This window comes from Ascaphus truei, unplaced genomic scaffold, assembly GCF_040206685.1.
Source record: "Ascaphus truei isolate aAscTru1 unplaced genomic scaffold, aAscTru1.hap1 HAP1_SCAFFOLD_330, whole genome shotgun sequence".
Classification (NCBI taxonomy): domain Eukaryota; kingdom Metazoa; phylum Chordata; class Amphibia; order Anura; family Ascaphidae; genus Ascaphus; species Ascaphus truei.
In genome coordinates, this window is record NW_027456290.1 from 28,816 (window position 1) to 170,000 (window position 141,185).

The following is a 141,185-nucleotide window of genomic DNA, read 5'->3' on the forward strand; positions in this document are numbered from 1 at the left end:
ACACCGCGCATTGCAGGCCTGTCCTACCTCTCCTTACACAGAACATTGCAGGCCTATCCTACCTCTCCTAACACAGCACATTGCAGGCCTATCCTACCTCTCCTAACACAGCATATTGCAGGCCTGTCCTACCTCTCCTAACACAGCACATTGCAGGCCTGTCCTACCTCTCCTAACACAGCACATTGCAGGCCTGTCCTACCTCGCCTAACACAGCACATTGCAGGCCTATCCTACCTCTCCTAACACAGCACATTGCAGGCCTGTCCTACCTCTCCTAACACAGCACATTGCAGGCCTGTCCTACCTCTTCTAACACAGCACATTGCAGGCCTATCCTACCTCTCCTAACACAGCACATTGCAGGCCTGTCCTACCTCTCCTAACCCAGCATATTGCAGGCCTATCCTACCTCTCCTAACACAGCACATTGCAGGACTGTCCTACCTCTCCTAACGCAGCACATTGCAGGCCTATCCTACCTCTCCTAACATATCACATTGCAGCATATCCTACCTCTCCTAACACAGCACATTTCAAGCCTGTCCTACCTCTCCTAACACAGCACATTGCAGCCTATCCTACCTCTCCTAACACAGCACATTGCAGACCTATCCTACCTCTCCTAACACAGCATATTGCAGGCCTGTCCTACCTCTCCTAACACAGCATATTGCAGGCCTATCCTACCTCTCCTAACACAGCACATTGCAAGCCTATCCTACCTCTCCTAACCCAGCACATTGCAGGCCTATCCTACCTCTCCTAATACAGCACATTGCAGCCTGTCCTACCTCTCCTAACCCTGCACATTGCAGCCTATCCTACCTCTCCTAACACAGCATATTGCAGGCCTGTCCTACCTCTCCTAACACAGCACATTGCAGGCCTGTCCTACCTCTCCTAACCCAGCACATTGCAGGCCTATCCTACCTCTCCTAACCCAGCAAATTGCAGGCCTATCCTACCTCTCCTAACACAGCACATTGCAGGCTTATCCTACCTCTCCTAACACAACACATTGCAGGCCTATCCTACCTCTCCTAACACAGCACATTGCATGCCTATCCTACCTCTCCTAACCCAGCACATTGCAGGCCTATCCTACCTCTCCTAACACAGCACATTGCAGGCCTATCCTACCTCTCCTAACCCAGCACATTGCAGGCCTATCCTACCTCTCCTAACACAGCACATTGCAGGCCTATCCTACCTCCCCTAACCCAGCACATTGCAGGCCTATCCTACCTCACCTAACACAGCACATTGCAGGCCTATCCTACCTCTCCTAACACAGCACATTGCAGGCCTGTCCTACCTCTCCGAACACCGCGCATTGCAGGCCTATCCTACCTCTCCTAACCCAGCACATTGCAGGCCTATCCTACCTCTCCTAACCCAGCAAATTGCAGGCCTATCCTACCTCTCCTAACACAGCACAATTGCAGGCTTATCCTACCTCTCCTAACACAACACATTGCAGGCCTATCCTACCTCTCCTAACACAGCACATTGCATGCCTATCCTACCTCTCCTAACCCAGCACATTGCAGGCCTATCCTATCTCTCCTAACACAGCACATTGCAGGCCTATCCTACCTCTCCTAACCCAGCACATTGCAGGCCTATCCTACCTCTCCTAACACAGCACATTGCAGGACTATCCTACCTCCCCTAACCCAGCACATTGCAGGCCTATCCTACCTCACCTAACACAGCACATTGCAGGCCTATCCTACCTCTCCTAACACAGCACATTGCAGGCCTGTCCTACCTCTCCTAACACCGCGCATTGCAGGCCTGTCCTACCTCTCCTTACACAGAACATTGCAGGCCTATCCTACCTCTCCTAACACAGCACATTGCAGGCCTATCCTACCTCTCCTAACACAGCATATTGCAGGCCTGTCCTACCTCTCCTAACACAGCACATTGCAGGCCTGTCCTACCTCTCCTAACACTGCACATTGCAGGCCTATCCTACCTCACCTAACACAGCACATTGTAGGCCTATCCTACCTCTCCTAACACAGCGCATTGCAGCCTATCCTACCTCTCCTAACACAGCACATTGCAGGCCTACCCTACCTCTCCTAACACAGCACATTGCAGCCTATCCTACCTCTCCTAACACAGCACATTGCAGGCCTATCCTACCTCCTAACACAACACATTGCAGACCTATCCTACCTCTCCTAACACAGCACATTGCAGGCCTATCCTATCTCTCCTAACACAGCACATTGCAGCCTGTCCTACCTCTCCTAACCCAGCACATTGCTTGGCTGTCCTACCTCTCCTAACACAGCACATTGCAGGCCTATCCTAACTCTCCTAACACATTGCAGGCCTATCCTACCTCTCCTAACACATCACATTGCAGCCTATCCTACCTCTCATAACACAGCACATTGCAGGCCTATCCTACGTCTCCTAACCCAGCACATTGCAGGCCTATCCTACCTCTCCTAACGCAGCACATTGCAGGCCTATCCTACTTCTCCTAACACAGCACATTGCAGGCCTGTCCTACCTCTCCTAACACAGCACATTGCAGGCCTGTCCTACCTCTCCTAACACAGCACATTGCAGGCCTATCCTACCTCTCCTAACACAGCACATTGCAGGCCTGTCCTATCTTTCCTAACACAGCACATTGCAAGCCTATCCTACCTCTCCTAACCCAGCACATTGCAGGCCTATCCTACCTCTCCTAACACAGCACATTGCAGGCCTATCCTACCTCACCTAACACAGCACATTGCAGGCCTATCCTACCTCACCTAACAAAGCACATTGCAGGCCTATCCTACCTCTCCTAACACATGCAGTCTATCCTACCTCTCCTAACACAGCACATTGCAGGCCTATCCTACCTCTCCTAACACAGCATATTGCAGGCCTGTCCTACCTCTACTAACACAGCATATTGCAGGCCTGTCCTACCTCTACTAACCCAGCACATTGCAGGCCTATCCTACTTCTCCTAACACAGCACATTGCAGGCCTGTCCTACCTCTCCTAACACAGCACATTGCAGGCCTGTCCTACCTCTTCTAACACAGCACATTGCAGGCCTATCCTACCTCTCCTAACACAGCACATTGCAGGCCTGTCCTACCTCTCCTAACCCAGCATATTGCAGGCCTATCCTACCTCTCCTAACACAGCACATTGCAGGACTGTCCTACCTCTCCTAACGCAGCACATTGCAGGCCTATCCTACCTCTCCAAACATATCACATTGCAGCATATCCTACCTCTCCTAACACAGCACATTGCAAGCCTGTCCTACCTCTCCTAACACAGCACATTGCAGCCTATCCTACCTCTCCTAACACAGCACATTGCAGACCTATCCTACCTCTCCTAACACAGCATATTGCAGGCCTGTCCTACCTCTCCTAACACAGCATATTGCAGGCCTATCCTACCTCTCCTAACACAGCACATTGCAAGCCTATCCTACCTCTCCTAACCCAGCACATTGCAGGCCTATCCTACCTCTCCTAATACAGCACATTGCAGCCTGTCCTACCTCTCCTAACCCTGCACATTGCAGCCTATCCTACCTCTCCTAACACAGCATATTGCAGGCCTGTCCTACCTCTCCTAACACAGCACATTGCAGGCCTGTCCTACCTCTCCTAACCCAGCACATTGCAGGCCTATCCTACCTCTCCTAAACCAGCACATTGCAGGCCTATCCTACCTCTCCTAACACAGCACATTGCAGGCCTATCCTACCTCTCCTAACCCAGCACATTGCAGGCCTATCCTACCTCTCCTAACACAGCACATTGCAGGCCTATCCTACCTCCCCTAACCCAGCACATTGCAGGCCTATCCTACCTCACCTAACACAGCACATTGCAGGCCTATCCAACCTCTCCTAACACAGCACATTGCAGGCCTGTCCTACCTCTCCTAACACCGCGCATTGCAGGCCTGTCCTACCTCTCCTTACACAGAACATTGCAGGCCTATCCTACCTCTCCTAACACAGCACATTGCAGGCCTATCCTACCTCTCCTAACACAGCATATTGCAGGCCTGTCCTACCTCTCCTAACACAGCACATTGCAGGCCTGTCCTACCTCGCCTAACACAGCACATTGCAGGCCTATCCTACCTCTCCTAAGACAGCACATTGCAGGCCTGTCCTACCTCTCCTAACACAGCACATTGCAGGCCTGTCCTACCTCTTCTAACACAGCACATTGCAGGCCTATCCTACCTCTCCTAACACAGCACATTGCAGGCCTGTCCTACCTCTCCTAACCCAGCATATTGCAGGCCTATCCTACCTCTCCTAACACAGCACATTGCAGGACTGTCCTACCTCTCCTAACGCAGCACATTGCAGGCCTATCCTACCTCTCCTAACATATCACATTGCAGCATATCCTACCTCTCCTAACACAGCACATTGCAAGCCTGTCCTACCTCTCCTAACACAGCACATTGCAGCCTATCCTACCTCTCCTTACACAGCACATTGCAGACCTATCCTACCTCTCCTAACACAGCATATTGCAGGCCTGTCCTACCTCTCCTAACACAGCATATTGCAGGCCTATCCTACCTCTCCTAACACAGCACATTGCAAGCCTATCCTACCTCTCCTAACCCAGCACATTGCAGGCCTATCCTACCTCTCCTAATACAGCACATTGCAGCCTGTCCTACCTCTCCTAACCCTGCACATTGCAGCCTATCCTACCTCTCCTAACACAGCATATTGCAGGCCTGTCCTACCTCTCCTAACACAGCACATTGCAGGCCTGTCCTACCTCTCCTAACACAGCACATTGCATGCCTATCCTACCTCTCCTAACCCAGCACATTGCAGGCCTATCCTACCTCTCCTAACACAGCACATTGCAGGCCTATCCTACCTCTCCTAACCCAGCACATTGCAGGCCTATCCTACCTCTCCTAACACAGCACATTGCAGGCCTATCCTACCTCCCCTAACCCAGCACATTGCAGGCCTATCCTACCTCACCTAACACAGCACATTGCAGGCCTATCCTACCTCTCCTAACACAGCACATTGCAGGCCTGTCCTACCTCTCCGAACACCGCGCATTGCAGGCCTATCCTACCTCTCCTAACCCAGCACATTGCAGGCCTATCCTACCTCTCCTAACCCAGCAAATTGCAGGCCTATCCTACCTCTCCTAACACAGCACAATTGCAGGCTTATCCTACCTCTCCTAACACAACACATTGCAGGCCTATCCTACCTCTCCTAACACAGCACATTGCATGCCTATCCTACCTCTCCTAACCCAGCACATTGCAGGCCTATCCTATCTCTCCTAACACAGCACATTGCAGGCCTATCCTACCTCTCCTAACCCAGCACATTGCAGGCCTATCCTACCTCTCCTAACACAGCACATTGCAGGACTATCCTACCTCCCCTAACCCAGCACATTGCAGGCCTATCCTACCTCACCTAACACTGCACATTGCAGGCCTATCCTACCTCTCCTAACACAGCACATTGCAGGCCTGTCCTACCTCTCCTAACACCGCGCATTGCAGGCCTGTCCTACCTCTCCTTACACAGAACATTGCAGGCCTATCCTACCTCTCCTAACACAGCACATTGCAGGCCTATCCTACCTCTCCTAACACAGCATATTGCAGGCCTGTCCTACCTCTCCTAACACAGCACATTGCAGGCCTGTCCTACCTCTCCTAACACTGCACATTGCAGGCCTATCCTACCTCACCTAACACAGCACATTGTAGGCCTATCCTACCTCTCCTAACACAGCGCATTGCAGCCTATCCTACCTCTCCTAACACAGCACATTGCAGGCCTACCCTACCTCTCCTAACACAGCACATTGCAGCCTATCCTACCTCTCCTAACACAGCACATTGCAGGCCTATCCTACCTCCTAACACAACACATTGCAGACCTATCCTACCTCTCCTAACACAGCACATTGCAGGCCTATCCTATCTCTCCTAACACAGCACATTGCAGCCTGTCCTACCTCTCCTAACCCAGCACATTGCTTGGCTGTCCTACCTCTCCTAACACAGCACATTGCAGGCCTATCCTAACTCTCCTAACACATTGCAGGCCTATCCTACCTCTCCTAACACATCACATTGCAGCCTATCCTACCTCTCATAACACAGCACATTGCAGGCCTATCCTACGTCTCCTAACCCAGCACATTGCAGGCCTATCCTACCTCTCCTAACGCAGCACATTGCAGGCCTATCCTACTTCTCCTAACACAGCACATTGCAGGCCTGTCCTACCTCTCCTAACACAGCACATTGCAGGCCTGTCCTACCTCTCCTAACACAGCACATTGCAGGCCTATCCTACCTCTCCTAACACAGCACATTGCAGGCCTGTCCTATCTTTCCTAACACAGCACATTGCAAGCCTATCCTACCTCTCCTAACCCAGCACATTGCAGGCCTATCCTACCTCTCCTAACACAGCACATTGCAGGCCTATCCTACCTCACCTAACACAGCACATTGCAGGCCTATCCTACCTCACCTAACAAAGCACATTGCAGGCCTATCCTACCTCTCCTAACACATGCAGTCTATCCTACCTCTCCTAACACAGCACATTGCAGGCCTATCCTACCTCTCCTAACACAGCATATTGCAGGCCTGTCCTACCTCTACTAACACAGCATATTGCAGGCCTGTCCTACCTCTACTAACCCAGCACATTGCAGGCCTATCCTACTTCTCCTAACACAGCACATTGCAGGCCTGTCCTACCTCTCCTAACACAGCACATTGCAGGCCTGTCCTACCTCTTCTAACACAGCACATTGCAGGCCTATCCTACCTCTCCTAACACAGCACATTGCAGGCCTGTCCTACCTCTCCTAACCCAGCATATTGCAGGCCTATCCTACCTCTCCTAACACAGCACATTGCAGGACTGTCCTACCTCTCCTAACGCAGCACATTGCAGGCCTATCCTACCTCTCCTAACATATCACATTGCAGCATATCCTACCTCTCCTAACACAGCACATTGCAAGCCTGTCCTACCTCTCCTAACACAGCACATTGCAGCCTATCCTACCTCTCCTAACACAGCACATTGCAGACCTATCCTACCTCTCCTAACACAGCATATTGCAGGCCTGTCCTACCTCTCCTAACACAGCATATTGCAGGCCTATCCTACCTCTCCTAACACAGCACATTGCAAGCCTATCCTACCTCTCCTAACCCAGCACATTGCAGGCCTATCCTACCTCTCCTAATACAGCACATTGCAGCCTGTCCTACCTCTCCTAACCCTGCACATTGCAGCCTATCCTACCTCTCCTAACACAGCATATTGCAGGCCTGTCCTACCTCTCCTAACACAGCACATTGCAGGCCTGTCCTACCTCTCCTAACCCAGCACATTGCAGGCCTATCCTACCTCTCCTAAACCAGCACATTGCAGGCCTATCCTACCTCTCCTAACACAGCACATTGCAGGCCTATCCTACCTCTCCTAACCCAGCACATTGCAGGCCTATCCTACCTCTCCTAACACAGCACATTGCAGGCCTATCCTACCTCCCCTAACCCAGCACATTGCAGGCCTATCCTACCTCACCTAACACAGCACATTGCAGGCCTATCCAACCTCTCCTAACACAGCACATTGCAGGCCTGTCCTACCTCTCCTAACACCGCGCATTGCAGGCCTGTCCTACCTCTCCTTACACAGAACATTGCAGGCCTATCCTACCTCTCCTAACACAGCACATTGCAGGCCTATCCTACCTCTCCTAACACAGCATATTGCAGGCCTGTCCTACCTCTCCTAACACAGCACATTGCAGGCCTGTCCTACCTCGCCTAACACAGCACATTGCAGGCCTATCCTACCTCTCCTAAGACAGCACATTGCAGGCCTGTCCTACCTCTCCTAACACAGCACATTGCAGGCCTGTCCTACCTCTTCTAACACAGCACATTGCAGGCCTATCCTACCTCTCCTAACACAGCACATTGCAGGCCTGTCCTACCTCTCCTAACCCAGCATATTGCAGGCCTATCCTACCTCTCCTAACACAGCACATTGCAGGACTGTCCTACCTCTCCTAACGCAGCACATTGCAGGCCTATCCTACCTCTCCTAACATATCACATTGCAGCATATCCTACCTCTCCTAACACAGCACATTGCAAGCCTGTCCTACCTCTCCTAACACAGCACATTGCAGCCTATCCTACCTCTCCTTACACAGCACATTGCAGACCTATCCTACCTCTCCTAACACAGCATATTGCAGGCCTGTCCTACCTCTCCTAACACAGCATATTGCAGGCCTATCCTACCTCTCCTAACACAGCACATTGCAAGCCTATCCTACCTCTCCTAACCCAGCACATTGCAGGCCTATCCTACCTCTCCTAATACAGCACATTGCAGCCTGTCCTACCTCTCCTAACCCTGCACATTGCAGCCTATCCTACCTCTCCTAACACAGCATATTGCAGGCCTGTCCTACCTCTCCTAACACAGCACATTGCAGGCCTGTCCTACCTCTCCTAACCCAGCACATTGCAGGCCTATCCTACCTCTCCTAAACCAGCACATTGCAGGCCTATCCTACCTCTCCTAACACAGCACATTGCAGGCCTATCCTACCTCTCCTAACCCAGCACATTGCAGGCCTATCCTACCTCTCCTAACACAGCACATTGCAGGCCTATCCTACCTCCCCTAACCCAGCACATTGCAGGCCTATCCTACCTCACCTAACACAGCACATTGCAGGCCTATCCAACCTCTCCTAACACAGCACATTGCAGGCCTGTCCTACCTCTCCTAACACCGCGCATTGCAGGCCTGTCCTACCTCTCCTTACACAGAACATTGCAGGCCTATCCTACCTCTCCTAACACAGCACATTGCAGGCCTATCCTACCTCTCCTAACACAGCATATTGCAGGCCTGTCCTACCTCTCCTAACACAGCACATTGCAGGCCTGTCCTACCTCGCCTAACACAGCACATTGCAGGCCTATCCTACCTCTCCTAAGACAGCACATTGCAGGCCTGTCCTACCTCTCCTAACACAGCACATTGCAGGCCTGTCCTACCTCTTCTAACACAGCACATTGCAGGCCTATCCTACCTCTCCTAACACAGCACATTGCAGGCCTGTCCTACCTCTCCTAACCCAGCATATTGCAGGCCTATCCTACCTCTCCTAACACAGCACATTGCAGGACTGTCCTACCTCTCCTAACGCAGCACATTGCAGGCCTATCCTACCTCTCCTAACATATCACATTGCAGCATATCCTACCTCTCCTAACACAGCACATTGCAAGCCTGTCCTACCTCTCCTAACACAGCACATTGCAGCCTATCCTACCTCTCCTAACACAGCACATTGCAGACCTATCCTACCTCTCCTAACACAGCATATTGCAGGCCTGTCCTACCTCTCCTAACACAGCATATTGCAGGCCTATCCTACCTCTCCTAACACAGCACATTGCAAGCCTATCCTACCTCTCCTAACCCAGCACATTGCAGGCCTATCCTACCTCTCCTAATACAGCACATTGCAGCCTGTCCTACCTCTCCTAACCCTGCACATTGCAGCCTATCCTACCTCTCCTAACACAGCATATTGCAGGCCTGTCCTACCTCTCCTAACACAGCACATTGCAGGCCTGTCCTACCTCTCCTAACCCAGCACATTGCAGGCCTATCCTACCTCTCCTAACCCAGCAAATTGCAGGCCTATCCTACCTCTCCTAACACAGCACATTGCAGGCTTATCCTACCTCTCCTAACACAACACATTGCAGGCCTATCCTACCTCTCCTAACACAGCACATTGCATGCCTATCCTACCTCTCCTAACCCAGCACATTGCAGGCCTATCCTACCTCTCCTAACACAGCACATTACAGGCCTATCCTACCTCTCCTAACCCAGCACATTGCAGGCCTATCCTACCTCTCCTAACACAGCACATTGCAGGCCTATCCTACCTCCCCTAACCCAGCACATTGCAGGCCTATCCTACCTCACCTAACACAGCACATTGCAGGCCTATCCTACCTCTCCTAACACAGCACATTGCAGGCCTGTCCTACCTCTCCGAACACCGCGCATTGCAGGCCTATCCTACCTCTCCTAACCCAGCACATTGCAGTCCTATCCTACCTCTCCTAACCCAGCAAATTGCAGGCCTATCCTACCTCTCCTAACACAGCACAATTGCAGGCTTATCCTACCTCTCCTAACACAACACATTGCAGGCCTATCCTACCTCTCCTAACACAGCACATTGCATGCCTATCCTACCTCTCCTAACCCAGCACATTGCAGGCCTATCCTATCTCTCCTAACACAGCACATTGCAGGCCTATCCTACCTCTCCTAACCCAGCACATTGCTGGCCTATCCTACCTCTCCTAACACAGCACATTGCAGGACTATCCTACCTCCCCTAACCCAGCACATTGCAGGCCTATCCTACCTCACCTAACACAGCACATTGCAGGCCTATCCTACCTCTCCTAACACAGCACATTGCAGGCCTGTCCTACCTCTCCTAACACCGCGCATTGCAGGCCTGTCCTACCTCTCCTTACACAGAACATTGCAGGCCTATCCTACCTCTCCTAACACAGCACATTTTAGGCCTATCCTACCTCTCCTAACACAGCATATTGCAGGCCTGTCCTACCTCTCCTAACACAGCACATTGCAGGCCTGTCCTACCTCTCCTAACACAGCACATTGCAGGCCTGTCCTACCTCTCCTAACACTGCACATTGCAGGCCTATCCTACCTCACCTAACACAGCACATTGTAGGCCTATCCTACCTCTCCTAACACAGCGCATTGCAGCCTATCCTACCTCTCCTAACACAGCACATTGCAGGCCTACCCTACCTCTCCTAACACAGCACATTGCAGCCTATCCTACCTCTCCTAACACAGCACATTGCAGGCCTATCCTACCTCCTAACACAACACATTGCAGACCTATCCTACCTCTCCTAACACAGCACATTGCAGGCCTATCCTATCTCTCCTAACACAGCACATTGCAGCCTGTCCTACCTCTCCTAACCCAGCACATTGCTTGGCTGTCCTACCTCTCCTAACACAGCACATTGCAGGCCTATCCTACCTCTCCTAACACATTGCAGGCCTATCCTACCTCTCCTAACACATCACATTGCAGCCTATCCTACCTCTCATAACACAGCACATTGCAGGCCTATCCTACGTCTCCTAACCCAGCACATTGCAGGCCTATCCTACCTCTCCTAATCCAGCACATTGCAGGCCTATCCTACTTCTCCTAACACAGCACATTGCAGGCCTGTCCTACCTCTCCTAACACAGCACATTGCAGGCCTGTCCTACCTCTCCTAACACAGCACATTGCAGGCCTATCCTACCTCTCCTAACACAGCACATTGCAGGCCTGTCCTATCTTTCCTAACACAGCACATTGCAAGCCTATCCTACCTCTCCTAACCCAGCACATTGCAGGCCTATCCTACCTCTCCTAACACAGCACATTGCAGGCCTATCCTACCTCACCTAACACAGCACATTGCAGGCCTATCCTACCTCACCTAACAAAGCACATTGCAGGCCTATCCTACCTCTCCTAACACATGCAGTCTATCCTACCTCTCCTAACACAGCACATTGCAGGCCTATCCTACCTCTCCTAACACAGCATATTGCAGGCCTGTCCTACCTCTACTAACACAGCATATTGCAGGCCTGTCCTACCTCTACTAACCCAGCACATTGCAGGCCTATCCTATCTCTCCTAACACAGCATATTGCAGGCCTATCCTATCTCTCCTAACACAGCATATTGCAGGCCTATCCTATCTCTCCTAACACAGCATATTGCAGGCCTATCCTACCTCTCCTAACCCAGCACATTGCAGGCTTATCCTATCTCTCCTAACACAGCATATTGCAGGCCTATCCTACCTCTCCTAACACAGCACATTGCAGGCCTATCCTACCTCTACTAACACAGCATATTGCAGGCCTGTCCTACCTCTACTAACACAGCATATTACAGGCCTGTCCTACCTCTACTAACCCAACACATTGCAGGCCTATCCTATCTCTCCTAACACAGCATATTGCAGGCCTATCCTACCTCTCCTAACACAGCACATTGCAGGCCTATCCTATCTCTCCTAACACAGCACATTGCAGCCTGTCCTACCTCTCCTAACCCTGCACATTGCAGCCTATCCTACCTCTCCTAACACAGCATATTGCAGGCCTGTCCTACCTCTCCTAACACAGCACATTGCAGGCCTATCCTACCTCTCCTAACCCAGCACATTGCAGGCCTATCCTACTTCTCCTAACCCAGCAAATTGCAGGCCTATCCTACCTCTCCTAACACAGCACATTGCAGGCTTATCCTACCTCTCCTAACACAGCACATTGCAGGCCTATCCTACCTCTCCTAACCCAGCACATTGCAGGCCTATCCTACCTCTCCTAACACAGCACATTGCAGGCCTATCCTACCTCCCCTAACCCAGCACATTGCAGGCCTATCCTACCTCACCTAACACAGCACATTGCAGGCCTATCCTACCTCTCCTAACACAGCACATTGCAGGCCTGTCCTACCTCTCCTAACACCGCGCATTGCAGGCCTGTCCTACCTCTCCTTACACAGAACATTGCAGGCCTATCCTACCTCTCCTAACACAGCACATTGCAGGCCTATCCTACCTCTCCTAACACAGCATATTGCAGGCCTGTCCTACCTCTCCTAACACAGCACATTGCAGGCCTGTCCTACCTCTCCTAACACAGCACATTGCAGGCCTATCCTACCTCTCCTAAGACAGCACATTGCAGGCCTGTCCTACCTCTCCTAACACAGCACATTGCAGGCCTGTCCTACCTCTTCTAACACAGCACATTGCAGGCCTATCCTACCTCTCCTAACACAGCACATTGCAGGCCTGTCCTACCTCTCCTAACCCAGCATATTGCAGGCCTATCCTACCTCTCCTAACACAGCACATTGCAGGACTGTCCTACCTCTCCTAACGCAGCACATTGCAGGCCTATCCTACCTCTCCTAACATATCACATTGCAGCATATCCTACCTCTCCTAACACAGCACATTGCAAGCCTGTCCTACCTCTCCTAACACAGCACATTGCAGCCTATCCTACCTCTCCTAACACAGCACATTGCAGACCTATCCTACCTCTCCTAACACAGCATATTGCAGGCCTGTCCTACCTCTCCTAACACAGCATATTGCAGGCCTATCCTACCTCTCCTAACACAGCACATTGCAAGCCTATCCTACCTCTCCTAACCCAGCACATTGCAGGCCTATCCTACCTCTCCTAATACAGCACATTGCAGCCTGTCCTACCTCTCCTAACCCTGCACATTGCAGCCTATCCTACCTCTCCTAACACAGCATATTGCAGGCCTGTCCTACCTCTCCTAACACAGCACATTGCAGGCCTATCCTACCTCTCCTAACCCAGCACATTGCAGGCCTATCCTACCTCTCCTAACCCAGCAAATTGCAGGCCTATCCTACCTCTCCTAACACAGCACATTGCAGGCTTATCCTACCTCTCCTAACACAACACATTGCAGGCCTATCCTACCTCTCCTAACACAGCACATTGCATGCCTATCCTACCTCTCCTAACCCAGCACATTGCAGGCCTATCCTACCTCTCCTAACACAGCACATTGCAGGCCTATCCTACCTCTCCTAACACAGCACATTGCAGGCCTATCCTACCTCTCCTAACACAGCACATTGCAGGCCTATCCTACCTCCCCTAACCCAGCACATTGCAGGCCTATCATATCTCACCTAACACAGCACATTGCAGGCCTATCCTACCTCTCCTAACACAGCACATTGCAGGCCTGTCCTACCTCTCCGAACACCGCGCATTGCAGGCCTATCCTACCTCTCCTAACCCAGCACATTGCAGGCCTATCCTACCTCTCCTAACCCAGCAAATTGCAGGCCTATCCTACCTCTCCTAACACAGCACATTGCAGGCTTATCCTACCTCTCCTAACACAACACATTGCAGGCCTATCCTACCTCTCCTAACACAGCACATTGCATGCCTATCCTACCTCTCCTAACCCAGCACATTGCAGGCCTATCCTACCTCTCCTAACACAGCACATTGCAGGCCTATCCTACCTCTCCTAACCCAGCACATTGCAGGCCTATCCTACCTCTCCTAACACAGCACATTGCAGGCCTATCCTACCTCCCCTAACCCAGCACATTGCAGGCCTATCCTACCTCACCTAACACAGCACATTGCAGGCCTATCCTACCTCTCCTAACACAGCACATTGCAGGCCTGTCCTACCTCTCCTAACACCGCGCATTGCAGGCCTGTCCTACCTCTCCTTACACAGAACATTGCAGGCCTATCCTACCTCTCCTAACACAGCACATTGCAGGCCTATCCTACCTCTCCTAACACAGCATATTGCAGGCCTGTCCTACCTCTCCTAACACAGCACATTGCAGGCCTGTCCTACCTCTCCTAACACAGCACATTGCAGGCCTGTCCTACCTCTCCTAACACTGCACATTGCAGGCCTATCCTACCTCACCTAACACAGCACATTGTAGGCCTATCCTACCTCTCCTAACACAGCGCATTGCAGCCTATCCTACCTCTCCTAACACAGCACATTGCAGGCCTACCCTACCTCTCCTAACACAGCACATTGCAGCCTATCCTACCTCTCCTAACACAGCACATTGCAGGCCTATCCTACCTCCTAACACAACACATTGCAGACCTATCCTACCTCTCCTAACACAGCACATTGCAGGCCTATCCTATCTCTCCTAACACAGCACATTGCAGCCTGTCCTACCTCTCCTAACCCAGCACATTGCTTGGCTGTCCTACCTCTCCTAACACAGCACATTGCAGGCCTATCCTACCTCTCCTAACACATCACATTGCAGCCTATCCTACCTCTCCTAACACATTGCAGGCCTATCCTACCTCTCCTAACACATCACATTGCAGCCTATCCTACCTCTCATAACACAGCACATTGCAGGCCTATCCTACGTCTCCTAACCCAGCACATTGCAGGCCTATCCTACCTCTCCTAACGCAGCACATTGCAGGCCTATCCTACATCTCCTAACACAGCACATTGCAGGCCTGTCCTACCTCTCCTAACACAGCACATTGCAGGCCTGTCCTACCTCTCCTAACACAGCACATTGCAGGCCTATCCTACCTCTCCTAACACAGCACATTGCAGGCCTGTCCTACCTTTCCTAACACAGCACATTGCAAGCCTATCCTACCTCTCCTAACCCAGCACATTGCAGGCCTATCCTACCTCTCCTAACACAGCACATTGCAGGCCTATCCTACCTCACCTAACACAGCACATTGCAGGCCTATCCTACCTCACCTAACAAAGCACATTGCAGGCCTATCCTACCTCTCCTAACACATGCAGTCTATCCTACCTCTCCTAACTCAGCACATTGCAGGCCTATCCTACCTCTCCTAACACAGCATATTGCAGGCCTGTCCTACCTCTACTAACACAGCATATTGCAGGCCTGTCCTACCTCTACTAACCCAGCACATTGCAGGCCTATCCTATCTCTCCTAACACAGCATATTGCAGCCTATCCTATCTCTCCTAACACAGCATATTGCAGGCCTATCCTATCTCTCCTAACACAGCATATTGCAGGCCTATCCTACCTCTCCTAACCCAGCACATTGCAGGCCTATCCTATCTCTCCTAACACAGCATATTGCAGGCCTATCCTACCTCTCCTAACACAGCACATTGCAGGCCTATCCTACCTCTACTAACACAGCATATTGCAGGCCTGTCCTACCTCTACTAATACAGCATATTGCAGGGCTGTCCTACCTCTACTAACCCAACACATTGCAGGCCTATCCTATCTCTCCTAACACAGCATATTGCAGGCCTATCCTACCTCTCCTAACACAGCACATTGCAGGCCTATCCTATCTCTCCTAACACAGCACATTGCAGGCCTGTCCTACCTCTCCTAACACAGCACATTGCAGGCCTATCCTACCTCTCCTAACATAGCATATTGCAGGCCTGTCCTACCTCTCCTAACACAGCACATTGCAGGCCTATCCTACCTCTCCTAACACAGCATATTGCAGGCCTGTCCTACCTTTCCTAACACAGCACATTGCAAGCCTATCCTACCTCTCCTAACCCAGCACATTGCAGGCCTATCCTACCTCTCCTAACACAGCACATTGCAGGCCTATCCTACCTCACCTAACACAGCACATTGCAGGCCTATCCTACCTCACCTAACAAAGCTCATTGCAGGCCTATCCTACCTCTCCTAACACATGCAGTCTATCCTACCTCTCCTAACACAGAACATTGCAGGCCTATCCTACCTCTACTAACACAGCATATTGCAGGCCTGTCCTACCTCTACTAACACAGCATATTGCAGGCCTGTCCTACCTCTACTAACCCAGCACATTGCAGGCCTATCCTATCTCTCCTAACACAGCATATTGCAGGCCTATCCTATCTCTCCTAACACAGCATATTGCAGGCCTATCCTACCTCTCCTAACACAGCACATTGCAGGCCTATCCTACCTCTCCTAACACAGCACATTGCAGGCCTATCCTACCTCCCCTAACCCAGCACATTGCAGGCCTATCATACCTCACCTAACACAGCACATTGCAGGCCTATCCTACCTCTCCTAACACAGCACATTGCAGGCCTGTCCTACCTCTCCGAACACCGCGCATTGCAGGCCTATCCTACCTCTCCTAACCCAGCACATTGCAGGCCTATCCTACCTCTCCTAACCCAGCAAATTGCAGGCCTATCCTACCTCTCCTAACACAGCACATTGCAGGCTTATCCTACCTCTCCTAACACAACACATTGCAGGCCTATCCTACCTCTCCTAACACAGCACATTGCATGCCTATCCTACCTCTCCTAACCCAGCACATTGCAGGCCTATCCTACCTCTCCTAACACAGCACATTGCAGGCCTATCCTACCTCTCCTAACCCAGCACATTGCAGGCCTATCCTACCTCTCCTAACACAGCACATTGCAGGCCTATCCTACCTCCCCTAACCCAGCACATTGCAGGCCTATCCTACCTCACCTAACACAGCACATTGCAGGCCTATCCTACCTCTCCTAACACAGCACATTGCAGGCCTGTCCTACCTCTCCTAACACCGCGCATTGCAGGCCTGTCCTACCTCTCCTTACACAGAACATTGCAGGCCTATCCTACCTCTCCTAACACAGCACATTGCAGGCCTATCCTACCTCTCCTAACACAGCATATTGCAGGCCTGTCCTACCTCTCCTAACACAGCACATTGCAGGCCTGTCCTACCTCTCCTAACACAGCACATTGCAGGCCTGTCCTACCTCTCCTAACACTGCACATTGCAGGCCTATCCTACCTCACCTAACACAGCACATTGTAGGCCTATCCTACCTCTCCTAACACAGCGCATTGCAGCCTATCCTACCTCTCCTAACACAGCACATTGCAGGCCTACCCTACCTCTCCTAACACAGCACATTGCAGCCTATCCTACCTCTCCTAACACAGCACATTGCAGGCCTATCCTACCTCCTAACACAACACATTGCAGACCTATCCTACCTCTCCTAACACAGCACATTGCAGGCCTATCCTATCTCTCCTAACACAGCACATTGCAGCCTGTCCTACCTCTCCTAACCCAGCACATTGCTTGGCTGTCCTACCTCTCCTAACACAGCACATTGCAGGCCTATCCTACCTCTCCTAACACATCACATTGCAGCCTATCCTACCTCTCCTAACACATTGCAGGCCTATCCTACCTCTCCTAACACATCACATTGCAGCCTATCCTACCTCTCATAACACAGCACATTGCAGGCCTATCCTACGTCTCCTAACCCAGCACATTGCAGGCCTATCCTACCTCTCCTAATGCAGCACATTGCAGGCCTATCCTACATCTCCTAACACAGCACATTGCAGGCCTGTCCTACCTCTCCTAACACAGCACATTGCAGGCCTGTCCTACCTCTCCTAACACAGCACATTGCAGGCCTATCCTACCTCTCCTAACACAGCACATTGCAGGCCTGTCCTACCTTTCCTAACACAGCACATTGCAAGCCTATCCTACCTCTCCTAACCCAGCACATTGCAGGCCTATCCTACCTCTCCTAACACAGCACATTGCAGGCCTATCCTACCTCACCTAACACAGCACATTGCAGGCCTATCCTACCTCACCTAACAAAGCACATTGCAGGCCTATCCTACCTCTCCTAACACATGCAGTCTATCCTACCTCTCCTAACTCAGCACATTGCAGGCCTATCCTACCTCTCCTAACACAGCATATTGCAGGCCTGTCCTACCTCTACTAACACAGCATATTGCAGGCCTGTCCTACCTCTACTAACCCAGCACATTGCAGGCCTATCCTATCTCTCCTAACACAGCATATTGCAGGCCTATCCTATCTCTCCTAACACAGCATATTGCAGGCCTATCCTATCTCTCCTAACACAGCATATTGCAGGCCTATCCTACCTCTCCTAACCCAGCACATTGCAGGCCTATCCTATCTCTCCTAACACAGCATATTGCAGGCCTATCCTACCTCTCCTAACACAGCACATTGCAGGCCTATCCTACCTCTACTAACACAGCATATTGCAGACCTGTCCTACCTCTACTAATACAGCATATTGCAGGCCTGTCCTACCTCTACTAACCCAACACATTGCAGGCCTATCCTATCTCTCCTAACACAGCATATTGCAGGCCTATCCTACCTCTCCTAACACAGCACATTGCAGGCCTATCCTATCTCTCCTAACACAGCACATTGCAGGCCTGTCCTACCTCTCCTAACACAGCACATTGCAGGCCTATCCTACCTCTCCTAACATAGCATATTGCAGGCCTGTCCTACCTCTCCTAACACAGCACATTGCAGGCCTATCCTACCTCTCCTAACACAGCATATTGCAGGCCTGTCCTACCTTTCCTAACACAGCACATTGCAAGCCTATCCTACCTCTCCTAACCCAGCACATTGCAGGCCTATCCTACCTCTCCTAACACAGCACATTGCAGGCCTATCCTACCTCACCTAACACAGCACATTGCAGGCCTATCCTACCTCACCTAACAAAGCTCATTGCAGGCCTATCCTACCTCTCCTAACACATGCAGTCTATCCTACCTCTCCTAACACAGCACATTGCAGGCCTATCCTACCTCTACTAACACAGCATATTGCAGGCCTGTCCTACCTCTACTAACACAGCATATTGCAGGCCTGTCCTACCTCTACTAACCCAGCACATTGCAGGCCTATCCTATCTCTCCTAACACAGCATATTGCAGGCCTATCCTATCTCTCCTAACACAGCATATTGCAGGCCTATCCTACCTCTCCTAACACAGCACATTGCAGGCCTATCCTACCTCCTAACACAACACATTGCAGACCTATCCTACCTCTCCTAACACAGCACATTGCAGGCCTATCCTATCTCTCCTAACACAGCACATTGCAGCCTGTCCTACCTCTCCTAACCCAGCACATTGCAGGGCTATCCTACCTCTCCTAACCCAGCACATTGCTTGGCTGTCCTACCTCTCCTAACACAGCACATTACAGGCCTATCCTACCTCTCCTAACACATCACATTGCAGCCTATCCTACCTCTCCTAACACATTGCAGGCCTATCCTACCTCTCCTAACACAGCACATTGCAGCCTATCCTACCTCTAATAACACAGCACATTGCAGGCCTATCCTACGTCTCCTAACCTAGCACATTGCAGGCCTATCCTACCTCTCCTAACGCAGCACATTGCAGGCCTATCCTACCTCTCCTAACACAGAACATTGCAGGCCTGTCCTACCTCTCCTAACACAGCACATTGCAGGCCTGTCCTACCTCTCCTAACACAGCACATTGCAGGCCTATCCTACCTCTCCTAACACAGCACATTGCAGGCCTGTCCTACCTTTCCTAACACAGCACATTGCAAGCCTATCCTACCTCTCCTAACCCAGCACATTGCAGGCCTATCCTACCTCTCCTAACACAGCACATTGCAGGCCTATCCTACCTCACCTAACACAGCACATTGCAGGCCTATCCTACCTCACCTAACAAAGCACATTGCAGGCCTATCCTACCTCTTCTAACACATGCAGTCTATCCTACCTCTCCTAACACAGCACATTGCAGGCCTATCCTACCTCTCCTAACACAGCATATTGCAGGCCTGTCCTACCTCTACTAACACAGCATATTGCAGGCCTGTCCTACCTCTACTAACCCAGCACATTGCAGGCCTATCCTATCTCTCCTAACAAAGCATATTGCAGGCCTATCCTATCTCTCCTAACACAGCATATTGCAGGCCTATCCTATCTCTCCTAACACAGCATATTGCAGGCCTATCCTACCTCTCCTAACACAGCACATTGCAGGCCTATCCTACCTCTACTAACACAGCATATTGCAGGCCTGTCCTACCTCTACTAACACAGCATATTGCAGGCCTGTCCTACCTCTACTAACCCAACACATTGCAGGCCTATCCTACCTCTCCTAACACAGCACATTGCAGGCCTATCCTACCTCTCCTAACACAGCACATTGCAGGCCTATCCTACCTCTCCTAACACAGCACATTGCAGGCCTGTCCTGCCTCTCCTAACACAGCACATTGCAGGCTTATCCTACCTCTCCTAACACAGCACATTGCAGCCTATCCTACCTCTCCTAACCCAGCACATTGCAGGCCTATCCTATCTCTCCTAACACAGCATATTGCAGGCCTATCCTACCTCTCCTAACACAGCATATTGCAGGCCTGTCCTACCTCTACTAACACAGCATATTGCAGGCCTGTCCTACCTCTACTAACCCAACACATTGCAGGCCTATCCTATCTCTCCTAACACAGCACATTGCAGGCCTATCCTACCTCTCCTAACACAGCACATTGCAGGCCTATCCTATCTCTCCTAACACAGCACATTGCAGGCCTGTCCTACCTCTCCTAACACAGCACATTGCAGGCCTATCCTATCTCTCCTAACACAGCACATTGCAGGCCTATACTACCTCTCCTAACACAGCACATTGCAGGCCTATCCTACCTCTCCTAACATAGCACATTGCAGGCCTATCCTACCTCTCCTAACACAGCACATTGCAGGCCTGTCCTACCCCTCCTAACACAGCACATTGCAGGCCTATCCTATCTCTCCTAACATAGCACATTGCAGGCCTATCCTATCTCTCCTAACACAGCATATTGCAGGCCTATCCTACCTCTCCTAACACAGCATATTGCAGGCCTATCCTACCTCTCCTAACCCAGCACATTGCAGGCCTATCCTATCTCTCCTAACACAGCATATTGCAGGCCTATCCTACCTCTCCTAACACAGCACATTGCAGGCCTATCCTACCTCTACTAACACAGCATATTGCAGGCCTGTCCTACCTCTACTAACACAGCATATTGCAGGTCTACTAACCCAACACATTGCAGGCCTATCCTATCTCTCCTAACACAGCACATTGCAGGCCTATCCTATCTCTCCTAACATAGCACATTGCAGGCCTATCCTATCTCTCCTAACACAGCATATTGCAGGCCTATCCTACCTCTCCTAACACAGCATATTGCAGGCCTATCCTACCTCTCCTAACCCAGCACATTGCAGGCCTATCCTATCTCTCCTAACACAGCACATTGCAGGCCTGTCCTACCTCTTCTAACACAGCACATTGCAGGCCTATCCTATCTCTCCTAACACAGCACATTGCAGGCCTGTCCTACCTCTCCCAACACAGCACATTGCTGGCCTATCCTACCTCTCCTAACATAGCATATTGCAGGCCTGTCCTACCTCTCCTAACACAGCACATTGCAGGCCTATCCTACCTCTCCTAACACAGCACATTGCAGGCCTGTCCTACCTCTCCTAACACAGCATATTGCAGGCCTGTCCTACCTCTCCTAACACAGCACATTGCAGGCCTGTCCTACCTCTCCTAACGCAGCACATTGCAGGCCTCTCCTACCTCTCCTAACACAGCACATTGCAGGCCTATCCTACCTCACCTAACACAGCACATTGCAGGCCTATCCTACCTCACCTAACAAAGCTCATTGCAGGCCTATCCTACCTCTCCTAACACATGCAGTCTATCCTACCTCTCCTAACACAGCACATCGCAGGCCTATCCTACCTCTACTAACACAGCATATTGCAGGCCTGTCCTACCTCTACTAACACAGCATATTGCAGGCCTGTCCTACCTCTACTAACCCAGCACATTGCAGGCCTATCCTATCTCTCCTAACACAGCATATTGCAGGCCTATCCTACCTCTCCTAACACAGCACATTGCAGGCCTGTCCTACCTCTCCTAATACAGCATATTGCAGGCCTGTCCTACCTCTCCTAACACAGCACATTGCAGGCCTGTCCTACCTCTCCTAACGCAGCACATTGCAGGCCTCTCCTACCTCTCCTAACACAGCACATTGCAGGCCTATCCTACCTCTCCTAACACAGCATATTGCAGGCCAGTCCTACCTCTCCTAACACAGCACATTGCAGGCCTGTCCTACCTCTCCTAACGCAGCACATTGCAGGCCTCTCCTACCTCTCCTAACACAGCACATTGCAGGCCTATCCTACCTCACCTAACACAGCACATTCCAGGCCTATCCTACCTCACCTAACAAAGCTCATTGCAGGCCTATCCTACCTCTCCTAACACATGCAGTCTATCCTACCTCTCCTAACACAGCACATTGCAGGCCTATCCTACCTCTACTAACACAGCATATTGCAGGCCTGTCCTACCTCTACTAACACAGCATATTGCAGGCCTGTCCTACCTCTACTAACCCAGCACATTGCAGGCCTATCCTATCTCTCCTAACGCAGCACATTGCAGGCCTCTCCTACCTCTCCTAACACAGCACATTGCAGGCCTGTCCTACCTCTCCTAACACAGCATATTGCAGGCCAGTCCTACCTCTCCTAACACAGCACATTGCAGGCCTGTCCTACCTCTCCTAACGCAGCACATTGCAGGCCTCTCCTACCTCTCCTAACACAGCACATTGCAGGCCTATCCTACCTCACCTAACACAGCACATTGCAGGCCTATCCTACCTCACCTAACAAAGCTCATTGCAGGCCTATCCTACCTCTCCTAACACATGCAGTCTATCCTACCTCTCCTAACACAGCACATTGCAGGCCTATCCTATCTCTCCTAACACAGCACATTGCAGGCCTATCCTACCTCTCCTAACACAGCACATTGCAGGCCTATCCTACCTCTCCTAACATAGCATATTGCAGGCCTGTCCTACCCCTCCTAACACAGCACATTGCAGGCCTATCCTATCTCTCCTAACACAGCACATTGCAGGCCTATCCTATCTCTCCTAACACAGCATATTGCAGGCCTATCCTATCTCTCCTAACACAGCACATTGCAGCCTGTCCTACCTCTCCTAACCCAGCACATTGCTTGGCTGTCCTACCTCTCCTAACACAGCACATTGCAGGCCTATCCTACCTCTCCTAACACATCACATTGCAGCCTATCCTACCTCTCCTAACACATTGCAGGCCTATCCTACCTCTCCTAACACATCACATTGCAGCCTATCCTACCTCTCATAACACAGCACATTGCAGGCCTATCCTACGTCTCCTAACCCAGCACATTGCAGGCCTATCCTACCTCTCCTAACGCAGCACATTGCAGGCCTATCCTACATCTCCTAACACAGCACATTGCAGGCCTGTCCTACCTCTCCTAACACAGCACATTGCAGGCCTGTCCTACCTCTCCTAACACAGCACATTGCAGGCCTATCCTACCTCTCCTAACACAGCACATTGCAGGCCTGTCCTACCTTTCCTAACACAGCACATTGCAAGCCTATCCTACCTCTCCTAACCCAGCACATTGCAGGCCTATCCTACCTCTCCTAACACAGCACATTGCAGGCCTATCCTACCTCACCTAACACAGCACATTGCAGGCCTATCCTACCTCACCTAACAAAGCACATTGCAGGCCTATCCTACCTCTCCTAACACATGCAGTCTATCCTACCTCTCCTAACTCAGCACATTGCAGGCCTATCCTACCTCTCCTAACACAGCATATTGCAGGCCTGTCCTACCTCTACTAACACAGCATATTGCAGGCCTGTCCTACCTCTACTAACCCAGCACATTGCAGGCCTATCCTATCTCTCCTAACACAGCATATTGCAGCCTATCCTATCTCTCCTAACACAGCATATTGCAGGCCTATCCTATCTCTCCTAACACAGCATATTGCAGGCCTATCCTACCTCTCCTAACCCAGCACATTGCAGGCCTATCCTATCTCTCCTAACACAGCATATTGCAGGCCTATCCTACCTCTCCTAACACAGCACATTGCAGGCCTATCCTACCTCTACTAACACAGCATATTGCAGGCCTGTCCTACCTCTACTAATACAGCATATTGCAGGGCTGTCCTACCTCTACTAACCCAACACATTGCAGGCCTATCCTATCTCTCCTAACACAGCATATTGCAGGCCTATCCTACCTCTCCTAACACAGCACATTGCAGGCCTATCCTATCTCTCCTAACACAGCACATTGCAGGCCTGTCCTACCTCTCCTAACACAGCACATTGCAGGCCTATCCTACCTCTCCTAACATAGCATATTGCAGGCCTGTCCTACCTCTCCTAACACAGCACATTGCAGGCCTATCCTACCTCTCCTAACACAGCATATTGCAGGCCTGTCCTACCTTTCCTAACACAGCACATTGCAAGCCTATCCTACCTCTCCTAACCCAGCACATTGCAGGCCTATCCTACCTCTCCTAACACAGCACATTGCAGGCCTATCCTACCTCACCTAACACAGCACATTGCAGGCCTATCCTACCTCACCTAACAAAGCTCATTGCAGGCCTATCCTACCTCTCCTAACACATGCAGTCTATCCTACCTCTCCTAACACAGAACATTGCAGGCCTATCCTACCTCTACTAACACAGCATATTGCAGGCCTGTCCTACCTCTACTAACACAGCATATTGCAGGCCTGTCCTACCTCTACTAACCCAGCACATTGCAGGCCTATCCTATCTCTCCTAACACAGCATATTGCAGGCCTATCCTATCTCTCCTAACACAGCATATTGCAGGCCTATCCTACCTCTCCTAACACAGCACATTGCAGGCCTATCCTACCTCTCCTAACACAGCACATTGCAGGCCTATCCTACCTCCCCTAACCCAGCACATTGCAGGCCTATCATACCTCACCTAACACAGCACATTGCAGGCCTATCCTACCTCTCCTAACACAGCACATTGCAGGCCTGTCCTACCTCTCCGAACACCGCGCATTGCAGGCCTATCCTACCTCTCCTAACCCAGCACATTGCAGGCCTATCCTACCTCTCCTAACCCAGCAAATTGCAGGCCTATCCTACCTCTCCTAACACAGCACATTGCAGGCTTATCCTACCTCTCCTAACACAACACATTGCAGGCCTATCCTACCTCTCCTAACACAGCACATTGCATGCCTATCCTACCTCTCCTAACCCAGCACATTGCAGGCCTATCCTACCTCTCCTAACACAGCACATTGCAGGCCTATCCTACCTCTCCTAACCCAGCACATTGCAGGCCTATCCTACCTCTCCTAACACAGCACATTGCAGGCCTATCCTACCTCCCCTAACCCAGCACATTGCAGGCCTATCCTACCTCACCTAACACAGCACATTGCAGGCCTATCCTACCTCTCCTAACACAGCACATTGCAGGCCTGTCCTACCTCTCCTAACACCGCGCATTGCAGGCCTGTCCTACCTCTCCTTACACAGAACATTGCAGGCCTATCCTACCTCTCCTAACACAGCACATTGCAGGCCTATCCTACCTCTCCTAACACAGCATATTGCAGGCCTGTCCTACCTCTCCTAACACAGCACATTGCAGGCCTGTCCTACCTCTCCTAACACAGCACATTGCAGGCCTGTCCTACCTCTCCTAACACTGCACATTGCAGGCCTATCCTACCTCACCTAACACAGCACATTGTAGGCCTATCCTACCTCTCCTAACACAGCGCATTGCAGCCTATCCTACCTCTCCTAACACAGCACATTGCAGGCCTACCCTACCTCTCCTAACACAGCACATTGCAGCCTATCCTACCTCTCCTAACACAGCACATTGCAGGCCTATCCTACCTCCTAACACAACACATTGCAGACCTATCCTACCTCTCCTAACACAGCACATTGCAGGCCTATCCTATCTCTCCTAACACAGCACATTGCAGCCTGTCCTACCTCTCCTAACCCAGCACATTGCTTGGCTGTCCTACCTCTCCTAACACAGCACATTGCAGGCCTATCCTACCTCTCCTAACACATCACATTGCAGCCTATCCTACCTCTCCTAACACATTGCAGGCCTATCCTACCTCTCCTAACACATCACATTGCAGCCTATCCTACCTCTCATAACACAGCACATTGCAGGCCTATCCTACGTCTCCTAACCCAGCACATTGCAGGCCTATCCTACCTCTCCTAATGCAGCACATTGCAGGCCTATCCTACATCTCCTAACACAGCACATTGCAGGCCTGTCCTACCTCTCCTAACACAGCACATTGCAGGCCTGTCCTACCTCTCCTAACACAGCACATTGCAGGCCTATCCTACCTCTCCTAACACAGCACATTGCAGGCCTGTCCTACCTTTCCTAACACAGCACATTGCAAGCCTATCCTACCTCTCCTAACCCAGCACATTGCAGGCCTATCCTACCTCTCCTAACACAGCACATTGCAGGCCTATCCTACCTCACCTAACACAGCACATTGCAGGCCTATCCTACCTCACCTAACAAAGCACATTGCAGGCCTATCCTACCTCTCCTAACACATGCAGTCTATCCTACCTCTCCTAACTCAGCACATTGCAGGCCTATCCTACCTCTCCTAACACAGCATATTGCAGGCCTGTCCTACCTCTACTAACACAGCATATTGCAGGCCTGTCCTACCTCTACTAACCCAGCACATTGCAGGCCTATCCTATCTCTCCTAACACAGCATATTGCAGGCCTATCCTATCTCTCCTAACACAGCATATTGCAGGCCTATCCTATCTCTCCTAACACAGCATATTGCAGGCCTATCCTACCTCTCCTAACCCAGCACATTGCAGGCCTATCCTATCTCTCCTAACACAGCATATTGCAGGCCTATCCTACCTCTCCTAACACAGCACATTGCAGGCCTATCCTACCTCTACTAACACAGCATATTGCAGACCTGTCCTACCTCTACTAATACAGCATATTGCAGGCCTGTCCTACCTCTACTAACCCAACACATTGCAGGCCTATCCTATCTCTCCTAACACAGCATATTGCAGGCCTATCCTACCTCTCCTAACACAGCACATTGCAGGCCTATCCTATCTCTCCTAACACAGCACATTGCAGGCCTGTCCTACCTCTCCTAACACAGCACATTGCAGGCCTATCCTACCTCTCCTAACATAGCATATTGCAGGCCTGTCCTACCTCTCCTAACACAGCACATTGCAGGCCTATCCTACCTCTCCTAACACAGCATATTGCAGGCCTGTCCTACCTTTCCTAACACAGCACATTGCAAGCCTATCCTACCTCTCCTAACCCAGCACATTGCAGGCCTATCCTACCTCTCCTAACACAGCACATTGCAGGCCTATCCTACCTCACCTAACACAGCACATTGCAGGCCTATCCTACCTCACCTAACAAAGCTCATTGCAGGCCTATCCTACCTCTCCTAACACATGCAGTCTATCCTACCTCTCCTAACACAGCACATTGCAGGCCTATCCTACCTCTACTAACACAGCATATTGCAGGCCTGTCCTACCTCTACTAACACAGCATATTGCAGGCCTGTCCTACCTCTACTAACCCAGCACATTGCAGGCCTATCCTATCTCTCCTAACACAGCATATTGCAGGCCTATCCTATCTCTCCTAACACAGCATATTGCAGGCCTATCCTACCTCTCCTAACACAGCACATTGCAGGCCTATCCTACCTCCTAACACAACACATTGCAGACCTATCCTACCTCTCCTAACACAGCACATTGCAGGCCTATCCTATCTCTCCTAACACAGCACATTGCAGCCTGTCCTACCTCTCCTAACCCAGCACATTGCAGGGCTATCCTACCTCTCCTAACCCAGCACATTGCTTGGCTGTCCTACCTCTCCTAACACAGCACATTACAGGCCTATCCTACCTCTCCTAACACATCACATTGCAGCCTATCCTACCTCTCCTAACACATTGCAGGCCTATCCTACCTCTCCTAACACAGCACATTGCAGCCTATCCTACCTCTAATAACACAGCACATTGCAGGCCTATCCTACGTCTCCTAACCTAGCACATTGCAGGCCTATCCTACCTCTCCTAACGCAGCACATTGCAGGCCTATCCTACCTCTCCTAACACAGAACATTGCAGGCCTGTCCTACCTCTCCTAACACAGCACATTGCAGGCCTGTCCTACCTCTCCTAACACAGCACATTGCAGGCCTATCCTACCTCTCCTAACACAGCACATTGCAGGCCTGTCCTACCTTTCCTAACACAGCACATTGCAAGCCTATCCTACCTCTCCTAACCCAGCACATTGCAGGCCTATCCTACCTCTCCTAACACAGCACATTGCAGGCCTATCCTACCTCACCTAACACAGCACATTGCAGGCCTATCCTACCTCACCTAACAAAGCACATTGCAGGCCTATCCTACCTCTTCTAACACATGCAGTCTATCCTACCTCTCCTAACACAGCACATTGCAGGCCTATCCTACCTCTCCTAACACAGCATATTGCAGGCCTGTCCTACCTCTACTAACACAGCATATTGCAGGCCTGTCCTACCTCTACTAACCCAGCACATTGCAGGCCTATCCTATCTCTCCTAACAAAGCATATTGCAGGCCTATCCTATCTCTCCTAACACAGCATATTGCAGGCCTATCCTATCTCTCCTAACACAGCATATTGCAGGCCTATCCTACCTCTCCTAACACAGCATATTGCAGGCCTATCCTACCTCTACTAACACAGCATATTGCAGGCCTGTCCTACCTCTACTAACACAGCATATTGCAGGCCTGTCCTACCTCTACTAACCCAACACATTGCAGGCCTATCCTACCTCTCCTAACACAGCACATTGCAGGCCTATCCTACCTCTCCTAACACAGCACATTGCAGGCCTATCCTACCTCTCCTAACACAGCACATTGCAGGCCTGTCCTGCCTCTCCTAACACAGCACATTGCAGGCTTATCCTACCTCTCCTAACACAGCACATTGCAGCCTATCCTACCTCTCCTAACCCAGCACATTGCAGGCCTATCCTATCTCTACTAACACAGCATATTGCAGGCCTGTCCTACCTCTACTAACACAGCATATTGCAGGCCTGTCCTACCTCTACTAACCCAACACATTGCAGGCCTATCCTACCTCTCCTAACACAGCACATTGCAGGCCTATCCTACCTCTCCTAACACAGCACATTGCAGGCCTATCCTACCTCTCCTAACACAGCACATTGCAGGCCTGTCCTGCCTCTCCTAACACAGCACATTGCAGGCTTATCCTACCTCTCCTAACACAGCACATTGCAGCCTATCCTACCTCTCCTAACCCAGCACATTGCAGGCCTATCCTATCTCTCCTAACACAGCATATTGCAGGCCTATCCTACCTCTCCTAACACAGCATATTGCAGGCCTGTCCTACCTCTACTAACACAGCATATTGCAGGCCTGTCCTACCTCTACTAACCCAACACATTGCAGGCCTATCCTATCTCTCCTAACACAGCACATTGCAGGCCTATCCTACCTCTCCTAACACAGCACATTGCAGGCCTATCCTATCTCTCCTAACACAGCACATTGCAGGCCTGTCCTACCTCTCCTAACACAGCACATTGCAGGCCTATCCTATCTCTCCTAACACAGCACATTGCAGGCCTATACTACCTCTCCTAACACAGCACATTGCAGGCCTATCCTACCTCTCCTAACATAGCACATTGCAGGCCTATCCTACCTCTCCTAACACAGCACATTGCAGGCCTGTCCTACCCCTCCTAACACAGCACATTGCAGGCCTATCCTATCTCTCCTAACATAGCACATTGCAGGCCTATCCTATCTCTCCTAACACAGCATATTGCAGGCCTATCCTACCTCTCCTAACACAGCATATTGCAGGCCTATCCTACCTCTCCTAACCCAGCACATTGCAGGCCTATCCTATCTCTCCTAACACAGCATATTGCAGGCCTATCCTACCTCTCCTAACACAGCACATTGCAGGCCTATCCTACCTCTACTAACACAGCATATTGCAGGCCTGTCCTACCTCTACTAACACAGCATATTGCAGGTCTACTAACCCAACACATTGCAGGCCTATCCTATCTCTCCTAACACAGCACATTGCAGGCCTATCCTATCTCTCCTAACATAGCACATTGCAGGCCTATCCTATCTCTCCTAACACAGCATATTGCAGGCCTATCCTACCTCTCCTAACACAGCATATTGCAGGCCTATCCTACCTCTCCTAACCCAGCACATTGCAGGCCTATCCTATCTCTCCTAACACAGCACATTGCAGGCCTGTCCTACCTCTTCTAACACAGCACATTGCAGGCCTATCCTATCTCTCCTAACACAGCACATTGCAGGCCTGTCCTACCTCTCCCAACACAGCACATTGCTGGCCTATCCTACCTCTCCTAACATAGCATATTGCAGGCCTGTCCTACCTCTCCTAACACAGCACATTGCAGGCCTATCCTACCTCTCCTAACACAGCACATTGCAGGCCTGTCCTACCTCTCCTAACACAGCATATTGCAGGCCTGTCCTACCTCTCCTAACACAGCACATTGCAGGCCTGTCCTACCTCTCCTAACGCAGCACATTGCAGGCCTCTCCTACCTCTCCTAACACAGCACATTGCAGGCCTATCCTACCTCACCTAACACAGCACATTGCAGGCCTATCCTACCTCACCTAACAAAGCTCATTGCAGGCCTATCCTACCTCTCCTAACACATGCAGTCTATCCTACCTCTCCTAACACAGCACATCGCAGGCCTATCCTACCTCTACTAACACAGCATATTGCAGGCCTGTCCTACCTCTACTAACACAGCATATTGCAGGCCTGTCCTACCTCTACTAACCCAGCACATTGCAGGCCTATCCTATCTCTCCTAACACAGCATATTGCAGGCCTATCCTACCTCTCCTAACACAGCACATTGCAGGCCTGTCCTACCTCTCCTAATACAGCATATTGCAGGCCTGTCCTACCTCTCCTAACACAGCACATTGCAGGCCTGTCCTACCTCTCCTAACGCAGCACATTGCAGGCCTCTCCTACCTCTCCTAACACAGCACATTGCAGGCCTATCCTACCTCTCCTAACACAGCATATTGCAGGCCAGTCCTACCTCTCCTAACACAGCACATTGCAGGCCTGTCCTACCTCTCCTAACGCAGCACATTGCAGGCCTCTCCTACCTCTCCTAACACAGCACATTGCAGGCCTATCCTACCTCACCTAACACAGCACATTCCAGGCCTATCCTACCTCACCTAACAAAGCTCATTGCAGGCCTATCCTACCTCTCCTAACACATGCAGTCTATCCTACCTCTCCTAACACAGCACATTGCAGGCCTATCCTACCTCTACTAACACAGCATATTGCAGGCCTGTCCTACCTCTACTAACACAGCATATTGCAGGCCTGTCCTACCTCTACTAACCCAGCACATTGCAGGCCTATCCTATCTCTCCTAACGCAGCACATTGCAGGCCTCTCCTACCTCTCCTAACACAGCACATTGCAGGCCTGTCCTACCTCTCCTAACACAGCATATTGCAGGCCAGTCCTACCTCTCCTAACACAGCACATTGCAGGCCTGTCCTACCTCTCCTAACGCAGCACATTGCAGGCCTCTCCTACCTCTCCTAACACAGCACATTGCAGGCCTATCCTACCTCACCTAACACAGCACATTGCAGGCCTATCCTACCTCACCTAACAAAGCTCATTGCAGGCCTATCCTACCTCTCCTAACACATGCAGTCTATCCTACCTCTCCTAACACAGCACATTGCAGGCCTATCCTATCTCTCCTAACACAGCACATTGCAGGCCTATCCTACCTCTCCTAACACAGCACATTGCAGGCCTATCCTACCTCTCCTAACATAGCATATTGCAGGCCTGTCCTACCCCTCCTAACACAGCACATTGCAGGCCTATCCTATCTCTCCTAACACAGCACATTGCAGGCCTATCCTATCTCTCCTAACACAGCATATTGCAGGCCTATCCTATCTCTCCTAACACAGCATATTGCAGGCCTATCCTACCTCTCCTAACCCAGCACATTGCAGGCCTATCCTATCTCTCCTAACACAGCATATTGCAGGCCTATCCTACCTCTCCTAACACAGCACATTGCAGGCCTATCCTATCTCTCCTAACACAGCACATTGCAGCCTGTCCTACCTCTCCTAACCCAGCACATTGCAGGGCTATCCTACCTCTCCTAACCCAGCACATTGCTTGGCTGTCCTACCTCTCCTAACACAGCACATTACAGGCCTATCCTACCTCTCCTAACACATCACATTGCAGCCTATCCTACCTCTCCTAACACATTGCAGGCCTATCCTACCTCTCCTAACACAGCACATTGCAGCCTATCCTACCTCTAATAACACAGCACATTGCAGGCCTATCCTACGTCTCCTAACCTAGCACATTGCAGGCCTATCCTACCTCTCCTAACGCAGCACATTGCAGGCCTATCCTACCTCTCCTAACACAGCACATTGCAGGCCTGTCCTACCTCTCCTAACACAGCACATTGCAGGCCTGTCCTACCTCTCCTAACACAGCACATTGCAGGCCTATCCTACCTCTCCTAACACAGCACATTGCAGGCCTGTCCTACCTTTCCTAACACAGCACATTGCAAGCCTATCCTACCTCTCCTAACCCAGCACATTGCAGGCCTATCCTACCTCTCCTAACACAGCACATTGCAGGCCTATCCTACCTCACCTAACACAGCACATTGCAGGCCTATCCTACCTCACCTAACAAAGCACATTGCAGGCCTATCCTACCTCTTCTAACACATGCAGTCTATCCTACCTCTCCTAACACAGCACATTGCAGGCCTATCCTACCTCTCCTAACACAGCATATTGCAGGCCTGTCCTACCTCTACTAACACAGCATATTGCAGGCCTGTCCTACCTCTACTAACCCAGCACATTGCAGGCCTATCCTATCTCTCCTAACACAGCATATTGCAGGCCTATCCTATCTCTCCTAACACAGCATATTGCAGGCCTATCCTATCTCTCCTAACACAGCATATTGCAGGCCTATCCTACCTCTCCTAACACAGCATATTGCAGGCCTGTCCTACCTCTACTAACACAGCATATTGCAGGCCTGTCCTACCTCTACTAACCCAGCACATTGCAGGCCTATCCTATCTCTCCTAACACAGCATATTGCAGGCCTATCCTATCTCTCCTAACACATCACATTGCAGCCTATCCTACCTCTCCTAACACATTGCAGGCCTATCCTACCTCTCCTAACACAGCACATTGCAGCCTATCCTACCTCTAATAACACAGCACATTGCAGGCCTATCCTACGTCTCCTAACCTAGCACATTGCAGGCCTATCCTACCTCTCCTAACGCAGCACATTGCAGGCCTATCCTACCTCTCCTAACACAGCACATTGCAGGCCTGTCCTACCTCTCCTAACACAGCACATTGCAGGCCTGTCCTACCTCTCCTAACACAGCACATTGCAGGCCTATCCTACCTCTCCTAACACAGCACATTGCAGGCCTGTCCTACCTTTCCTAACACAGCACATTGCAAGCCTATCCTACCTCTCCTAACCCAGCACATTGCAGGCCTATCCTACCTCTCCTAACACAGCACATTGCAGGCCTATCCTACCTCACCTAACACAGCACATTGCAGGCCTATCCTACCTCACCTAACAAAGCACATTGCAGGCCTATCCTACCTCTTCTAACACATGCAGTCTATCCTACCTCTCCTAACACAGCACATTGCAGGCCTATCCTACCTCTCCTAACACAGCATATTGCAGGCCTGTCCTACCTCTACTAACACAGCATATTGCAGGCCTGTCCTACCTCTACTAACCCAGCACATTGCAGGCCTATCCTATCTCTCCTAACAAAGCACATTGCAGGCCTATCCTACCTCTTCTAACACATGCAGTCTATCCTACCTCTCCTAACACAGCATATTGCAGGCCTATCCTATCTCTCCTAACACAGCATATTGCAGGCCTATCCTACCTCTCCTAACACAGCATATTGCAGGCCTGTCCTACCTCTACTAACACAGCATATTGCAGGCCTGTCCTACCTCTACTAACCCAGCACATTGCAGGCCTATCCTATCTCTCCTAACACAGCATATTGCAGGCCTATCCTATCTCTCCTAACACATCACATTGCAGCCTATCCTACCTCTCCTAACACATTGCAGGCCTATCCTACCTCTCCTAACACAGCACATTGCAGCCTATCCTACCTCTAATAACACAGCACATTGCAGGCCTATCCTACGTCTCCTAACCTAGCACATTGCAGGCCTATCCTACCTCTCCTAACGCAGCACATTGCAGGCCTATCCTACCTCTCCTAACACAGCACATTGCAGGCCTGTCCTACCTCTCCTAACACAGCACATTGCAGGCCTGTCCTACCTCTCCTAACACAGCACATTGCAGGCCTATCCTACCTCTCCTAACACAGCACATTGCAGGCCTGTCCTACCTTTCCTAACACAGCACATTGCAAGCCTATCCTACCTCTCCTAACCCAGCACATTGCAGGCCTATCCTACCTCTCCTAACACAGCACATTGCAGGCCTATCCTACCTCACCTAACACAGCACATTGCAGGCCTATCCTACCTCACCTAACAAAGCACATTGCAGGCCTATCCTACCTCTTCTAACACATGCAGTCTATCCTACCTCTCCTAACACAGCACATTGCAGGCCTATCCTATCTCTCCTAACACAGCATATTGCAGGCCTATCCTATCTCTCCTAACACATCACATTGCAGCCTATCCTACCTCTCCTAACACATTGCAGGCCTATCCTACCTCTCCTAACACAGCACATTGCAGCCTATCCTACCTCTAATAACACAGCACATTGCAGGCCTATCCTACGTCTCCTAACCTAGCACATTGCAGGCCTATCCTACCTCTCCTAACGCAGCACATTGCAGGCCTATCCTACCTCTCCTAACACAGCACATTGCAGGCCTGTCCTACCTCTCCTAACACAGCACATTGCAGGCCTGTCCTACCTCTCCTAACACAGCACATTGCAGGCCTATCCTACCTCTCCTAACACAGCACATTGCAGGCCTGTCCTACCTTTCCTAACACAGCACATTGCAAGCCTATCCTACCTCTCCTAACCCAGCACATTGCAGGCCTATCCTACCTCTCCTAACACAGCACATTGCAGGCCTATCCTACCTCACCTAACACAGCACATTGCAGGCCTATCCTACCTCACCTAACAAAGCACATTGCAGGCCTATCCTACCTCTTCTAACACATGCAGTCTATCCTACCTCTCCTAACACAGCACATTGCAGGCCTATCCTACCTCTCCTAACACAGCATATTGCAGGCCTGTCCTACCTCTACTAACACAGCATATTGCAGGCCTGTCCTACCTCTACTAACCCAGCACATTGCAGGCCTATCCTATCTCTCCTAACACAGCATATTGCAGGCCTATCCTATCTCTCCTAACACAGCATATTGCAGGCCTATCCTATCTCTCCTAACACAGCATATTGCAGGCCTATCCTACCTCTCCTAACACAGCACATTGCAGGCCTATCCTACCTCTACTAACACAGCATATTGCAGGCCTGTCCTACCTCTACTAACACAGCATATTGCAGGCCTGTCCTACCTCTACTAACCCAACACATTGCAGGCCTATCCTACCTCTCCTAACACAGCACATTGCAGGCCTATCCTACCTCTCCTAACACAGCACATTGCAGGCCTATCCTACCTCTCCTAACACAGCACATTGCAGGCCTGTCCTGCCTCTCCTAACACAGCACATTGCAGGCTTATCCTACCTCTCCTAACACAGCACATTGCAGCCTATCCTACCTCTCCTAACCCAGCACATTGCAGGCCTATCCTATCTCTCCTAACACAGCATATTGCAGGCCTATCCTACCTCTCCTAACACAGCATATTGCAGGCCTGTCCTACCTCTACTAACACAGCATATTGCAGGCCTGTCCTACCTCTACTAACCCAACACATTGCAGGCCTATCCTATCTCTCCTAACACAGCACATTGCAGGCCTATCCTACCTCTCCTAACACAGCACATTGCAGGCCTATCCTATCTCTCCTAACACAGCACATTGCAGGCCTGTCCTACCTCTCCTAACACAGCACATTGCAGGCCTATCCTATCTCTCCTAACACAGCACATTGCAGGCCTATACTACCTCTCCTAACACAGCACATTGCAGGCCTATCCTACCTCTCCTAACATAGCACATTGCAGGCCTATCCTACCTCTCCTAACACAGCACATTGCAGGCCTGTCCTACCCCTCCTAACACAGCACATTGCAGGCCTATCCTATCTCTCCTAACATAGCACATTGCAGGCCTATCCTATCTCTCCTAACACAGCATATTGCAGGCCTATCCTACCTCTCCTAACACAGCATATTGCAGGCCTATCCTACCTCTCCTAACCCAGCACATTGCAGGCCTATCCTATCTCTCCTAACACAGCATATTGCAGGCCTATCCTACCTCTCCTAACACAGCACATTGCAGGCCTATCCTACCTCTACTAACACAGCATATTGCAGGCCTGTCCTACCTCTACTAACACAGCATATTGCAGGTCTACTAACCCAACACATTGCAGGCCTATCCTATCTCTCCTAACACAGCACATTGCAGGCCTATCCTATCTCTCCTAACATAGCACATTGCAGGCCTATCCTATCTCTCCTAACACAGCATATTGCAGGCCTATCCTACCTCTCCTAACACAGCATATTGCAGGCCTATCCTACCTCTCCTAACCCAGCACATTGCAGGCCTATCCTATCTCTCCTAACACAGCACATTGCAGGCCTGTCCTACCTCTCCTAACACAGCACATTGCAGGCCTATCCTATCTCTCCTAACACAGCACATTGCAGGCCTGTCCTACCTCTCCCAACACAGCACATTGCTGGCCTATCCTACCTCTCCTAACATAGCATATTGCAGGCCTGTCCTACCTCTCCTAACACAGCACATTGCAGGCCTATCCTACCTCTCCTAACACAGCACATTGCAGGCCTGTCCTACCTCTCCTAACACAGCATATTGCAGGCCTGTCCTACCTCTCCTAACACAGCACATTGCAGGCCTGTCCTACCTCTCCTAACGCAGCACATTGCAGGCCTCTCCTACCTCTCCTAACACAGCACATTGCAGGCCTATCCTACCTCACCTAACACAGCACATTGCAGGCCTATCCTACCTCACCTAACAAAGCTCATTGCAGGCCTATCCTACCTCTCCTAACACATGCAGTCTATCCTACCTCTCCTAACACAGCACATCGCAGGCCTATCCTACCTCTACTAACACAGCATATTGCAGGCCTGTCCTACCTCTACTAACACAGCATATTGCAGGCCTGTCCTACCTCTACTAACCCAGCACATTGCAGGCCTATCCTATCTCTCCTAACACAGCATATTGCAGGCCTATCCTACCTCTCCTAACACAGCACATTGCAGGCCTGTCCTACCTCTCCTAATACAGCATATTGCAGGCCTGTCCTACCTCTCCTAACACAGCACATTGCAGGCCTGTCCTACCTCTCCTAACGCAGCACATTGCAGGCCTCTCCTACCTCTCCTAACACAGCACATTGCAGGCCTATCCTACCTCTCCTAACACAGCATATTGCAGGCCAGTCCTACCTCTCCTAACACAGCACATTGCAGGCCTGTCCTACCTCTCCTAACGCAGCACATTGCAGGCCTCTCCTACCTCTCCTAACACAGCACATTGCAGGCCTATCCTACCTCACCTAACACAGCACATTGCAGGCCTATCCTACCTCACCTAACAAAGCTCATTGCAGGCCTATCCTACCTCTCCTAACACATGCAGTCTATCCTACCTCTCCTAACACAGCACATTGCAGGCCTATCCTACCTCTACTAACACAGCATATTGCAGGCCTGTCCTACCTCTACTAACAAAGCATATTGCAGGCCTGTCCTACCTCTACTAACCCAGCACATTGCAGGCCTATCCTATCTCTCCTAACGCAGCACATTGCAGGCCTCTCCTACCTCTCCTAACACAGCACATTGCAGGCCTGTCCTACCTCTCCTAACACAGCATATTGCAGGCCAGTCCTACCTCTCCTAACACAGCACATTGCAGGCCTGTCCTACCTCTCCTAACGCAGCACATTGCAGGCCTCTCCTACCTCTCCTAACACAGCACATTGCAGGCCTATCCTACCTCACCTAACACAGCACATTGCAGGCCTATCCTACCTCACCTAACAAAGCTCATTGCAGGCCTATCCTACCTCTCCTAACACATGCAGTCTATCCTACCTCTCCTAACACAGCACATTGCAGGCCTATCCTATCTCTCCTAACACAGCACATTGCAGGCCTATCCTACCTCTCCTAACACAGCACATTGCAGGCCTATCCTACCTCTCCTAACATAGCATGTTGCAGGCCTGTCCTACCCCTCCTAACACAGCACATTGCAGGCCTATCCTATCTCTCCTAACACAGCACATTGCAGGCCTATCCTATCTCTCCTAACACAGCATATTGCAGGCCTATCCTATCTCTCCTAACACAGCATATTGCAGGCCTATCCTACCTCTCCCAACCCAGCACATTGCAGGCCTATCCTATCTCTCCTAACACAGCATATTGCAGGCCTATCCTACCTCTCCTAACACAGCACATTGCAGGCCTATCCTACCTCTACTAACACAGCATATTGCAGGCCTGTCCTACCTCTACTAACTCAGCATATTGCAGGCCTGTCCTACCTCTACTAACCCAACACATTGCAGGCCTATCCTATCTCTCCTAACACAGCACATTGCAGGTCTATCCTACCTCTCCTAACACAGCACATTGCAGGCCTATCCTATCTCTCCTAACACAGCACATTGCAGGCCTGTCCTACCTCTCCTAACACAGCACATTGCAGGCCTATCCTATCTCTCCTAACACAGCACATTGCAGGCCTGTCCTACCTCTTCTAACACAGCACATTGCAGGCCTGTCCTACCTCTCCTAACACAGCACATTGCAGGCCTATCCTATCTCTCCTAACACAGCACATTGCAGGCCTATCCTATCTCTCCTAACACAGCACATTGCAGACCTGTCCTATCTCTCCTAACACAGCACATTGCAGGCCTATCCTACCTCTCCTAACCCAGCACATTGCAGCCTGTCCTACCTCTCCTAACACAGCACATTGCAGGCCTATCCTATCTCTCCTAACATAGCATATTGCAGGCCTATCCTACCTCTCCTAACATAGCATATTGCAGGCCTGTCCTACCTCTACTAACCCAGCACATTGCAGGCCTATCCTATCTCTCCTAACACAGCACATTGCAGGCCTATCCTACCTCTCCTAACACAGCATATTGCAGGCCTGTCCTACCTCTACTAACACAGCATATTGCAGGCCTGTCCTACCTCTACTAACCCAACACATTGCAGGCCTATCCTATCTCTCCTAACACAGCACATTGCAGGCCTATCCTACCTCTCCTAACACAGCACATTGCAGGCCTATCCTATCTCTCCTAACACAGCACATTGCAGGCCTGTCCTACCTCTCCTAACACAGCACATTGCAGGCCTATCCTATCTCTCCTAACACAGCACATTGCAGGCCTATCCTACCTCTCCTAACACAGCACATTGCAGGCCTATCCTACCTCTCCTAACATAGCATATTGCAGGCCTGTCCTACCCCTCCTAACACAGCACATTGCAGGCCTATCCTATCTCTCCTAACACAGCACATTGCAGGCCTATCCTATCTCTCCTAACACAGCATATTGCAGGCCTATCCTATCTCTCCTAACACAGCATATTGCAGGCCTATCCTACCTCTCCTAACCCAGCACATTGCAGGCCTATCCTATCTCTCCTAACACAGCATATTGCAGGCCTATCCTACCTCTCCTAACACAGCACATTGCAGGCCTATCCTACCTCTACTAACACAGCATATTGCAGGCCTGTCCTACCTCTACTAACTCAGCATATTGCAGGCCTGTCCTACCTCTACTAACCCAACACATTGCAGGCCTATCCTATCTCTCCTAACACAGCACATTGCAGGTCTATCCTACCTCTCCTAACACAGCACATTGCAGGCCTATCCTATCTCTCCTAACACAGCACATTGCAGGCCTGTCCTACCTCTCCTAACACAGCACATTGCAGGCCTATCCTAACTCTCCTAACACAGCACATTGCAGGCCTGTCCTACCTCTTCTAACACAGCACATTGCAGGCCTGTCCTACCTCTCCTAACACAGCACATTGCAGGCCTATCCTATCTCTCCTAACACAGCACATTGCAGGCCTATCCTATCTCTCCTAACACAGCACATTGCAGACCTGTCCTATCTCTCCTAACACAGCACATTGCAGGCCTATCCTACCTCTCCTAACACATCACATTGCAGCCTATCCTACCTCTCCTAACACAGCACATTGCAGGCCTATCCTATCTCTCCTAACACAGCACATTGCAGCCTGTCCTACCTTTCCTAACCCAGCACATTGCAGCCTGTCCTACCTCTCCTAACACAGCACATTGCAGGCCTATCCTATCTCTCCTAACATAGCATATTGCAGGCCTATCCTACCTCTCCTAACATAGCATATTGCAGGCCTGTCCTACCTCTACTAACCCAGCACATTGCAGGCCTATCCTATCTCTCCTAACACAGCACATTGCAGGCCTATCCTACCTCTCCTAACACATCACATTGCAGCCTATTCTACCTCTCCTAAGACAGCACATTGCAGGCCTATCCTATCTCTCCTAACACAGCACATTGCAGGCCTATCCTACCTCTCCTAACACAGCACATTGCAGGCCTATCCTACCTCTCCTAAGACAGCACATTGCAGGCCTATCCTACCTCTCCTAACACAGCACATTGCAGGCCTGTCCTACCTCTCCTAACACAGCACATTGCAGGCCTATCCTACCTCTCCTAACACAGCACATTGCAGGCCTGTCCTACCTCTCCTAACACAGCACATTGCAGGCCTCTCCTACCTCTCCTAACACAGCACATTGCAGCCTATCCTACCTCTCCTAACACAGCACATTGCAGCCTATCCTACCTTTCCTAACCCAGCACATTGCAGCCTGTCCTACCTCTCCTAACACAGCACATTGCAGGCCTATCCTATCTCTCCTAACATAGCACATTGCAGGCCTATCCTACCTCTCCTAACATAGCATATTGCAGGCCTGTCCTACCTCTACTAACCCAGCACATTGCAGGCCTATCCTATCTCTCCTAACACAGCACATTGCAGGCCTATCCTACCTCTCCTAACACAGCATATTGCAGGCCTGTCCTACCTCTACTAACACAGCATATTGCAGGCCTGTCCTACCTCTACTAACCCAACACATTGCAGGCCTATCCTATCTCTCCTAACACAGCACATTGCAGGCCTATCCTACCTCTCCTAACACAGCACATTGCAGGCCTATCCTATCTCTCCTAACACAGCACATTGCAGGCCTGTCCTACCTCTCCTAACACAGCACATTGCAGGCCTATCCTATCTCTCCTAACACAGCACATTGCAGGCCTATCCTACCTCTCCTAACACAGCACATTGCAGGCCTATCCTATCTCTCCTAACACAGCATATTGCAGGCCTATCCTATCTCTCCTAACACAGCATATTGCAGGCCTATCCTACCTCTCCTAACCCAGCACATTGCAGGCCTATCCTATCTCTCCTAACACAGCATATTGCAGGCCTATCCTACCTCTCCTAACACAGCACATTGCAGGCCTATCCTACCTCTACTAACACAGCATATTGCAGGCCTGTCCTACCTCTACTAACTCAGCATATTGCAGGCCTGTCCTACCTCTACTAACCCAACACATTGCAGGCCTATCCTATCTCTCCTAACACAGCACAGTGCAGGTCTATCCTACCTCTCCTAACACAGCACATTGCAGGCCTATCCTATCTCTCCTAACACAGCACATTGCAGGCCTGTCCTACCTCTCCTAACACAGCACATTGCAGGCCTATCCTAACTCTCCTAACACAGCACATTGCAGGCCTGTCCTACCTCTTCTAACACAGCACATTGCAGGCCTGTCCTACCTCTCCTAACACAGCACATTGCAGGCCTATCCTATCTCTCCTAACACAGCACATTGCAGGCCTATCCTATCTCTCCTAACACAGCACATTGCAGACCTGTCCTATCTCTCCTAACACAGCACATTGCAGGCCTATCCTACCTCTCCTAACACATCACATTGCAGCCTATCCTACCTCTCCTAACACAGCACATTGCAGGCCTATCCTATCTCTCCTAACACAGCACATTGCAGCCTGTCCTACCTTTCCTAACCCAGCACATTGCAGCCTGTCCTACCTCTCCTAACACAGCACATTGCAGGCCTATCCTATCTCTCCTAACATAGCATATTGCAGGCCTATCCTACCTCTCCTAACATAGCATATTGCAGGCCTGTCCTACCTCTACTAACCCAGCACATTGCAGGCCTATCCTATCTCTCCTAACACAGCACATTGCAGGCCTATCCTACCTCTCCTAACACATCACATTGCAGCCTATTCTACCTCTCCTAAGACAGCACATTGCAGGCCTATCCTATCTCTCCTAACACAGCACATTGCAGGCCTATCCTACCTCTCCTAACACAGCACATTGCAGGCCTATCCTACCTCTCCTAAGACAGCACATTGCAGGCCTATCCTACCTCTCCTAACACAGCACATTGCAGGCCTGTCCTACCTCTCCTAACACAGCACATTGCAGGCCTATCCTACCTCTCCTAACACAGCACATTGCAGGCCTGTCCTACCTCTCCTAACACAGCACATTGCAGGCCTCTCCTACCTCTCCTAACACAGCACATTGCAGCCTATCCTACCTCTCCTAACACAGCACATTGCAGCCTATCCTACCTCTCCTAACACAGCACATTGCAGGCCTATCCTACCTCTCCTAACACAGCACATTGCAGGCCTATCCTACCTCTCCTAACACAGCACATTGCAGCCTATCCTACCTCTCCTAACACAGCACATTGCAGCCTATCCTACCTCTCCTAACACAGCACATTGCAGCCTATCCTACCTCTCCTAACACAGCACATTGCAGGCCTGTCCTACCTCTCCTAACGCAGCACATTGCAGGACTGTCCTACCTCTCCTAACACAGCACATTGCAGGCCTATCCTACCTCTCCTAACAAAGCACATTGCAGGCCTATCCTATCTCTCCTAACACAGCACATTGCAGGCCTATCCTATCTCTCCTAACACAGCACATTGCAGCCTATCCTACCTCTCCTAACACAGCACATTGCAGGCCTATCCTATCTCTCCTAACACAGCACATTGCAGGCCTGTCCTACCCCTCCTAACCCAGCACATTGCAGGCCTATCCTACCTCTCCTAACACAGCACATTGCAGGTCTATCCTACCTCTCCTAACACAGCACATTGCAGGCCTGTCCTACCTCTCCTAACGCAGCACATTGCAGGCCTGTCCTACCTCGCCTAACACAGCACATTGCAGGACTGTCCTACCTCTCCTAACACAGCACATTGCAGGCCTGTCCTACCTCTACTAGCACAGCACATTGCAGGCCTGTCCTACCTCTCCTAACACAGCACATTGCAGGCCTGTCCTACCTCCCCTAACGCAGCACATTGCAGGCCTATCCTATCTCTCCTAACACAGCACATTGCAGGCCTGTCCTACCCCTCCTAACCCAGCACATTGCAGGCCTATCCTACCTCTCCTAACACAGCACATTGCAGGCCTATCCTACCTCTACTAACACAGCACATTGCAGCCCTATCCTACCTCTACTAACACAGCATATTGCAGGCCTGTCCTACCTCTACTAACACAGCATATTGCAGGCCTGTCCTACCTCTACTAACCCAACACATTGCAGGCCTATCCTATCTCTCCTAACACAGCATATTGCAGGCCTATCCTACCTCTCCTAACACAGCACATTGCAGGCCTATCCTATCTCTCCTAACACAGCACATTGCAGGCCTGTCCTACCTCTCCTAACACAGCACATTGCTGGCCTATCCTACCTCTCCTAACATAGCATATTGCAGGCCTGTCCTACCTCTCCTAACACAGCACATTGCAGGCCTATCCTACCTCTCCTAACACAGCACATTGCAGGCCTGTCCTACCTCTCCTAACACAGCATTTTGCAGGCCTGTCCTACCTCTCCTAACACAGCACATTGCAGGCCTGTCCTACCTCTCCTAACGCAGCACATTGCAGGCCTCTCCTACCTCTCCTAACACAGCACATTGCAGGCCTGTCCTACCTCTCCTAACACAGCATATTGCAGGCCAGTCCTACCTCTCCTAACACAGCACATTGCAGGCCTGTCCTACCTCTCCTAACGCAGCACATTGCAGGCCTCTCCTACCTCTCCTAACACAGCACATTGCAGGCCTATCCTACCTCACCTAACACAGCACATTGCAGGCCTATCCTACCTCACCTAACAAAGCTCATTGCAGGCCTATCCTACCTCTCCTAACACATGCAGTCTATCCTACCTCTCCTAACACAGCATATTGCAGGCCTATCCTATCTCTCCTAACACAGCATATTGCAGGCCTATCCTACCTCTCCTAACACAGCACATTGCAGGCCTATCCTACCTCTCCTAACACAGCACATTGCAGGCCTGTCCTACCTCTCCTAACACAGCACAATGCAGGCTTATCCTACCTCTCCTAACACAGCACATTGCAGCCTATCCTACCTCTCCTAACCCAGCACATTGCAGGCCTATCCTATCTCTCCTAACACAGCATATTGCAGGCCTATCCTACCTCTCCTAACACAGCATATTGCAGGCCTGTTCTACCTCTACTAACACAGCATATTGCAGGCCTGTCCTACCTCTACTAACCCAGCACATTGCAGGCCTATCCTATCTCTCCTAACACAGCATATTGCAGGCCTATCCTATCTCTCCTAACACAGCATATTGCAGGCCTATCCTACCTCTCCTAACACAGCACATTGCAGGCCTATCCTACCTCTCCTAACACAGCACATTGCAGGCCTGTCCTACCTCTCCTAACACAGCACAATGCAGGCTTATCCTACCTCTCCTAACACAGCACATTGCAGCCTATCCTACCTCTCCTAACCCAGCACATTCAGGCCTATCCTATCTCTCCTAACACAGCATATTGCAGGCCTATCCTACCTCTCCTAACACAGCATATTGCAGGCCTGTCCTACCTCTACTAACACAGCATATTGCAGGCCTGTCCTACCTCTACTAACCCAACACATTGCAGGCCTATCCTATCTCTCCTAACACAGCACATTGCAGGCCTATCCTACCTCTCCTAACACAGCACATTGCAGGCCTATCCTATCTCTCCTAACACAGCACATTGCAGGCCTGTCCTACCTCTCCTAACACAGCACATTGCAGGCCTATCCTATCTCTCCTAACACAGCACATTGCAGGCCTATCCTACCTCTCCTAACACAGCACATTGCAGGCCTATCCTACCTCTCCTAACACAGCAAATTGCAGGCCTGTCCTACCTCTACTAGCACAGCACATTGCAGGCCTGTCCTACCTCTCCTAACACAGCACATTGCAGGCCTGTCCTACCTCCCCTAACGCAGTACATTGCAGGCCTATCCTATCTCTCCTAACACAGCACATTGCAGGCCTGTCCTACCCCTCCTAACCCAGCACATTGCAGGCCTATCCTACCTCTCCTAACACAGCACATTGCAGGCCTATCCTACCTCTACTAACACAGCACATTGCAGGCCTATCCTACCTCTACTAACACAGCATATTGCAGGCCTGTCCTACCTCTACTAACACAGCATATTGCAGGCCTGTCCTACCTCTACTAACCCAACACATTGCAGGCCTATCCTATCTCTCCTAACACAGCATATTGCAGGCCTATCCTACCTCTCCTAACACAGCACATTGCAGGCCTATCCTATCTCTCCTAACACAGCACATTGCAGGCCTGTCCTACCTCTCCTAACACAGCACATTGCTGGCCTATCCTACCTCTCCTAACATAGCATATTGCAGGCCTGTCCTACCTCTCCTAACACAGCACATTGCAGGCCTATCCTACCTCTCCTAACACAGCACATTGCAGGCCTGTCCTACCTCTCCTAACACAGCATTTTGCAGGCCTGTCCTACCTCTCCTAACACAGCACATTGCAGGCCTGTCCTACCTCTCCTAACGCAGCACATTGCAGGCCTCTCCTACCTCTCCTAACACAGCACATTGCAGGCCTGTCCTACCTCTCCTAACACAGCATATTGCAGGCCAGTCCTACCTCTCCTAACACAGCACATTGCAGGCCTGTCCTACCTCTCCTAACGCAGCACATTGCAGGCCTCTCCTACCTCTCCTAACACAGCACATTGCAGGCCTATCCTACCTCACCTAACACAGCACATTGCAGGCCTATCCTACCTCACCTAACAAAGCTCATTGCAGGCCTATCCTACCTCTCCTAACACATGCAGTCTATCCTACCTCTCCTAACACAGCACATTGCAGGCCTATCCTACCTCTACTAACACAGCATATTGCAGGCCTGTCCTACCTCTACTAACACAGCATATTGCAGGCCTGTCCTACCTCTACTAACCCAGCACATTGCAGGCCTATCCTATCTCTCCTAACACAGCATATTGCAGGCCTATCCTATCTCTCCTAACACAGCATATTGCAGGCCTATCCTACCTCTCCTAACACAGCACATTGCAGGCCTATCCTACCTCTCCTAACACAGCACATTGCAGGCCTGTCCTACCTCTCCTAACACAGCACAATGCAGGCTTATCCTACCTCTCCTAACACAGCACATTGCAGCCTATCCTACCTCTCCTAACCCAGCACATTGCAGGCCTATCCTATCTCTCCTAACACAGCATATTGCAGGCCTATCCTACCTCTCCTAACACAGCATATTGCAGGCCTGTCCTACCTCTACTAACACAGCATATTGCAGGCCTGTCCTACCTCTACTAACCCAACACATTGCAGGCCTATCCTATCTCTCCTAACACAGCACATTGCAGGCCTATCCTACCTCTCCTAACACAGCACATTGCAGGCCTATCCTATCTCTCCTAACACAGCACATTGCAGGCCTGTCCTACCTCTCCTAACACAGCACATTGCAGGCCTATCCTATCTCTCCTAACACAGCACATTGCAGGCCTATCCTACCTCTCCTAACACAGCACATTGCAGGCCTATCCTACCTCTCCTAACACAGCATATTGCAGGCCTGTCCTACCCCTCCTAACACAGCACATTGCAGGCCTATCCTATCTCTCCTAACACAGCACATTGCAGGCCTATCCTATCTCTCCTAACACAGCATATTGCAGGCCTATCCTATCTCTCCTAACACAGCATATTGCAGGCCTATCCTACCTCTCCTAACCCAGCACATTGCAGGCCTATCCTATCTCTCCTAACACAGCATATTGCAGGCCTATCCTACCTCTCCTAACACAGCACATTGCAGGCCTATCCTACCTCTACTAACACAGCATATTGCAGGCCTGTCCTACCTCTACTAACACAGCATATTGCAGGCCTGTCCTACCTCTACTAACCCAACACATTGCAGGCCTGTCCTATCTCTCCTAACACAGCACATTGCAGGTCTATCCTACCTCTCCTAACACAGCACATTGCAGGCCTATCCCATCTCTCCTAACACAGCACATTGCAGGCCTGTCCTACCTCTCCTAACACAGCACATTGCAGGCCTATCCTATCTCTCCTAACACAGCACATCGCAGGCCTGTCCTACCTCTTCTAACACAGCACATTGCAGGCCTGTCCTACCTCTCCTAACACAGCACATTGCAGGCCTATCCTATCTCTCCTAACACAGCACATTGCAGGCCTATCCTATCTCTCCTAACACAGCACATTGCAGACCTGTCCTATCTCTCCTAACACAGCACATTGCAGGCCTATCCTACCTCTCCTAACACATCACATTGCAGCCTATCCTACCTCTCCTAACACAGCACATTGCAGGCCTATCCTATCTCTCCTAACACAGCACATTGCAGCCTGTCCTACCTTTCCTAACCCAGCACATTGCAGCCTGTCCTACCTCTCCTAACACAGCACATTGCAGGCCTATCCTATCTCTCCTAACATAGCATATTGCAGGCCTATCCTACCTCTCCTAACATAGCATATTGCAGGCCTGTCCTACCTCTACTAACCCAGCACATTGCAGGCCTATCCTATCTCTCCTAACACAGCACATTGCAGGCCTATCCTACCTCTCCTAACACAGCACATTGCAGCCTATCCTACCTCTCCTAACCCAGCACATTGCAGGCCTATCCTATCTCTCCTAACACAGCATATTGCAGGCCTATCCTACCTCTCCTAGCACAGCATATTGCAGGCCTGTCCTACCTCTACTAACACAGCATATTGCAGGCCTGTCCTACCTCTACTAACCCAACACATTGCAGGCCTATCCTATCTCTCCTAACACAGCACATTGCAGGCCTATCCTACCTCTCCTAACACAGCACATTGCAGGCCTATCCTATCTCTCCTAACACAGCACATTGCAGGCCTGTCCTACCTCTCCTAACACAGCACATTGCAGGCCTATCCTATCTCTCCTAACACAGCACATTGCAGGCCTATCCTACCTCTCCTAACACAGCATATTGCAGGCCTGTCCTACCCCTCCTAACACAGCACATTGCAGGCCTATCCTATCTCTCCTAACACAGCACATTGCAGGCCTATCCTATCTCTCCTAACACAGCATATTGCAGGCCTATCCTATCTCTCCTAACACAGCATATTGCAGGCCTATCCTACCTCTCCTAACCCAGCACATTGCAGGCCTATCCTATCTCTCCTAACACAGCATATTGCAGGCCTATCCTACCTCTCCTAACACAGCACATTGCAGGCCTACCCTATCTCTCCTAACAGAGCACATTGCAGGCCTATCCTATCTCTCCTAACACAGCACATTGCAGACCTGTCCTATCTCTCCTAACACAGCACATTGCAGGCCTATCCTACCTCTCCTAACACATCACATTGCAGCCTATCCTACCTCTCCTAACACAGCACATTGCAGGCCTATCCTATCTCTCCTAACACAGCACATTGCAGCCTGTCCTACCTTTCCTAACCCAGCACATTGCAGCCTGTCCTACCTCTCCTAACACAGCACATTGCAGGCCTATCCTATCTCTCCTAACATAGCATATTGCAGGCCTATCCTACCTCTCCTAACATAGCATATTGCAGGCCTGTCCTACCTCTACTAACCCAGCACATTGCAGGCCTATCCTATCTCTCCTAACACAGCACATTGCAGGCCTATCCTACCTCTCCTAACACATCACATTGCAGCCTATTCTACCTCTCCTAAGACAGCACATTGCAGGCCTATCCTATCTCTCCTAACACAGCACATTGCAGGCCTATCCTACCTCTCCTAACACAGCACATTGCAGGCCTATCCTACCTCTCCTAAGACAGCACATTGCAGGCCTATCCTACCTCTCCTAACACAGCACATTGCAGGCCTGTCCTACCTCTCCTAACACAGCACATTGCAGGCCTATCCTACCTCTCCTAACACAGCACATTGCAGGCCTGTCCTACCTCTCCTAACACAGCACATTGCAGGCCTATCCTACCTCTCCTAACACAGCACATTGCAGCCTCTCCTACCTCTCCTAACACAGCACATTGCAGCCTATCCTACCTCTCCTAACACAGCACATTGCAGGCCTATCCTACCTCTCCTAACACAGCACATTGCAGGCCTATCCTACCTCTCCTAACACAGCACATTGCAGCCTATCCTACCTCTCCTAACACAGCACATTGCAGGCCTGTCCTACCCCTCCTAACCCAGCACATTGCAGGCCTATCCTACCTCTCCTAACACAGCACATTGAAGGTCTATCCTACCTCTCCTAACACAGCACATTGCAGGCCTGTCCTACCTCTCCTAACGCAGCACATTGCAGGCCTGTCCTACCTCGCCTAACACAGCACATTGCAGGACTGTCCTACCTCTCCTAACACAGCACATTGCAGGCCTGTCCTACCTCTACTAGCACAGCACATTGCAGGCCTGTCCTACCTCTCCTAACACAGCACATTGCAGGCCTGTCCTACCTCCCCTAACGCAGCACATTGCAGGCCTATCCTATCTCTCCTAACACAGCACATTTCAGGCCTGTCCTACCCCTCCTAACCCAGCACATTGCAGGCCTATCCTACCTCTCCTAACACAGCACATTGCAGGCCTGTCCTACCTCTCCTAACCCAGCACATTGCAGGCCTGCCCTACCTCTCCTAACACAGCACATTGCAGGCCTGCCCTACCTCTCCTAACACAGCACATTGCAGGCCTGTCCTACCTCTCCTAACACAGCACATTGCAGGCCTATCCTACCTCTCCTAACACAGCACATTGCAGGTCTATCTTTCCTCTCCTAACACAGCATATTGTAGGCCTGTCCTAACTCTCCTAACACAGCACATTGCAGGCCTATCCTACCTCTCCTAACACAGCACATTGCAGGCCTGCCCTACCTCTCCTAACACAGCACATTGCAGGCCTGTCCTACCTCTCCTAACACAGCACATTGCAGGCCTATCCTACCTCTACTAACACAGCATATTGCAGGCCTGTCCTACCTCTACTAACACAGCATATTGCAGGCCTGTCCTACCTCTACTAACCCAACACATTGCAGGCCTATCCTATCTCTCCTAACACAGTACATTGCAGGCCTATCCTATCTCTCCTAACACAGCACATTGCAGGCCTGTCCTACCTCTCCTAACACAGCACATTGCAGGCCTATCCTATCTCTCCTAACACAGCACATCGCAGGCCTGTCCTACCTCTTCTAACACAGCACATTGCAGGCCTGTCCTACCTCTCCTAACACAGCACATTGCAGGCCTATCCTATCTCTCCTAACACAGCACATTGCAGGCCTATCCTATCTCTCCTAACACAGCACATTGCAGACCTGTCCTATCTCTCCTAACACAGCACATTGCAGGCCTATCCTACCTCTCCTAACACATCACATTGCAGCCTATCCTACCTCTCCTAACACAGCACATTGCAGGCTTATCCTATCTCTCCTAACACAGCACATTGCAGCCTGTCCTACCTTTCCTAACCCAGCACATTGCAGCCTGTCCTATCTCTCCTAACACAGCACATTGCAGGCCTATCCTATCTCTCCTAACATAGCATATTGCAGGCCTATCCTACCTCTCCTAACATAGCATATTGCAGGCCTGTCCTACCTCTACTAACCCAGCACATTGCAGGCCTATCCTATCTCTCCTAACACAGCACATTGCAGGCCTATCCTATCTCTCCTAACACATCACATTGCAGCCTATTCTACCTCTCCTAAGACAGCACATTGCAGGCCTATCCTATCTCTCCTAACACAGCACATTGCAGGCCTATCCTACCTCTCCTAACACAGCACATTGCAGGCCTATCCTACCTCTCCTAAGACAGCACATTGCAGGCCTATCCTACCTCTCCTAACACAGCACATTGCAGGCCTGTCCTACCTCTCCTAACACAGCACATTGCAGGCCTATCCTACCTCTCCTAACACAGCACATTGCACGCCTGTCCTACCTCTCCTAACACAGCACATTGCAGGCCTATCCTACCTCTCCTAACACAGCACATTGCAGCCTATCCTACCTCTCCTAACACAGCACATTGCAGCCTATCCTACCTCTCCTAACACAGCACATTGCAGGCCTATCCTACCTCTCCTAACACAGCACATTGCAGGCCTATCCTACCTCTCCTAACACAGCACATTGCAGCCTATCCTACCTCTCCTAACACAGCACATTGCAGCCTATCCTATCTCTCCTAACACAGCACATTGCAGGCCTGTCCTACCTCTCCTAACGCAGCACATTGCAGGACTGTCCTACCTCTCCTAACACAGCACATTGCAGGCCTATCCTACCTCTCCTAACACAGCACATTGCAGGCCTATCCTATCTCTCCTAACACAGCACATTGCAGGCCTATCCTATCTCTCCTAACACAGCACATTGCAGCCTATCCTACCTCTCCTAACACAGCACATTGCAGGCCTATCCTATCTCTCCTAACACAGCACATTGCAGGCCTGTCCTACCCCTCCTAACCCAGCACATTGCAGGCCTATCCTACCTCTCCTAACACAGCACATTGCAGGTCTATCCTACCTCTCCTAACACAGCACATTGCAGGCCTGTCCTACCTCTCCTAACGCAGCACATTGCAGGCCTGTCCTACCTCGCCTAACACAGCACATTGCAGGACTGTCCTACCTCTCCTAACACAGCACATTGCAGGCCTGTCCTACCTCTACTAGCACAGCACATTGCAGGCCTGTCCTACCTCTCCTAACACAGCACATTGCAGGCCTGTCCTACCTCCCCTAACGCAGCACATTGCAGGCCTGTCCTACCTCTCCTAACCCAGCACATTGCAGGCCTGCCCTACCTCTCCTAACACAGCACATTGCAGGCCTGCCCTACCTCTCCTAACACAGCACATTGCAGGCCTGTCCTACCTCTCCTAACCCAGCACATTGCAGGCCTATCCTACCTCTCCTAACACAGCACATTGCAGGCCTATCCTACCTCTCCTAACACAGCACATTGCAGGCCTATCCTACCTCTCCTAACACAGCACATTGCAGGTCTATCTTACCTCTCCTAACACAGCATATTGTAGGCCTGTCCTAACTCTCCTAACATAGCACATTGCAGGCCTATCCTACCTCTCCTAACACAGCACATTGCAGGTCTATCTTACCTCTCCTAACACAGCATATTGTAGGCCTGTCCTAACTCTCCTAACACAGCACTTTGCAGGCCTGTCCTACCTCTCCTAACACAGCACATTGCAGGCCTATCCTACCTCTCCTAACACAGCACATTGCACGCCTGTCCTACCTCTCCTAACACAGCACATTGCAGGCCTATCCTACCTCTCCTAACCCAGCACATTGCAGGCCTGTCCTACCTCTCCTAACACAGCACATTGCAGGCCTGTCCTACCTCTCCTAACACAGCACATTGCAGGCTTATCCTACCTCTCCTAACGCAGCACATTGCAGGCCTGTCCTACCTCTCCTAACACAGCACATTGCAGGCCTATCCTATCTCTCCTAACACAGCACATTGCAGGCCTGCCCTACCTCTCCTAACACAGCACATTGCAGGCCTGTCCTACCTCTCCTAACCCAGCACATTGCAGGCCTATCCTACCTCTCCTAACACAGCACATTGCAGGCCTATCCTACCTCTCCTAACACAGCACATTGCAGGCCTATCCTACCTCTCCTAACACAGCACATTGCAGGTCTATCTTACCTCTCCTAACACAGCATATTGTAGGCCTGTCCTAACTCTCCTAACATAGCACATTGCAGGCCTATCCTACCTCTCCTAACACAGCACATTGCAGGTCTATCTTACCTCTCCTAACACAGCATATTGTAGGCCTGTCCTAACTCTCCTAACACAGCACTTTGCAGGCCTGTCCTACCTCTCCTAACACAGCACATTGCAGGCCTATCCTACCTCTCCTAACACAGCACATTGCACGCCTGTCCTACCTCTCCTAACACAGCACATTGCAGGCCTATCCTACCTCTCCTAACCCAGCACATTGCAGGCCTGTCCTACCTCTCCTAACACAGCACATTGCAGGCCTGTCCTACCTCTCCTAACCCAGCACATTGCAGGCCTGTCCTACCTCTTCTAACACAGCACATTGCAGGCCTGTCCTACCTCGCCTAACACAGCACATTGCAGGCCTGTCCTACCTCTCCTAACACAGCACATTGCAGGCTTATCCTACCTCTCCTAACGCAGCACATTGCAGGCCTGTCCTACCTCTCCTAACACAGCACATTGCAGGCCTGTCCTACCTCTTTGTATGCAAAAAATTCACTTACATTGTTCATCTGAAATCTCCTTGGACCTTACCTCTCTGTCCCGCCTCTCTCAGGTAGTCAGGCCGTGCAGCAGAAGGCTCCCCCGGTTCTGTCTCTATTGCTGGCTGGCCCGGCAGGGACCGGAAAGAAGATGTTGGTTCATGCTGTGTGTAACGAGACTGGAGCGAACCTCTTTAACCTGTCACCGGAGAACCTGCAGGGCAAATACACCGGCAAAGGGGGCAACCAGAGGCTGATACACATCGTAACCAAGGTAACAGAACAGAGACTGCTGCACATCGTAACCAAGGTAACAGGACAGAGACTGCTGCACATCGTAACCAAGGTAACAGGACAGAGACTGCTGCACATCGTAACCAAGGTAACAGGACAGAGACTGCTGCACATCGTAACCAAGGTAACAGGACAGAGACTGCTGCACATCGTAACCAAGGTAACAGGACAGAGACTGCTGCACATCGTAACCAAGGTAACAGGACAGAGACTGCTGCACATCGTAACCAAGGTAACAGGACAGAGACTGCTGCACATCGTAACCAAGGTAACAGGGTCAGAGACTGCTGCACATCGTAACCAAGGTAACAGGACAGAGACTGCTGCACATCGTAACCAAGGTAACAGGGTCAGAGACTGCTGCACATCGTAACCAAGGTAACAGAACCAGAGACTGCTGCACATCGTAACCAAGTTAACAGGACAGAGACAGCTGCACATCGTACCCAAGGTAACAGGACAGAGACTGCTGCACATCGTAACCAAGGTAACAGGACAGAGACTGCTGCACATCGTAACCAAGGTAACAGGACAGAGACTGCTGCACATCGTAACCAAGGTAACAGGACAGAGACTGCTGCACATCGTAACCAAGGTAACCGGACCAGAGACTGCTGCACATCGTACCCAAGGTAACAGGACAGAGACTGCTGCACATCGTAACCAAGGTAACAGGACAGAGACTGCTGCACATCGTAACCAAGGTAACAGGACAGAGACTGCTGCACATCGTAACCAAGGTAACAGGACAGAGACTGCTGCACATCGTAACCAAGGTAACAGGACAGAGACTGCTGCACATCGTAACCAAGGTAACTAGACCAGAGACTGCTGCACATCGTAACCAAGGTAACAGGGTCAGAGACTGCTGCACATCGTAACCAAGGTAACAGGACAGAGACTGCTGCACATCGTAACCAAGGTAACAGGACAGAGACTGCTGCACATCGTAACCAAGGTAACAGAACCAGAGACTGCTGCACATCGTAACCAAGGTAACAGGACAGAGACTGCTGCACATCGTAACCACGGTAACAGGACAGAGACTGCTGCACATCGTAACCAAGGTAACAGGACAGAGACTGCTGCACATCGTAACCAAGGTAACAGGACAGAGACTGCTGCACATCGTAACCAAGGTAACAGGACAGAGACTGCTGCACATCGTAACCAAGGTAACAGGACAGAGACTGCTGCACATCGTAACCAAGGTAACAGGGTCAGAGACTGCTGCACATCGTAACCAAGGTAACAGAACCAGAGACTGCTGCACATCGTAACCAAGGTAACAGGACAGAGACTGCTGCACATCGTAACCAAGTTAACAGGACAGAGACAGCTGCACATCGTAACCAAGGTAACCGGACCAGAGACTGCTGCACATCGTAACCAAGGTAACAGGACAGAGACTGCTGCACATCGTAACCAAGGTAACAGGACAGAGACTGCTGCACATCGTAACCAAGGTAACAGGACAGAGACTGCTGCACATCGTAACCAAGGTAACAGGACAGAGACTGCTGCACATCGTAACCAAGGTAACAGGACAGAGACTGCTGCACATCGTAACCAAGGTAACAGGACAGAGACTGCTGCACATCGTAACCAAGGTAACTAGACCAGAGACTGCTGCACATCGTAACCAAGGTAACAGGGTCAGAGACTGCTGCACATCGTAACCAAGGTAACAGGACAGAGACTGCTGCACATCGTAACCAAGGTAACAGGACAGAGACTGCTGCACATCGTAACCAAGGTAACAGGACAGAGACTGCTGCACATCGTAACCAAGGTAACAGGACAGAGACTGCTGCACATCGTAACCAAGGTAACAGGACAGAGACTGCTGCACATCGTAACCAAGGTAACAGGACAGAGACTGCTGCACATCGTAACCAAGGTAACAGGGACAGAGACTGCTGCACATCGTAACCAAGGTAACAGGGTCAGAGACTGCTGCACTTCGTAACCAAGGTAACAGGACAGAGACTGCTGCACATCGTAACCAAGGTAACAGGACAGAGACTGCTGCACATCGTAACCAAGGTAACAGGACAGAGACTGCTGCACATCGTAACCAAGGTAACAGGGTCAGAGACTGCTGCACATCGTAACCAAGGTAACAGAACCAGAGACTGCTGCACATCGTAACCAAGGTAACAGGACAGAGACTGCTGCACATCGTAACCAAGTTAACAGGACAGAGACAGCTGCACATCGTAACCAAGGTAACCGGACCAGAGACTGCTGCACATCGTAACCAAGGTAACAGGACAGAGACTGCTGCACATCGTAACCAAGGTAACAGGACAGAGACTGCTGCACATCGTAACCAAGGTAACAGGACAGAGACTGCTGCACATCGTAACCAAGGTAACTAGACCAGAGACTGCTGCACATCGTAACCAAGGTAACAGGGTCAGAGACTGCTGCACATCGTAACCAAGGTAACAGGACAGAGACTGCTGCACATCGTAACCAAGGTAACAGGACAGGAGACTGCTGCACATCGTAACCAAGGTAACAGGGTCAGAGACTGCTGCACATCGTAACCAAGGTAACAGGACAGAGACTGCTGCACATCATAACCAAGGTAACAGGACCAGAGACTGCTGCACATCGTAACCAAGGTAACAGGACAGAGACTGCTGCACATCGTAACCACGGTAACAGGACAGAGACTGCTGCACATCGTAACCAAGGTAACAGGACCAGTGACTGCTGCACATCGTAACCAAGGTAACAGGACAGAGACTGCTGCACATCGTAACCAAGGTAACAGAACCAGAGACTGCTGCACATCGTAACCAAGGTAACAGGACAGAGACTGCTGCACATCGTAACCACGGTAACAGGACAGAGACTGCTGCACATCGTAACCAAGGTAACAGGACCAGTGACTGCTGCACATCGTAACCAAGGTAACAGGACAGAGACTGCTGCACATCGTAACCAAGGTAACAGAACCAGAGACTGCTGCACATCGTAACCAAGGTAACAGGACCAGTGACTGCTGCACATCGTAACCAAGGTAACAGGACAGAGACTGCTGCACATCGTAACCACGGTAACAGGACAGACACTGCTGCACATCGTAACCAAGGTAACAGGACCAGTGACTGCTGCACATCGTAACCAAGGTAACAGAACCAGAGACTGCTGCACATCGTAACCAAGGTAACAGGGTCAGAGACTGCTGCACATCGTAACCAAGGTAACAGGACAGAGACTGCTGCACATCGTAACCAAGGTAACAGGGTCAGAGACTGCTGCACATCGTAACCAAGGTAACAGAACCAGAGACTGCTGCACATCGTAACCAAGTTAACAGGACAGAGACAGCTGCACATCGTACCCAAGGTAACAGGACAGAGACTGCTGCACATCGTAACCAAGGTAACAGGACAGAGACTGCTGCACATCGTAACCAAGGTAACAGGACAGAGACTGCTGCACATCGTAACCAAGGTAACAGGACAGAGACTGCTGCACATCGTAACCAAGGTAACCGGACCAGAGACTGCTGCACATCGTACCCAAGGTAACAGGACAGAGACTGCTGCACATCGTAACCAAGGTAACAGGACAGAGACTGCTGCACATCGTAACCAAGGTAACAGGACAGAGACTGCTGCACATCGTAACCAAGGTAACAGGACAGAGACTGCTGCACATCGTAACCAAGGTAACAGGGACAGAGACTGCTGCACATCGTAACCAAGGTAACAGGGTCAGAGACTGCTGCACATCGTAACCAAGGTAACAGGACAGAGACTGCTGCACATCGTAACCAAGGTAACAGGACAGAGACTGCTGCACATCGTAACCAAGGTAACAGGACAGAGACTGCTGCACATCGTAACCAAGGTAACAGGGTCAGAGACTGCTGCACATCGTAACCAAGGTAACAGAACCAGAGACTGCTGCACATCGTAACCAAGGTAACAGGACAGAGACTGCTGCACATCGTAACCAAGTTAACAGGACAGAGACAGCTGCACATCGTAACCAAGGTAACCGGACCAGAGACTGCTGCACATCGTAACCAAGGTAACAGGACAGAGACTGCTGCACATCGTAACCAAGGTAACAGGACAGAGACTGCTGCACATCGTAACCAAGGTAACAGGACAGAGACTGCTGCACATCGTAACCAAGGTAACTAGACCAGAGACTGCTGCACATCGTAACCAAGGTAACAGGGTCAGAGACTGCTGCACATCGTAACCAAGGTAACAGGACAGAGACTGCTGCACATCGTAACCAAGGTAACAGGACAGGAGACTGCTGCACATCGTAACCAAGGTAACAGGGTCAGAGACTGCTGCACATCGTAACCAAGGTAACAGGACAGAGACTGCTGCACATCATAACCAAGGTAACAGGACCAGAGACTGCTGCACATCGTAACCAAGGTAACAGGACAGAGACTGCTGCACATCGTAACCACGGTAACAGGACAGAGACTGCTGCACATCGTAACCAAGGTAACAGGACCAGTGACTGCTGCACATCGTAACCAAGGTAACAGGACAGAGACTGCTGCACATCGTAACCAAGGTAACAGAACCAGAGACTGCTGCACATCGTAACCAAGGTAACAGGACAGAGACTGCTGCACATCGTAACCACGGTAACAGGACAGAGACTGCTGCACATCGTAACCAAGGTAACAGGACCAGTGACTGCTGCACATCGTAACCAAGGTAACAGGACAGAGACTGCTGCACATCGTAACCAAGGTAACAGAACCAGAGACTGCTGCACATCGTAACCAAGGTAACAGGACCAGTGACTGCTGCACATCGTAACCAAGGTAACAGGACAGAGACTGCTGCACATCGTAACCACGGTAACAGGACAGACACTGCTGCACATCGTAACCAAGGTAACAGGACCAGTGACTGCTGCACATCGTAACCAAGGTAACAGAACCAGAGACTGCTGCACATCGTAACCAAGGTAACAGGTCAGAGACTGCTGCACATCGTAACCAAGGTAACAGGGTCAGAGACTGCTGCACATCGTAACCAAGGTAACAGGACCAGAGACTGCTGCACATCGTAACCAAGGTAACAGGACCAGAGACTGCTGCACATCGTAACCAAGGTAACAGGGTCAGAGACTGCTGCACATCGTAACCAAGGTAAAAGGACAGAGACTGCTACACATCGTAACCAAGGTAACAGGACAGAGACTGCTGCACATCGTAACCAAGGTAACAGGGTCAGATACTGCTGCACATCGTAACCAAGGTAACAGGACCAGAGACTGCTGCACATCGTAACCAAGGTAACAGGACAGAGACTGCGGCACATCGTAACCAAGGTAACGGGACAGAGACTGCGGCACATCGTAACCAAGGTAACAGGGTCAGAGACTGCTGCACATCGTAACCAAGGTAACAGGACAGAGACTGCTGCACATCGTAACCAAGGTAACAGGACAGAGACTGCTACACATCGTAACCAAGGTAACAGGGTCAGAGACTGCTGCACATCGTAACCAAGGTAACAGGACAGAGACTGCTGCACATCGTAACCACGGTAACAGGACAGAGACTGCTGCACATTGTAACCAAGGTAACAGGACAGAGACTGCTGCACATCGTAACCAAGGTAACAGGACAGAGACTGCTGCACATCGTAACCAAGGTAACAGGACAGAGACTGCTGCACATTGTAACCAAGGTAACAGGACAGAGACTGCTGCACATCGTAACCAAGGTAACAGGACAGAGACTGCTGCACATTGTAACCAAGGTAACAGGACAGAGACTGCTGCACATCGTAACCAAGGTAATAGGACAGAGACTGCTGCACATCGTAACCAAGGTAACAGGACCAGAGACTGCTGCACATCGTAACCAAGGTAACAGGACAGAGACTGCTGCACATCGTAACCAAGGTAACAGGACAGAGACTGCTGCACATCGTAACCAAGGTAACAGGACAGAGACTGCTGCACATCGTAACCAAGGTAACAGGACAGAGACTGCTACACATCGTAACCAAGGTAACAGGGTCAGAGACTGCTGCACATCGTAACCAAGGTAATAGGACAGAGACTGCTGCACATCGTAACCAAGGTAACAGGACAGAGACTGCTGCACATCGTAACCAAGGTAACAGGACAGAGACTGCTGCACATCGTAACCAAGGTAACAGGGTCAGAGACTGCTGCACATCGTTACCAAGGTAACAGGACAGAGACTGCTGCACATCGTAACCAAGGTAACAGGGCAGAGACTGCTGCACATCGTAACCAAGGTAACAGGACAGAGACTGCTGCACATCGTAACCAAGGTAACAGTACAGAGACTGCGGCACATCGTAACCAAGGTAACAGGGTCAGAGACTGCTGCACATCGTAACCAAGGTAACAGGACAGAGACTGCTGCACATCGTAACCAAGGTAACAGGACAGAGACTGCTGCACATCGTAACCAAGGTAATAGGACAGAGACAGCGGCACATCGTAACCAAGGTAACAGGACAGAGACTGCTACACATCGTAACCAAGGTAACAGGACAGAGACTGCTGCACATCGTAACCAAGGTAAAAGGACAGAGACTGCTACACATCGTAACCAAGGTAACAGGACAGAGACTGCTGCACATTGTAACCAAGGTAACAGGACAGAGACTGCTGCACATCGTAACCAAGGTAATAGGACAGAGACTGCTGCACATCGTAACCAAGGTAACAGGACCAGAGACTGCTGCACATCGTAACCAAGGTAACAGGACAGAGACTGCTGCACATCGTAACCAAGGTAACAGGACAGAGACTGCTGCACATCGTAACCAAGGTAACAGGACAGAGACTGCTGCACATCGTAACCAAGGTAACAGGACAGAGACTGCTGCACATCGTAACCAAGGTAACAGGGTCAGATACTGCTGCACATCGTAACCAAGGTAACAGGACCAGAGACTGCTGCACATCGTAACCAAGGTAACAGGACAGAGACTGCGGCACATCGTAACCAAGGTAACGGGACAGAGACTGCGGCACATCGTAACCAAGGTAACAGGGTCAGAGACTGCTGCACATCGTAACCAAGGTAACAGGACAGAGACTGCTGCACATCGTAACCAAGGTAACAGGACAGAGACTGCTACACATCGTAACCAAGGTAACAGGGTCAGAGACTGCTGCACATCGTAACCAAGGTAACAGGACAGAGACTGCTGCACATCGTAACCACGGTAACAGGACAGAGACTGCTGCACATTGTAACCAAGGTAACAGGACAGAGACTGCTGCACATCGTAACCAAGGTAACAGGACAGAGACTGCTGCACATCGTAACCAAGGTAACAGGACAGAGACTGCTGCACATTGTAACCAAGGTAACAGGACAGAGACTGCTGCACATCGTAACCAAGGTAACAGGACAGAGACTGCTGCACATTGTAACCAAGGTAACAGGACAGAGACTGCTGCACATCGTAACCAAGGTAATAGGACAGAGACTGCTGCACATCGTAACCAAGGTAACAGGACCAGAGACTGCTGCACATCGTAACCAAGGTAACAGGACAGAGACTGCTGCACATCGTAACCAAGGTAACAGGACAGAGACTGCTGCACATCGTAACCAAGGTAACAGGACAGAGACTGCTGCACATCGTAACCAAGGTAACAGGACAGAGACTGCTACACATCGTAACCAAGGTAACAGGGTCAGAGACTGCTGCACATCGTAACCAAGGTAACAGGACAGAGACTGCTGCACATCGTAACCAAGGTAATAGGACAGAGACTGCTGCACATCGTAACCAAGGTAACAGGACAGAGACTGCTGCACATCGTAACCAAGGTAACAGGACAGAGACTGCTGCACATCGTAACCAAGGTAACAGGGTCAGAGACTGCTGCACATCGTTACCAAGGTAACAGGACAGAGACTGCTGCACATCGTAACCAAGGTAACAGGGCAGAGACTGCTGCACATCGTAACCAAGGTAACAGGACAGAGACTGCTGCACATCGTAACCAAGGTAACAGGACAGAGACTGCTGCACAACGTAACCAAGGTAACAGGACCGGAGACTGCTGCACATCGTAACCAAGGTAACAGGACAGAGACTGCTGCACAACGTAACCAAGGTAACAGGACCGGAGACTGCTGCACATCGTAACCAAGGTAACAGGACAGAGACTGCTGCACATCGTAACCAAGGTAACAGGGTCAGAGACTGCTGCACATCGTAACCAAGATAACAGGGTCAGAGACTGCTGCACATCGTTACCAAGGTAACAGGACAGAGACTGCTGCACATCATAACCAAGGTAACAGGACAGAGACTGCGGCACATCGTAACCAAGGTAACAGGACCGGAGACTGCTGCACATCGTAACCAAGGTAACAGGACAGAGACTGCTGCACATCGTAACCAAGGTAACAGGGTCAGAGACTGTTGCACATCGTAACCAAGGTAACAGGACAGAGACTGCTGCACATCGTAACCAAGGTAACAGGACAGAGACTGCGGCACATCGTAACCAAGGTAACAGGACCGGAGACTGCTGCACATCGTAACCAAGGTAACAGGACAGAGACTGCTGCACATCGTAACCAAGGTAACAGGACAGAGACTGCTGCACATCGTAACCAAAGTAACAGGACAGAGACTGCTGCACATCGTAACCAAGGTAACAGGACAGAGACTGCTGCACATCGTAACCAAGGTTACAGGACAGGAGACTGCTGCACATCGTAACCAAGGTAACAGGACAGAGACTGCTGCACATCGTAACCAAGGTAACAGGACAGAGACTGTTGCACATCGTAACCAAGGTAACAGGACAGAGACTGCTGCACATCGTAACCAAGGTAACCGGACCAGAGACTGCTGCACATCGTAACCAAGGTAACAGGACAGAGACTGCTGCACATCGTAACCAAGGTAACAGGACAGAGACTGCTGCACATCGTAACCAAGGTAACAGGACAGAGACTGCTGCACATCGTAACCAAGGTAACAGGACAGAGACTGCTGCACATCGTACCCAAGGTAACAGGGTCAGAGACTGCTGCACATCGTAACCAAGGTAACAGGGTCAGAGACTGCTGCACATCGTAACCAAGGTAACAGGACAGAGACTGCTGCACATCGTAACCAAGGTAACAGGGTCAGAGACTGCTGCACATCGTAACCAAGGTAACAGGACAGAGACTGCTGCACATCGTAACCAAGGTAACAGGACAGAGACTGCTGCACATCGTAACCAAGGTAACAGGACAGAGACTGCTGCACATCGTAACCAAGGTAACAGGACAGAGACTGCTGCACATCGTAACCAAGGTAACAGGACAGAGACTGCTGCACATCGTAACCAAGGTAACCGGACCAGAGACTGCTGCACATCGTAACCAAGGTAACAGGGTCAGAGACTGCTGCACATCGTAACCAAGGTAACAGGACAGAGACGGCTGCACATCGTAACCAAGGTAACAGGACAGAGACTGCTGCACATCGTAACCAAGGTAACAGGATCAGAGACTGCTACACATCGTAACCAAGGTAACAGGACCAGAGACTGCGGCACATCGTAACCAAGGTAACAGGACAGAGACTGCTGCACATCGTAACCAAGGTAACAGGGTCAGAGACTGCTGCACATCGTAACCAAGGTAACAGGACAGAGACTGCTGCACATCGTAACCAAGGTAACAGGATCAGAGACTGCTACACATCGTAACCAAGGTAACAGGATCAGAGACTGCTACACATCGTAACCAAGGTAACAGGACAGAGACTGCTGTATATCGTAACCAAGGTAACAGGACAGAGACTGCTGCACATCGTAACCAAGGTAACAGGACATAGACTGCTGCACATTGTAACCAAGGTAACAGGGCCAGAGACTGCTGCACATCGTAACCAAGGTAACAGGGTCAGAGACTGCTGCACATCGTAACCAAGGTAACAGGACAGAGACTGCTGCACATCGTTACCAAGGTAACAGGACAGAGACTGCTGCACATCGTAACCACGGTAACAGGACAGAGACTGCTGCACATCGTAACCAAGGTAACAGGACAGAGGCTGCTGCACATCGTAACCAAGGTAACAGGACCAGATGCTGCTGCACATCGTAACCAAGGTAACAGGACCAGAGACTGCTGCACATCGTAACCAAGGTAACAGGGTCAGAGACTGCTGCACATCTTAACCAAGGTAACAGGATCAGAGACTGCTGCACATCGTAACCAAGGTAACAGGACCAGAGACTGCTACACATCGTAACCAAGGTTACAGGTCAGAGACTGCTGCACATCGTAACCAAGTTAACAGGACCAGAGACTGCTGCACATCGTAACCAAGGTAACAGGTCAGAGACTGCGGCACATCGTAACCAAGGTAACAGGACAGAGACTGCTGCACATCGTAACCAAGGTAACAGGGTCAGAGACTGCTGCACATCTTAACCAAGGTAACAGGATCAGAGACTGCTGCACATCGTAACCAAGGTAACAGGACAGAGACTGCTACACATCGTAACCAAGGTAACAGGTCAGAGACTGCTGCACATCGTAACCAAGGTAACAGGACAGAGACTGCTGCACATCGTAACCAAGGTAACAGGACAGAGACTGTTGCACATCGTAACCAAGGTAATAGGGTCAGAGACTGCTGCACATCGTAACCAAGGTAACAGGACAGAGACTGCTGCACATAGTAACCAAGGTAACAGGACCAGAGACTGCTGCACATCGTAACCAAGGTAACAGGACAGAGACTGCTGCACATCGTAACCAAGGTAACAGGGTCAGAGACTGCTGCACATCGTAACCAAGGTAACAGGACAGAGACTGCTGCACATCGTAACCAAGGTAACAGGACCAGAGACTGCTGCACATCGTAACCAAGGTAACAGGACAGAGACTGCTGCACATCGTAACCAAGGTAACAGGACAGAGACTGCTGCACATCGTAACCAAGGTAACAGGACAGAGACTGCTGCACATTGTAACCAAGGTAACAGGACAGAGACTGCTGCACATCGTAACCAAGGTAACAGGACAGAGACTGCTGCACATTGTAACCAAGGTAACAGGACAGAGACTGCTGCACATCGTAACCAAGGTAACAGGACAGAGACTGCTGCACATAGTAACCAAGGTAACAGGACCAGAGACTGCTGCACATCGTAACCAAGGTAACAGGACAGAGACTGCTGCACATCGTAACCAAGGTAACAGGACAGAGACTGCTGCACATAGTAACCAAGGTAACAGGACCAGAGACTGCTGCACATCGTAACCAAGGTAACAGGACAGAGACTGCTGCACATAGTAACCAAGGTAACAGGACAGAGACTGCTGCACATAGTAACCAAGGTAACAGGACAGAGACTGCTGCACATAGTAACCAAGGTAACAGGACCAGAGACTGCTGCACATCGTAACCAAGGTAACAGGACAGAGACTGCTGCACATCGTAACCAAGGTAACAGGGTCAGAGACTGCTGCACATCGTAACCAAGGTAACAGGACAGAGACTGCTGCACATAGTAACCAAGGTAACAGGACCAGAGACTGCTGCACATCGTAACCAAGGTAACAGGACAGAGACTGCTGCACATCGTAACCAAGGTAACAGGGTCAGAGACTGCTGCACATCGTAACCAAGGTAACAGGACAGAGACTGCTGCACATCGTAACCAAGGTAACAGGACCAGAGACTGCTGCACATCGTAACCAAGGTAACAGGACAGAGACTGCTGCACATCGTAACCAAGGTAACAGGACAGAGACTGCTGCACATCGTAACCAAGGTAACAGGACAGAGACTGCTGCACATTGTAACCAAGGTAACAGGACAGAGACTGCTGCACATCGTAACCAAGGTAACAGGACAGAGACTGCTGCACATTGTAACCAAGGTAACAGGACAGAGACTGCGGCACATCGTAACCAAGGTAACAGGGTCAGAGACTGCTGCACATCGTAACCAAGGTAACAGGACAGAGACTGCTGCACATCGTAACCAAGGTAACAGGACAGAGACTGCTGCACATCGTAACCAAGGTAATAGGACAGAGACAGCGGCACATCGTAACCAAGGTAACAGGACAGAGACTGCTGCACAACGTAACCAAGGTAACAGGACCGGAGACTGCTGCACATCGTAACCAAGGTAACAGGACAGAGACTGCTGCACATCGTAACCAAGGTAAAAGGGCCAGAGACTGCTGCACATCGTAACCAAGGTAACAGGGTCAGAGACTGCTGCACATCGTAACCAAGGTAACAGGGTCAGAGACTGCTGCACATCGTTACCAAGGTAACAGGACAGAGACTGCTGCACATCGTAACCAAGGTAACAGGACAGAGACTGCGGCACATCGTAACCAAGGTAACAGGACCGGAGACTGCTGCACATCGTAACCAAGGTAACAGGACAGAGACTGCTGCACATCGTAACCAAGGTAACAGGGTCAGAGACTGTTGCACATCGTAACCAAGGTAACAGGACAGAGACTGCTGCACATCGTAACCAAGGTAACAGGACAGAGACTGCGGCACATCGTAACCAAGGTAACAGGACCGGAGACTGCTGCACATCGTAACCAAGGTAACAGGGCAGAGACTGCTGCACATCGTAACCAAGGTAACAGGATCAGAGACTGCTACACATCGTAACCAAGGTAACAGGACAGAGACTGCTGCACATCGTAACCAAGGTAACAGGACAGAGACTGCTGCACATCGTAACCAAGGTAACAGGACAGAGACTGCTGCACATCGTAACCAAGGTAACAGGACAGAGACTGCTGCACATCGTAACCAAGGTAACAGGACAGAGACTGCTGCACATCGTAACCAAGGTAACAGGACAGAGACTGCTGCACATCGTACCCAAGGTAACAGGGTCAGAGACTGCTGCACATCGTAACCAAGGTAACAGGGTCAGAGACTGCTGCACAACGTAACCAAGGTAACAGGACCAGAGACTGCTGCACATCGTAACCAAGGTAACAGGACAGAGACTGCTGCACATCGTAACCAAGGTAACAGGGTCAGAGACTGCTGCACATCGTAACCAAGGTAACAGGACAGAGACTGCTGCACATCGTAACCAAGGTAACAGGACAGAGACTGCTGCACATCGTAACCAAGGTAACAGGACAGAGACTGCTGCACATCGTAACCAAGGTAACAGGACAGAGACTGCTGCACATCGTAACCAAGGTAACAGGACAGAGACTGCTGCACATCGTAACCAAGGTAACCGGACCAGAGACTGCTGCACATCGTAACCAAGGTAACAGGGTCAGAGACTGCTGCACATCGTAACCAAGGTAACAGGACAGAGACGGCTGCACATCGTAACCAAGGTAACAGGACAGAGACTGCTGCACATTGTAACCAAGGTAACAGGACCAGAGACTGCTGCACATCGTAACCAAGGTAACAGGATCAGAGACTGCTACACATCGTAACCAAGGTAACAGGACCAGAGACTGCTGCACATCGTAACCAAGGTAACAGGACAGAGACTGCTGCACATCGTAACCACGGTAACAGGACAGAGACTGCGGCACATCGTAACCAAGGTAACAGGACAGAGACTGCTGCACATCGTAACCAAGGTAACAGGGTCAGAGACTGCTGCACATCGTAACCAAGGTAACAGGACCAGAGACTGCTGCACATCGTAACCAAGGTAACAGGACCAGAGACTGCTGCACATCGTAACCAAGGTAACAGGACCAGAGACTGCTGCACATCGTAACCAAGGTAACAGGACAGAGACTGCTGCACATCGTAACCAAGGTAACAGGGTCAGAGACTGCTGCACATCGTAACCAAGGTAACAGGACAGAGACTGCTGCACATCGTAACCAAGGTAACAGGACCAGAGACTGCTGCACATCGTAACCAAGGTAACAGGACAGAGACTGCTGCACATCGTAACCAAGGTAACAGGACATAGACTGCTGCACATCGTTACCAAGGTAACAGGACAGAGACTGCTGCACATCGTAACCACGGTAACAGGACAGAGACTGCTGCACATCGTAACCAAGGTAACAGGACAGAGGCTGCTGCACATCGTAACCAAGGTAACAGGACCAGATGCTGCTGCACATCGTAACCAAGGTAACAGGACAGAGACTGCTGCACATCGTAACCAATGTAACAGGACAGAGGCTGCTGCACATCGTAACCAAGGTAACAGGACCAGAGACTGCTGCACATCGTAACCAAGGTAACAGGACCAGAGACTGCTGCACATCGTAACCAAGGTAACAGGGTCAGAGACTGCAGCACATCGTAACCAAGGTAACAGGACAGAGACTGCTGCACATCGTAACCAAGGTAACAGGATCAGAGACTGCTGCACATCGTAACCAAGGTAACAGGACCAGAGACTGCTACACATCGTAACCAAGGTAACAGGTCAGAGACTGCTGCACATCGTAACCAAGGTAACAGGGTCAGAGACTGCTGCACATCGTAACCAAGGTAACAGGGTCAGAGACTGCTGCACATCGTAACCAAGGTAACAGGACAGAGACTGCTGCACATCGTAACCAAGGTAACAGGACCAGAGACTGCTGCACATCGTAACCAAGTTAACAGGACCAGAGACTGCTGCACATCGTAACCAAGGTAACAGGGTCAGAGACTGCTGCACATCTTAACCAAGGTAACAGGATCAGAGACTGCTGCACATCGTAACCAAGGTAACAGGACAGAGACTGCTACACATCGTAACCAAGGTAACAGGTCAGAGACTGCTGCACATCGTAACCAAGGTAACAGGACAGAGACTGCTGCACATCGTAACCAAGGTAACAGGACAGAGACTGTTGCACATCGTAACCAAGGTAATAGGGTCAGAGACTGCTGCACATCGTAACCAAGGTAACAGGACAGAGACTGCTGCACATAGTAACCAAGGTAACAGGACCAGAGACTGCTGCACATCGTAACCAAGGTAACAGGACAGAGACTGCTGCACATCGTAACCAAGGTAACAGGGTCAGAGACTGCTGCACATCGTAACCAAGGTAACAGGACAGAGACTGCTGCACATCGTAACCAAGGTAACAGGACCAGAGACTGCTGCACATCGTAACCAAGGTAACAGGACAGAGACTGCTGCACATCGTAACCAAGGTTACAGGACAGGAGACTGCTGCACATCGTAACCAAGGTAACAGGGTCAGAGACTGCTGCACATCGTAACCAAGGTAACAGGACAGAGACTGCTGCACATCGTAACCAAGGTAACAGGACAGAGACTGCTGCACATCGTAACCAAGGTAACAGGACCAGAGACTGCTGCACATCGTAACCAAGTTAACAGGACCAGAGACTGCTGCACATCGTAACCAAGGTAACAGGGTCAGAGACTGCTGCACATCTTAACCAAGGTAACAGGATCAGAGACTGCTGCACATCGTAACCAAGGTAACAGGACAGAGACTGCTACACATCGTAACCAAGGTAACAGGTCAGAGACTGCTGCACATCGTAACCAAGGTAACAGGACAGAGACTGCTGCACATCGTAACCAAGGTAACAGGACAGAGACTGTTGCACATCGTAACCAAGGTAATAGGGTCAGAGACTGCTGCACATCGTAACCAAGGTAACAGGACAGAGACTGCTGCACATAGTAACCAAGGTAACAGGACCAGAGACTGCTGCACATCGTAACCAAGGTAACAGGACAGAGACTGCTGCACATCGTAACCAAGGTAACAGGGTCAGAGACTGCTGCACATCGTAACCAAGGTAACAGGACAGAGACTGCTGCACATCGTAACCAAGGTAACAGGACCAGAGACTGCTGCACATCGTAACCAAGGTAACAGGACAGAGACTGCTGCACATCGTAACCAAGGTTACAGGACAGGAGACTGCTGCACATCGTAACCAAGGTAACAGGGTCAGAGACTGCTGCACATCGTAACCAAGGTAACAGGACAGAGACTGCTGCACATCGTAACCAAGGTAACAGGACAGAGACTGCTGCACATCGTAACCAAGGTAACAGGACAGAGACTGCTACACATCGTAACCAAGGTAACAGGACAGAGACTGCTGCACATCGTAACCAAGGTAACAGGACAGAGACTGTTACACATCGTAACCAAGGTAACAGGACAGAGACTGCTGCACATCGTAACCAAGGTAACAGGACAGAGACTGCTACACATCGTAACCAAGGTAACAGGACAGAGACTGCTGCACATTGTAACCAAGGTAACAGGATCAGAGACTGCTACACATCGTAACCAAGGTAACAGGACAGAGACTGCTGCACATCGTAACCAAGGTAACAGGGTCAGAGACTGCTGCACATCGTAACCAAGGTAACAGGACCAGAGACTGCTGCACATCGTAACCAAGGAAACAGGACAGAGACTGCTGCACATCGTAACCAAGGTAACAGGACAGAGACTGCTGCACATCGTAACCAAGGTAACAGGTCAGAGACTGCTGCACATCGTAACCAAGGTAACAGGGTCAGAGACTGCTGCACATCGTAACCAAGGTAACAGGACAGAGGCTGCTGCATATCGTACCCAAGGTAACAGGACAGAGACTGCTGCACATCGTAACCAAGGTAACAGGACAGAGACTGCTGCACATCGTAACCAAGGTAACAGGGTCAGAGACTGCTGCACATCGTAACCAAGGTAACAGGACAGAGACTGCTGCACATCGTAACCAAGGTAACAGGACAGAGACTGCTGCACATCGTAACCAAGGTAACAGGTCAGAGACTGCTGCACATCGTAACCAAGGTAACAGGACCAGAGACAGCTGCACATCGTAACCAAGGTAACAGAACCAGAGACTGCTGCACATCGTAACCAAGGTAACAGGACAGAGACTGCTGCACATCGTAACCAAGGTAACAGGACAGAGACTGCTTCACATCGTAACCAAGGTAACAGGACAGAGACTGCTGCACATCGTAACCAAGGTAACAGGACAGAGACTGCTGCACATCGTAACCAAGGTAACAGGACAGAGACTGCTGCACATCGTAACCAAGGTAACAGGACAGAGACTGCTGCACATCGTAACCAAGGTAACAGGACAGAGACTGCTGCACATCGTAACCAAGGTAACAGGACAGAGACTGCTGCACATCGTAACCAAGGTAACAGGGCTAGAGACTGCTGCACATCGTAACCAAGGTAACAGGACAGAGACTGCTGCACATCGTAACCAAGGTAACAGGACAGAGACTGCTGCACATCGTAACCAAGGTAACAGGACAGAGACTGCTGCACATCGTAACCAAGGTAACAGGACAGAGACTGCTGCACATCGTAACCAAGGTAACAGGACAGAGACTGCTGCATATCGTAACCAAGGTAACAGGGTCAGAGACTGCTGCACATCGTAACCAAGGTAACAGGACAGAGACTGCTGCACATCGTAACCAAGGTAACAGGACAGAGACTGCTGCACATCGTAACCAAGGTAACAGGACAGAGACTGCTGCACATCGTAACCAAGGTAACAGGGCTAGAGACTGCTGCACATCGTAACCAAGGTAACAGGACAGAGACTGCTGCACATCGTAACCAAGGTAACAGGACAGAGACTGCTGCACATCGTAACCAAGGTAACAGGACAGAGACTGCTGCACATCGTAACCAAGGTAACAGGACAGAGACTGCTGCACATCGTAACCAAGGTAACAGGACAGAGACTGCTGCACATCGTAACCAAGGTAACAGGACAGAGACTGCTGCACATAGTAACCAAGGTAACAGGACAGAGACTGCTGCACATCGTAACCAAGGTAACAGGACAGAGACTGCTGCACATCGTAACCAAGGTAACAGGACAGAGACTGCTACACATCGTAACCAAGGTAACAGGACAGAGACTGCTGCACATCGTAACCAAGGTAACAGGACAGAGACTGCTGCACATCGTAACCAAGGTAACAGGGCCAGAGACTGCTGCACATCGTAACCAAGGTAACAGGACAGAGACTGCTGCACATCGTAACCAAGGTAACAGGACAGAGACTGCTGCACATCGTAACCAAGGTAACAGGACAGAGACTGCTGCACATCGTAACCAAGGTAACAGGACAGAGACTGCTACACATCGTAACCAAGGTAACAGGACAGAGACTGCTGCACATCGTAACCAAGGTAACAGGACAGAGACTGCTGCACATCGTAACCAAGGTAACAGGGCCAGAGACTGCTGCACATCGTAACCAAGGTAACAGGACAGAGACTGCTGCACATCGTAACCAAGGTAACAGGACAGAGACTGCTGCACATCGTAACCAAGGTAACAGGACAGAGACTGCTGCACATCGTAACCAAGGTAACAGGGCCAGAGACTGCTGCACATCGTAACCAAGGTAACAGGACAGAGACTGCTGCACATCGTAACCAAGGTAACAGGGTCAGGGACTGCTGCACATCGTAACCAAGGTAACAGGGTCAGAGACTGCTGCACATCGTAACCAAGGTAACAGGACAGAGACTGCTGCACATCGTAACCAAGGTAACAGGACAGAGACTGCTGCACATCGTAACCAAGGTAACAGGGTCAGAGACTGCTGCACATCGTAGCCAAGGTAACAGGACAGAGACTGCTGCACATCGTAACCAAGGTAACAGGGTCAGAGACTGCTGCACATCGTAACCAAGGTAACAGGGTCAGAGACTGCTGCACATCGTAACCAAGGTAACAGGGTCAGAGACTGCTGCACATCGTAACCAAGGTAACAGGACAGAGACTGCTGCACATCGTAACCAAGGTAACAGGACAGAGACTGCTGCACATCGTAACCAAGGTAACAGGGTCAGAGACTGCTGCACATCGTAACCAAGGTAACAGGACAGAGACTGCGGCACATCGTAACCAAGGTAAAAGGACAGAGATTGCTGCACATCGTAACCAAGGTAACAGGACAGAGACTGCTGCACATCGTAACCAAGGTAACAGGACAGAGACTGCTACACATCGTAACCAAGGTAACAGGACAGAGACTGCTGCACATCGTAACCAAGGTAACAGGACAGAGACTGCTGCACATCGTAACCAAGGTAACAGGGTCAGAGACTGCTGCACATCGTAACCAAGGTAACAGGACCAGAGACTGCTGCACATCGTAACCAAGGTAACAGGACAGAGACTGCTGCACATCGTAACCAAGGTAACAGGACAGAGACTGCTGCACATCGTAACCAAGGTAACAGGACAGAGACTGCTGCACATCGTAACCAAGGTAACAGGACAGAGACTGCTGCACATCGTAACCAAGGTAACAGGGTCAGAGACTGCTGCACATCGTAACCAAGGTAACAGGACCAGAGACTGCTGCACATCGTAACCAAGGTAACAGGACAGAGACTGCTGCACATCGTAACCAAGGTAACAGGACAGAGACTGCTGCACATCGTAACCAAGGTAACAGGACAGAGACTGCTGCACATCGTAACCAAGGTAACAGGGTCAGAGACTGCTGCACATCGTAACCAAGGTAACAGGACAGAGACTGCTGCACATCGTAACCAAGGTAACAGGACAGAGATTGCTGCACATCGTAACCAAGGTAACAGGACAGAGACTGCTGCACATCGTAACCAAGGTAACAGGACAGAGACTGCTACACATCGTAACCAAGGTAACAGGACAGAGACTGCTGCACATCGTAACCAAGGTAACAGGACAGAGACTGCTACACATCGTAACCAAGGTAACAGGACAGAGACTGCTGCACATCGTAACCAAGGTAACAGGACAGAGACTGCTACACATCGTAACCAAGGTAACAGGACAGAGACTGCTGCACATTGTAACCAAGGTAACAGGATCAGAGACTGCTACACATCGTAACCAAGGTAACAGGACAGAGACTGCTGCACATCGTAACCAAGGTAACAGGGTCAGAGACTGCTGCACATCGTAACCAAGGTAACAGGACCAGAGACTGCTGCACATCGTAACCAAGGTAACAGGACAGAGACTGCTGCACATCGTAACCAAGGTAACAGGACAGAGACTGCTGCACATCGTAACCAAGGTAACAGGTCAGAGACTGCTGCACATCGTAACCAAGGTAACAGGACAGAGACTGCTGCACATCGTAACCAAGGTAACAGGACCAGAGACTGCTGCACATCGTAACCAAGGTAACAGGACAGAGACTGCTGCACATCGTAACCAAGGTAACAGGACAGAGACTGCTGCACATCGTACCCAAGGTAACAGGACAGGGACTGCTGCACATCGTAACCAAGGTAACAGGACAGAGACTGCTGCACATCGTAACCAAGGTAACAGGACCAGAGACTGCTGCACATCGTAACCAAGGTAACAGGACAGAGACTGCTGCACATCGTAACCAAGGTAACAGGACAGAGACTGCTGCACATCGTAACCAAGGTAACAGGACCAGAGACTGCTGCACATCGTAACCAAGGTAACAGGACAGAGACTGCTGCACATCGTAACCAAGGTAACAGGACAGAGACTGCTGCACATCGTAACCAAGGTAACAGGTCAGAGACTGCTGCACATCGTAACCAAGGTAACAGGACAGAGACTGCTGCACATCGTAACCAAGGTAACAGGACAGAGACTGCTGCACATCGTAACTAAGGTAACAGGACAGAGACTGCTGCACATCGTAACCAAGGTAACAGGTCAGAGACTGCTGCACATCGTAACCAAGGTAACAGGACAGAGAATGTTGCACATCGTAACCAAGGTAACAGGACAGAGAATGTTGCACATCGTAACCAAGGTAACAGGTCAGAGACTGCTGCACATCGTAACCAAGGTAACAGGACAGAGACTGCTGCACATCGTAACCAAGGTAACAGGTCAGAGACTGCTGCACATCGTAACCAAGGTAACAGGACAGAGACTGCTGCACATCGTAACCAAGGTAACAGGACAGAGACTGCTGCACATCGTAACCAAGGTAACAGGTCAGAGACTGCTGCACATCGTAACCAAGGTAACAGGACAGAGACTGCTGCACATCGTAACCAAGGTAACAGGACAGAGAATGTTGCACATCGTAACAAAGGTAACAGGTCAGAGACTGCGGCACATCGTAACCAAGGTAACAGGACCAGAGACTGCTGCACATTGTAACCAAGGTAACAGGACAGAGACTGCTGCACATCGTGACCAAGGTAACAGGACAGAGACTGCTGCACATCGTAACCAAGGTAACAGGACAGAGACTGCTGCACATCGTAACCAAGGTAACAGGACCAGAGACTGCTGCACATCGTAACCAAGGTAACAGGACAGAGACTGCTGCACATCGTAACCAAGGTAACAGGACAGAGACTGCTGCACATCGTAACCAAGGTAACAGGACAGAGACTGCTGCACATCGTAACCAAGGTAACAGGACAGAGACTGCTGCACATCGTAACCAAGGTAACAGGGCCAGAGACTGCTGCACATCGTAACCAAGGTAACAGGACAGAGACTGCTGCACATCGTAACCAAGGTAACAGGACAGAGACTGCTGCACATCGTAACCAAGGTAACAGGACAGAGACTGCTGCACATCGTAACCAAGGTAACAGGTCAGAGACTGCTGCACATCGTAACCAAGGTAACAGGACAGAGAATGTTGCACATCGTAACCAAGGTAACAGGACAGAGAATGTTGCACATCGTAACCAAGGTAACAGGTCAGAGACTGCGGCACATCGTAACCAAGGTAACAGGACCAGAGACTGCTGCACATTGTAACCAAGGTAACAGGACAGAGACTGCTGCACATCGTAACCAAGGTAACAGGACAGAGACTGCTGCACATCGTAACCACGGTAACAGGACCAGAGACTGCTGCACATCGTAACCACGGTAACAGGACAGAGGCTGCTGCACATCGTAACCAAGGTAACAGGACAGAGACTGCGACACATCGTAACCAAGGTAACAGGACAGAGACTGCTACACATCGTAACCAAGGTAACAGGACAGAGACTGCTGCACATCGTAACCAAGGTAACAGGGCCAGAGACTGCTGCACATCGTAACCAAGGTAACAGGACAGAGACTGCTGCACATCGTAACCAAGGTAACAGGGTCAGGTACTGCTGCACATCGTAACCAAGGTAACAGGGTCAGAGACTGCTGCACATCGTAACCAAGGTAACAGGACAGAGACTGCTGCACATCGTAACCAAGGTAACAGGACAGAGACTGCTGCACATCGTAACCAAGGTAACAGGGTCAGAGACTGCTGCACATCGTAACCAAGGTAACAGGACAGAGACTGCTGCACATCGTAACCAAGGTAACAGGGTCAGAGACTGCTGCACATCGTAACCAAGGTAACAGGGTCAGAGACTGCTGCACATCGTAACCAAGGTAACAGGACAGAGAATGTTGCACATCGTAACCAAGGTAACAGGACAGAGAATGTTGCACATCGTAACCAAGGTAACAGGTCAGAGACTGCTGCACATCGTAACCAAGGTAACAGGACAGAGACTGCTGCACATCGTAACCAAGGTAACAGGTCAGAGACTGCTGCACATCGTAACCAAGGTAACAGGACAGAGACTGCTGCACATCGTAACCAAGGTAACAGGACAGAGAATGTTGCACATCGTAACAAAGGTAACAGGTCAGAGACTGCGGCACATCGTAACCAAGGTAACAGGACCAGAGACTGCTGCACATTGTAACCAAGGTAACAGGACAGAGACTGCTGCACATCGTGACCAAGGTAACAGGACAGAGACTGCTGCACATCGTAACCAAGGTAACAGGACAGAGACTGCTGCACATCGTAACCAAGGTAACAGGACCAGAGACTGCTGCACATCGTAACCAAGGTAACAGGACAGAGACTGCTGCACATCGTAACCAAGGTAACAGGACAGAGACTGCTGCACATCGTAACCAAGGTAACAGGACAGAGACTGCTGCACATCGTAACCAAGGTAACAGGACAGAGACTGCTGCACATCGTAACCAAGGTAACAGGGCCAGAGACTGCTGCACATCGTAACCAAGGTAACAGGACAGAGACTGCTGCACATCGTAACCAAGGTAACAGGACAGAGACTGCTGCACATCGTAACCAAGGTAACAGGACAGAGACTGCTGCACATCGTAACCAAGGTAACAGGTCAGAGACTGCTGCACATCGTAACCAAGGTAACAGGACAGAGAATGTTGCACATCGTAACCAAGGTAACAGGACAGAGAATGTTGCACATCGTAACCAAGGTAACAGGTCAGAGACTGCGGCACATCGTAACCAAGGTAACAGGACCAGAGACTGCTGCACATTGTAACCAAGGTAACAGGACAGAGACTGCTGCACATCGTAACCAAGGTAACAGGACAGAGACTGCTGCACATCGTAACCAAGGTAACAGGACCAGAGACTGCTGCACATCGTAACCACGGTAACAGGACAGAGGCTGCTGCACATCGTAACCAAGGTAACAGGACAGAGACTGCGACACATCGTAACCAAGGTAACAGGACAGAGACTGCTACACATCGTAACCAAGGTAACAGGACAGAGACTGCTGCACATCGTAACCAAGGTAACAGGGCCAGAGACTGCTGCACATCGTAACCAAGGTAACAGGACAGAGACTGCTGCACATCGTAACCAAGGTAACAGGGTCAGGTACTGCTGCACATCGTAACCAAGGTAACAGGGTCAGAGACTGCTGCACATCGTAACCAAGGTAACAGGACAGAGACTGCTGCACATCGTAACCAAGGTAACAGGACAGAGACTGCTGCACATCGTAACCAAGGTAACAGGGTCAGAGACTGCTGCACATCGTAACCAAGGTAACAGGACAGAGACTGCTGCACATCGTAACCAAGGTAACAGGGTCAGAGACTGCTGCACATCGTAACCAAGGTAACAGGGTCAGAGACAGCTGCACATCGTAACCAAGGTAACAGGACAGAGACTGCTGCTCATCGTAACCAAGGTAACAGGACAGAGACTGCTGCACATCGTAACCAAGGTAACAGGACAGAGACTGCTGCACATCGTAACCAAGGTAACAGGACAGAGACTGCGGCACATCGTAACCAAGGTAACAGGACAGAGACTGCTGCACATCGTAACCAAGGTAACAGGACAGAGACTGCTGCACATCGTAACCAAGGTAACAGGGTCAGAGACTGCTGCACAACGTAACCAAGGTAACAGGACAGAGACTGCTGCACATCGTAACCAATGTAACAGGACAGAGACTGCTGCACATCGTAACCAAGGTAACAGGACAGAGACTGCTGCACATCGTAACCAAGGTAACAGGGTCAGAGACTGCTGCACAACGTAACCAAGGTAACAGGACAGAGACTGCTGCACATCGTAACCAAGGTAACAGGACAGAGACTGCTGCACATTGTAACCATGGTGACAGGACCAGAGACTGCTGCACATCGTAACCAAGGTAAAAGGACAGAGACTGCTGCACATCGTAACCAAGGTAACAGGACAGAGACTGCTGCACATCGTAACCAAGGTAACAGGACAGAGACTGCTGCACATCGTAACCAAGGTAACAGGGTCAGAGACTGCTGCACAACGTAACCAAGGTAACAGGGTCAGAGACTGCTGCACATCGTAACCAAGGTAACAGGGTCAGAGACTGCTGCACATCGTAACCAAGGTAACAGGACAGAGACTGCTGCTCATCGTAAACCAAGGTAACAGGACAGAGACTGCTGCACATCGTAACCAAGGTAACAGGACAGAGACTGCTGCACATCGTAACCAAGGTAACAGGGTCAGAGACTGCTGCACATCGTAACCAAGGTAACAGGGTCAGGGACTGCTGCACATCGTAACCAAGGTAACAGGACAGAGACTGCTGCACATCGTAACCAAGGTAACAGGACAGAGACTGCGGCACATCGTAACCAAGGTAAAAGGACAGAGACTGCTGCACATCGTAACCAAGGTAACAGGGTCAGAGACTGCTGCACATCGTAACCAAGGTAACAGGACAGAGACTGCTGCACATCGTAACCAAGGTAACAGGGTCAGAGACTGCAGAACATCGTAACCAAGGTAACAGGACCAGAGACTGCTGCACATCGTAACCAAGGTTACAGGACAGAGACTGCTGCACATCGTAACCAAGGTAACAGGGTCAGAGACTGCTGCACATCGTAACCAAGGTAACAGGACAGAGACTGCTGCACATCGTAACCAAGGTAACAGGACCAGAGACTGCTGCACATCGTAACCAAGGTAACAGGACAGGAGACTGCTGCACATCGTAACCAAGGTAACAGGACAGGAGACTGCTGCACATCGTAACCAAGGTAACAGGGTCAGAGACTGCTGCACATCGTAACCAAGGTAACAGGACAGAGACTGCTGCACATCGTAACCAAGGTAACAGGACAGAGACTGCTGCACATCGTAACCAAGGTAACAGGACAGAGACTGCTGCACATCGTAACCAAGGTAACAGGACAGAGACTGCTACACATCGTAACCAAGGTAACAGGACAGAGACTGCTGCACATCGTAACCAAGGTAACAGGACAGAGACTGCTACACATCGTAACCAAGGTAACAGGACAGAGACTGCTGCACATCGTAACCAAGGTAACAGGACAGAGACTGCTACACATCATAACCAAGGTAACAGGACAGAGACTGCTGCACATTGTAACCAAGGTAACAGGATCAGAGACTGCTACACATCGTAACCAAGGTAACAGGACAGAGACTGCTGCACATCGTAACCAAGGTAACAGGGTCAGAGACTGCTGCACATCGTAACCAAGGTAACAGGACCAGAGACTGCTGCACATCGTAACCAAGGTAACAGGACAGAGACTGCTGCACATCGTAACCAAGGTAACAGGACAGAGACTGCTGCACATCGTAACCAAGGTAACAGGGTCCGAGACTGCTGCACATCGTAACCAAGGTAACAGGACAGAGACTGCTGCACATCGTAACCAAGGTAACAGGACAGAGACTGCTGCACATCGTAACCAAGGTAACAGGACAAGAGACTGCTGCACATCGTAACCAAGGTAACAGGACAGAGACTGCTGCACATCGTAACCAAGGTAACAGGACAAGAGACAGCTGCACATCGTAACCAAGGTAACAGGACCAGAGGCTGCTGCACATCGTAACCAAGGTAACAGGACCAGAGACTGCTGCACATCGTAACCAAGGTAACAGGACCAGAGACTGCTGCACATCGTAACCAAGGTAACAGGACAGAGACTGCTGCACATCGTAACCAAGGTAACAGGACAGAGACTGCTGCACATCGTAACCAAGGTAACAGGACAGAGACTGCTGCACATCGTAACCAAGGTAACAGGTCAGAGACTGCTGCACATCGTAACCAAGGTAACAGGACAGAGAATGTTGCACATCGTAACCAAGGTAACAGGACAGAGATTGCTGCACATCGTAACCAAGGTAACAGGGTCAGAGACTGCTGCACATCGTAACCAAGGTAACAGGGTCAGAGACTGCTGCACATCGTAACCAAGGTAACAGGGTCAGAGACTGCTGCACATCGTAACCAAGGTAACAGGGTCAGAGACTGCTGCACATCGTAACCAAGGTAACAGGACAGAGACTGCTGCTCATCGTAACCAAGGTAACAGGACAGAGACTGCTGCACATCGTAACCAAGGTAACAGGACAGAGACTGCTGCACATCGTAACCAAGGTAACAGGACAGAGACTGCGGCACATCGTAACCAAGGTAAAAGGACAGAGACTGCTGCACATCGTAACCAAGGTAACAGGACAGAGACTGCTGCACATCGTAACCAAGGTAACAGGGTCAGAGACTGCTGCACATCGTAACCAAGGTAACAGGACAGAGACTGCTGCACATCGTAACCAAGGTAACAGGACAGAGGCTGCTGCACATCGTAACCAAGGTTACAGGACAGAGACTGCTGCACATCGTAACCAAAGTAACAGGACAGAGACTGCTGCACATCGTAACCAAGGTAACAGGGTCAGAGACTGCTGCACATCGTAACCAAGGTAACAGGACCAGAGACTGCTGCACATCGTAACCAAGGTAACAGGACAGAGACTGCTGCACATCGTAACCAAGGTAACAGGGTCAGAGACTGCTGCACATCGTAACCAAGGTAACAGGACAGAGACTGCTGCACATCGTAACCAAGGTAACAGGACCAGAGACTGCTGCACATCGTAACCAAGGTAACAGGACAGAGACTGCTGCACATCGTAACCAAGGTTACAGGACAGGAGACTGCTGCACATCGTAACCAAGGTAAGAGGACAGGAGACTGCTGCACATCGTAACCAAGGTAACAGGGTCAGAGACTGCTGCACATCGTAACCAAGGTAACAGGACAGAGACTGCTACACATCGTAACCAAGGTAACAGGACAGAGACTGCTGCACATCGTAACCAAGGTAACAGGACCAGAGACTGCTGCACATCGTAACCAAGGTAACAGGACAGAGACTGCTGCACATCGTAACCAAGGTAACAGGACAGAGACTGCGGCACATCGTAACCAAGGTAACAGGACAGAGACTGCGGCACATCGTAACCAAGGTAACAGGACAGAGACTGCTACACATCGTAACCAAGGTAACAGGACAGAGACTGCTGCACATCGTAACCAAGGTAACAGGGTCAGAGACTGCTGCACATCGTAACCAAGGTAACAGGACAGAGACTGCTGCACATCGTAACCAAGGTAACACGGACAGAGACTGCTGCACATCGTAACCAAGGTAACAGGACCAGTGACTGCTGCACATCGTAACCAAGGTAACAGGACAGAGACTGCTGCACATCGTAACCAAGGTAACAAGACAGAGACTGCTGCACATCGTAACCAAGGTAACACGGACAGAGACTGCTGCACATCGTAACCAAGGTAACAGGACCAGTGACTGCTGCACATCGTAACCAAGGTAACAGGACAGAGACTGCTGCACATCGTAACCAAGGTAACAGGGTCAGAGACTGCTGCACATCGTAACCAAGGTAACAGGGTCAGAGACTGCTGCACATCGTAACCAAGGTAACAGGACAGAGGCTGCTGCACATCGTAACCAAGGTAACAGGACAGAGACTGCTGCACATCGTAACCAAGGTAACAGGACAGAGACTGCTGCACATTGTAACCAAGGTAACAGGACCGGAGACTGCTGCACATCGTAACCAAGGTAACAGGACAGAGACTGCTGCACATCGTAACCAAGGTAACAGGGTCAGAGACTGCTGCACATCGTAACCAAGGTAACAGGACAGAGGCTGCTGCACATCGTAACCAAGGTAACAGGACAGAGACTGCTGCACATCGTAACCAAGGTAACAGGACAGAGACTGCTGCACATCGTAACCAAGGTAACAGGACAGAGACTGCTGCACATCGTAACCAAGGTAACAGGACAGAGACTGCGGCACATCGTAACCAAGGTAACAGGGTCAGAGACTGCTGCACATCGTAACCAAGGTAACAGGACAGAGACTGCTGCACATCGTAACCAAGGTAACAGGATAGAGGCTGCTGCACATCGTAACCAAGGTAACAGGACAGAGACTGCTGCACATCGTAACCAAGGTAACAGGGTCAGAGACTGCTGCACATCGTAACCAAGGTAACAGGACAGAGACTGCGGCACATCGTAACCAAGGTAACAGGACAGAGACTGCTGCACATCGTAACCAAGGTAACAGGGTCAGAGACTGCTGCACATCGTAACCAAGGTAACAGGACAGAGACTGCTGCACATCGTAACCAAGGTAACAGGACAGGAGACTGCTGCACATCGTAACCAAGGTAACAGGACAGAGACTGCTGCACATCGTAACCAAGGTAACAGGGTCAGAGACTGCTGCACATCGTAACCAAGGTAACAGGACAGAGACTGCTGCACATCGTAACCAAGGTAACAGGACAGGAGACTGCTGCACATCGTAACCAAGGTAACAGGACAGAGACTGCTGCACATCGTAACCAAGGTAACAGGACAGAGACTGCTGCACATCGTAACCAAGGTAACAGGGTCAGAGACTGCTGCACATCGTAACCAAGGTAACAGGACAGAGACTGCTGCACATCGTAACCAAGGTAACAAGACAGAGACTGCTGCACATCGTAACCAAGGTAACACGGACAGAGACTGCTGCACATCGTAACCAAGGTAACAGGACAGAGACTGCTGCACATCGTAACCAAGGTAACAGGACAGAGGCTGCTGCACATCGTAACCAAGGTAACAGGACAGAGACTGCTGCACATCGTAACCAAGGTAACAGGACAGAGACTGCTGCACATCGTAACCAAGGTAACAGGACAGAGACTGCTACACATCGTAACCAAGGTAACAGGACAGAGACTGCGGCACATCGTAACCAAGGTAACAGGACAGAGACTGCTGCACATCGTAACCAAGGTAACAGGACAGAGACTGCTGCACATCGTAACCAAGGTAACAGGGTCAGAGACTGCTGCACATCGTAACCAAGGTAACAGGACAGAGACTGCTGCACATCGTAACCAAGGTAACAGGGTCAGAGACTGCTGCACATCGTAACCAAGGTAACAGGACAGAGACTGCGGCACATCGTAACCAAGGTAACAGGTCAGAGACTGCTGCACATCGTAACCAAGGTAACAGGGTCAGAGACTGCTGCACATCGTAACCAAGGTAACAGGACAGAGACTGCTGCACATCGTAACCAAGGTAACAGGACAGAGACTGCGGCACATCGTAACCAAGGTAACAGGACAGAGACTGCTGCACATCGTAACCAAGGTAACAGGACAGAGACTGCGGCACATCGTAACCAAGGTAACAGGTCAGAGACTGCTGCACATCGTAACCAAGGTAACAGGGTCAGAGACTGCTGCACATCGTAACCAAGGTAACAGGACAGAGACTGCTGCACATCGTAACCAAGGTAACAGGACAGGAGACTGCTGCACATCGTAACCAAGGTAACAGGACAGAGACTGCTGCACATCGTAACCAAGGTAACAGGGTCAGAGACTGCTGCACATCGTAACCAAGGTAACAGGACAGAGACTGCTGCACATCGTAACCAAGGTAACAGGACAGGAGACTGCTGCACATCGTAACCAAGGTAACAGGACAGAGACTGCTGCACATCGTAACCAAGGTAACAGGTCAGAGACTGCTGCACATCGTAACCAAGGTAACAGGGTCAGAGACTGCTGCACATCGTAACCAAGGTAACAGGACAGAGACTGCTGCACATCGTAACCAAGGTAACAGGACAGAGACAGCTGCACATCGTAACCAAGGTAACAGGACAGAGAATGCTGCACATCGTAACCAAGGTAACAGGTCAGAGACTGCTGCACATCGTAACCAAGGTAACAGGACGAGACTGCTACACATCGTAACCAAGGTAACAGGACAGAGACTGCTGCACATCGTAACCAAGGTAACCGGACAAAGACTGCTGCACATCGTAACCAAGGTAACAGGACCAGAGACTGCTGGACATCGTAACCAAGGTAACAGGGTCAGAGACTGCTGCACATCGTAACCAAGGTAACAGGACAGAGACTGCTGCACATCGTAACCAAGGTAACAGGACAGAGACTGCTGCATATCGTAACCAAGGTAACAGGACCAGAGACTGCTGCACATCGTAGCCAAGGTAACAGGTCAGAGACTGCGGCACATCGTAACCAAGGTAACAGGGTCAGAGACTGCTGCACATCGTAACCAAGGTAACAGGACCCGAGACTGCTGCACATCGTAACCAAGGTAACAGGACAGAGACTGCTGCACATCGTAACCAAGGTAACAGGACAGAGACTGCTGCACATCGTAACCAAGGTAACAGGGTCAGAGACTGCTGCACATCGTAACCAAGATAACAGGACAGAGACTGCTGCACATCGTAACCAAGGTAACAGGGTCAGAGACTGCGGCACATCGTAACCAAGGTAACAGGACAGAGACTGCTGCACATCGTAACCAAGGTAACAGGACAGAGACTGCTGCACATTGTAACCAAGGTAACAGGACAGAGACTGCTGCACATCGTAACCAAGGTAACAGGACAGAGACTGCTGCACATCGTAACCAAGGTAACAGGACAGAGACTGCTGCACATTGTAACCAAGGTAACAGGACAGAGACTGCTGCACATCGTAACCAAGGTAACAGGACAGAGACTGCTGCACATCGTAACCAAGGTAACAGGACAGAGACTGCTGCACATCGTAACCAAGGTAACAGGGTCAGAGACTGCTGCACATCGTAACGAAGGTAACAGGACAGAGACTGCTGCACATCGTAACCAAGGTAACAGGACAGAGACTGCTGCACATCGTAACCAAGGTAACAGGACAGAGACTGCTGCACATCGTAACCAAGGTAACAGGACAGAGACTGCTGCACATCGTAACCAAGGTAACAGGTCAGAGACTGCTGCACATCGTAACCAAGGTAACAGGACAGAGACTGCTGCACATCGTAACCAAGGTAAGAGGGTCAGAGACTGCTGCACATCGTAACCAAGGTAACAGGACAGAGACTGCTGCACATCGTAACCAAGGTAACAGGTCAGAGACTGCTGCACATCGTAACCAAGGTAACATGACCAGAGACTGCTGCACATCGTAACCAAGGTAACAGGGTCAGAGACGGCTGCACATCGTAACCAAGGTAACAGGACAGAGACTGCTGCACATCGTAACCAAGGTAACAGGACAGAGACTGCTGCATATCGTAACCAAGGTAACAGGACCAGAGACTGCTGCACATCGTAGCCAAGGTAACAGGTCAGAGACTGCTGCACATCGTAACCAAGGTAACAGGGTCAGAGACTGCTGCACATCGTAACCAAGGTAACAGGACCCGAGACTGCTGCACATCGTAAACAAGGTAACAGGACAGAGACTGCTGCACATCGTAACCAAGGTAACAGGACAGAGACTGCTGCACATTGTAACCAAGGTAACAGGACAGAGACTGCTGCACATCGTAACCAAGGTAACAGGACAGAGACTGCTGCACATCGTAACCAAGGTAACAGGACAGAAACTGCTGCACATCGTAACCAAGGTAACAGGACAGAGGCTGCTGCACATCGTAACCAAGGTAACAGGACAGAGACTGCTGCACATCGTAACCAAGGTAACAGGACAGAGACTGCTGCACATCGTAACCAAGGTAACAGGACAGAGGCTGCTGCACATCGTAACCAAGGTAACCGGACAAAGACTGCTGCACATCGTAACCAAGGTAACAGGACAGAGACAGCTGCACATCGTAACCAAGGTAACATTACAGAGACTGCTGCACATCGTAACCAAGGTAACAGGACAGAGACTGCTGCACATCGTAACCAAGGTAACAGGACAGAGACTGCTGCACATCGTAACCAAGGTAACAGGACAGAGACAGCTGCACATCGTAACCAAGGTAACATTACAGAGACTGCTGCACATCGTAACCAAGGTAACAGGACAGAGACTGCTGCACATCGTAACCAAGGTAACAGGACAGAGACTGCTGCACATCGTAACCAAGGTAACCGGACAAAGACTGCTGCACATCGTAACCAAGGTAACGGGACAGAGACAGCTGCACATCGTAACCAAGGTAACAGGACAGAGACTGCTGCACATTGTAACCAAGATAACAGGACAGAGACTGCTGCACATCGTAACCAAGGTAACAGGGACAGAGACTGCTGTACATCGTAACCAAGGTAACAGGACAGAGACTGCTGCACATCGTAACCAAGGTAACAGGTCAGAGACTGCTGCACATCGTAACCAAGGTAACAGGGTCAGAGACTGCTGCACATCGTAACCAAGGTAACAGGGTCAGAGACTGCTACACATCGTAACCAAGGTAACAGGACAGAGACTGCTGCACATCGTAACCAAGGTAACAGGGTCAGAGACTGCTGCACATCGTAACCAAGGTAACAGGGTCAGAGACTGCTGCACATCGTAACCAAAGTAACAGGACCAGAGACTGCTGCACATCGTAACCAAGGTAACAGGACAGAGACTGCTGCACATCGTAACCAAGGTAACAGGACAGAGACTGCTGCACATCGTAACCAAGGTAACAGGTCAGAGACTGCTGCACATCGTAACCAAGGTAACAGGACAGAGGCTGCTGCACATCGTAACCAAGGTAACAGGACAGAGACTGCTGCACATCGTAACCAAGGTAACAGGACAGAGACTGCTGCACATCGTAACCAAGGTAACAGGACAGAGACTGCTGCACATCGTAACCAAGGTAACAGGACAGAGACTGCTGCACATCGTAACCAAGGTAACAGGGACAGAGACTGCTGCACATCGTAACCAAGGTAACAGAACCGGAGACTGCTGCACATCGTAACCAAGGTAACAGGACAGAGACTGCTGCACATCGTAACCAAGGTAACAGGACCAGAGACTGCTGCACATCGTAACCAAGGTAACAGGGTCAGAGACTGCTGCACATCGTAACCAAGGTAACAGGACAGAGACTGCTGCACATCGTAACCAAGGTAACAGGACAGAGACTGCTGCACATTGTAACCAAGGTAACAGGACAGAGACTGCTGCACATCGTAACCAAGGTAACAGGACAGAGACTGCTGCACATCGTAACCAAGGTAACAGGACAGAGACTGCTGCACATCGTAACCAAGGTAACAGGGTCAGAGACTGCTGCACATCGTAACGAAGGTAACAGGACAGAGACTGCTGCACATCGTAACCAAGGTAACAGGACAGAGACTGCTGCACATCGTAACCAAGGTAACAGGACAGAGACTGCTGCACATCGTAACCAAGGTAACAGGACAGAGACTGCTGCACATCGTAACCAAGGTAACAGGTCAGAGACTGCTGCACATCGTAACCAAGGTAACAGGACAGAGACTGCTGCACATCGTAACCAAGGTAACAGGACCAGAGACTACTGCACATCGTAACCAAGGTAAGAGGGTCAGAGACTGCTGCACATCGTAACCAAGGTAACAGGACAGAGACTGCTGCACATCGTAACCAAGGTAACAGGTCAGAGACTGCTGCACATCGTAACCAAGGTAACATGACCAGAGACTGCTGCACATCGTAACCAAGGTAACAGGGTCAGAGACGGCTGCACATCGTAACCAAGGTAACAGGACAGAGACTGCTGCACATCGTAACCAAGGTAACAGGACAGAGACTGCTGCATATCGTAACCAAGGTAACAGGACCAGAGACTGCTGCACATCGTAGCCAAGGTAACAGGTCAGAGACTGCTGCACATCGTAACCAAGGTAACAGGGTCAGAGACTGCTGCACATCGTAACCAAGGTAACAGGACCCGAGACTGCTGCACATCGTAACCAAGGTAACAGGACAGAGACTGCTGCACATCGTAACCAAGGTAACAGGACAGAGACTGCTGCACATTGTAACCAAGGTAACAGGACAGAGACTGCTGCACATCGTAACCAAGGTAACAGGACAGAGACTGCTGCACATCGTAACCAAGGTAACAGGACAGAAACTGCTGCACATCGTAACCAAGGTAACAGGACAGAGGCTGCTGCACATCGTAACCAAGGTAACAGGACAGAGACTGCTGCACATCGTAACCAAGGTAACAGGACAGAGACTGCTGCACATCGTAACCAAGGTAACAGGACAGAGGCTGCTGCACATCGTAACCAAGGTAACCGGACAAAGACTGCTGCACATCGTAACCAAGGTAACAGGACAGAGACAGCTGCACATCGTAACCAAGGTAACATTACAGAGACTGCTGCACATCGTAACCAAGGTAACAGGACAGAGACTGCTGCACATCGTAACCAAGGTAACAGGACAGAGACTGCTGCACATCGTAACCAAGGTAACAGGACAGAGACAGCTGCACATCGTAACCAAGGTAACATTACAGAGACTGCTGCACATCGTAACCAAGGTAACAGGACAGAGACTGCTGCACATCGTAACCAAGGTAACAGGACAGAGACTGCTGCACATCGTAACCAAGGTAACCGGACAAAGACTGCTGCACATCGTAACCAAGGTAACGGGACAGAGACAGCTGCACATCGTAACCAAGGTAACAGGACAGAGACTGCTGCACATTGTAACCAAGATAACAGGACAGAGACTGCTGCACATCGTAACCAAGGTAACAGGGACAGAGACTGCTGTACATCGTAACCAAGGTAACAGGACAGAGACTGCTGCACATCGTAACCAAGGTAACAGGTCAGAGACTGCTGCACATCGTAACCAAGGTAACAGGGTCAGAGACTGCTGCACATCGTAACCAAGGTAACAGGGTCAGAGACTGCTACACATCGTAACCAAGGTAACAGGACAGAGACTGCTGCACATCGTAACCAAGGTAACAGGGTCAGAGACTGCTGCACATCGTAACCAAGGTAACAGGGTCAGAGACTGCTGCACATCGTAACCAAAGTAACAGGACCAGAGACTGCTGCACATCGTAACCAAGGTAACAGGACAGAGACTGCTGCACATCGTAACCAAGGTAACAGGACAGAGACTGCTGCACATCGTAACCAAGGTAACAGGTCAGAGACTGCTGCACATCGTAACCAAGGTAACAGGACAGAGGCTGCTGCACATCGTAACCAAGGTAACAGGACAGAGACTGCTGCACATCGTAACCAAGGTAACAGGACAGAGACTGCTGCACATCGTAACCAAGGTAACAGGACAGAGACTGCTGCACATCGTAACCAAGGTAACAGGACAGAGACTGCTGCACATCGTAACCAAGGTAACAGGGACAGAGACTGCTGCACATCGTAACCAAGGTAACAGAACCGGAGACTGCTGCACATCGTAACCAAGGTAACAGGACAGAGACTGCTGCACATCGTAACCAAGGTAACAGGACCAGAGACTGCTGCACATCGTAACCAAGGTAACAGGGTCAGAGACTGCTGCACATCGTAACCAAGGTAACAGGACAGAGACTGCTGCACATCGTAACCAAGGTAACAGGACAGAGACTGCTGCACATCATAACCAAGGTAACAGGACAGAGACTGCTGCACATCGTAACCAAGGTAACAGGACAGAGACTGCTGCACATCGTAACCAAGGTAACAGGACAGAGACTGCTGCACATCGTAACCAAGGTAACAGGACAGAGGCTGCTGCACATCGTAACCAAGGTAACAGGACAGAGACTGCTGCACATCGTAACCAAGGTAACAGGACAGAGACTGCTGCACATTGTAACCAAGGTAACAGGACAGAGACTGCTGCACATCGTAACCAAGGTAACAGTACAGAGACTGCTGCACATCGTAACCAAGGTAACAGGACCGGAGACTGCTGCACATCGTAACCAAGGTAACAGGACAGAGACTGCTGCACATCGTAACCAAGGTAACAGGACAGAGACTGCTGCACATCGTAACCAAGGTAACAGGACAGAGACTGCTGCACATCGTAACCAAGGTAACAGGACAGAGACTGCTGCACATCGTAACCAAGGTAACAGGACAGAGACTGCTGCACATCGTAACCAAGGTAACAGGACAGAGGCTGCTGCACATCGTAACCAAGGTAACAGGACAGAGACTGCTGCACATCGTAACCAAGGTAACAGGACAGAGACTGCTGCACATCGTAACCAAGGTAACAGGACAGAGACTGCTGCACATCGTAACCAAGGTAACAGGACAGAGACTGCTGCACATCGTAACCAAGGTAACAGGACAGAGACTGCTGCACATCATAACCAAGGTAATAGGACAGAGACTGCTGCACATCGTAACCAAGGTAACAGGGTCAGAGACTGCTGCACATCGTAACCAAGGTAACAGGACAGAGACTGCTGCACATCATAACCAAGGTAACAGGACAGAGACTGCTGCACATCGTAACCAAGGTAACAGGACAGAGACTGCTGCACATCGTAACCAAGGTAACAGGACAGAGACTGCGGCACATCGTAACCAAGGTAACCGGACAGAGACTGCTGCACATCGTAACCAAGGAAACAGGACAGAGACTGCTGCACATCGTAACCAAGGTAACGGGACAGAGACAGCTGCTCATCATAACCAAGGTAACAGGACAGAGACTGCTGCACATCGTAACCAAGGTAATAGGACAGAGACTGCTGCACATCGTAACCAAGGTAACAGGGTCAGAGACTGCTGCACATCGTAACCAAGGTAACAGGACAGAGACTGCTGCACATCATAACCAAGGTAACAGGACAGAGACTGCTGCACATCGTAACCAAGGTAACAGGTCAGAGACTGCGGCACATCGTAACCAAGGTAACAGGACAGAGACTGCTGCACATCGTACCCAAGGTAACAGGACAGAGACTGCTGCACATCGTAACCAAGGTAACAGGACAGAGGCTGCTGTACATCGTAACCAAGGTAACAGGACAGAGACTGCTGCACATCGTAACCAAGGTAACAGGACAGAGACTGCTGCACATCGTAACCAAGGTAACAGGGTCAGAGACTGCTGCACATCGTAACCAAGGTAACAGGACCAGAGACTGCTGCACATCGTAACCAAGGTAACAGGACAGAGACTGCTGCACATCGTAACCAAGGTAACAGGACAGAGACTGCTGCACATCGTAACCAAGGTAACAGGACAGAGACTGCTACACATCGTAACCAAGGTAACAGGACAGAGGCTGCTGCACATCGTAACCAAGGTAACAGGACAGAGACTGCTGCACATCGTAACCAAGGTAACAGGACAGAGACTGCTGCACATCGTAACCAAGGTAACAGGGTCAGAGACTGCGGCACATCGTAACCAAGGTAACAGGACAGAGACTGCTGCACATCGTAACCAAGGTAACAGGACAGAGACTGCTGCACATCGTAACCAAGGTAACAGGACAGAGACTGCTGCACATCGTAACCAAGGTAACAGGACAGAGACTGCTACACATCGTAACCAAGGTAACAGGACAGAGACTGCTGCACATCGTAACCAAGGTAACAGGACAGAGACTGCTGCACATCGTAACCAAGGTAACAGGGTCAGAGACTGCTGCACATCGTAACCAAGGTAACAGGACAGAGACTGCTGCACATTGTAACCAAGGTAACAGGACAGAGACTGCTGCACATCATAACCAAGGTAACAGGACAGAGACTGCGGCACATCGTAACCAAGGTAACAGGTCAGAGACTGCTGCACATCGTAACCAAGGTAACAGGGTCAGAGACTGCTGCACATCGTAACCAAGGTAACAGGACAGAGACTGCTGCACATTGTAACCAAGGTAACAGGGTCAGAGACTGCTGCACATCGTAACCAAGGTAACAGGACAGAGACTGCTGCACATCGTAACCAAGGTAACAGGGTCAGAGACTGCTGCACATCGTAACCAAGGTAACAGGGTCAGAGACTGCTGCACATCGTAACCAAGGTAACAGGACCAGTGACTGCTGCACATCGTAACCAAGGTAACAGGACAGAGACTGCTGCACATCGTAACCAAGGTAACAGGGTCAGAGACTGCTGCACATCGTAACCAAGGTAACAGGACAGAGACTGCTGCACATTGTAACCAAGGTAACAGGACAGAGACTGCTGCACATCGTAACCAAAGTAACAGGACAGAGACTGCTGCACATCGTAACCAAGGTAACCGGACAGAGACTGCTGCACATCGTAACCAAGGTAACAGGACAGAGACTGCTACACATCGTAACCAAGGTAACAGGACAGAGGCTGCTGCACATCGTAACCAAGGTAACAGGACAGAGACTGCTGCACATCGTAACCAAGGTAACAGGACAGAGACTGCTGCACATCGTAACCAAGGTAACAGGGTCAGAGACTGCGGCACATCGTAACCAAGGTAACAGGACAGAGACTGCTGCACATCGTAACCAAGGTAACAGGACAGAGGCTGCTGCACATCGTAACCAAGGTAACAGGACAGAGACTGCTGCACATCGTAACCAAGGTAACAGGACAGAGACTGCTGCACATCGTAACCAAGGTAACAGGACAGAGACTGCTGCACATCGTAACCAAGGTAACAGGGTCAGAGACTGCTGCACATCGTAACCAAGGTAACAGGACAGAGACTGCTGCACATCGTAACCAAGGTAACCGGACAGAGGCTGCTGCACATCGTAACCAAGGTAACAGGACAGAGACTGCTGCACATCGTAACCAAGGTAACAGGACAGAGACTGCTGCACATCGTAACCAAGGTAACAGGGTCAGAGACTGCTGCACATCGTAACCAAGGTAACAGAACCAGAGACTGCTGCACATCGTAACCAAGGTAACAGGACAGAGACTGCTGCACATCGGAACCAAGGTAACAGGACAGAGACTGCTGCACATCGTAACCAAGGTAACAGGACAGAGACTGCTGCACATCGTAACCAAGGTAACAGGGTCAGAGACTGCTGCACATCGTAACCAAGGTAACAGGACAGAGACTGCTGCACATCGTAACCAAGGTAACAGAACCAGAGACTGCTGCACATCGTAACCAAGGTTACAGGACAGGAGACTGCTGCACATCGTAACCAAGGTTACAGGACAGGAGACTGCTGCACATCGTAACCAAGGTAACAGGACCAGAGACTGCTGCACATCGTAACCAAGGTAACAGGACAGAGACTGCTGCACATCGTAACCAAGGTAACCGGACAGAGACTGCTGCACATCGTAACCAAGGTAACAGGTCAGAGACTGCTGCACATCGTAACCAAGGTAACAGGACAGAGACTGCTGCACATCGTAACCAAGGTAACAGGACAGAGACTGCTGCACATCGTAACCAAGGTAACAGGGTCAGAGACTGCTGCACATCGTAACCAAGGTAACAGGGTCAGAGACTGCTGCACATCGTAACCAAGGTAACAGGACAGAGACTGCTGCACATCGTAACCAAGGTAACAGGACCAGAGACTGCTGCACATCGTAACCAAGGTAACAGGACAGAGACTGCTGCACATCGTAACCAATTTAACAGGACCAGAGACTGCTGCACATCGTAACCAAGGTAACAGGACAGAGACTGCTGCACATCGTAACCAAGGTAACAGGACCAGAGACTGCTGCACATCGTAACCAAGGTAACAGGACAGAGACTGCTGCACATCGTAACCAAGGTAACAGGGTCAGAGACTGCTGCACATCGTAACCAAGGTAACAGGACAGAGACTGCTGCACATCGTAACCAAGGTAACAGGACAGAGACTGCTGCACATCGTAACCAATTTAACAGGGTCAGAGACTGCTGCACATCGTAACCAAGGTAACAGGACAGAGACTGCTGCACATCGTAACCAAGGTAACAGGACAGAGACTGCTGCACATCGTAACCAAGGTAACAGGACAGAGACTGCTGCACATCGTAACCAAGGTAACAGGACCAGAGACTGCTGCACATCGTAACCAAGGTAACAGGACAGAGACTGCTGCACATCGTAACCAAGGTAACAGGGTCAGAGACTGCTGCACATCGTAACCAAGGTAACAGGACAGAGACTGCTGCACATCGTAACCAAGGTTACAGGACAGAGACTGCTGCACATCGTAACCAAGGTAACAGGACAGAGACTGCTGCACATCGTAACCAAGGTAACAGGACAGAGACTGCTGCACATCGTAACCAAGGTAACAGGACAGAGACTGCTGCACATCGTAACCAAGGTAACAGGGTCAGAGATTGCTGCACATCGTAACCAAGGTAACAGGACAGAGACTGCTGCACATCGTAACCAAGGTAACAGGACAGAGACTGCTGCACATCGTAACCAAGGTAACAGGACAGAGACTGCTGCACATCGTAACCAAGGTAACAGGACAGAGACTGCGGCACATCGTAACCAAGGTAACAGGACAGAGACTGCTGCACATCGTAACCAATTTAACAGGACAGAGACTGCTGCACATCGTAACCAAGGTAACAGGGTCAGAGACTGCTGCACATCGTAACCAAGGTAACAGGTCAGAGACTGCGGCACATCGTAACCAAGGTAACAGGACAGAGACTGCTGCACATCGTAACCAAGGTAACAGGTCAGAGACTGCTGCACATCGTAACCAAGGTAACAGGGCCAGAGACTGCTGCACATTGTAACCAAGATAACAGGACAGAGACTGCTGCACATCGTAACCAAGGTAACAGGACAGAGACTGCGGCACATCGTAACCAAGGTAACAGGGTCAGAGACTGCTGCACATCGTTACCAAGGTAACAGGACAGAGACTGCTGCACATCGTAACCAAGGTAACAGGGTCAGAGACTGCTGCACATCGTAACCAAGGTAACAGGACAGAGACTGCTGCACATCGTAACCAAGGTAACAGGACCAGAGACTGCTGCACATCGTAACCAAGGTAACAGGACAGAGACTGCTGCACATCGTAACCAATTTAACAGGGCCAGAGACTGCTGCACATCGTAACCAAGGTAACAGGACAGAGACTGCTGCACATCGTAACCAAGGTAACAGGACAGAGACTGCTGCACATCGTAACCAAGGTAACAGGACCAGAGACTGCTGCACATCGTAACCAAGGTAACTAGACCAGAGACTGCTGCACATCGTAACCAAGGTAACAGGGTCAGAGACTGCTGCACATCGTAACCAAGGTAACAGGACAGAGACTGCTGCACATCGTAACCAAGGTAACAGGACAGAGACTGCTGCACATCGTAACCAAGGTAACAGGACAGAGACTGCTGCACATTGTAACCAAGGTAACAGGACCCGAGACTGCTGCACATCGTAACCAAATTAACAGGACAGAGACTGCTGCACATCGTAACCAAGGTAACAGGACAGAGACTGCTGCACATCGTAACCAAGGTAACAGGGTCAGAGACTCCTGAACATCGTAACCAAGGTAACAGGGTCAGAGACTGCTGCACATCGTAACCAAGGTAACAGGACAGAGACTGCTGCACATCGTAACCAAGGTAACAGGACAGAGACTGCTGCACATCGTAACCAAGGTAACAGGGCCAGAGACTGCTGCACATCGTAACCAAGGTAACAGGACAGAGACTGCTGCACATCGTAACCAAGGTAACAGGACAGAGACTGCTGCACATCGTAACCAATTTAACAGGGTCAGAGACTGCTGCACATCGTAACCAAGGTAACAGGACAGAGACTGCTGCACATCGTAACCAAGGTAACAGGACAGAGACTGCTGCACATCGTAACCAAGGTAACAGGACAGAGACTGCTGCACATCGTAACCAATTTAACAGGGTCAGAGACTGCTGCACATCGTAACCAAGGTAACAGGACAGAGACTGCTGCACATCGTAACCAAGGTAACAGGACAGAGACTGCTGCACATCGTAACCAAGGTAACAGGGTCAGAGACTGCTGCACATCGTAACCAAGGTAACAGGGTCAGAGACTGCTGCACATCGTAACCAAGGTAACAGGGTCAGAGACTGCTGCACATCGTAACCAATTTAACAGGGTCAGAGACTGCTGCACATCGTAACCAAGGTAACAGGACAGAGACTGCTGCACATTGTAACCAAGGTAACAGGACAGAGACTGCTGCACATCGTAACCAAGGTAACAGGACAGAGACTGCTGCACATCGTAACCAAGGTAACAGGGTCAGAGACTGCTGCACATCGTAACCAAGGTAACAGGACAGAGACTGCTGCACATCGTAACCAAGGTAACAGGACAGAGACTGCTGCACATCATAACCAAGGTAACAGGGTCAGAGACTGCTGCACATCGTAACCAAGGTAACAGGACAGAGACTGCTGCACATCGTAACCAAGGTAACAGGGTCAGAGACTGCTGCACATCGTAACCAAGGTAACAGGACAGAGACTGCTGCACATCGTAACCAAGGTAACAGGACAGAGACTGCTGCACATCGTAACCAAGGTAACAGGACAGAGACTGCTGCACATCGTAACCAAAGTAACAGGACAGAGACTGCTGCACATTGTAACCAAGGTAACCGGACAGAGACTGCTGCACATCGTAACCAAGGTAACAGGGTCAGAGACTGCTGCACATCGTAACCAAGGTAACCGGACAGAGACTGCTGCACATCGTAACCAAGGTAACAGGGTCAGAGACTGCTACACATCGTAACCAAGGTAACCGGACAGAGACTGCTGCACATCGTAACCAAGGTAACAGGGTCAGAGACTGCTGCACATCGTAACCAAGGTAACAGGACAGAGACTGCTGCACATCGTAACCAAGGTAACAGGGTCAGAGACTGCTGAACATCGTAACCAAGGTAACAGGGTCAGAGACTGCTGCACATCGTAACCAAGGTAACAGGACAGAGACTGCTGCACATCGTAACCAAGGTAACAGGGTCAGAGACTGCTGAACATCGTAACCAAGGTAACAGGGTCAGAGACTGCTGCACATCGTAACCAAGGTAACAGGACAGAGACTGCTGCACATCGTAACCAAGGTAACAGGACAGAGACTGCTGCACATCGTAACCAAGGTAACAGGACAGAGACTGCTGCACATCGTAACCAAGGTAACAGGACAGAGACTGCTGCACATCGTAACCAAGGTAATAGGACAGAGACTGCTGCACATCGTAACCAAGGTAACAGGACAGAGACTGCTGCACATCGTAACCAAGGTAACAGGACAGGAGACTGCTGCACATCATAACCAAGGTAACAGGACAGAGACTGCTGCACATCGTAACCAAGGTAACAGGGTCAGAGACTGCTGCACATCGTAACCAAGGTAACAGGACAGAGACTGCTGCACATCGTAACCAAGGTAACAGGACAGAGACTGCTGCACATCGTAACCAAGGTAACAGGACAGAGACTGCTGCACATCGTAACCAAGGTAACAGGACAGAGACTGCTGCACATCGTAACCAAGGTAACAGGACAGAGACTGCTGCACATCGTAACCAAGGTAACAGGGTCAGAGACTGCTGCACATCGTAACCAAGGTAACAGGACAGAGACTGCTGCACATCGTAACCAAGGTAACAGGACAGAGACTGCTGCACATCGTAACCAAGGTAACAGGACAGAGACTGCTGCACATCGTAACCAAGGTAACAGGACCGGAGACTGCTGCACATCGTAACCAAGGTAACAGGGTCAGAAACTGCTGCACATCGTAACCAAGGTAACAGGACAAAGACTGCTGCACATCGTAACCAAGGTAACGGGACAGAGACTGCTGCACATCGTAACCAAGGTAACAGGGTCAGAGACTGCTGCACATCGTAACCAAGGTAACAGGACAGAGACTGCTGCACATCGTAACCAAGGTAACAGGACAGAGACTGCTGCACATCGTAACCAAGGTAACAGGACAGAGACTGCTGCACATCGTAACCAAGGTAACAGGACCAGAGACTGCTGCACATCGTAACCAAGGTAACTAGACCAGAGACTGCTGCACATCGTAACCAAGGTAACAGGGTCAGAGACTGCTGCACATCGTAACCAAGGTAACAGGACAGAGACTGCTGCACATCGTAACCAAGGTAACAGGACAGAGACTGCTGCACATTGTAACCAAGGTAACAGGACCCGAGACTGCTGCACATCGTAACCAAAGTAACAGGACAGAGACTGCTGCACATCGTAACCAAGGTAACAGGACAGAGACTGCTGCACATCGTAACCAAGGTAACAGGGTCAGAGACTGCTGAACATCGTAACCAAGGTAACAGGGTCAGAGACTGCTGCACATCGTAACCAAGGTAACAGGACAGAGACTGCTGCACATCGTAACCAAGGTAACAGGACAGAGACTGCTGCACATCGTAACCAAGGTAACAGGACAGAGACTGCTGCACATCGTAACCAAGGTAACAGGACAGAGACTGCTGCACATCGTAACCAAGGTAATAGGACAGAGACTGCTGCACATCGTAACCAAGGTAACAGGACAGAGACTGCTGCACATCGTAACCAAGGTAACAGGACAGGAGACTGCTGCACATCATAACCAAGGTAACAGGACAGAGACTGCTGCACATCGTAACCAAGGTAACAGGGTCAGAGACTGCTGCACATCGTAACCAAGGTAACAGGACAGAGACTGCTGCACATCGTAACCAAGGTAACAGGACAGAGACTGCTGCACATCGTAACCAAGGTAACAGGACAGAGACTGCTGCACATCGTAACCAAGGTAACAGGACAGAGACTGCTGCACATCGTAACCAAGGTAACAGGACAGAGACTGCTGCACATCGTAACCAAGGTAACAGGGTCAGAGACTGCTGCACATCGTAACCAAGGTAACAGGACAGAGACTGCTGCACATCGTAACCAAGGTAACAGGACAGAGACTGCTGCACATCGTAACCAAGGTAACAGGACAGAGACTGCTGCACATCGTAACCAAGGTAACAGGGTCAGAGACTGCTGCACATCGTAACCAAGGTAACAGGACAGAGACTGCTGCACATCGTAACCAAGGTAACAGGACAGAGACTGCGGCACATCGTAACCAAGGTAACAGGACAGAGACTGCTGCACATCGTAACCAAGGTAACAGGACAGAGACTGCTGCACATCGTAACCAAGGTAACAGGACAGAGACTGCTGCACATCGTAACCAAGGTAACAGGGTCAGAGACTGCTGCACATCGTAACCAAGGTAACAGGACAGAGACTGCTACACATCGTAACCAAGGTAACAGGACAGAGACTGCTGCACATTGTAACCAAGGTAACAGGACCAGAGACTGCTGCACATCGTAACCAAGGTAACAGGTCAGAGACTGCTGCACATCGTAACCAAGGTAACAGGACAGAGACTGCTGCACATCGTAACCAAGGTAACAGGTCAGAGACTGCTGCACATCGTAACCAAGGTAACAGGACAGAGACTGCTGCACATCGTAACCAAGGTAACAGGACAGAGACTGCTGCACATCGTAACCAAGGTAACAGGACAGAGACTGCTGCACATCGTAACCAAGGTAACAGGACAGAGACTGCGGCACATCGTAACCAAGGTAACAGGACAGAGACTGCTGCACATCGTAACCAAGGTAACAGGACAGAGACTGCTGCACATCGTAACCAAAGTAACAGGACAGAGACTGCTGCACATCGTAACCAAGGTAACAGGACAGAGACTGCTGCACATCGTAACCAAGGTAACAGGGTCAGAGACTGCTGAACATCGTAACCAAGGTAACAGGACAGAGACTGCTGCACATCGTAACCAAGGTAACAGGGCAGAGACTGCTGCACATCGTAACCAAGGTAACAGGGCAGAGACTGCTGCACATCGTAACCAAGGTAACAGGACCAGAGACTGCTGCACATCGTAACCAAGGTAACAGGACCAGAGACTGCTGCACATCGTAACCAAGGTAACAGGGCAGAGACTGCTGCACATCGTAACCAAGGTAACAGGACAGAGACTGCTGCACATCATAACCAAGGTAACAGGTCAGAGACTGCTGCACATCGTAACCAAGGTAACAGGACAGAGACTGCTGCACATCGTAACCAAGGTAACAGGGTCAGAGACTGCTGCACATCGTAACCAAGGTAACAGGACAGAGACTGCTGCACATCGTAACCAAGGTAACAGGACAGAGACTGCTGCACATCGTAACCAAGGTAACAGGACAGAGACTGCTGCACATCGTAACCAAGGTAACAGGACCGGAGACTGCTGCACATCGTAACCAAGGTAACAGGGTCAGAAACTGCTGCACATCGTAACCAAGGTAACAGGACAAAGACTGCTGCACATCGTAACCAAGGTAACGGGACAGAGACTGCTGCACATCGTAACCAAGGTAACAGGACAGAGACTGCTGCACATCGTAACCAAGGTAACAGGACAGAGGCTGCTGCACATCGTAACCAAGGTAACAGGGTCAGAGACTGCTGAACATCGTAACCAAGGTAACAGGACAGAGACTGCTGCACATCGTAACCAAGGTAACAGGACAGAGGCTGCTGCACATCGTAACCAAGGTAACAGGGTCAGAGACTGCTGAACATCGTAACCAAGGTAACAGGACAGAGACTGCTGCACATCGTAACCAAGGTAACAGGACAGAGGCTGCTGCACATCGTAACCAAGGTAACAGGGTCAGAGACTGCTGCACATCGTAACCAAAGTAACAGGACAGAGACTGCTGCACATCGTAACCAAGGTAACAGGACAGAGACTGCTGCACATCGTAACCAAGGTAACAGGGTCAGAGACTGCTGAACATCGTAACCAAGGTAACAGGACAGAGACTGCTGCACATCGTAACCAAGGTAACAGGGCAGAGACTGCTGCACATCGTAACCAAGGTAACAGGACAGAGACTGCTGCACATCGTAACCAAGGTAACAGGGCAGAGACTGCTGCACATCGTAACCAAGGTAACAGGACAGAGACTGCTGCACATCGTAACCAAGGTAACAGGACAGAGACTGCTGCACATCGTAACCAAGGTAACAGGACAGAGACTGCTGCACATCGTAACCAAGGTAACAGGACAGAGACTGCTGCACATCATAACCAAGGTAACAGGTCAGAGACTGCTGCACATCGTAACCAAGGTAACAGGGTCAGAGACTGCTGCACATCGTAACCAAGGTAACAGGACAGAGACTGCTGCACATCGTAACCAAGGTAACAGGACAGAGACTGCTGCACATCGTAACCAAGGTAACAGGACAGAGACTGCTGCACATCGTAACCAAGGTAACAGGACAGAGACTGCTGCACATCGTAACCAAGGTAACAGGACCGGAGACTGCTGCACATCGTAACCAAGGTAACAGGGTCAGAAACTGCTGCACATCGTAACCAAGGTAACAGGACAAAGACTGCTGCACATCGTAACCAAGGTAACGGGACAGAGACTGCTGCACATCGTAACCAAGGTAACAGGACAGAGACTGCTGCACATCGTAACCAAGGTAACAGGACAGAGACTGCTGCACATCGTAACCAAGGTAACAGGGTCAGAGACTGCTGCACATCGTAACCAAGGTAACAGGACAGAGACTGCTGCACATCGTAACCAAGGTAACAGGACAGAGACTGCGGCACATCGTAACCAAGGTAACAGGACAGAGACTGCTGCACATCGTAACCAAGGTAACAGGACAGAGACTGCTGCACATCGTAACCAAGGTAACAGGACAGAGACTGCTGCACATCGTAACCAAGGTAACAGGGTCAGAGACTGCTGCACATCGTAACCAAGGTAACAGGACAGAGACTGCTACACATCGTAACCAAGGTAACAGGACAGAGACTGCTGCACATTGTAACCAAGGTAACAGGACCAGAGACTGCTGCACATCGTAACCAAGGTAACAGGTCAGAGACTGCTGCACATCGTAACCAAGGTAACAGGACAGAGACTGCTGCACATCGTAACCAAGGTAACAGGTCAGAGACTGCTGCACATCGTAACCAAGGTAACAGGACAGAGACTGCTGCACATCGTAACCAAGGTAACAGGACAGAGACTGCTGCACATCGTAACCAAGGTAACAGGACAGAGACTGCTGCACATCGTAACCAAGGTAACAGGACAGAGACTGCGGCACATCGTAACCAAGGTAACAGGACAGAGACTGCTGCACATCGTAACCAAGGTAACAGGACAGAGACTGCTGCACATCGTAACCAAGGTAACAGGACAGAGACTGCTGCACATCGTAACCAAGGTAACAGGACAGAGACTGCTGCACATCGTAACCAAGGTAACAGGACAGAGACTGCTGCACATCGTAACCACGGTAACAGGACAGAGACTGCTGCACATCGTAACCAAGGTAACAGGGCCAGAGACTGCTGCACATCGTAACCAAGGTAACAGGACAGAGACTGCTGCACATCGTAACCAAGGTAACAGGACCAGAGACTGCTGCACATCGTAACCAAGGTAACAGGACAGAGACTGCTGCACATCGTAACCAAGGTAACAGGACAGAGGCTGCTGCACATCGTAACCAAGGTAACAGGACAGAGACTGCTGCACATCGTAACCAAGGTAACAGGACCAGTGACTGCTGCACATCGTAACCAAGGTAACAGGACAGAGACTGCTGCACATCGTAACCAAGGTAACAGGGTCAGAGACTGCTGCACATCGTAACCAAGGTAACAGGACAGAGACTGCTGCACATCGTAACCAAGGTAACAGGACCAGAGACTGCTGCACATCGTAACCAAGGTAACAGGACAGAGACTGCTGCACATCGTAACCAAGGTAACAGGACATAGACTGCTGCACATCGTTACCAAGGTAACAGGACAGAGACTGCTGCACATCGTAACCACGGTAACAGGACAGAGACTGCTGCACATCGTAACCAAGGTAACAGGACAGAGACTGCTGCACATCGTAACCAAGGTAACAGGACATGTGTACATGTGTTGTGTTGTTGTGTTACAGGTGTGCCGGCTCCTGTAGCCCTCTGTTCTCTGGGTGGTTGTGTGGTTGTGTACATGTGTTGTGTTGTTGTGTTACTGGTGGCCCGGCTCCTGCAGCCCTCTGTTCTCTGGGTGGTTGTGCGGTTGTGTACATGTGTTGTGTTGTGTTACAGGTGGCCCGGCTCCTGCAGCCCTCTGTTCTCTGGGTGGTTGTGCGGTTGTGTACATGTGTTGTGTTGTGTTACAGGGGGCCCGGCTCCTGCAGCCCTCTGTTCTCTGGGTGGTTGTGTGGTTGTGTACATGTGTTGTGTTGTGTTACAGGTGGCCCGGCTCCTGCAGCCCTCTGTTCTCTGGGTGGTTGTGTGGTTGTGTACATGTGTTGTGTTGTGTTACAGGTGGCCCGGCTCCTGCAGCCCTCTGTTCTCTGGGTGGTTGTGTGGTTGTGTACATGTGTTGTGTTGTGTTACAGGTGGCCCGGCTCCTGCAGCCCTCTTTTCTCTGGGTGGTTGTGTGGTTGTGTACATGTGTTGTGTTGTGTTACAGGTGGCCCTGCTCCTGCAGCCCTCTGTTCTCTGGGTGGTTGTGTACATGTGTTGTGTTGTGTTACAAGTGGCCCGGCTCCTGCAGCCCTCTGTTCTCTGGGTGGTTGTGTGGTTGTGTACATGTGTTGTGTTGTGTTGCAGGTGGCCCGGCTCCTGCAGCCCTCTGTTCTCTGGGTGGTTGTGTGGTTGTGTACATGTGTTGTGTTGTTGTGTTACAAGTGACCCGGCTTCTGCAGCCCTCTGTTCTCTGGGTGGTTGTGTGGTTGTGTACTTGTGTTGTGTTACAGGTGGCCCGGCTCCTGCAGCCCTCTGTTCTCTGGGTGGTTGTGCGGTTGTGTACATGTGTTGTGTTGTGTTACAGGTGGCCCGGCTCCTGCAGCCCTCTGTTCTCTGGGTGGTTGTGTGGTTGTGTACATGTGTTGTGTTGTGTTACAGGGGGCCCGGCTCCTGCAGCCCTCTGTTCTCTGGGTGGTTGTGCGGTTGTGTACATGTGTTGTGTTGTGTTACAGGTGGCCCGGCTCCTGCAGCCCTCTGTTCTCTGGGTGGTTGTGCGGTTGTGTACATGTGTTGTGTTGTGTTGTGTTACAGGTGGCCCGGCTCCTGCAGCCCTCTGTTCTCTGGGTGGTTGTGTGGTTGTGTACATGTGTTGTGTTGTGTTACAGGTGGCCCGGCTCCTGCAGCCCTCTGTTCTCTGGGTGGTTGTGTGGTTGTGTACATGTGTTGTGTTGTGTTACAGATGGCCCGGCTCCTGCAGCCCTCTGTTCTGTGGGTTGTTGTGTGGTTGTGTACATGTGTTGTGTTTTGTTACAGGTGGCCCGGCTCCTGCAGCGCTCTGTTCTCTGGGTGGTTGTGTGGTTGTGTACATGTGTTGTGTTGTGTTACAGGTGGACCGGCTCCTGCAGCCCTCTGTTCTCTGGGTGGTTGTGTGGTTGTGTACATGTGTTGTGTTGTGTTACAGGTGGACCGGCTCCTGCAGCCCTCTGTTCTCTGTGTGGTTGTGTACATGTGTTGTGTTGTTGTGTTACAGGTGGCCCGGCTCCTGCAGCCCTCTGTTCTCTGGGTTGGTGACTCTGAGAAAGTCTTTTATAAGAAGGTCCCAAAGGAAGAAAAGGAGGTGACCCCCCCCTCACATATACCTCCCCTCACATATACCTCCCCTCACATATACCTCCCCTCACATATACCTACCCTCACATATACCTCCCCTCACATATACCACCCCTCACATATACCTCCCTTCACATATACCTCGCCTCATATATACCCCCCCATCAAATATACCACCCCCGGCCATCACATATACCTCCCCTCACATATACCTCTCCTCACATATACCTCGCCTCATATAGTATATACCCCCCCTATCAAATATACCCCCCATCAAATATACCCCCCCTGCCCATCACATATACCCCTGTAGCCCTGTTTCCCCCAGAACACAGGAAGCTACCAGTGCTGCTATATACCTGTCGGCTCCAAGAGCCTGAGCCTCCGCCACAGAGAGCCTGGGGTGTATACTGACTCTGGTGCAGCGCCTCCACCTGTGAGGGATCCTAGCAGCGCGGAAGCAGCCCCTCACAGGACGCGATAATAACACCCACACAGTATAAAATAACGACACCTTTACAGGCCTGCAATGTGTTAGGAGAGGTAGGACAGGCCTGCAATGTGCTGTGTTAGGAGAGGTAGGACAGGCCTGCAATGTGCTGTGTTAGGAGAGGTAGGATAGGCCTGCAATGTGCTGTGTTAGGAGAGGTAGGACAGGCCTGCAATGTGCTGTGTTAGGAGAGGTAGGACAGGCCTGCAATGTGCTGTGTTAGGAGAGGTAGCATAGGCCTGCAATGTGCTGTGTTAGGAGAGGTAGGATAGGCCTGCAATGTGCTGGGTTAGGAGAGGTAGGATAGGCCTGCAATGTGTTGTGTTAGGAGAGGTAGGATAGGTCTGAAATGTGCTGTGTTAGGAGAGGTAGGATAAGCCTGCAATGTGCTGGGTTAGGTGAGGTAGGACAGGCCTGCAATGTGCTGGGTTAGGAGAGGTAGGATAGGCTGCAATGTGCTGTGTTAGGAGAGGTAGGACAGGCTGCAATGTGCTGTGTTTGGAGAGGTAGGATAGGCTGCAATGTGCTGTGTTAGGAGAGGTAGGATAGGCCTGCAATGTGCTGTGTTAGGAGAGGTAGGATAGGCCTGCAATGTGCTGTGTTAGGAGAGGTAGGACAGGCCTGCAATGTGCTGTGTTAGGAGAGGTAGGATAAGAATGCAATGTGCTGTGTTAGCAGAGATAGGACAGGCCTGCAATGTGCTATGTTATGAGAGGTAGGACAGGCCTGCAATGTGCTGTGTTAGGAGAGGTAGGATAAACCTGCAATGTGCTGTGTTAGGAGAGGTAGGATAGGCCTGCAATGTGCTGTGTTAGGAGAGGTAGGACAGGCCTGCAATGTGCTGTGTTAGGAGAGGTAGGATAGGCCTGCAATGTGCTGTGTTAGGAGAGGTAGGACAGGCCTGCAATGTGCTGGGTTAGGAGAGGTAGGACAGGCCTGCAATGTGCTGTGTTAGGAGAGGTAGGATAGGCCTGCAATGTGCTGTGTTAGGAGAGGTAGGATAGGCCTGCAATGTGCTGGGTTAGGAGAGGTAGGATAGGCCTGCAATGTGCTGTGTTAGGAGAGGTAGGATATGCCTGCAATGTGCTGTGTTAGGAGAGGTAGGATAGGCCTGCAATGTGCTGTGTTAGGAGAGGTAGGGCAGGCCTGCAATGTGCTGTGTTAGAAGAGGTAGGATAGGCCTGCAATGTGCTGTGTTAGAAGAGGTAGGATAGGCCTGCAATGTGCTGTGTTAGGAGAGGTAGCATAGGCCTGCAATGTGCTGTGTTAGGAGAGGTAGGTTAGGCCTGCAATGTGCTGTGTTAGGAGAGGTAGGACAGGCCTGCAATGTGCTGTGTTAGGAGAGGTAGGATAGGCTGCAATGTGCTGTGTTAGGAGGTAGGACAGGCCTGCAATGTGCTGTGTTAGGAGAGGTAGGATAGACTGCAATGAGCTGTGTTAGGAGAGGTAGGATAGGCCTGCAATGTGCTGGGTTAGGAGAGGTAGGACAGGCCTGCAATGTGCTGTGTTAGGAGAGATAGGATAGGCCTGCAGTGTGCTGTGTTAGAAGAGGTAGGGCAGGCCTGCAATGTGCTGTGTTAGGAGAGGTAGGATAGGCCTACAGTGTGCTGTGTTAGAAGAGGTAGGGCAAGCCTGCAATATGCTGTGTTAGGAGAGGTAGGATAGGCCTGCAGTGTGCTGTGTTAGAAGAGGTAGGGCAGGCCTGCAATGTGCTGTGTTAGAAGAGGTAGGATAGGCCTGCAATGTGCTGTGTTAGAAGAGGTAGGATAGGCCTGCAATGTGCTGTGTTAGGAGAGGTAGCATAGGCCTGCAATGTGCTGTGTTAGGAGAGGTAGGTTAGGCCTGCAATGTGTTGTGTTAGGAGAGGTAGGATAAGCCTGCAATGTGTTGTGTTAGGAGAGGTTGGATAGGCCTGCAATGTGCTGTGTTAGGAGAGGTAGGATAGGCCTGCAATGTGCTGTGTTAGGAGAGGTAGGATAGGCCTGCAATGTGCTGTGTTAGGAGAGGTAGGATAGGCCTGCAATGTGCTGTGTTAGGAGAGGTAGGACAGGCCTGCAATGTGCTGTGTTAGGAGAGGTAGGATAGGCCTGCAGTGTGCTGTGTTAGAAGAGGTATGGCAGGCCTGCAATGTGCAGTGTTAGGAGAGGTAGGGCAGGCCTGCAATGTGCTGTGTTAGAAGAGGTAGGGCAGGCCTGCAATATGCTGTGTTAGGATAGGTAGGATAGGCCTGCAGTGTGCTGTGTTAGAAGAGGTAGGGCAGGCCTGCAATGTGCTGTGTTAGAATAGGTAGGATAGGCCTGCAATGTGCTGTGTTAGAAGAGGTAGGATAGGCCTGCAATGTGCTGTGTTAGGAGAGGTAGCATAGGCCTGCAATGTGCTGTGTTAGGAGAGGTAGGTTAGGCCTGCAATGTGCTGTGTTAGGAGAGGTAGGATAGACTGCAATGAGCTGTGTTAGGAGAGGTAGGATAGGCCTGCAATGTGCTGTGTTAGGAGAGGTAGGACAGGCCTGCAATGTGCTGTGTTAGGAGAGGTAGGATAGGCCTGCAGTGTGCTGTGTTAGAAGAGGTAGGGCAAGCCTGCAATATGCTGTGTTAGGAGAGGTAGGATAGGCCTGCAGTGTGCTGTGTTAGAAGAGGTAGGGCAGGCCTGCAATGTGCTGTGTTAGAAGAGGTAGGATAGGCCTGCAATGTGCTGTGTTAGAAGAGGTAGGATAGGCCTGCAATGTGCTGTGTTAGGAGAGGTAGCATAATCCTGCAATGTGCTGTGTTAGGAGAGGTAGGTTAGGCCTGCAATGTGTTGTGTTAGGAGAGGTAGGATAGGCCTGCAATGTGTTGTGTTAGGAGAGGTAGGATAGGCCTGCAATGTGCTGTGTTAGGCGAGGTAGGACAGGCCTGCAATGTGCTGTGTTAGGAGAGGTAGGTTAGGGCTGCAATATGCTGTGTTAGGAGAGGTAGGATAGGCCTGCAATGTGCTGTGTTAGGAGAGGTAGGATAGGCCTGCAATGTGCTGTCTTAGGAGAGGTAGGATAGGCCTGCAATGTGTTAGGAGAGGTAGGACAGGCCTGCAATGTGCTGTGTTAGAAGAGGTAGGATAGGCCTGCAATGTGCTGTGTTAGGAGAGGTAGGATAGGCCTGCAATGTGCTGTCTTAGGAGAGGTAGGATAGGCCTGCAATGTGTTAGGAGAGGTAGGACAGGCCTGCAATGTGCTGTGTTAGAAGAGGTAGGATAGGCCTGCAATGTGCTGTGTTAGGAGAGGTAGGATAGGCCTGCAATGTGCTGTGTTAGGAGAGGTAGGATAGGCCTGCAATGTGCTGTGTTAGGAGAGGTAGGACAGGCCTGCAAAGTGCTGTGTTAGGAGAGGTAGGATAGGCCTGCAATGTACTGTGTTAGGAGAGGTAGGATAGGCCTGCAATGTGCTGTGTTAGGAGAGGTAGGATAGGCCTGCAATATGCTGTGTTAGGAGAGGTAGGATAGGCCTGCAATGTGCTGTGTTAGGAGAGGTAGGAGAGGCCTGCAATGTGCTGTGTTAGGAGAGGTAGGATAGGCCTGCAATGTGCTGTGTTAGGAGAGGTAGGATAGGCCTGCAATGTGTTAGGAGAGGTAGGACAGGCCTGCAATGTTCTGTGTTAGGAGAGGTAGGACAGGCCTGCAATGTGCTGTGTTAGGAGAGGTAGGATAGGCCTGCAATGTGCTGGGTTAGGAGAGGTAGCATAGGCCTGCAATGTGCTGTGTTAGGAGAGGTAGGATAGGCTGCAATGTGCTGTGTTAGAAGAGGTAGGATAGGCCTGCAATGTGCTGTGTTAGGAGAGGTCGGATAGGCCTGCAATGTGCTGTGTTAGGAGAGGTAGGATTGGCCTGCAATGTGCTGTGTTAGGAGAGGTAGGACAGGCCTGCAAAGTGCTGTGTTAGGAGAGGTAGGATAGGCCTGCAATGTACTGTGTTAGGAGAGGTAGGATAGGCCTGCAATGTGCTGTGTTAGGAAAGGTAGGATAGGCCTGCAATGTGCTGTGTTAGGAGAGGTAGGATAGGCCTGCAATATGCTGTGTTAGGAGAGGTAGGATAGGCCTGCAATGTGCTGTGTTAGGAGAGGTAGGACAGGCCTGCAATGTGCTGTGTTAGGAGAGGTAGGACAGGCCTGCAATGTGCTGTGTTAGGAGAGGTAGGCTAGGCCTGCAATGTGCTGTGTTAGGAGAGGTAGGATAGGCCTGCAATGTGCTGTGTTAGGAGAGGTAGGATAGGCCTGCAATGTGCTGTGTTAGGAGAGGTAGGATAGGCCTGCAATGTGCTGTGTTAGGAGAGGTAGGATAGGCCTGCAATGTGCTGGGTTAGGAGAGGTAGGATAGGCTGCAATGTGCTATGTTAGTAGAGGTAGGACATGCCTGCAATGTGCTGTGTTAAGAGAGGTAGGATAGGCTGCAATGTGCTATGTTAGTAGAGGTACTGCTGCGGCCGAGTTTATTCGAGCATTTGCCCATTCTCGGCCGCAGCAGTTACCTGGCGCACGCCGGAGGGTGCCGGGCGCGCGCCGAAGCAGCGGAGGAGAGGCCCGCCGATCGCGGCTTCCCCCTCTCCTCTCCGGGTCCGCCGGGTCCCCCGGAACCCCCTGCCGCCGTCCCTCACATCGCGGGACACCAGGGCTCCCTCGGGGAGCCCTGGACGTGCGTGCAGGGGGCGCAGGCACCCGATGACGCGTGACCGCGCATCGGAGATGCGCGGCACGCCGAGGGGCTGCCACTTGCAAGCCGGGAAATCTCCCGGCTTGCGGTACTGGCCACACTGCAATAAAGTGTGTCGCCAGTGTAGGACAGGCCTGCAATATGCTGTGTTAGGAGAGGTAGGATAGGCCTGCAATGTGCTGTGTTAGGAGAGGTAGGACAGGCCTGCAATGTGCTGTGTTAGGAGAGGTAGGATAGGCCTGCAATGTGCTGTGTTAGGAGAGGTAGGATAGGCCTGCAATGTGCTGTGTTAGGAGAGGTAGGATAGGCCTGCAATGTGCTGTGTTAGGAGAGGTAGGATAGGCCTGCAATGTGCTGTGTTAGGAGAGGTAGGATAGGCCTGCAATGTGCTGTGTTAGGAGAGGTAGGATAGGCCTGCAATGTGCTGTGTTAGGAGAGGTAGGATAGGCCTGCAATGTGCTGGGTTAGGAGAGGTAGGATAGGCTGCAATGTGCTATGTTAGTAGAGGTAGGACATGCCTGCAATGTGCTGTGTTAAGAGAGGTAGGATAGGCTGCAATGTGCTATGTTAGTAGAGGTACTGCTGCGGCCGAGTTTATTCGAGCATTTGCCCATTCTCGGCCGCAGCAGTTACCTGGCGCACGCCGGAGGGTGCCGGGCGCGCGCCGAAGCAGCGGAGGAGAGGCCCGCCGATCGCGGCTTCCCCCTCTCCTCTCCGGGTCCGCCGGGTCCCCCGGAACCCCCTGCCGCCGTCCCTCACATCGCGGGACACCAGGGCTCCCTCGGGGAGCCCTGGACGTGCGTGCAGGGGGCGCAGGCACCCGATGACGCGTGACCGCGCATCGGAGATGCGCGGCACGCCGAGGGGCTGCCACTTGCAAGCCGGGAAATCTCCCGGCTTGCGGTACTGGCCACACTGCAATAAAGTGTGTCGCCAGTGTAGGACAGGCCTGCAATATGCTGTGTTAGGAGAGGTAGGATAGGCCTGCAATGTGCTGTGTTAGGAGAGGTAGGACAGGCCTGCAATGTGCTGTGTTAGGAGAGGTAGGATAGGCCTGCAATGTGCTGTGTTAGGAGAGGTAGGATAGGCCTGCAATGTGCTGTGTTAGGAGAGGTAGGATGGGCCTGCAATGTGCTGTGTTAGGAGAGGTAGGATAGGCCAGCATTGTGAAGGGAGAAGTCAAAGGTAGCCCAAGAGACTTACAATCTATAAGGAAGGGTAATTTTAAACATTGAGTATGGGGGATGAGAAGGTTTGTGGGTTTGGATTGGAAAATAGCAGCTGTAACATTAGCAAATTGCAGCAAACGTCTCGCACACTTTGGCTGCCGCCTCTTGGGCGATGCCGATGTAGGCTGAAGGGGTTCTTAATGAATGCAGCAGTACTCTTGCACCCCATCGCACATCACACTTAGAGCTCCCAATATATACCCCCACATGTAAGCTTCCCACATGTACAGTATGTCACAAGCTGAGCCTTCCCCCACATGTTTCCCCATCCACGTGTGACACGCAGATACCCCTATACTGTACATCTACAATTCAAAGACAAATTCTCCTTTTCTATATTTCACATATATATTTCGTCAAGTTGGAGGGTTAAGGGATGTAGATTTGGGGGTCACATGCTATCATCTTTTGTGTGATCTGCTTGGCAGTTGGATCCCCGCCGCTTACGGAAGGAACTTCCTCGTGCACTGAAGTCTCTACGTGGGGGTCAGGGGGTTCTACTCATCGGAACCTCAGACCGGCCCTTCCTGGCTGACCCCAAAACACTTTGCAAGACGTACGAGCGAATTATGCTGATTCCCCGCCCTGACTATGCCTCCCGATATGGTGAGCCACTGTGTGCACCCCAAAACAGGTCCACTTCCTGTGTGTCCACCTCACTCTTGTGAGGCGGTATTGTGGAACTCTGTCTCTCTCTATGTTCTCGCAGACTCGTGGCGCTCTCTTGTGTGGCAGTTTGGTGGTACTCTCTGTTTCTCTCTATGGTCTCGCAGTCTTGTGAGGCGGATTCCTGGAACTCTCTATCTCTCTCTATGTTCTCACAGACTCGTGGCACTGTCTCTTGTGAGATGGTTTGGTGAAACTCTGTCTCTCTCTATGCTCTCGTAGTATCATGGTGCTCTCTTGTGAGGCGGTATGGTGGAACTCAATCTTTTTCTATATTATCGCAGTCTCGTGGCGCTCTATTGTGAGGCGGATTCCTAGAACTCTCTAGCTCCCTCTATGTTCTCGCAGACTCGTGGCGCTCTCTTGTGAGGCGGTTTGGTGGAACTCTGTCTCTCACTATATTGTCGCAGTCTCGTGGCCTCTCTTGTGAGGCGGTTTGGTGAAACTCTCTGTCTCTCTATATTCTCGCAGTCTTGTGGCGCTCTCTTGTGAGGCGGTTTGGTGGGACGCCTTCGGACGGTCTTCATTTTGGTGCTTTGGCCAGGATATCAGATGGTTATAGTCAGGGTCACATGGTCCAGGTCGTCCAATCGGTGCTGACACATCGGCGGCGTCTCCAGCAGAAGCAGCGAGCATTGACGGACACCGAATTTGTAGCTCCTCTGAGCCGCTTGAGACCTGTGTGCAGAGAGGAGGATGAGGCCTTTAGGGTGAGTGTGTGTGGCCCCCCCATCCACCAGCACCACCCCACCCCCATCATCCATGGCCAAATTCCAATACCAACCTATACAAGATACCAGTGCCCAGCCTAGATCCCATCAAGCCTCCACCCCACACATAACACCCATCCTGCCCCCTCCCTTTATCCTCAAATTATTGGTCCAAGCTCTAACTTTCCACCCCCTTCCTCCCTCTGTCTCTCTATCCCTCTCTCCTTTTCTATCTCCTACTGTCCCCCCTCAGGACTGGTACTGTAAGACCTCTCTGGGGAAGAGACGTATTAAGGCTGCACAGCTGCAAGCGGATGATGTTGAGAGAGCCAAGGAGAAAGAGAAGAGGGAGAGAAGCGATAGGAAGAAATGAAAGAATAGACGGATGAGAGAGCTAGAGGAGGAGGAGAGGTGTATCTCAAAAGAATAAACTAATATCAATCATCAGTACTGAGTCTTAATAATCCAGTTTCAAACACTAACCTCCCATTAAACATTATTCAGTATAAGTAAAAGACAGAAGGGCAGAGTCACAAGAGGCAGACAAGGGTAGAGCAGATATGAGTACTCACAAACATGAAAGTCGGGAAGAGGCAGGTAACTACAGGCCAGTGAGCCTGACCTCAGTAGTGGGGAAATGAATGGGTAACATTGCTGAGATATAGAAATCCTACACGATCCCAGGCAGCATGGGGTTACTAAGGGAGAAACAAAATTATGTTTTTATTGACTAGGTGACTAAGGCAATAGATCAGGGTGGAGCAGTAGATGTAGCTTTACCTAGATTATAGTAGGACCTTCAACACGGTCCCACATAGACTGATGAACAAGTTGCAATGCTTAGTACATTGGTAGCAGGATAGGGGGCAGGGAGTTGGGGTAAATGGATAAGACATTGGTAGAAGGATATGGGGCAGGGAGTTGGGGTAAATGGATAAGACATTGGTAAAAGGATAGGGGGCAGAGAGTTGGGGTAAATGGATAAGACATTGGTAGAAGGATAGGGGGCAGGGAGTTGGGGTAAATGGATAAGACATTGGTAGAAGGATAGGGGGCAGGGAGTTGGGGTAAATGGATAAGACATTGGTAGAAGGATATGGGGCAGGGAGTTGGGGTAAATGGATAAGACATTGGTAGAAGGATATGGGGCAGGGAGTTGGGGTAAATGGATAAGACATTGGTAGAAGGATAGGGGGCAGGGAGTTGGGGTAAATGGATAAGACATTGGTAGAAGGATATGGGGCAGGGAGTTGGGGTAAATGGATAAGACATTGGTAGAAGGATATGGGGCAGGGAGTTGGGGTAAATGGATAAGACATTGGTAAAAGGATAGGGGGCAGAGAGTTGGGGTAAATGGATAAGACATTGGTAGAAGGATATGGGGCAGGGAGTTGGGGTAAATGGATAAGACATTGGTAAAAGGATAGGGGGCAGAGAGTTGGGGTAAATGGATAAGACATTGGTAGAAGGATAGGGGGCAGGGAGTTGGGGTAAATGGATAAGACATTGGTAGAAGGATAGGGGGCAGGGAGTTGGGGTAAATGGATAAGACATTGGTAGAAGGATATGGGGCAGGGAGTTGGGGTAAATGGATAAGACATTGGTAGAAGGATATGGGGCAGGGAGTTGGGGTAAATGGATAAGACATTGGTAGAAGGATAGGGGGCAGGGAGTTGGGGTAAATGGATAAGACATTGGTAGAAGGATATGGGGCAGGGAGTTGGGGTAAATGGATAAGACATTGGTAGAAGGATATGGGGCAGGGAGTTGGGGTAAATGGATAAGACATTGGTAAAAGGATAGGGGGCAGAGAGTTGGGGTAAATGGATAAGACATTGGTAGAAGGATAGGGGGCAGGGAGTTGGGGTAAATGGATAAGACATTGGTAGAAGGATATGAGGCAGGGAGTTGGGGTAAATGGATAAGACATTGGTAGAAGGATATGGGGCAGGGAGTTGGGGTAAATGGATAAGACATTGGTAGAAGGATAGGGGGCAGGGAGTTGGGGTAAATGGATAAGACATTGGTAGAAGGATATGGGGCAGAGAGTTGGGGTAAATGGATAAGACATTGCTAGAAGGATATGGGGCAGGGAGTTGGGGTAAATGGATAAGACATTGGTAGAAGGATAGGGGGCAGGGAGTTGGGGTAAATGGATAAGACATTGGTAGAAGGATAGGGGGCAGAGAGTTGGGGTAAATGGATAAGACATTGGTAGAAGGATAGGGGGCAGAGAGTTGGGGTAAATGGATAAGACATTGGTAGAAGGATAGGGGGCAGAGAGTTGGGGTAAATGGATAAGACATTGGTAGAAGGATAGGGGGCAGAGAGTTGGGGTAAATGGATAAGACATTGGTAGAAGGATAGGGGGCAGAGAGTTGGGGTAAATGGATAAGACATTGGTAGAAGGATAGGGGGCAGAGAGTTGGGGTAAATGGATAAGACATTGGTAAAAGGATAGGGGGCAGAGAGTTGGGGTAAATGGATAAGACATTGGTAGAAGGATAGGGGGCAGAGAGTTGGGCTAAATGGATAAGACATTGGTAGCAGGATAGGGGGCAGAGAGTTGGGGTAAATGGATAAGACATTGGTAGAAGGATAGGGGGCAGAGAGTTTGGGGTAAATGGATAAGACATTGGTAAAAGGATAGGGGGCAGAGAGTTGGGGTAAATGGATAACATATTGGTTGAAGGATAGGGGGCAGACGGTTGGGGTAAATGGATAAGACATTGGTAGAAGGATAGGGGGCAGAGAGTTTGGGGTAAATGGATAAGATATTGGTAGAAGAACAGTCGGCAAAGAGTTGGGGTAAATGGATATGATATTGGTAGACTGATAGGGGGCAGAGAGTTGGGGTAAATGGATAACTTATTGGTAGAAGGATAGGCAGCAAAGAGTTGGGGTAAATGGATAGGATATTGGTAGAAGGATAGGAGGCAGAGAGTTGGGGTAAATGGATAGGATATTGGTAGACTGATAGGGGGCAGAGAGTTGGGGTAAATGGATAACTTATTGGTTGAAGGATAGGCAGCAAAGAGTTGGGGTAAATGGATAAGACATTGGAAGAAGGATAGGAGGCAGAGAGTTGGGGTAAATGGATAAGACATTGGTAGAAGGATGGGGGCAGAGAGTTGGGGTAAATGGATAAGACATTGGAAGAAGGATAGGAGGCAGAGAGTTGGGGTAAATGGATAAGACATTGGTAGAAGGATAGGAGGCAGAGAGTTGGGGTAAATGGATAAGACATTGGTAGAAGGATGGGGGCAGAGAGTTGGGGTAAATGGATGAGACATTGGTAGAAGGATAGGGGGCAGAGAGTTGGGGTAAATGGATAAGACATTGGTAGAAGGATAGGGGGCAGAGAGTTGGGGTAAATGGATAACATATTGGTTGAAGGATAGGGGGCAGACGGTTGGGGTAAATGGATAAGACATTGGTAGAAGGATAGGGGGCAGAGAGTTTGGGGTAAATGGATAAGATATTGGTAGAAGAACAGTCGGCAAAGAGTTGGGGTAAATGGATATGATATTGGTAGACTGATAGGGGGCAGAGAGTTGGGGTAAATGGATAACTTATTGGTAGAAGGATAGGCAGCAAAGAGTTGGGGTAAATGGATAGGATATTGGTAGAAGGATAGGAGGCAGAGAGTTGGGGTAAATGGATAGGATATTGGTAGACTGATAGGGGGCAGAGAGTTGGGGTAAATGGATAACTTATTGGTTGAAGGATAGGCAGCAAAGAGTTGGGGTAAATGGATAAGACATTGGAAGAAGGATAGGAGGCAGAGAGTTGGGGTAAATGGATAAGACATTGGTAGAAGGATGGGGGCAGAGAGTTGGGGTAAATGGATAAGACATTGGTAGAAGGATAGGGGGCAGAGAGTTGGGGTAAATGGATAAGACATTGGTAGAAGGATAGGGGGCAGGGAGTTGGGGTAAATGGATAAGACATTGGTAGAAGGATAGGGGGCAGGGAGTTGGGGTAAATGGATAAGACATTGGTAGAAGGATAGGGGGCAGAGAGTTGGGGTAAATGGATAAGACATTGGTAGAAGGATAGGGGGCAGAGAGTTGGGGTAAATGGATAAGACATTGGTAGAAGGATAGGGGGCAGAGAGTTGGGGTAAATGGATAAGACATTGGTAGAAGGATAGGGGGCAGAGAGTTGGGGTAAATGGATAAGACATTGGTAGAAGGATAGGCAGCAAAGAGTTGGGGTAAATGGATAAGACATTGGAAGAAGGATAGGAGGCAGAGAGTTGGGGTAAATGGATAAGACATTGGTAGAAGGATAGGGGGCAGAGAGTTGGGGTAAATGGGATAAGACATTGGTAGAAGGATAGGGGGCAGAGAGTTGGGTAAATGGATAAGACATTGGTAGAAGGATAGGGGGCAGAGAGTTGGGGTAAATGGATAAGACATTGGTAAAAGGATAGGGGGCAGAGAGTTGGGGTAAATGGATAAGACATTGGTAGAAGGATAGGGGGCAGAGAGTTGGGGTAAATGGATAAGACATTGGTAGAAGGATAGGGGGCAGAGAGTTGGGGTAAATGGATAAGACATTGGTAGAAGGATAGGGGGCAGAGAGTTGGGGTAAATGGATAAGACATTGGTAAAAGGATAGGGGGCAGAAGGTTGGGGTAAATGGATAAGACATTGGTAGAAGGATAGGGGGCAGAGAGTTGGGGTAAATGGATAAGACACTGGTAGAAGGATAGGGGGCAGAGAGTTGGGGTAAATGGATAAGACATTGGTAGAAGGATAGGGGGCAGGGAGTTGGGGTAAATGGATAAGACATTGGTAGAAGGATAGGGGGCAGAGAGTTGGGGTAAATGGATAAGACATTGGTAGAAGGATAGGGGGCAGAGAGTTGGGGTAAATGGATAAGACATTGGTAAAAGGATAGGGGGCAGAGAGTTGGGGTAAATGGATAAGACATTGGTAGAAGGATAGGGGGCAGAGAGTTGGGGTAAATGGATAAGACATTGGTAAAAGGATAGGGGGCAGAGAGTTGGGGTAAATGGATAAGACATTGGTAGAAGGATAGGGGGCAGAGAGTTGGGGTAAATGGATAAGACATTGGTAGAAGGATAGGGGGCAGAGAGTTGGGGTAAATGGATAAGACATTGGTAGAAGGATAGGGGGCAGAGAGTTGGGGTAAATGGATAAGACATTGGTAGAAGGATAGGGGGCAGAGAGTTGGGGTAAATGGATAAGACATTGGTAGAAGGATAGGGGGCAGAGAGTTGGGGTAAATGGATAAGACATTGGTAGAAGGATAGGGGGCAGGGAGTTGGGGTAAATGGATAAGACATTGGTAGAAGGATAGGGGCAGAGAGTTGGGGTAAATGGATAAGACATTGGTAGAAGGATAGGGGGCAGAGAGTTGGGGTAAATGGATAAGACATTGGTAAAAGGATAGGGGGCAGAGAGTTGGGGTAAATGGATAAGACATTGGTAAAAGGATAGGGGGCAGAGAGTTGGGGTAAATGGATAAGACATTGGTAGAAGGATAGGGGGCAGAGAGTTGGGGTAAATGGATAAGACATTGGTAGAAGGATAGGGGGCAGAGAGTTGGGGTAAATGGATAAGACATTGGTAGAAGGATAGGGGCAGAGAGTTGGGGTAAATGGATAAGACATTGGTAAAAGGATAGGGGGCAGAGAGTTGGGGTAAATGGATAAGACATTGGTAGAAGGATAGGGGGGCAGAGAGTTGGGGTAAATGGATAAGACATTGGTAGAAGGATGCCACGCTTTCGCTCACCACGAACAAGGCAGGACCCCGGTACTGAGGTGGGAAAGTATGAAACTGCGCACCCACAGCAGCGTGGTCACGCCTGGAGAGTGGGTTGTCAGCGTAGCCGGGTCTGGATTGGAGAGATCGGGTTAGTTCAGATACTTGACGGAGTCCGGGGGCGGAGCCAGTGGGATGGTCGGAGTCCGTTGTGCCGTGGTCGGGTGTTGGAGCTAGAATTGGTAGAGTGTCCATAAGCCATGATCGGGGATGGAGAGGTGCGGGTAGTCAGAGGCAAGCCGGCATCGTTATCCAGAGCGGGTCCACTAGTCAAGCCGGGGTCTTGATCCAGAGGGGCTCCTATAATCAAGCCGGGTCGGTACACAAGAAAGCAACAGAGAGACAGCAATAGGGCACAAGGCTACACAGCGACCGCAGGAACACAAGGCACAGCGAACGCAGGAACACAAGGCACAGCGACCGCAGGAACACAAGGCACAGCGACCGCAGGAACACAAGGCACAGCGACCGCAGGAACACAAGGCACAGCGAACGCAGGAACACAAGGCACAGCGACCGCAGGAACACAAGGCACAGCGACCGCAGGAACACAAGGCACAGCGACCGCAGGAACACAAGGCACTGCGAACGCAGGAACACAAGGCACAGCGACCGCAGGAACACAAGGCACAGCGACCGCAGGAACACAAGGCACAGCGACCGCAGGAACACAAGGCACAGCGACCGCAGGAACACAAGGCACAGCCAACGCAGGAACACAAGGCACAGCGACCGCAGGAACACAAGGCACAGCCAACGCAGGAACACAAGGCACAGCGACCGCAGGAACACAAGGCACAGCGAACGCAGGAACACAAGGCACAGCGACCGCAGGAACACAAGGCACAGCGACCGCAGGAACACAAGGCACAGCGACCGCAGGAACACAAGGCACAGCCAACGCAGGAACACAAGGCACAGCGACCGCAGGAACACAAGGCACAGCGAACGCAGGAACACAAGGCACAGCGACCGCAGGAACACAAGGCACAGCGACCGCAGGAACACAAGGCACAGCGACCGCAGGAACACAAGGCACAGCGACCGCAGGAACACAAGGCACAGCGACCGCAGGAACACAAGGCACAGCGACCGCAGGAACACAAGGCACAGCGACCGCAGGAACACAAGGCACAGCGACCGCAGGAACACAAGGCCCAGCAAACGCAGGAACACAAGGCACAGCGACCGCAGGAACACAAGGCACAGCGACCGCAGCAACAAAAGGCACAGCGACCGCAGGAACACAAGGCACAGCGACCGCAGGAACACAAGGCACAGCGACCGCAGGAACACAAGGCACAGTGACCGCAGGAACACAAGGCACAGCGACCGCAGGAACACAAGGCACAGCGACCGCAGGAACACAAGGCACAGCGACCGCAGGAACACAAGGCACAGCGACCGCAGGAACACAAGGCACAGCGACCGCAGAAACACAAGGCACAGCGACCGCAGGAACACAAGGCTACACAGGTTATGCTCAGCAAGGTGAAAGTGAAAGTCTTTTATGTAAACAGGAACCAAGTGGGCTGGGGGCGGAGCGCGGCCTCTGCGGAGGCAGGGATAGGCTGCAGGAGACACATGGGCTGGGGGCGGAGCGCGGCCTCTGCGGAGGCAGGGATAGGCTGCAGGAGACAAGTGGGCTGGGGGCGGAGCGCGGCCTCTGCGGAGGCAGGGATAGGCTGCAGGAGACAAGTGGGCTGGGGGCGGAGCGCGGCCTCTGCGGAGGCAGGGATAGGCTGCAGGAGACAAGTGGGCTGGGGTCGGAGCGCGGCCTCTGCGGAGGCAGGGATAGGCTGCAGGAGACAAGTGGGCTGGGGGCGGAGCGCGGCCTCTGCGGAGGCAGGGATAGGCTGCAGGAGACAAGTGGGCTGGGGGCGGAGCGCGGCCTCTGCGGAGGCAGGGATAGGCTGCAGGAGACAAGTGGGCTGGGGGCGTAGCGTGGCCTCTGCGGAGGCAGGGATAGGCTGCAGGAGACAAGTGGGCTGGGGGCGGAGCGTGGCCTCTGCGGAGGCAGGGATAGGCTGCAGGAGACAAGTGGGCTGGGGGCGGAGCGCGGCCTCTGCGGAGGCAGGGATAGGCTGCAGGAGACAAGTGGGCTGGGGGCGTAGCGTGGCCTCTGCGGAGGCAGGGATAGGCTGCAGGAGACAAGTGGGCTGGGGGCGGAGCGTGGTCTCTGCGGAGGCAGGGATAGGCTGCAGGAGACAAGTGGGCTGGGGGCGGAGCGCGGCCTCTGCGGAGGCAGGGATAGGCTGCAGGAGACAAGGGGCTGGGGGCGGAGCGCGGCCTCTGCGGAGGCAGGGATAGGCTGCAGGAGACAAGTAGGCTGGGGGCGGAGCGCGGCCTCTGCGGAGGCAGGGATAGGCTGCAGGAGACACGTGGGCTGGGGGCGGAGCGTGGCCTCTGCGGAGGCAGGGATAGGCTGCAGGAGACAAGTGGGCTGGGGGCGGAGCGTGGTCTCTGCGGAGGCAGGGATAGGCTGCAGGAGACAAGTGGGCTGGGGGCGGAGCGTGGCCTCTGCGGAGGCAGGGATAGGCTGCAGGAGACAAGTGGGCTGGGGGCGGAGCGCGGCCTCTGCGGAGGCAGGGATAGGCTGCAGGAGACAAGTGGGCTGGGGGCGGAGCGCGGCCTCTGCGGAGGCAGGGATAGGCTGCAGGAGACAAGTGGGCTGGGGGCGGAGCGCGGCCTCTGCGGAGGCAGGGATAGGCTGCAGGAGACAAGTGGGCTGGGGGCGGAGCGTGGCCTCTGCGGAGGCAGGGATAGGCTGCAGGAGACAAGTGGGCTGGGGGCGGAGCGCGGCCTCTGCGGAGGCAGGGATAGGCTGCAGGAGACAAGTGGGCTGGGGGCGGAGCGCGGCCTCTGCGGAGGCAGGGATAGGCTGCAGGAGACAAGTGGGCTGGGGGCGGAGCGTGGCCTCTGCGGAGGCAGGGATAGGCTGCAGGAGACAAGTGGGCTGGGGGCGGAGCGTGGCCTCTGCGGAGGCAGGGATAGGCTGCAGGAGACAAGTGGGCATTTAGGAACTTGCCACGCAGCTGGGGAGTGGTGCACGACGTCATGTCACGTGCGTGCGCCGCGTGTGACACGCGATGCGACCGGTGGGGCGGAGCCAAGCTCCATGGCATGGAGTGAAGAGCTGCAGGTGCGTGCGCGCTCTGTAAGCAGAGCAGGGGAATGCGCTGCAGCAGGTAAGGCGGGAACACGCCACAGAGGTCGTGTTCCCCGATTCCTTACAGTACCGGCCCCTTGAGGGCCGGCCTCAGGACGACTCCCAAATGGCTTCTGCGGAAACCTGGTATGGAACCGTCTTAATAGAGCGGGTAGGACCTAGACTTGGCAAGGACAGCCCCGGGCAGGAGGTCGATGTGGCAATCAAAAGGGCGATGAGGAGGGAGAATCTCAGAACGGACCTTATTTAAGACATCTAACAATTCGGAGTAGACTTCAGGAAGAGTAGGCTTGTCTGACTTAGGGGTACCTAGCTCGCAGATATGTTGCACAGGAATAACACAGGAGCCGGTACATAGGGGGCCCCATTGAATGGGTCTCTTGTCAGTCCAGTCTAATTGTGGGTTATGCTGTTTGAGCCAAGGGAGAACCAAAATTACCTGCACCAAGGGTGAATGGATTACGTCCAGAGTTATGTTCTCCTTGTGACCATCCAGGGTAGAGAGAGAGAGTGGCTGTCTCTCCAAGGAGATGAAGGCTGGCTGGAGCGGGCGTCCATCAATGGCCTCGAACCCGACGGGCACGGATTTCTTCACCAGAGGGATCTTATTTTTTATGGCGAAATCGTGGTCCAAGAAATTTTCTCCAGACCTGGAATCAATGAAGGCGGAACCGGAAGCACGGAAGTCGGGACCCTCGAGGAGAACTGGGAGCATGATCCAAGTCAGCAAGGCTTCTTTACTAGAGGGAGAAGGAGAAATGGTACCCAATGGGATCCCCTCATACCTGGCGTTTCCCGACTTTGTGGGACAACGAAGCACAAGATGTCCGGGTAACCCGCAATAGAGACAGGGACCTCCACTCCCCAGGCATTGCTTCTCAGAGAAAGAGAGCTGGTGACTTCCTAGCTGCATAGGCTCTGGGACATCAAGAGCAGGAGAGCTGGTAGGGGAAAGACTGCGCACAGGAACATTAATTATCTCCTGGAGGCGATGATCGACTGTAATACATACGGAAATTAGTTCTTCCAAGTCGGTAGGTCATTCCTGGGCGGCCAATTCATTTTTGAGAGGTTTAGACAGACTCTACCAGAAGGCAGCAGATAAGGCCTCATCGTTCCATCCTGTTTCAGCAGCAATGGTCCGGAACTTGAGGGCATAGCTTGCGACAGTTCTATTGTCCTGTGAAATCTGAAAGAGAGAGGAGGCTGACGTGACCTTTCAGCCAGGGGTGTCAAAGAAATACTTCAAAACACTTCATTGTAACGGCGCTTACTTTAGTGAATAGTGTCCTATAATAATAATAAATGTAAAATATACAATATAGTAAAGTGACATAAAAATATAATATTGTGAACTGTGATCAATTAGTGAATGTAGTGTGATTAATTAAATCCACCACCCAGTGTGAGGTGCTAATTGAAAAGCTGCTCAAAACCCCTTTTCAAAGACTGTTCTCTTAGTCTGTTGGATCCCACAATTCTTCAGAAGTTCAGGGGAGCGCCAGCGTTCCCGTCACCGCCATGAAAGAAAATAAGTACTACGCAATTAGTATTTTTCATTATTTCCTGGGTATACCAACCACGGATGGAAAGAAAAGATTAACAAACGGGTTTATGCATGTGGAGTTCCTGAGTGTCTCTGAGTGTCTGAGTGTCTCTGTGCTGCCTCCTGAGTGTCTCCTGAGTGTCTCTGTGCTGCCTTAATGAGAAGGAGGAAAGTGTGTGTGGAATATCTTTCACTTATATAGTATCCATTCGGGTTGAAATTGTACTACACCGTGCTGTCTCTGTTATTTTCTTTCATGACGGTGACGTGAACGCTGGCGCTCCCCTGAACTTTTGAAGAATTTAGGGGTGTCAAAGACCTGTTTAAACTCGTTCTTTACGCGTGCGAAGTTCTGCGTAAGCTCTTGTCTTAGTTCCCAGATGTGGGATGCCCACGCCAAGGCGTCCCCGGTGAGCAGAACTATGATGTATGCCACCTTGGATCTGTCAGATGAGAAACATGAAGGGGTTAACTCAAATTGTATATCACATTGGTTGAGGAACCCTCTACAGCCATGGAGATCCCCGCATAACGATTGGGCGTAGGAAGGCGAGGTTCAAGGGGCAGAGATGCCTCTGAGACAGGGGAGGAGAAGGTGGCTGGTCTGATAACCCTGGATTGGGACTGTCGTGCAGACAAGGTTGCAATGCTCTGAGTCAAAGAATCAAGCTGATTCTCAAAATATTGGAAGCGGAAGGATGTACAAATTGAACGTCCCAGGCTGGGAACTCACTAAGTTGGCCAAAAAGGCAGTTTTTTTAAAAAGCAAACAAACCAGATACTATGCTAGCCAATAAATTATGGAACATCGCCCCAAACTATAACATCCAAGCCATCCGACTCCAGTCGGGTGATCTCACGTCCAACCCAAAAACAATCGTGGAAGAGTTTAAGAACTTCTACTAAAAATGATATAATGGGGAGAAAGTGGCACATAATACAAACACAGAAAGGGCTATGCAGGAATTTCTAGCTAGCGCTAACCTGCCGAGACTGAGGGGGTCGCAGCGGAAATTGCTGGGTATGGAGTTCACGCTTGAGGAGCTCACCCAAGTAATTAAGGATCTGAAACCTGCCAAAGCACCAGGCCCAAATGGCTTTTCAAATTTATATTACAAAAAATTTGCTACGGTCTTAGCCCCCCACATGCTACGTATGTTTAATGCAGTGTTGGGGGGAACCCTTTCCCTGACCAGATGCTCCAAGCGTCCATATCCCTTATACATAAAGAAGGAAAGGACCCGCTTGACTGCAAAAGCTATAGACCAATTTCCCTAATAAACACAGATGTAAAAATATACGCCAAATTAATCGCCTATAGATTGAGTCCCATCCTACCCAGACTTATACACCCAGATCAAGTCTGCTTTATCAAAGATCGTCAAGCGGCAGATAATACTGGACGAATCATTGATCTGCTAGAAATAGCCCATTCTAAACAAATAAAAGTTATGGTGTTGAGTCTGGACGCAGAAAAGGCTTTTGACAGGATTGACTGGGCATACCTAAGTGCCACGCTAGGAGCCTTTGGTTTCGGGGAAAAGTTGGTAAAAGCTATTCTCTCCCTGTATTCAAACCCAGCTGCCAAGGTCCAACATCAGGCCTTCCCATCCACGCTTTTTAAGATCAAGAGCGGAACGAGACAGGGCTGCCCACTCTCGCCCCTCTTGTTCGCTCTATGTATGGAACCGCTAGCAGCCCACATCCGCAAGAGTCCAGATATCACAGGAATAAATATTAATACCCAAACACATAAGGTGGCGCTTTATGCTGACGATGTCTTTATGACCATCTCAAACCCTCTAACCTCACTCCCAAAACTGTTTGACTTGTTAGGGAAATTTAAACGGATCTCGGGATTTAAAATAAATCAGGCCAAATCAGAGGCGCTAAATATTAATCTCCCGAAAGACGTTGAAAAGCTGATCGCTCTTAATTTCAACTTTAATTAGCAACAGAAAACAATCAAATACTGATGCAGCGGACGCTATTCGAACGATTAACGCTGTATGTAGATCGGAATACCCATTCAACGGCGCGCAATTTGACTTAATCGTGCCGACTTAAACACGCGGTTTGATCATCGATTTTTCCGGATTAGAAAATGGCATTTTAGCGTGTTCTGCAATACCGTCGAGAAAGTCAAGTGGGCAATCGCGAGTTGTCATCAAAATTCAATAGCAATTTAATGTCATGATTAACATGTTGGCTGAAATCGGCAGAGCTGCCTGCCACGCATGCGCAAATTCCATAAGCCCTTCTAAGCTGACACATTTCATTCATGTCTGCGATACTGTAGTCCAGTAGAATCAAATCATTAATAATAGACTTCACGCTTATTGTTTTCTACATGACTTTCCTTGGTTAAGGTGAACTGTTTATTAAAAAAAAATTCCAAATGCCTTTCTGACGAACCATTATACTGTATGTTTTGATACTTTACTGTACGAAGTGATTTTTATTTGAGGGGTGTGTGCCACGGGTCAGCACATGTTGCATGAGCTGGCCAGCAGATACTGTATGATTAAAGAAAAAAACATGTGCTGTATTACAGTAACACGTTCGCAAATCCGGTCATCCTGTGATCGTTCAGAAGCAAGCTTTCCGTTCTTGTCAGACACAGTGTCTTAGGTGGTGAAGTTCACGTGGGTTTGTTCGCAATATCAACAACACAACCCCCCCCCCCCCAACAGAGCCATTCAAGAAAATGTGGTGTGCTTTGCTTAAACTCCTAATAAGATTACCATGTTGGCTGAAATCGGTTGTGATGCCTGCCACGCATGCGTGCCATAAGCCCTTCAAAGCTTCTATTGTGCTGTGCCAAGTCATCTTGGAGTTCACCGCTTAACAACAACACAACACCCCTCCCCCTACCCCCACAGAGCTGTTAATAAGATTACCATACGGCCTTCAAAGCTGCCCCCACCCCACCCCCCCACACACACTTTAGTAGTTGAATCAAATCATTAATAATTGTTCTTTAGAATCTGGGGAGGTAAAAAAATGAGAGTAAAGAAACAAATTTTGATTAAACAAAAATTAGAATGGGGACTAGCGGTACCTTGTTTGTTATCCTATTATAAAGCAGCACAATTAGACCAAATTTCCCAATGGCAAACAAACCCAGAAGTGAAACGTTGGGTAGCATTGGAGAAGGAGTGTTGCTTCCTACTGGAGTTAAACAACTTGATGTGGACCTCAAAATCAGCAAGAAAAGCTGGAATAGAGCTGCTCTCCTCGATGACCAATGTGTTATCAATCTGGGAGTCTTCCAAATTTGCTTGTAACTTAACTACCAAAGACACACTAATGACACCACTTTGGGGAAATACGAGCTTCGCTCCAGGTCTGGATAGGGCAGATTTCTTGATTTGGAAGATTAGCGGATTTAATAGACTCAGAGATCTGGAGGGCAACAACAAGATCAAAACATTTGAACAAATTAGATCTGAAAAAAACATACCCCAGACTGAATTTTACAGATACCTCCAGGTTAGAGCATTTTACAACAAAACTACACCCCGACCCCCATTGACCACTTTTGAAAAGCTCTGTCTAGTTGAGACCGACACGAAGAGACTCACATCGCAGATGTATAGAGAAGTAATCGGTTCGAATCCCAAGGTTGTACGAAAGCTGAAATACATGCAGATGTGGGAAGAAGACCTAGGGGAATCCCTAGAGATGGAGGAATGGTCAGAGATAGTCACCGCCGCCTCCAAAAGCTCTATGTGCACCACTTTAAAGGACAATGCATATAACGTTTTAATGAGATGGTACCACACTCCACTTAGATTATCAAAATTTGTCCCAGGATACTCCCCACTGTGCCCCAAGCAGTGGGGGGAGACCGCTGATTTGTTACACATGCTGTGGTCCTGTGAGGATTCAGGGATCGCGGCATCCGCACCCTGGTCCCCCTTCTCCTGCGGTTACTCCCGCTACCGTGGCGCGCGCCTCTCGCTGGCGTCACTCACCTTCGGCGGTCCTGGGGGTTCCCCGCTGTGCTCTGCGTCCTCGGATGCCCGCGGGGTATGCATTCCCGCATGCGGCCGCCGTGTTCCCCAGCCGCGCGCCTGAACAGCGCGCGCCGGGTGAGGTTAATTTATTCACTGCTCTTGCAGTGAAGACCCGCCCCCAGCACACTAAGAGGACCTCCTACCAAGACAAGAGTCCTCACCTGCCTGCCAATCAAGGGGACCTATCCAGGATAGCTCCACGCAGTCCTCCAGGCCTGACCCCACCTCTGATTGGCCAGTCACACTTTATAATGCCAGTTCTTCCTCTTACTCATTGCTCGACATAGTTTCCACTTGGATTACTACTCTGGCGTTTTCTCTCTTATTCTCTCAGGTTATGACTTGGCTTGGCGGACGTCTCTCTCTGGCTCTCGACCCTTGCTTGGACAAACGACCTTCCGGAATTCTCCAATCCCAGACTTTGGCTAACGGCAACGACAACGGCATTTCTACACCGGTACCGGCAAGTATTGCTAGCTAAATACACCTGGCCTGGCAACGCCAAAATCACTACACTCCGGACACGCTCCCTTTGCTGCGGGTGCGTGCTTCTATACGTTCCTCACCTCAGTGAAAGGAACGGGTCTGGTCTGCGGGCAGCACCGGCGTAACAGGTCCTGCCCTTGGGTTACCCTGTTATGAGCTCAAATTAGAGATTGGCTCCAGAGGATGCTTAACCTCACAGTTCCACTGGACCCGTCGCTGTTCCTTCTGAACAGAGGGGTCCCGGGTCTAGCTAAATCAGATCTAAAAATGGTTGCACATTTGGCATTGGCCACGATGCGAGATTGCAGCATTATGGAAACAAAACGAAATTCCAATAATCCCCAAAATTCGGAACTGTATTTGGCACGTGTGTCAGATGGAGAAGCTAACGAGCCTCCTAAACGATACTGACAAAAAATTCCTAAAAGTTTGGACTCCATGGCTGGTCCAACCAGACATCCCAGGAGTGGAAAGGTCCACAATTTGGCTATAATAGTGACAGATGCATCTTCCTTTGATGTTGGGAAGGGGAAACAGTCCTTCAAAAGCTAAGTAAGGGACATGGATCTACTACAGGATATCTATCATAACGTAGACAATACAGAGGGTGGGTTGTGCTGTGTGGGGTGAGGGGCAGGAAGTTACAGAGGGCGAGCTCTAGGGAATGCAATGACATATTGAAAGGATAATGTGGGGAGACTTCCGGTGACGTCGAAACGGATGGCAGCCTAGGGAGACAGCTCCAGATCCCGCCCGTAATATCAGCCTACAGAAGAGCAGTAAACCGCGAAAATTACTCCCTAGAAAGACGTGCCGTTAAAGGAAAACAAGGTGATGCCGAACAAACAGCTGAAAAAGCAGAATCCCCCGAGTGTCTCTAAATATTTTACGGCGAGTCAGCGCCCGGCCACCTACTTAGAGACCTCCCAAGATGGCGACGCGGCGTGCGCACCGGAGGAGCCGAACAGAGACCAGCTGATGATGCCGGGAGATCCCAAGGGAGAATACAGTAAGTCCTCGTTTTACGACGCTTCGCTTTACGACGAATGGCTTATCCGACGCTGTCCAATGCATCCCTATGGCCGGTTTTACGACGCCAAAATGGCTTATCCGACGCTCTTATGACGCTTTGCAAAGTTGCAACATTATGTCAATCAGAAAGCTGCAGTCAGGGAAATCATCCAGATCAGTCCGTGTGAGGGTTTTGTGGTATATTTATGCCTTTAAACATGTCTAACAGTTTTATTATACAGTTCTGGATTCAATCAATAGAATCTTTACATCATAATATATGTGTGTGCAGCGTATCTTATTGTTTGAGTAAAATATTTTGTGTATTTTAGCATTAAAAATGCCTTCAGGAACGGAACGTTTCATTTAAACAGTGTTCCTACGGGAAAACGGGTTTCGCTTTACAACGTTTCGCTATCCGACGCCATGTTGAATAACGCATTGCGTCGGATAACCGAGGACTGCCTGTATATGGAAAAGCTGTTCTCTAGAATGAGGCGAGGCTTCCAGGAGGACCTCGCCGCGGTAAATAAAGAGATAAGATCGGAGCTCAACAGTCTGACAGAGCGTACCTGGGCTCGATGCCAAACTTTCTTCCCCCAAGTAATGCCTCGTGATAAGTTATATTCTGCACTAAGCAGAAACACAAATCACGAAGTTTCACTTGTAGACTCTCGGATTCACACCCTAAGAGGGGTATTGTAAGATTATTATAAAGAAAGGTCACTCAGAGTTTGTATAAGATAAGGTTTGTGGTTTATTGTACAGTATTACAACAAAAATAACCAGAAATATCACAAGCAAAATTGCAAAGATAACAAGCTAACTTTGTAAGATAACAGCTAACAGTGAGCTAACAATCCACACGATGCAGAGATTATTTAGTTAGTATGCCTGTCATACTCACGAACACAAAGATATTATGATAGGTCACGCCAGTCTCATCTAGGTCTCGTCTCAGTGTGGTTCCCACTTCGGTTCTGATTCTATATTGTGGCACGCTGACTTATATGGTGCCTATTGTTTACTGCGTACGTGTCTGACGTGTGATATGTGACCATACTCTGTGGCTACTGACGTGTGTTTACCAGCATTTACAGTTTGACCACAGTGTGTTTACGTGATCCACTTCTGCTTTTATGCATATGTACCTGTGTACCAATATCCTGTCCACTTCTTAGCAAAACAAACCTTGTTTCTAAGACAAGAAAAAGCTAACATTCTGACAATATGCTCTAAGCTGTACTAAGACATATAATGATACTATATATGTACCTGTATGTACTATATATGTACCTGTAACCTATAATAATTATGCTATATATGTCGTAAGCTACCTGTAATCCATAACACCCTTTCCTACACATAATTATCATATTTTAGCAAATGCAGAAAAAAACCAACAAAGCAGAAAATATTCATTATGTGTACTTTTGTATGACAGAGTCACTGCTCTCTGATGTTGATGAGCCTGAGCATACAGGAGTGTGTGATGGAACGCCAAAACACCCACAACTGCGCATATGTGCACATGTGATCCCACGATGGGACGGTGTCAATCTGTAAAAATCACCCAGTTGCAAAGCAGGTTGATTTTCTCGTTCATACATACTCAACATAGTAGTGTTCCATCGTGCCCCAAAACAATTTTGATGTTTATTACCAGAACACGCAAATAACGTGGTACAATTATATGACCCGTGGCTAACAATGCTGATATGACCTTCTTCAATTGTATAAAAAGACATTTGAAATATTTGACGAAGAACGTCTCTGCACTTGAAGTTGGGTTGATCACCAAAACACAGTAGAGATTTCACTTGCCAGAAATGACATAACATTAGCAAGCTGCGCGGAAGCAATGTCCCATTAGGAGTTAACACTGAAAACGGTCCTGAGGAAACAAGAGAGTCCTGATACATAAAGTCTCTCATCGTGTTGTGAACTGCATGCACTTTGCGGGGCTTCCGATGTGGCAAAACAAGTTCATCCAAGTACATCCTCATGGAGGTTTGATAGGACCGTGGTAGGCGCAAGATTTGTGACGTATCTTTCTTTTCGTCTGTGTCCTTGCAACAAAGCATACTGCAGCAGGTTAGATTTGACCTGTGTGCTTAAAACAGTATATTAGTATCTAGGTAAAAATATAAGAATATATGCTAGAAAGCAAAATGTGATTAAGCTGAACGCCTCTTCATCTTCGGAAGAAATGAGAAAACACGAAGCAAAATAACAAGTATTATTATCCCTAAAATAAAAAACAATAGTGGTTTCAAATAACCTAGGATTCCAAACGCATTTCCTAGTCCACTAAAAATACTTTTACCAGTGGTTTGTAGGCTGGTGCCTATGTTTGACAAGAATTTGCCCCTCATTGGCCAAAAAGTTTTCAGTGACTCACCTAGTGTAGTTAACACCTGGGGAAAATCACCTGGGTGTAAATCAACACGTAGTAATTCACTGGGAAGTCTCTGTAGGAGTGTATGCACCATCTCATGTGTGTACCCTATAGTGATCTTCATGTTCTTTATATGTGCCAAATAGGCCGTCATGTGAGGAAGGATCAGTGTGATAGCTGGTACCTGGAAATGCACTCCAGATGTGAGTGTCTGATGTAACAGAGGTGGAATAAGTATAGTACCATAACACTGTGTACTCTCATTAACCGTGACAAGTGATGCCTGAAAAGGAGGAATATCGCAATCCTCTTCTGTAGATAGTACTATGTAACTCCCATTAACTAGACTGTGAATTAATGTAAAAGGAGTTTGAATAGGTGTCGCAGTTATCGGGCAGTTGCTACCTTGCATCTGATCATTGCAAGGCATGTGCTGTATGATGTCGTCACATACTAAATAACCTTTATCAACATCTTAAAGTGCTGATGAAAAATTCACGTTCACATTTCACAGACATGTACTGCAATGGTTGAGCAACCTGCATCCTTGCGAAATAAGAACCTGTGTGTGTTAAGTGTCCAAAATTAAGCAGTTCCCAATTTGTTGTAAAAACTTCCCATAAAGAGTCATCAGGGTTATGAACCCGTCTGCGGTTTCTTTCTCGTATGTCATATACTGTGGTTTGTGAAACATATGCCAGGATCTCAGATTCTTTGGGACTTAAATTGAGATCCTGTTTGATCCATGTGAGATTTAAAAGTGATATGTCAACCTTTTTACTTTGCAATGTTAACCTGATGGAAGTGATGTGATTAAGAATAACCAAAGCTTTAATCTCTTCAGATAACACTGTTATATCTGAAATTGTGTAGGAAGCAAATGTTATCAGATGATCCCTTAACACCAAAATACCTCTCCTTAATTCTTCATCATTTGAGTCAGAGATTTGACTTATAACAGAAACAGAATCACTCAGCAGGTGTCCTGTGGTTATAAGAACATCATCGTTAGTAAGCAATTTTCTTGTAGATGTTTTACTTGAAACTTTACATTCATTCATGAAGTCTGTATCATTTTCATAATACACTATGGCATTAATCGTTGCATTCGTACCCCACATTGCCTCTGAGTAGGGCATGTTAACAATATTATGTGTGGTGCACGTGTCATAATCACAGGGTTTATCATCTGGAGCTATTTGTACATTCATCAAATCGCTCATTGCCCTGATTACCGTGTCTACATTTATATGCAAACTATCATTGAGACATTTCTGGAACAGGGAGTAGACTTTGTAATTAGGTTTCATAATCATTATTCGCTCCACACACCAAAAACCTCGTAACCCAGAAAAATGTAAAAATCCTTGATCAATCATTTTCGGTTGCCAGTTAAAATAGCCTTCCGTGAGATTGTAATAAAAGGAACACGGTTTGCAACCGTATTTGAATACTGTATTGTCCTTATCACAGATTCCTTCATCGATCAAACCCCAGGGCGTTTTGGCGTGGTGACGTCAGCGTGAGGGACCTGAGAGAGACGGGTAGTATCGATACATTGTGTCTGTGTTCTCTGCTGTTGCTCTATTTTAAATGCGATCGCATCCAGGTTAAAGCAGGCTCTACTCACTCAGTGGTTTAAGTCCAAGCCTGTCTCTGTACTGTGAACTATTGTGCCAGCCTGCCTTGAGGTTAACGGATATCAAGTTGCTAATTGTTGTGTTTACGTTACATTTTACACCAGCACAGCCAGCCTGTCAGCATCTGCCACATAGAGGTTAACAGATATCAAGTTGCTATTTGTTGTGTTTACGTTACATTCAACACCAGCACAGCTAGCCAGTCAGCATCTGCTACATAGAGCCATTCATTCACTTGTGAATTGGTTTGTGAATTGTTTCAAAGGGCTCAATATGCAGTGAATGTGCTGGGGACAAATACTCACAGTATTGATTATATTTGGATGGCATGTTCAAAGACCACAGTAATAATTAATTTACTGCTTTAACAATTAGCAGAGTGTTTAGTATCAGTTTACCCTGGTTTTTTATAATTCGTAGCTTCCCTGATATACAATCTGTGTATAGTGTTTGTTAAATGTCATTGGGTGCAGAATCAATCCACATACCACCAACCTGTTATTGAGTTGCACATACAGTGATAATATCTATTAGCTTAAATATTATATTTATTAGCTGTACACTGAATTGAGCTATCATATCAATACAGGTTGGTTTGATCGGTATGCCACGCCACATGACGCACAATACACTTATACAGGGGAAGCATCTTTGAGCATTTACAGCAAAGTAACCCACTCCCCAATGAAGGCCAATTTGGTATTAACAGTTTTTGCTGAACTTATTTTGGGCATTAACATACCTTACTATATACCTTGGCCATCTATCATCTCCCCATTCCCTCTCGCCTAAGTACATTATATGTAGTCAATTATATTCACTTTATGTTAAGAACCTATTTTATTATACTTATTAATTAAATGTTAAGTTTTAATTGCCAAGGAGTGCACTCCTAATGAGCTTCTAGCTGCTAGGCGTTGGCAATAAATATGCCTTCACTTCTCAGCTGTTGTTAACTCTCTCAGATTATAGCTGGATGCTCCACCCTCATAACGAGGTGGCTGTTCATAATGTGTAGTTTGTGGTGTTTGTGCAGTAGGAGTGTCCTGTCTCTGCGTTTGAGTTTGATAACTCCTATTATCTAACTTCCAGTCTCTCTGAAAATTACCTTTTCTGTCCCACTGTTCGTCTCTAGGATAAACTGGAGTCTGATATTGATTGAATGATGGTCTCCACTTCCTACTTGGTTTAGGAAAATGTATCCCCTTGTCTGTATCAGTTCGCTCAGGCTTCCTGTCTCTGGTTTGTGATTTAGGCATCCCTGTGGTCTCTCCGGTTAACGTTTTACCTACGAGAGTATACGTATTTTTTAATATTTCAGGAACCCTTTCTGCTTTTTGTTCTACTGGTAAACCTTGTATTTGTCTCTCAAGGTCTAACAGCAGGCCTTGGCCCTTAATCAATGCCTTAAGACAACCCCAAACAATCTCATGGTTGCCTTGTGTAAAACGTAATCCTAAAATATAAGCAGCTACATATCCACTAGTTTTATTAACCTGTCCTAGCGTATCTGCCAGTGATGAAATAGTACCTTTCCCGTGGGTTTTCTCATACACATTGCTGATGACTGAATCCCAGTCTCGTGCTTCAGGCAATGTGATTGGTAAATGCTTTGCTCCCAGCAGGTTTGTCAAAGCAAGCTTTTGTTGTGGTGTGGGTGTTGGATAAACTCCATCTAATGAATGTGTTCTTTCATTAAGCCACAATGCAATGTCTTCTGGATTAGTTGGTAATTGACCAATGATTGCTTTAATATTGGCCATAGGGATACAGATTTGTACCCGAGTTGGCGCGTCAATTAACGCTTGAGCTCCTCTTGTTGCTAAGAAGACATTAATAATTTCTCTTAGCAGTGTGATTTCTGCAATAGCATTAACACGCTCTGACACAACATCCCGTGCAGCTTGTGTTAACTCAGGTAATGTAACTGGTGTAAATAAGTGTGTGCGATTCCCTCCCCATTTTGAGCCAGAATTAATAGGACCGTGTCTGTTTATGCCTGTAGCAATTTCAGGCTGTTGCCCCAAAATGACAGTCGCTGCATTATATGTCAAATTAATGATCGTATGTGTCAACGGGTTATATGCCTGTTGTATGTATTGATATGTGACTGGGTCAGCTGTGGTGTCTATTGTTAGATAGCAGTATCTCGCACCAGGTCCCCACGGACCAAATTGAATTTCAAATGCCAGAGTTTCACCGTCAATCAGATCTCTATGATACTGAGTTCTCAGCAAAACATTTAGGTCTGCAACTCGTGCAAAATCCATAGCAGCCATGATATACGATTGAAATTTGTACCTTCTCTATTATAAAGAGGAAATAGCATACACGTGTACTTTAAAGATTAAATGGGTAACATAAGATTTATGACTTATTTATACAACTCATGAGTATTAACCACGATTTGGGCACCAAATAACCTGGGCTCGATGCCAAACTTTCTTCTCCCAAGTAATGCCTTGTGATAAGTTATATTCTGCACTAAGCAGAAACACAAATCGCGAAGTTTCACTTGTAGACTCTCGGATTCACGCCCTGAGAGGGGTATTGTGAGATTATTATAAAGAAAGGTCACTCAGAGTTTGTATAAGATAAAGTTTGTTGTTTATTGTACAGTATTACAACAAAAAATAACCATAAATATCACAAGCAAAATTGCAAAGATAACAAGCTAACTTTGTAAGCTAACAGCTAACAGTGAGCTAACAATCCACACGATGCAGAGATTATTTAGTTAGTATGCCTGTCATACTCACGAACACAAAGATATTATGATAGGTCATGCCAGTCTCATCTAGGTCTCGTCTCAGTGTGGTTTCCCACTTCGGTTCTGATTTAATAAGGTGTCACGCTGACTTATATTGTGTCTATTGTTTACTGCGTACGTGTCTGACATGTGATATGTGACCATCCTCTGTGGCTACTGACGTGTGTTACCAGCATTTACAGTTTGACCACAGCGTGTTTACTTGATCCACTTCTGCTTTTATGCGTATGTACCTGTGTACCAACATCCTGTCCACTTCTTAGCAAAACAAACCTTGTTTCTAAGGCAAGAAAAAGCTAACATTCTGACAAAAATTTGACGGGGGATGGCGGTAGGCCAACTTCGGAATTCGGGTACAAGGCGATATCCCCTGCGCACATCCTCTTCGGGGATGCTCTCTAGAGAGAACTGGTGCTCTTCATCTAGTCGATCAGCGTAGGCACACCAAGCGGGGACCCTCTGAGTTTTGCCTGGAAAAAGTTGGGTCAATCCGCCCCATCCGCAGAACAACAACCCGTATTCTTCCGAAGGGGTTTTGGGAGGAGCTGGGTCGGCTTGTACCAGCTCTAACTGCAGGCTGGACATGGGGAGCTCGTTAGCTTCGTGTAAGTAGGCCCGGATGACGGCCTGCACGATATCAGCATTCGTACCGAGGATGATGGGGTACTTGGGCGTGTCTTTGGGTTCCGGACACACCAAGGCGTCCACCTTCATGGGGTGAGATTTTCCTGTGTTGAGCTGTTGGATTTCGAGGTCTACGGTCACCAGGCCATCGATAGGGTAGTCATCATTACTTAGCCCGCGTACCTTGATATGTTCGGCAGATCTCAGAGGCCGCTTTTGGAGATGACGGTCGTAGAACCCTCGATATATGATGGTGACTTGGGACCCTGTGTCCAGTAGAGCGGTGGAGTAAATTCTGTCCACTAGTACCCGGATCAACTCCACCGGTCCCACACGGGTTCCATCCTCTGCCGGATCTTCTCCACTGGGCGGGGTCCCGAGCGTGTCGGTATCGGCCGCATGCACCCCGCAAACCATAGCCTGAGGAGCGAACTTCTTGGGGAGGGGCTTTGGTGTCGAGATTCGCCCATCCGGCAGTCATACGATATGTATCCCTTCTTTCCACATTTGTAGCAGGAGATATCCCTGGTAGTAGCTCAGCGGTCGTACGGGGGTGAGGACCGTCCCACGTACTTTGGTTTGTCGGGGGCGGATTTATCCGGGCTTCCTCCTTCTTCTCAGCGCTCCCTTTGATTTTATTGCTACTGCTAGTCTTTGCCTTCTGAGGGGAGTGCAACATCAGATGGGTCTCGTGCTCTTTGACCTGCTGCAGGAGTTGGATGAACGAAGGGGGGGATCCCGCGTGAGGTGGTCACGAATCATTCTAGCGATAGGGTGAGTAGGGCTAGACCCCCTAAGGTATTGTTGACGAAGATATTCATCCATCTGAGAAGGCGTCACATATTTATGATGCAGCAACGGTCCGAGCGAGATTTGTACTCGGTGTATATAAGCAGACAGATCTTCCCCCTCCTTTGGATTTATGGCGTAGTATTTGGCCCACAGGGCGCCATCATCCTCTTTGGTGCTATAAGCTTCCACTAGGAACTCGATCATCATGCGAGAGGTTATTTCGGGGCATTGTTCTCGATGAATACTGATCAAGGTAGACGCTGGGGGGCGCAGGCATTCCATGAGCCGTTGCTGTTTCTCCACGTCAGTGTACGACCATTCGTCCATTACTCCCCGTGTGTGTTCCTTCCATGTTTCTATCCCATCCTCCCCGGTAGGCACAGGGAGTGTCCCCGAGAAAGCCTTTAACTTCCGGTAGCTTTGGGCATGGGTGGCTAAGGTAAGGGCTTCCACTAGTGGTGGTAAGCTGGTGGGGGTGGTTAACTGGTCTATCTTGTCATTGAGTTTCTGCAGCATATCTCTGCGCACCCCTGCTTTGGCAGAGGCGCTTCACTCAGAAGAACGCCAATCCCGCACTGTGGTCCCCCGAGGCCATCATGGCTTTTCAGGTTCTCAAGGAAGCCTTTGTCACAGCACCTATCTTGGTGCATCCTGATCCAGCACAACCCTTCACTCTCGGGGTGGATGCTTCGGACATAGGGGCAGGGGCGATCTAATCCCAAAGGAAGAACCCACAGGCCAGACTGCATCCCTGTGCATTCTTTTCTAAAAAATTCTCCGCAGCAGAACGGAATTATGATGTGGGTAACCGTGAGCTCCTCGCAATCAAGGTGGCTTTGGAGGAGTGGCGGCATCTATTGGAAGGCACTGAATACCCCGTCACCATCCTTACGGACCATAAAAACCTCTTATATATTGAGACTGCCCGCCGTCTGAGTGCCCGGCAGGCACGTTGGTCCCTCTTCTTCACCCGATTCAACTTCCTTATTTCATACCTCCCGGGTTCTAAAAACACTAAAGCTGACGCACTGTCTCGTCAATTCTCTGTAGAGGACAAAACCGAAGATCCTCAAGAGACTATCCTTCCTCCGAAATGTGTCCTGTCTGCCAGTACCTTTGACGCACTATCGGAGATCACCAAGGTTCAAGATCAAAATCCTCAGGGTCTCAGGGTGCCAGTTGGATGACTTTTCACACCCCCTACCTTCCGCCAGAAGGTAATGCAATGGGGGCACGCCGCTAAAACGGCAGGTCATCCAGGGATCAAAAGGACTATTGACCTCTTGCAACGAACCTTTTGGTGGCCAAGCATGCGCAAGGACATTCAACATTTCGTCTCAGCATGTTCCACCTGCGCACAGAACAAGACTCCACGGAAAAAACCTCCAGGACTCCTGCAAACCCTCCCTATTCCCGATCGTCCATGGGAACATCTCTCGATGGACTTTATTGTCGACCTCCCCAAATCCAAGGATATGGACACTATACTAGTAGTGGTCGACCGCTTTTCTAAACAAGCGCACTTTATCCCACTCAAAGGTCTACCCAGTGCCCCTAAACTTGCCGAGGTATTTGTCAAGGAGGTCTTCAGGCTCCATGGATCACGTCAGACCATAGTTTCTGATCGGGGGTCGCAATTTGTTTCGAGATTCTGGAGGGCCTTCTGTAAGAAACTTAACGTGGCGCTTCACTTCTCCTCTGGATATTACCCACAGACCAATGGTCAAACTGAACGAACCAATCAGTCACTGGAGCAGTTCCTTCGTTGTTTCATATCGGACTCTCAGGACAATTGGCTCAACCTACTTCCTTGGGCGGAATTCGCTCACAATAATCTCAGGAATGAGTCCACACTACAGTCTCCATTTTTTTCTAATTTTGGCTTTCATCCCTCCACCCTCCCTCAGTCTGGGCTGAGTACAGGAGTTCCAGCCGCAGAAGAGAGGATTCGGGATCTTCAAGCTTCCTGGTCTAGGATTCTGGATAATCTCAAGCGGGCCACGGCTATGCAGAAGAGGCAGGCTGATCGCCATCGTCAGAGACCTCCCAATTATGCCCCAGGTCAGAAAGTATGGCTATCTACTAAGAACATACGCTTGAAAGTCACATCCCCAAAGCTGGCACCCCGATTTATCGGTCCATTCTCTATATTGGAGAAGATCAATCCGGTTACCTACCGACTCAAACTACCTGCAACTATGAAGATTCCCTCTGCCTTTCATTGTTCTCTGTTAAAACCGTTTATACCCAATCCTCAGATCCAACACAAAGCACCTTCCCCCAGACTTGTCAATGGACAAGAAGAGTTTGAGGTACAATCCATCCTAGATTCTCGTATCTCAAGAGGAGGGCTCCAGTATTTGGTGCATTGGAGGGGTTTTGGACCCGAAGAAAGGGCATGGATTCCGCAAGTCCAGGTACACGCCCCCAGGCTGGTCCGGGCATTTCATCTCAAATTTCCACTTAAACCTGGTAAGGATCATCCGGAGTCCGACCCTGAAGGGGGGGTACTGTAAGGCCGCTACCCACGGCGCCCGCTGCGGCTCTTACCTCCGCTGTCGGGGCGCACGGCACCCGGTCACGTGGTCCCCCTTCATTCCCTTCTCCTCCTGCAGCTCCTGCTGCCCATGCGCGCCGCCGTGGTAGATCCGCGCGCGCATCTACAGTTCTGGTTTTTCTTCCCGGCGAACTCAACCCGCCCCTTCCGTCGCGCGCGCGCGCTACCATGGCCATCTCCACTGCCGCCAATGTAATTGTTCCGTTCCCACCTGTCCTGCATCCTGCCTCAGCCTATCAGCGCTCTACATCCATCTGACATCACCGCTGGGGGTTCTCATTGGCTCCTGTCAGTATATAGTGCTCCAGCCCAGAGCTGATTGCTGAGCATAGTCAGTCTCTAGTTGTGCTTGCTACAAGCTACTTTGCAGTCTGCTCTTGTCTTCCGTTACAGACCCTGAACCTGTACCTGGACTCCCGATCTCTGGCACCCTCGAACCCCGGCTCGCTCTAGGGACTTCTACCTTCTCCTCTCCTCGACTTTGGCTTTGGACACCGACTACTCTTGATCTCTCCTACCCCGGATCTGGCAAGTACCTCTACCACTCTACTCTCTCCTCTCCCG

General features: G+C 50.2%; 1 protein-coding gene across 1 annotated transcript; it reads left to right on the plus strand.

Moving 5' to 3' along the window:
• The first annotated feature begins 54,803 nt into the window (after positions 1-54,803).
• Positions 54,804-114,261, plus strand: LOC142483509 (IQ and AAA domain-containing protein 1-like). Its single transcript, XM_075583507.1, has 5 exons — positions 54,804-55,030; positions 105,964-106,050; positions 112,867-113,044; positions 113,576-113,814; positions 114,068-114,261. The coding sequence occupies exons 1-5, from the start codon at positions 54,908-54,910 to the stop codon at positions 114,185-114,187; spliced, it is 747 nt and encodes a 248-aa protein (XP_075439622.1). The 5' UTR covers positions 54,804-54,907; the 3' UTR covers positions 114,188-114,261.
• Positions 114,262-141,185: the final 26,924 nt, after the last annotated feature.

Coding starts and splice junctions, on each gene's coding strand:
- LOC142483509 (XM_075583507.1), top strand. CDS start 54,908: ATGTTGGTTCATGCTGTGTGTAACGAGACTGGAGCGAACCTCTTTAAC. Junction 113,045..113,575: donor TGACTATGCCTCCCGATATG/GTGAGCCACTGT, acceptor ATATTCTCGCAG/TCTTGTGGCGCTCTCTTGTG. Junction 113,815..114,067: donor AGGAGGATGAGGCCTTTAGG/GTGAGTGTGTGT, acceptor GTCCCCCCTCAG/GACTGGTACTGTAAGACCTC.